The sequence below is a fragment of the Pongo abelii genome, chromosome 9 (genome assembly GCF_028885655.2).
Source record: "Pongo abelii isolate AG06213 chromosome 9, NHGRI_mPonAbe1-v2.0_pri, whole genome shotgun sequence".
NCBI classification, from domain to species: domain Eukaryota; kingdom Metazoa; phylum Chordata; class Mammalia; order Primates; family Hominidae; genus Pongo; species Pongo abelii.
Window position 1 is genome coordinate 66,193,135 of NC_071994.2, and position 121,003 is coordinate 66,314,137.

Here is a 121,003-nt window from a genome sequence, read left to right on the forward strand (position 1 = left end):
CATGGATAATGAAGGTCACGGTTTATGGGCACAAACTATTCTGCTCCAGACACAGCCTCATTGGCATGCAGGCATGAAAACCCAGCAGCCAGCCCCACACACTGATCAGATTTGGAATTTAGTCATAATGTATACCTTCTCTCACTCCCTCCCATTTTCTCCAGACAGTTTTGCATTTAAATGGAGCAAGACGACAATAGAAAGGAGTCAGGGAAAGAGAATTAGCATTTACTAGGCACCTACTGTGCACCAGGGATTTGTTTCATTGAATTACGCAGGCTTTGATTCCATGTAAGATGGGGTCAGCATGTGTGCATTTGCGTGTGTGTATGTGTGTGTACACACGCTGACATATGTGTGACCTAGATGGAAAATGAAGGGAAAGGAAAGAGGTGGACGGTGCTTACAAGATGGAAAGAGGAATAACGGTGGAGGTCCTGGAGCAGCCTTATGAGACAATGAGTTAGGCTGTTTCTCTGATGGCCAGGCAGGGAAGTTCCTGCCTCCAGCAAGGGTATCCAACCTGGACAGGACCCAAGGGTCAGGTCCAACCAGAGTCACAGGGATGCCTGAAATCAAGGCCTGAGATGAAAGAAAGCTGAAGAATTTGAGAGAATGTAAGGTTCCATCAGTCCTGGAAGGTCTTCCAAGGCAGCCAGACCTCAGCTGGACATTTACGTGTCCCTGTTCAGGATCTTGCTGCATCCAGAGCCCAAACTTTGTAATTTTATCCACTTTACATTTATTGATTTGCTTGATTTACTCTGGAACCTCAGTAAAACTCTCCCCTTTCTGGCTCTAGCCCAGTGGTTCTGAGTCACTCAGGTATAAATGGATCACTGGGGAGACTGTTTATAGAGCAGATCCCCAAATCCCACCAGCAGAAAGAGACGGGTTCAGGGGGTTAAGAATGAAGCTTGATGATCTGAACTTTTAACAAGCACCTCAGGTAAACAGAGGACCATGCTTTCAGAAATACTACTTCAGGTCATTTACGGCTGTGTTCGAAGAATAAGAGGATGTGTCCGCCCCTGTGCTAAAAAGGAGAAGATAGAAAAGTGTCCTTAATGGCCAAGTGTGCTGGTGCACCAACAAGTGTGCTAAAGCAACAACATTCTGGGAAGTTCAACAACTATTAGATTGGACAACCTTTTTGGATTCTCCCTTTCCCTGTGCTGAAGTTTTAGAGACACTCTTTGTTGTACCTAAAAATCTCACCATTGCTTCTCTCTTCCTTAGGGTAAAGGGATGTCCAGCTCTAAGGTGTCAGCTATTAACACCTTAGCACAAATTAGACCATACTCAACCAAATCCTTTCCCAAAAAAAGGACACACACAAGAGAAACTAGCTTTTGTGGAATGCTCCTAGAGATGTCCAGCACTGCAGTCAGTACTCCACAGTGAGGAAGACTGAACAAGACTTGGTTGATGCCCACACCAAGCCAGTGCGATGGCATTTTCTGCATTTGGTGGATGAGAAAATGAGGGTCATAGAGATTTAGTAAGTTGCCCAAAGTCACTTAGCAGATAGCAATAGACCCTAGATAGAATTCAAAGTCTCTTGGCCTCTGAAAATCATCCTAGCCTACTAGACCACTAGAGGAAGAAAGGGGACCCTACTGGGAAGGGCAGATCTGGGTGGGCTTCCAATAGAGGGTGGGAGAGGGTGGCCAGAACAGGACATAGGCCTGGAGGTAGAAGATTGTAGGCATAGATGTAGGGGGTCCAAAGACAACTTGTACTTTTGATTTGGTTCTCAAAATAAAGTGTTCATCAGTCTAAATAAGTATTGGCCTTTATCAAGAAAGAAAACATCTCTTTCTCTGGAGGGTTGGCCCTTTGGGCAACAGAGGAAGATCTGGGAGGTAAACAGCTGATCACAACTGGGATTGATGACATGGATTGGGTCAAGGCTTGCTATGCCTGGCCTTCAGGTCTTAGGCATGAAATAAGCCTCATCAGAATGGACAAAGGGTTGCACAGGGACGGAGCAAGACGGATTTAACAAAATCTAGTTGGATCAAAGGAGATGCACAGGTGAACCACTGGATGCTATAGTGATGGAGACTATTGGGAGAATGTAGTAGAAACCAGGGATAGCCACTGGAGCATCAGGAAACAGGACCTGAGCTCTCCTGGGAGCATGCCTCTGACAGCACTATGGCTGCAGGTCATCTCTGCTGGATGTCCTGCCATTTCCATAGCCTCTGCCTAGCTCAAACTGAGTTCACCAACCTGTCTGCAAAACCAGATTCTACTTCTGTCTTCACTAATATTATCAGAAGCACCAACATTCTGGGAGGTTCAACAGCTATTAGACAACCTCTTTGGACTCTCCCTTTCCCTCATATCTGGTTACTTGCCAAATCCTACCAATGGACTCTCCATAACGTTCCCCACCTCTTCACTCTTACTGCCCTGTCTGTACCTAGGCTGGGGCCCAGTGCACATATCTCTCAATCACAGCTTGCCATTCAAAGGCTTCTAGGGCCAGCCTCATCCTACCTCATAAACCAACCTTCCACTACCCCACTGTTCACTCAAATGAGCAACCCATTCAAATGAGCAAAGTGGCCTACTTTAAACCAGTCTGTGTTCCTTTGCTCATGCCATTTCTTCCATCCGGATTTCTATTTTCCCTGTGTATTCGTTCATCACTCCCACCCCATCCATGCATTCAACAGATGTGAATGAGTGCCTGCTATATGCTAGGCACTCCTCTAGGTGCCAGAAACCCAGTGATGGTTAAGACAAAGTCTTTCTGCCCTGGGAACTCACATTCTCCTGGAGAAGATAGAAAATAAAGCGGGGGAAAGGGATAAATAATGGCACAGTGTGTATGTGTGTGTGTTTGTGTCTCTATGTGTGTGTCTGTGTGTGTGTGCATACACGTGTGTGTGCATGAGTGTGTTTTAGGCAGAGTAGAGTGGTCATGAAAGGCTTCTTTGAGGAGGGGTTCAGATCAGAGACATGAACGAAATGAGAACTAGTTATATGAAAATTGGTGTAACAGCTTCAAAGTCCTCTCCTCCAACAGAAGGCAACATAAGCTCTATATAAGCCACCCTAACCCCTGAATTCCAGAACTTACTGCCTACGAAATTCACACATCTCTGAGCATATCCTGCCTTGAGTTGCTTCTTACCTTTTCAAGCCTGACTAGATGATAAGTTCTTTGAGGGTAGTAGTTTGATCTAACTTCATAAAAATCACAGATTACTGGGGCATTGTGGCATGCAACACCCAGTGAAGGTAGCATAAGGGAGAAATCATTTCACTGCGCTTCTGTGAGACTACAAGAAAAAATTTATTCCTTGTGATTTAAGGAAGACTGTTTTGCAGGTGTCATTCATTCCATGTTGGACGTTTTCCTAGCTGGAAGCTAGGAAGGTAACTGAGGTCATTTCTCTGATTTGAATCCACGAGCAGATAAATAAACCCCTCATGACTCAGGCAAAAAAAAAAAAAAAAATGCCACCACAGCTCTAAGATAGAAGAACATCCACTGCCAAACTATCTTGAAATCATTGAGCTGAAGTCACAGAGCAAACACCATTCCGAGGGTGCTTCTGCCCTTAGGAGAAGGAGTCCAGGATAAATCAGCAACATTCTCATGACGAGGAGCAGCTAAGGACTAATGAAAAGGGAACTGAAATACGTGTAGACTTTATTGAATCAAATATTGGTTTCTAAATATTTTTAAAGTATACAGTGTTAATATTTAAAAGTGTGTATTCTTTTATAATACTTTAATGCATTTAGCTGATTTAATAAACACTTATTTTTTGAGAAGGAGCCAACACATATTAACTGTGCACCAGCACCTCCAAGCACAGTGGGGGTGCAGTGGTGACCTAACACCTGTGTTCTTGTCCCCAAGGACCTTACAGTCTGGCAGAGAGGGCAGATGCTAAATAAATTAATGTCAACAATTAGGTGGTTACAAGTGAGCAAAATGCTGCAATGGGAGGCTACTGGAGTGTATGGGGCAGGGCAAGAGGTGGGCAGAGGTCAGAGTAAGTTCCCCAAGGAAGTAATATTACATCTGAGACAAAAGTTGACTAGGGCTAATGTGGTGACTCACATCTGTAATTCCAGCACCTGGGGAGGCTGAGGCAGGAGGATCAAAGAGTTTGAGACCAGCCTGGGCAAGACAGTGAGACTCCATGTCTACAAAAAATTTAAAAACTTAGCTGGGTGTCTTGGCACCTGTGGTCCCAACTACTCAGGAGACTGAGGCAGGAGGATCCCTTGATCCAAGGAGGTCGAGGCTGCAGTGAGCTATGATGGCACCACTGCACTCCAGCCTGGGTGACAGAGAGAGACCCTGTCTCAAAAAAAAAAAAAAAAAAAAAAAAAAAAACAGAAAAAAGAAGAGAAAATAAGAGAAAAAAGTTGACTAGTAGTGAAGGAAGGTAACACAAAAGAATGTTCCAGGCAGAGGAAACTGTGCACACAAGTTCAGTAGTGGAAAGGAGCATGGCACTCGAAACAAGGGCAAGGTCAACAGTGCTGTAGTGAAAGAGGCACAGGATGAGGCTGGGGGCGGTGGAGCAGCAAGAGGCAAAACCAGGCACGTTGTAGGCAAGTCGGCGGTTGTGGCTTACCCCAGGGGCTGTAAAAAGCCATCTCATATTTGAGTCTCGGGGAAGCATACCAGCCTCCATAAAACCAGAATCATATAGATCCCCTCTTTGAGGGAAAAAAAAAATATATATATATATATATATATGTGTGTGTGTGTGTATATATATATATGTGTATGTATACATATGTGTATATATATGTGTATATATATGTATATATATATGAGAAATGAATCACCTTTTAAGAAGCAAATCAGCTTTAATTAAAGAGAAATGGAAGAAAATCACTTGGACCTAAAAGTGCTTTTGTTTATTCAGGCATTACGCTGTAAAATGCTTTTCTTGCCTAATAAGAGAAGCTGGAGGATAAAAATTGTTTACAATCTAGGTAGCTAAAGAATCTATATGCTTGCAAGTCAGACTGAGATAAGGTCTCAGTAAAACTAAACAAGATTATGCTCTTCTTAAGTGACAAATTTCTCAGTTGCCACTTCATAGAAAGAGGTAAGGGCTGTCTTCCTGTCAAATTGCTTTGACAGGCTTGTTTTTTACCCATCTGAAATGTAAACCTTTAGTGTTCTTACACGAACATCAAGAATTGTGAAACATGTTTTAGATAATCACGGGAAGTCATAAAACATAACTGGTGCAGGAGGTTGTAATCGTTGAAAATGTGTAATTATTATTAGTAACCAGATATAACTGAATGTAAAATGGATTAAATTTTTCTTCTTCTTTTCCTTGTCTGAGCCCCATTATTGACTAACAATATAAATCCACAGTTTACAGTTTCAGGCATTTGAAACAGTAGCAATCTTTCCTTGGGAGCTGTTAAAATAAAAATGAGAGCTTTGCTCATACTTCACTCCCTCTGGTTAACCTGCTTGCGGCTGGCCCAGCCACTCCTCCCCAAACTAATCCACTTCACTTTTCACATGCCTTAGCTTGTGCCGTTGCCCCTGCCTGGAATTCCCTTCCAAGTTCCAGCTCCAGAGCCTGGTGTTTCACACCACATGACTAAGAAGACTGCTACTTATTGGCAAGAAACTCATATTGTAAATTCAGGTCTTTGGAGTGACAAGTAAACCTCTTGAAAGCCACAACTCTAAATCCAATTTGCCACCATTTGCTGATTTCATCATTTATGTGGGAAAAATGCCCAAGGGAGGAACATGCAGACTAAAAATGTATAGTCAAATGACATACCCTGTAAATCAAAATGACATTGACTGACCCCTCTTCATAAAGCATGGACTTTTGTGCTGCCCCCAGTGGCTAAGGTGAAATAGTCGGTGAACCGCCCACACCCTCCCTCTCCCACAATCCCACCACCATCAGAGGCACACACTGTGGATGGCCCAGTGGCCCGGGTTACAGAAATATCTGTGGCCAGAGTGAGGCTTCCTGCCTTACCTGGGAACTGAACCTGTTCACCTTGGCCTCAACTAATGCCAAGCCAAATGGCAACAGACGATTTGGGAATGGAATGATCTTGGATATGTCCCGTGGTCAATTTGGTGATATTATTAACACAAAGCCCCAGATCACTTAAGATAATATTAAGATATGTTGGCACCTCTTCAAAGTGTTTCTCTCTGAGAAGTGGAAAGGCAGCAGGACAAATCTCGACTCATCAGAAAGCAGAGGTTAAACAATCCTCTCCGTGCTGCAGCTGACAGAATGAGGTCAAAGGGAGTGAGCTCCAGGTGTCGTCCGAGGATGCAGTCCACTTGGGCATTCTACCCAAAGCTGTACCCACAAACTGCCAATCAAAATGGCACCTTGGAAATCTGGTGTGTTTGATCTGGTTGGACAACCACATCAGGTCATGCAAGCAAAGAACTTCCAAGTTTAATGCTCCACGAGTCCACATGGATCCTATTAGCTCAGAGCTTATCCCACAGAGACATCCCCCTGGACTCCAACAGTTAGATATTGCTGCCTCTGTCATTCCAAACCACCACGGTGCGGGCAGCTGCTCCTCTCAGACTGTCCTAATTAGCAGCATGGTGCTCATTAACAGCTGCTGCGTTTTCAAATGTTCTCCCCAGCATGGAGCCGGGCCTGCAAAGCCTCCCAAAATACATCCTCCTGCTAAAGTGGTGCATGCCATGGCAGCAGATGTTTGCTGATGATGGGCCTGGCAATTTGCTTTTCCAGGATCTAAGATCCTGATTCTTCCCAGAGCCAGTCAGGGTGGGGCAAAGCACCCAGAGGCAACGCCACCATCATACAGAATCAAGGAGCTTAGCTGGGCAACTGGAATGTACTAGGCAAGAAACTAATGTTAGCTATCAACAGGGCTGATATTCAGCTAGTTTGCACCCACACTGACCCAGTAGTTGTCGAAATGGCTGTCCTCCTGGATGGTAAATAGCTGCTCTCTCTAGCCCCTGCCCACCCAACGTCCACCACCACCGCTAATTTCACCATCACTATGGTGGTGTGAGGGCCTCTTTCTTGGGACCCCAGAACCTCTCACAAGCCAGCATCCACTCTGATTGATCGGTGCCATAGACACAAGTCATTACCTTCAATATCATGCCTGGCTATCACCATTATCATTCTCATTGTCATTATTTAGGGACTGATATTCTCACAAACATTTCTACCAGAAACTCCACCCCAGCCCTCCAGGTTCTCCCCTACTTCTCTGATTTCTCCTTATTCTCCACAGCAGGTTTTTATCCTCTGCCCATCTTTTGAATGATTATATTTCCTGAGTCATCTCATCCACAGCCAAGACTTCCCCTGCATTGCTTGGGGATTTGCCAATCCCATTGCTAGGGATTTCTTGGCCTAGCTGGGTTGGAACTATGCTTCCAATGATTCCCTTCACTGCATAGTTTTGTGTTAGCATAGACCACAAGAGGCATTTACAGGAGACTTGAAAGGCAGAAGTGAAGCAGAGACCATTTTCCTTTCACTCTCAGAGAGCCTCTGCAAGGCAGCAGGTGCTGTTGCTGTCTCTCTGTCTGCCCACCTCACCCATGTGAGGCAGTAGCCAGGTGGGCCGCTTCTCCAGCTCCTGCTGGCTTTTGCCCTTCAGCTGGGACAGGAGCACACTAGGCTGTGTGATGGAGGAAACAAGCTCCTCCTGCAATAAAAGCTTAAAGGTGGTGAAAACATCAACACAAGTTCTAGACCAACCTCAAGAGTCCTGGCTCATCCTTGAAGGTCCCCTTTTGACCTGCTTCCCCACATCATATCCATCTTCCTTTCCTGACTGCCTGCTCTGTGGACACAAAAGTACCAGCTGTCAATAAACTGTTGACCCAGTTCCTGCAGTGCATACGTTCAAATCCCTATAATAAATCTCTGCTTATATCTATATCTGTATGTTTATCTATACCTATATCTGTATGTTTATCTATATGTAGACAGATAGATGATAGATTAGATAGACAGATGATAGATTAGAGAGGTGATAGATACTTAGATTAGATGACAGATAGATACAAGATTAGATGGGTAGATAAACGATAGATAGATAGATATTGCCTCATGGTCTGCTTCTCTGATTGAGCTCCGACTGATGCAAACTTCCACCCATTCACTTAAGCCCTAAATCTAGTATCATCTCACTTCCTGTCTCTTCATCACTCTCAACATCTAAGTATCCATCCAACAAGCCATTCAACCTTCCATACCTGTTTTGTTCTCTGGGTGCTTGAATATTTTTACTTTGTTCTGCTTTATGTTGGGATTTGACAATTGAACTATGTTTTCTAAATGGCAACTGGAATATCATGCTAGGAAAAGCAGAAGGGAATCATGAGTGCTTGTAGCTTAAAGGCTCAACAAAGAACGATGAACAACCTCATGCAGGACAGCTGTCCTTTTCATCCCCTCACAACGGTGCAAACGTTAAACAACCAGATGTGAACCTTTGAAAGGGCATGGTCATCAAAGTGTGTCCATGATTGTAGGTGAGAGTTACTCACTATAGAGCATTTGCTATAACCAGTGACAAGCAGTGAACTCACTGGGGGCTTGGCAGTCCCTTAATTATTAACAACAGCTTTTTAAAAATGTGTCTGTATTTATTTATCATAAAGGCGACAGGAGTTGCTAAGAAAATTCATAATGCAAACAGGAGAAATGTTAGCCTACTTAAAAGCAAGGAGCTTAAGTACTGGCCTTTACGTTCACATAATAAATATGCTCATTACACATTTTTTCTACCTCTTTAATAACATCCTGGCAGGAATCTCTAACACATCTTCCCTCTTCCCTTTTAGCATTTTTTCTATGAGTGCTTGCTCATAATGAAGCTACATTTCCTTACCAATGTTTTGTTTTTCCATCCTATCTTTCATCATCCATTAATTCACAAAGCATTTCTTAAGTGCCTGTTGTTTGCCAGGTGCTGGGAATATGACAGCCTATTAGTACAGGATTTGTATTTGTGGAGTGTCCATTCTGATAGTGGAATATCTTCTATCAAGAGGTAATCAAATAAATAACAACTTCATTTACTAATAGGCACCACAAAATACACACACACACACATATTTGGGTAAGGGATAGTGAGTGTGCATGAGTGATCAAAGTAGGCCTCTTGGTGGAGGTGACACCTAAGCAGAGATATGAACAAAAGGAAGAAACCAGCCATGTGATCATATGGCACAAGAGCTTCCCAGGCAGTGGGAATAGCAAGGTTAAAGGCCATCGGCAGGAAGGGTCCTGGGTCCTATCATGCATTTATGCTGATTTAAAAAAAGGTGAGAGGGAGTACTGAACATTTCTTTCAGTTTCTGGAACCCTCCCAGCTCTGTTCTGCCTCAGGGCCTGTGCACATCCTATTCTGTTACCTGCATCACTCTGGCCCCTGGGCTCACCTGAATGACTCATTGTTCAGGTCTCAATTCTAAACATTGCTTTTTCAGAGGAGCAGTCCCTGACTATGCAACCTCAGGTAGGTCCTTCTTGTTATTTTCTCTAACAACACCTGCTTTCACCCTCACAAGGTAGTACTGTTTGCTTGTGTACTTATTCAACACATAGAAAGCACTCAGCATCATTGCTGAAGAGAGAAACAACTGAGTGGATCGTAACAGTCACCCACAGAGCATCCAAACCAGGAAAGTTGAGAAATGGGAAAAGGGGTGGGGTGGAATACAAAAGAAAGAAAGTTATTGAGAAAAATAGTGATTTAAGGAAAAACAAAAAAGGAGGAAGGGAAGACTGCTAAGGGGAGCCAAGCAGAGGGACTGGGCTAGGGAGAAAGTGGCAGAGGACTGGCCAGGCAGGACAGTGGGCAGCTGGGACAGAGAGAGTCTAATACCAAAACAGCAGCTGCACTGCAGGCTCCTGCCAGTGAAGGCTTCAGCACTCAGAGGGACAGAGCCATGCACAGCCCGAGATGCAAGGCCTGGCACATCCACCTGCTCACCTGCTACCTACCAGCCAATCCTCCTCTGCCTGGACACTGTTAACAATGGATGGGTCCCAGCACCAGTTCTGCATCAACTCCACATGCTAGTCTCTTCTTCTGTACTCAGAGCATTCATAGTCCCTTAACAATTCGTCATGAGACAGTGGCCAAGCCATCCACCTTCTGTGCACCCCATGATACATTCCAGTTTGCTGAGATCCTTTTGCAGTGTTGCACACAATAGTACCCAGGGCACCAGATGCGGCTGAAGCCCCATGCACGGGCACAATTGCCACATTTGGAATCATGACAGCATGACCTTCTCAGGGCCTTTGAAATTGGCAAACCCACAGCTGGGAGAAGGCTTGGGATGACAATGAGTTCCGCCTCCTTTGAAAGGACAGGTTACAGCAGATGCTGTTGTATTTTATTGTGTGGCAAATGGATGTGACACGGGAGGAGAGGAAAATAGAACCTGGGAAAGGGCACACGAGTCTTTCTGGGCAGCCCCAATAGATGGGGCCATATATAACGAGATAACACAGGTTCCAATCCCACAGCCAGCTACTGAGGCGTGACTTCCTTCTTAACGGAAAAAGTAGAAATTCTCCTTGAAATGAGAACTACAAGGCAGACATATGTGCCCAAGGAGAGCTTGAGGATTGAATGCCCCCACAGGGCTCTTTGGGGAGCCAGCAGTTTCTACTGAAAATGCCACCGCAGGTGGAGGTGGACTCCTGGTTACCTGCTCAGACTGGATGAGAAACAAACCTGAGCATTCTGTGTGCGCTTTCCATAGGCTGAGGGAGACCACATCTCTGATTGATGTCATTTTGGGCAGCTGTCTCCTTGGAGCTATTATTTCTCCAATTTACTTTTGCCAGAAAAACAACTAAAGAGCTCCAGTACCCCCACTTCCCTGGGACATTTTTTTTTAGAATGTATCCATAAAATTCTATCTTTAAAAAGGAGTTGCTCAGTTTTCAACATGTGGATAATTGATTTGTTACAACTCACAAAAGAGCATTTGTCATTTTGCAACAACCAAGTGCTCCAGAGATAAGCGTGGAAGCACTTGACTTACTGCTGCCATTAAAGTGAAGTGTTCGGCTGATTATTTGGTATTTCAGAATTCCTTATAAATCACCGCCTTATTTTGGTGATTACAATTTTAAGAAGAGATGCTTGATTTAGTGGCAGCAACAGGGAGGAGGAGGGATAGAGAGGGAAGGGCTGGCAGGAGGAGCAGCAAAGGCAAGAAGCTCAATAAACATACAATTGGAAACATCTGTCTGGTATATTGCCCTCTTCTCCATAACTTGCAGCTCAAGTGATATGCCTACACCTAGGAAATTTTCATTACTGGGCCTTTGTCAGAAAAAATATAAAAAGGGGAAGGGGCCCAGGGCTCTTTGCAGTGTGGGATGTGCCACTGCCCTCAAGGTTCTGGTTTCCCGCTAGTTGGGGGTAGAAGAGAGTAGAGCTCCAAAGTGAAATTCATCCTATTGTAACGCATGGGCAAGCCATGAGATCTGGGCCCATGTTCACAGAGAAAACAAGCAAGCAGAGGTCTGGCTCCAGCTCGACACAGCTGGATTCTGAGATGCAACAAAGTGGAAAATGACTTCTTAAGCCCCAGTGAGTCCATCAATCAACTGCATTTATTGACAGCTAAAGGGAGGCAGACCAATGCAGCAGGTGCTTGGAGGGATCCAGGAACGGTTAGACTCAATGTCTGCCCTGGGTAAACTTACAGACTAACAGAGCAGGCCCAAGTGGCATGCAGATTGTCCCCCACAGATTAAAAAGCTATGCAAATTAAGTCCGGGATGTGGTCGTGCATAGGTGGCACTTGGTTCTTCATGTCTCCCCCAGCTGTAAGTTGGTACCTGAAATGTCTGTCTTAGGGAACGAAGACCTCTCCTCCCACAATGAGAGGCCAGGCTTAAATGTCAAATGCCCCACGAGAAGGAATGTGTTGGTAGACCCTGCCTGGTGGAATATGTTCAATGCTGAATTTTTAAAGTTGGAGCATATACAGATGCCTAGGTGGCCAGAATGGCGGGAGAACCCAAAACTAGTCCTATAGGGAATATGTAAAGAAAATAGGACACTCGGCCTAGAGAAAAGAAGGGTCATGAGAGCTCGCATGGACCTGAAAGGCTGTCATGGGAAGAGGGAAACTATTCGTTTTGTAATTGCTCTGGAGAGCAGAGAGAGGACTGCTGGTGGGAAGCTGCAGAGAGGCAAGTTTCAGTTCATTCTACTCTAGCAATGGATGTGGAGGAGTGGCACATGGTGAGTTTCCTGCCATGGGAGGAGTTAAAGGACAGTCTAGGTGGCCATGTTAGGGTCACAAATCAGAGAATCTCTGCATTTGGTTGAATGTAAAACTAGATGCAATTCAAGGTCCGTTGCCACCGTAAGATCATATGACACTGTGACCTAAATTCACACTAAAGTATGAATGGTTGGTAGGTTCTTTCCAGAAATTATGTTGTATTAAAACCAGAGGAGAATTTATTATAAAAATCGATGGATATGCTAACAAAACCATATGTGCCTCTAACAGGAGAAATGGGCTTTGAAATGGATGATGACTGTGGGCGTCCATTTCAGCACTGAGACTCAGAGTGTTTAAAAGGCTTGCCCCAAAACATACAACCATTCATAGAAAGAGGGACATCTAGTTTATGAACCAGGGCTTATTTGACTTCATTACCCATGCTATTTTCCATAATGTTATAAGTAAGGTGGGACTTATAGGTATTCCTAACTTCCAGGATATGAAGTCGTGGGCTAAGGCCACATATGTGGCTTTGAACACACAGTGATACCCAAAGAGAGTAGGGAGGGCTGTATGAAAAGACAGTAGTATAGGCTCCCATGTCCCATGCTCCATATACCCTTCCCATGCCTGGCTGAATGTGTACATACACACACGGCCACACATATATGGCTGCATGTGTGCCTATACAGCCATATACATATACTATTAGCCATCTGATGAAAAGGTCCAGGGTAAAGGTGGGTTTCACTTCAGCAAGGCTGTTGTCTGTTCCCTGACAGTCTCCCAGGGTAGCATTCACTACGTTAGCAAATTCCCTAGTCTAGGGTCTGGCCCTCATCCTCTTAGGCCTAAAAACAAGATTCTGTCAGCTCCCCAGAGGAAGAGGACTCAGGAAGGCGAATTCACCCAAAGCTCACAAGGGATGGGCATCTAAACCAGTTACCAGTGTGTTCATTTGCAGCCAGGGCTCTCAGTGCCAAGACGCCTGAATATGTGAGCCCAAGCAGGTCCCTTCCCCCTGGAGACAGCTTTGTACAAAGCCAGCAGGCAGCAGGCAGCTGGGGAGCATGGAGCCAGCTCAGGGTCACTGGGAAGGACTAGGCTTCTTGGGCCAGGATGGCTTGATACCTCATCCCCCAGAAAGACAGCCTGCCAGAGGAGTAGATGGAGGCCTCACCCTCCACTCTCCCTGCACAAGCCTCCACCTCTGCCCTTGCAGCTCCTTGATAACGGCTCCTGAAGCTGGCCAGCCCTTCTTCTGCCTGACCGTCCTCACCTCTTTCCAGAGGTTGCAGTCTCCATGTCTCACTGCCTCTCTATGGTGGCTCTGCTAAGCTCTACCTGATCCTGTCTGACCTACTTTATGGTTGAACTCTAAGAGAAGATTCCATTTCCCTTACCTCCTGATGGTTGGAGTCCTGGCACCATCACTGCCCCTCCCTACACAAACTTGGAGACACCCCTCACTTGGACGAGCAGGTGGAGGCCCTCAGCAGGCAGAGTCAGCCAGGCTGGGGAAAAGGTGCTTCAGGGGTATCATGGTCTGCTTCCTGGTGCTGCGTATACTGCTGAGTGGGCCCACACTGCAAGATTCCCCCGCCCCCATCCCACCAGAGAGCATCTCAGGAATTTCAGCTCCCATCGTCAGCCTGAAAGTGAGTTCCTTTGCCCCAGACCTGGGAAGGCATATGCGGCTCTGAGGCTCTTTCCGAACCCAGTTCGCAGACCTCTGCATCCACAGCCCCGGAGTTTCCTCTTTCAACCCTGTCCCCATAACTGGCTGTCTTCCCTGCTGTGTATCCCAACTCCCCTCCAAACTTGAGTCCAACCCTGAGCTCCTGCAGCCGCTCCCCACAGAGCCCATTCTACTTCCTGGAGCTCCCCATGGCCTCCTGGTACCCTTTTAGAAGGGAACATTCATTCGGTTAATAACAAAACATTAGTAATAACAAGAGCTTACCATATGCCACCAAGCACCCTGCTGAATGTTTTACATGCATTAGAATCTCATTTAATCCTCCAAACAACCCCAAGAGGTCATCCACATTTCATGGATGAGGAAACCAAGAAGCCAAGAGTAGAATCCCCAGTGTCACACAGCTAATACGTGCCAGGGCCAGAACTAGCACTCAGATCTGCCTGCCTCCAGAGTCCACGATTATAAGTGCTACCCTATCTTGCCACACCTGGGGCAGCACCATCCGGCTAGTGACAGTACCAGGCCTGCCTCACCAGGGAAAGGAGTAGTGAGAGGCCTTATCCCTTCCATCATTTGTTCAGAAGGGCTAGGAAGAAAAACAAAAGTAGTCTAGAGGAAAGGAGTAATGGGGGTTGCTATTTAGATAGGATGATCAGAGTTTCACTCTGCCAACTGCCCCCCAACTTTAATTTGAACTATTACACTCTTCTTAGTTCTATATGTATTGCAAGAGCAGCTTTGATCTTGTTTTAGCCAAGTTGTCACCCCCTAAAGCCTTCCAACATGAAAACTCTGGAGCCATCCTGACTTGATTCTTCCATTGTTATCCTGGGATAGGACCACTTACAGGCAAATCTCTTGGTACCAGTATCTGTCCTCCCTAGAACCAAGTTCTGAGGCCAGGACAGCTTTTGGCAAGCTGTGCCTGTGCCCTGGCTAGTTTGCTTTCTTCCATGGGCCCATAGCTCCCTAGCTCACAAACTTTGGGGCTTTCTGCACCCAAGCTGCCTCTTGCAGAGCCCCCCCATTATGCTTGCAAAAACCTCCTTCCATCCGATGGTTCATTGACATGCATCCAAAAAGAGGACAATTGCAATGAGAGAGAAAACAAAACAAAAACTAGCTACGGTTTTAAGATTTCCTGGCATAATTCAAAGTAAGATTATGCTAAGTATGGGGAAAAAATCTTTTCATCAAAGGAACATCATTAGAATTTTCCACATCATTTAAGCCTCTGTGATGATTTAAACCAGTGGATTTCTTAAAATAATAATAACACTAATAATATGACTACCATTCTAAAAGCACACAAAACATGTTTAAGCAAATGCTTGGGAAGCTGCTCACCATGTCTTTTGATGGGTCTTTTTTCCCTTTCAATACCGTTAGGAACTGACAATCATGATTTTCTGAGTAACTACCATGAAAAGGGAATTAGCCAGAAAACCTTGCCTACAGGACTGTAGCATGCACAGGAGAGAAGTTGAGAGGGGCCACAATTAGACAATTAGGAATGACAAGTCTGTTCAACAAATATATTTTGAGTACCTACTGTATGCCAGGACCTGTGCTGGGCATTTATGATACAAATTTCTAAAAAGAAGAAAAAAAAGACCTGGTCCCTGGCCTCAGACAGCTCCCAGTCCAGTAGGGGTGATAGAATGGTGAGCCAGCCACTGTAGCATGGTAAAAGTTCAGGGTACCTTTCATACACACACAGCCAGCAACTCTAGAGTTCAAACTCCAACTTGTTGGTTCACTTGGGAAAGTCATCGAACTTCTCTGTGCCTCTCTTTCTTCACATAGAAAATGAGGATAGCAGCGGTGAGCTGAAATATGTAAAAGGGCCCAGAAGAGTGCCTGTCGCAAGCTGTATGTACTGGCCATTCTTGTTATTGTGGGCAGGACACCCAGTCTAGATGGGAAGTTAGCCCAGCGGAGAAGGTGGGGAGTGGAGGGAACGGCATGGGCAAAGCAGAGGCGTCAATGGTAGCTTGTATGTGAGTTGCTCTGTCCCTGCGATGATGGAAGATGGAATTTGGAGAGGAGAGTAGTAGTAGATACAGTAGGGAGGTACAAAGGGGTCGCCCCATAGGGAATCTTTGTCATGCTAAGGAGCTCGAGTGTTTTATTCACATGTTGAAAGCTGGTGAAGGATTTTAAAGAGAGAAGCAACAGAATCAGATCTGCAGCCTAGAAGAGAGCTTACCCTGGGGAGAGGCTGGACGTGGTCTGGGGCTCTCGCTGGCAGAGGCAGACACAACCTTCCTCTCAGGAAACCATGAGGATACAAAAGTAGGATGGATCAAAAGAAGGAATCAAAAGGTATTTAGGATTTCCAGTTCAAGATGGTGGATTGAAGACATGTGTTTTTATCTCTGCTCACTCCTGAAACCCCACTAAAGCAACAGTAAATTTTATATATATATATATATATATATATATATAAAATTATATATCCCAAGGACAAAGATTAAAGGTGAAGAGTCAATAGCAATAAACTTTCAGAAACCTAGAAGCAAACCATCACTTGGTGGTTGACAAGCAAGTCCAAAGATTCAACTGGATTCAAGCTGAGTATGGTAAACAAAGCCAACAACCACAGGATCTGCCCCCACAGAAGTCCCAAAGGCCCAATAATGGTCTCAAATGGGAACATGGCTGGAGGTCTATTTATGAGGCAGAGACCCAGCCCCAAGCTGGAGGACCGCCCATCCCCACTGGAGCACCCTCTCTAGCCTCTAGGGCAGTACTGCCCATAGAAATATACTGCAAGCCACATACATAATTCTAAATGTTCTAGTATCCACATTTTTAAAACTAAAAAGAAACAGGTAAAATTAACTTTAATATTATGGTTGAACCCAATATATACAAAATGTCATTTCAACATGTAATCAATATAAGAAATTACTGATGAGATCATTTACATTTTTTCATTTCAAAAAGTATGTATTTTACGATTATAGCACATCTCGAATTTTCATTAAAAATACTTGATCTGTTGTTAGATTTCATAAAATCTACAGTTGAAAAAAGTAGATCCAGATACCCAATTTGTTCCAGAATATGTAAAAGTTTTTCTATACTGAATAGATTATATATTTTGAAAAGTAAATTGATTAAAATTAATTTTTTTTTTGAGACAGAGTCTCACTCTGTCACTCAGGCTAGAGTGCAGTGGCACAATCTCAGTTCACTGCAACCTCCACCTCCCAGGTTCAAGCGATTCTTCTGCCTCACCCTCCCGAGAAGCTGAGACTACAGGTCCCCGCCACCACGCCTGCCTAATTTTTGCATTTTTAGTAGAGATGGGGTTTCACCATTATTGGCCAGAGTGGTCTCGAACTCTTGACCTCGTGATCCACCTGCCTCAGCCTCCCAAAGTGCTGGGATTACAGGCGTGAGCCACCGCGCCTGGTCAAAATTAAAATTTTAAAGTTTAGTTCCTCAGTTGCACTAGCCACATTTCAAGTGCTCAATATCCCCCATGTGGCTAGTGGCTATTGTACCGGATGGCAGCACAGCAAAATTACCCCACACTGAGGCCTAGGAGTGGTGAATCCCAATCATACACACACAGACGAGTATCCCCAAACATGTGAGGAATGCCTCTAGCCTGGAGACAGACGAAACCAGATGGGGAAAAGCAATTTGAGAAAAACAGAGACTATACAGGGAAAAAACATCAAAAAATCTATTGCTATTAACCCTGGGGAAGTATCTAAAGATTTTGAATTCGTTAGATTAGAACAGCATACTATTAAAAAGCAATATTCAGAAGACAACACACAAAAATCACTCTTAGAAAGTAACAGAAACCTGTGAGCAGAAATGAAAGATTCAATACAAAAGCTGGAAGATAAAATTAAATAGATAACCCAGAAAGCACAGCAAAAAGATAAGGAGATGGAAAATGAGGGAGAGAAAAGATTTTAAAAATTAAAAGATCAACTCAGATCAATCCAGTCACTGAAAAATAGGAATTCTAGACGTAGAAAGGATAAAATGGTAGAGAGAGAGACACTAAAAATAAGTTCAAGAAAATATTCTGGAGCTGAAGGACACGGATTTCTAGAGTGAAAAGGCCCATTGAGTACCCAGCACAGTGGATGAAAATTGTCACTCGTATGGTTTGGATGTTTGTTCCCTCCAAATCCTTTGTTGAAATGTGATTCCCAGAGTTGGAGGTAGGGCCTGGTGGGAGATGACTGGATCACAGGGGTGGATCCTTCACAAATGGTTTAGCACACCATCCCCTTGGTGATGAGTTCTCGCTCAGTCCATGTGACATCTGGTTGTTTAAGGGAGACTGGGACCCCGCCTTCTGTCTCTCTCTCTTTCTCTTTTTAATTATTTTTTCTTAGTCTACTGTGTGTTGCTAACCCCTTCTCTCTTTGTTGCTTTCACACTCATCATGTAACATACCTACTCCTACTTCATCTCCACCATGAGTAAAACTCCCCAAGGCCTCACCAGAAGCTAAGCAGATGCCAGTGCCATGCTTCCTGTACAGCCTGTAGAACCATGAGCCAAATAAACCTCTTTCCTTTATAAATTACCCAGTCTCAGGTATTCCTTTATTGTGGCACAAAAACAGACTAATACAGTCAGTCACTCTAAAGCATACATAGAAGGGAAATTTCAGAACCCTGGGGGCAAATAAAATACCCTAGGAGCTCACAAAGAGAGTGGGGGAAAAGATTACAAATAATGGCCCAAGCACTTAAAACCCAGCTAATGAGGCCTCCAGGGGTGCAGATAAACAGCTAGTAGCATAGCTAGGACAAAGGTGTCCTTCAGAAAGATGCCTCTTGGAAGGTAGTAGTGTCACCTTCCTCAACACCTGCCTGGTAGGTTGAGGAAATGGAAGAGTGCAGAGAGCAGAGAGGGATGTTAGCTCACCAAAATGTAAGTCCTTCATCAGACCCGTGGGTATTTATAACCCTTTCACATGAAATACAAAAAATTATCAGGCCCACGATCACACAAGTAGTTGTGCTTTTAGTATTCATTGACTGAGAAAACACAATTCCAAAATACATCCCTGAAGCAACTACCGGTCTTAAGTATTTTCTTGTTCAAAAGAGTATCTATATACATTTGAAATATAAGTGAATACATAATTTCAAAATATACTTGTTTATAGGCAATGCTTGGTGAGTGTACGGATCTATGGAACTCTTTGCAATAAATCCTCATTTCCCAGCTATCAGGGTCCAAGGTCCACCTGTTGGAAAAGACTGATCCAAACTATGGGCATAGGATACTCTGCAATAGCAGAGAAACACTGCTACCCCTCATGAGGTCAAACTATTAATAGATATTACCAAGATCACGGAATGGAAATCTTTCAGGAGGAAGAAGGAGAAAGCCCCAAGATTCTATGGGAAGATCCAGGTCTTTGTCTTCATCTCCTCCTGCATGGAGTTTGCCATCCAACCCTGCAGGCACCGAAGAGTAGCATCTAAGTGTGTGGTATCAGAGCTCTCTCCCCAGTCTCCTAACAATTATCCTTGTCCCTCCACCCCTGACCCACTCCAGTGAGCAATCCAATATGTGCCAGGCTAGGTGCTGCATACTTTAGTATATGCCATCTCTTATTGTTTAATCTTCACAACAACCTCGTGGAGTGGATATTAATATCCTAATTTTAAATATGGAAACTGAGGATCAGAGAAGTAAATTGCTTTGCTCAAGGTCACTTAGCCAATAAATAGTGGAGTTAGGATCCAAATCTACATCCTGTATGGTATAAATTTTCTTTTCACTCTAATACATTGCCTTTTCTCCTTCTGAAATATAGAATTGCTGTTGAGAGATGGGATAGAGGTAGGGGGTGGGTGGTAATCATCCTGTAAGCTGGTTCCAGGCAGAAGGAACTCCTCCTAATGGCATTTCCATAATTAGAATGAATTTTTTCTGATAGTTATAATTTAGGCAATTGCAGTGACATTCAGCTGAAACCTGGGATGCAAGATGTTCATTTCTCTTAAAAGTTCACTTTTAATTGGCCCCAGTTCTTTCCAAGTCTGGAAGAAGTGCAGAATGTATTCTTCTGATGTTTCCCATGTTGAAGTTTATTTGACACAAGCACTCAATCCCTGGAGTTTATCCTGAAGTCTCTGGTAAGAGACAGGGCAGGGAGGACTACATAAGAAAGAAAGAGAAAGGGAGAAAGAAAGAGAGAGAGAGGCCTTGTCAGAAAGGGGGAGTGCTCCTAGAGAGTACATTATTCCCAAAGGGACTCTACAAGTGCAAGCACATTCTATATGCCATACGAAGTAGAAAATGCCTGAAGATAAGACTTTGCTCGCTCATTCTGTACAGATCTCCAGGAACACATGGGCTACAATCACGGTGCTTCACTTAGTCAGTCTGGCCAGTCTTAGCTGGATCTTCCACTTGAATGGAATCCTCAGGAGAAGCTGAACTATGTCTGGTCAAGTGAGAGGACAGTTAAAGCAATACTCTTCTAGAATTCCTGTTTTGTTTGTTTCTTTGTTTGTTTTGTTGTGTGTTTTTTTTTTAATTATACTTTAAGTTCTGGGATACATGTGCAGAACATGCAGGTTTGTTACACAGGTATACATGTGCCATGGTGGATTGCTGCACCCATCAACCTGTCATCTACACTAGGTATTTCTCCTAATGCTATCCCTCTTCTAACCCCTCACCCCCTGACAGGCCCTGGTGTGTGATGTTCCCCTCCCTGTGTCCGTGTGTTTTCACAGTTCAACTCCCACTTATGAGTGAGAACATGCAGTGTTTGGTTTTCTGTTCCTGTGTTAGTTTGCTGAGAATGATGGTTTCCAGCTTCATCCATATTCCTGCAAAGGACATGAACTAATCCTTTTTTATGGTTGCATAGTATTCCATGGTGTATATGTGCCACTTTTTCTTTATCCAGTCTATCTTGATGGGCATTTGGGTTGGTTCCAAGTCTTTGCTACTGTGAATAGTACTGCAATAAACATACTTTTTTTTGGTTTGTTTGTTTGTTTGTTTAAGGCAAGGTCTTTCTCTGTCACCCAGGAGAGAATGCAGTGGCACAACCATGGCTCATTGCAGTCTTGACCCCCCAGGGCTCAAGTGATCCTCCCACCTCATTTTTTTCTTTTTTTCTTTTTCTCTTTTTCTTTTTGTTTTTTGTAGAGATGAGGTCTCCCTATGTTGCCCAAGCTGGTTTCAAATTCCTGGGCTCAGGCAATCCTTCCACCTCAGCCTCCCAAAATGCTGGGATTACAGGTGTGAGCCACCATACCCAGCCAGCCTCTAGAATTCTTAATGCACTTCTGGGCTTTAGGAATAGCCCAAATCCCAAGGAGTCCTGGAATTTGCATTAAATAAAGAGAGAAAAACCAGGGAACCAGAGTAGTGTGGTAGAGAGAACAAAGGGTGAAGTGGAGTTAGAAGATGTAGATTTAAGTTCCATTACTGCTCTGCCACTTGCTAGCTATGTAACCTCCATGAGTCTCCATTTCCTGGGACAAATGATTCAGTTAATAATCCCAAGATTATCATGAGTACTAAATGTGGCATTATATGTAGACTAGATCAAACTACTATTTCTGGTACATAGCAAACTAGGTATTCTGACAAACCCTCCAATCACCCTAAAGTATAGAAATAATTGAGTTAAGAAAAAAGTAAACAATTTTCAGAGGCCAAAAACTAAGTAAAGGTAGAAAGCCTAGAGAGAATGTTGAAATCAACTTTCCTTTGTGGGCATTTGCCAAACCCAGGTGACCATGAGCTTCAGTATTCATGACCTAGCAGTTTATAGGAAACAAAAGACATAGACTATGGCCCATCTAAAGTGGAGAGTCTAATAGGAGAACCACCACCTGTGCATAAAGCTAGGAACTCAAAGTGCTATATTCTCAATGTAAGGCTGAAATTGACAAAACGGCCCACTCTCTCACAAGAGGGAACAGCAAAGAAAGTTGACTACTTCAGAATCTGGCTGCTAGGTGGACAGAACAAAAATGTCTGAGAATTGCAACTACAAACTCAGGCCATAATGGGGATTTGAAGCTCAAATTGATATTACCCAGATTGTCCATAAAACCTCAAGCTTGAAACAGTTCCAGTTTAATAGTGCCCCAGGAGGCTACTGGAAACGAACACAAATTCTTTCTAGAGAAACTCATTTCCAACCCAGGCCTCAAATAATTCCTATATAGTTAAAAAAGATGTGTGTTTATACTCAAAAAAGCGTAACACACAAGGAAACATGATACCATGAGCAAAAGCCAGCAGAAACAGCACCAGCCTCATCATACCCATAAAGACTTCAGATATTAGAATTATCTGACATAAAATATAAAATGTTTGATATGTTTAGGAATAAAAATGAGAAATCAATAGTGAACTATAAACATGACCAAATAGATTTGAAAAAAGAACCAGATACCATCTACAAACAAAAAATGTAATAATTGAAATCAAAAGTCAATGAATGGAGGTAACATTATTAGATATACCTAAAGAGAGAGATTTTGTCAACTCTAAGGCAAATTTTTTAAAATACCCAAAAATGCAACATAGAATTAAAAAAATTTTTTTGAAAATATGAAAGAGAAGTCAAGAGACGTCGAGGCTAAAGCAAGAAGGTCTAACTTACATCTAACCAAAGTTTCAAAAGAAGAAGAAGAGAGAGATGTAGAGGAGAAATATTATTCGAAGAATGAATGGCTGAGATTTTTCTGAGACTAAAAAGACATTAATCTTCAGATTAAGTGAATTCCAGGCAGAATAATTTTTTTAAAAATCCATCCCTAGGCCAGGCGTAGTAGCTCACGCCTGTAATCCCAGCAGTTTGGGAGGCCGAGGCGGGCGCATTACCTGAGGTCGAGAATTGGAGACCACCCAGACCAACATGGAGAAACCCTGCCTCTACTAAATATACAAAATTAGCCGTGCATGGTGCCATATGCCTGTAATCCCAGCTACCCGGGAGGCTGAGGCAGGAGAATCAGTTGAACCTGGGAAGGGGAGCTGAGATCGCGCCATTGTACCCCAGCCAGGGCAACAAGAACAAAACTCTGTCTCAAAAAAAAAAAAAAAAAAATTATCCCTAGACAAGAGCCAGGTGCTGTGGCTCCTGCCTGTAATCTCAGGACTTTGGGAGGCCAAGGCAAATGGATCATTTGAGGTCAGGAATTCGAGACTAGCCTGACCAACATGGTGAAACCCTGTCTCTACTAAAAATGCCAAAAAATTAGCCAGGCATGGTGACATACACCTGTAATTTCAGCTACTCGGGAGGTTAAGGCATAAGAATCGCTTGAATCCAGGAGGCAAAGGTTGCAGTGAGCCAAGACTGTGCCACTGCACTCTAGCCTGGACGACAGAGTGACACTCTGTCAAAAAAATAAATAAATAAAATCCATCCCTAGACATATCACAGTAAATCTGCAAAACAGCAAAGGCAAAGAAAATGTCTTTAAAAGAACCAGGAAAAAAGGACAAATAACAACCTAAAGACAATGGAAGGAAGTCTTCATATGCTGAGAAAAAAATTAATTGTACACCCAGCAAAATTTCACCCATCAAGACTGGGGGTGAAATTTTTAGAGACAGGTGTTATCAGAAGACCCTCAGTATGCCAGCTATCAATTTATTGTCTCTCAGATACAAATTTGTCCTGCTTTGCTCCTGTATACCCCTATACAGGAGCTTTGTGTGACAGTCTAAGTTTGGCCAGGCACAGTGGTTCATGCCTGTAATCTCAGTACTTTGAGAGGTCCAGCTGGGAGGATCACTTGAGGCCAGGTAAAGGTAGAGAGAAGGTCTTTAAATATTTTTTCTTTGCCAGCTGGCATCACATTAAGCTGATATCATGTTATGGTCAATAGAATGTACCGGAGGGATATTGCAGGATATAGGGATTTTCCTTCCTGATTCCAATTCCTGACCTCCCAGAAAGCTCCATGAGTAAGTCCAGCACCAGCCTCCTCCAGTGCCTGGCAATCAGCATCACCCAGCAGACAACAGCTTCCTCCAACTACTCCCTTTGGTGGTTTCATGGTGGAGCACCTCTGGCAATAGCTCCTGATGAATAGCTTTCCCTGGCAACCTAGAGGACATATTTTTAGCAAGTTCTTCCAGTGTAGAACCACAGCAATTTTTCTGCCATTCAGTGAGCCACAGTCATGCTTTTTTCCAACAAGGTCTGGGTCTCAGCCCTGTGGAGCTCATTCCTTGGATGCTCTATCTCAGCTTGTAGGAGTGGTGATTGCTTTCTATAGCTGCTATTCCTCTTAAAGTTCTCTTTACTACTTACTGCCAATCCCTTGTTACTGCATTCCCCCATTATAGTTAATTATTCTTTGTATTAAACTTTCCCCGCACAAATTAATGTGTGATTTCTTTCTCCTGATTGGACCTTGGCTGACATATTCACTAAATAGCATCTTTCATGCAAAGAAAAATGATCATGAATAGATATAGAATGCAAGAAGAAATGATGACTAAAAAGCAATAAATATGTAAATCTAAAAAATACACACTGATTTTCTTTTTAAATTTTTAAATACTTTTTTCACCAACCCAATGTCTTAGGATCATTTTTCTTTTTTATATCTTCTTATGTCTTGGAATATATTCCTATTCCAAGAAATTCCGCCTTTGGTCCTCTCCTTCTAGCGGAGCCAAAATGATGGCATGATAAAGCATAAACTTTGGAGTCAGATAAACCAAGGTATAAATCATAGCTCTGCTACTTGCCAGCTATGTAACTTGAGAGAAATTCCTTAACCTTTCTAAGTCTGTTTCCTAACTCACCCAGTTGCCATGAGACTTAACTGAGATAACTGACATGAAAGTACCTGGAACATGGTAGGTTCTCTATTTCTTTTGAAGAAATCATTTTGAAGAGACACTTTCCCCCAGAGATCTCTGAATTCCTCTTCTAGCCATAAAACTTTCTTTCCTCCAGATGAGCACCATGCTGTTGAAAGGATTCTTCAATGTTCTCTTCCTAATGGGTTTATTTAATTAGCTGATGTCTGCACATAACTCTGAAGAAAAATGCTGATCTAGCTCTCTCCATCAGCTGATTCTCTTCCCTACATAATGGACTTCTAAATTTTTAAATCTGAGCCCTAGGTATCTACTGGCTCTAATGCTGTAAGGAGATCCAGAAGAAACCAACTGTTCTGAGCCAAGGATAAAGTGGCAAGGCAAGTTAATGCTTACACATGCTCTAAGGATATTTGCTGTGCTGTGAGTTTTAAGTCAGCCCATCTTTGCTAGCACTGATTAAGCATTTTGTAATATACAGGGCTGGTGGGTTGGAGAGTTTGGTATCAATACTCTTCTCCAAGCCTACAACATAATCTGGATATGAGCCAACTCTGCTAACCTACCCACCATGTGTTTCAGTCTAGCTAGTTTGAATGAATACAGCTAGATCCTGTATTCAGGATTCACAACCTCAGTTATGCAGCCACTCAAATATTACTTTGTTAGTGACACAAACTGAACAAACTGTTTGCAAAGCCTAGCATGAGGACCTGAATGAGACAAGTGGAAAATTTATCTCTGCCTCCTGGGAGTTCATTCAAGAAAGAGCAAGTAAACTCAAAGTTTCACAATCTTAGAACAGAAGTTGTCAAGTGCCATCTCCTTCCTAACCCAGGACTTTCAGCCCCTGCTTAAACATTTCCAAACATGGAGAGTTCACATTCTCCAGGGAATGGAGAGTAGCTAATATTAGAAAGTTCTTCTGCTCTTGCAGTTGAAAATTTTCTTCCATGCAGAGGATACAACGCCAATCCCCAAAGCAAGCAGAGAGGCCAGTATCTGAACTACAGATGTGTGAGGTAATTGGAGCGTCCCATGACTGGCATTCATAGGAAAATATTCAGTGAATGCTTCATGGCAGAGGCAACCATTATTCACTCGAGTTGGGACCTTCCACTGATGTCTTCTGAATCCAAAATCTCTCCCCAGAGAGGAGGACTTTCTCTTGTAGGGAGATATAGTAAACATACTTTCTTCTATTTCTCCTGCTATGTGTAACTAAAAACCTTGACATTATTTTTTTTAAAAAAAGAAAGAAAAGTCTGTCAGATAGAGAGAAGTAGGCAGATCAGCAGAGACTTTGGAACCAAGGAATTACACGATGATGAGTTCCCTGGGTTTTATTTTTGTTTCACATATCCTAGACATGGAGCTAAAGAAGTGAGCAACCAGAAAATGCCAAGAGGTGCAGACCAAAAAAAAAAAGAAAGCCTCAACAAAAAAGCCTATTATTTCTAGATAAAGGATCAGAAAAGGAACATCCTAGTAACACAGAAAACTTTTAGACAATAACCTCTCCACCCCAACCAAACACCACATGAAACAATCTGTGGCCCCATCCCCACCCATGGCAGCAAATGTTGAGTGGGGAGCCTAGACTTCATTCATGTGAGATTGTTAACAAGGCACCCATATTAGTCAGGGTTCTCCAGAGAAACAGAACCAATAGACTTAAGACATGTAGATATTTTTTGGCTCATACAATTAAGGAGGCTGAGAAGTCACACAATCTGTCATCTGTAAGCTGGGGAACCAGGAAAGCTGGTGGTATGATTCAATCCAACTCCAAAGGCCTGAGAATCAGGAGCTGTGCTGTCCAAGGGCAGGAGAAGATGGATGTCCCAACTCAAGGAGAAAGAGAGAAAATAGTGCTTCCTCTGCCTTTTTGTTCTGTTTAGGCCTTCAATGGACTGGATGATACCTGCTCACATTGGTGAAGGCAGATCTTCTTTGTTCAGTCTACCAATTTAAATACTAATTTTTTCTAGAAATGCCCTTATAGTCACACCCAGAAATGGTGCTTTACCAGCTATCTGGGCATCCCTTAGCCAAGTTGAGTTGACACTAAAATTAATCATTACAGCACCCTAACATCCAGGCATGATGATGTCAAAAGACAAGGAAGGAGCTGGGACTTATGTCCCTGCTGGACAGTAATGAGGCCAACTACCTCTCCCTCCTGCAGTGTCAGTGGAGACCACACTGGGATTCTGGACCTTTGCCCCCACCCAGCAGTAATAAGGCATCTTTCCACTACTCACTGGAGTGGTGTCAGAGGAGGCCTAGTGGAGAATAAAGACTTTCATCATAGCCCAGCAGCAACAAGGTAACCCCATAGGGTGTCAACAGAGGCTAAGTAGGAAACCTATACTTCTACTTCCACCTAGCAGTAATGAGGCAACAGTGCCTTCCCCAGAAGGGATTGAATTTAAACAGAAGATCTGAGTAATATTTAGAGCCTTATAATTTTTTAAAGTCCAAGTTTCTATTGAAAATATCTTGTCATATGAAGAACCAGAAAATCTCAAACTTAATGAAAAAAATACAATCTAAAGATGCCAACCCCAAGATGGAAGAAATGTTAGAATTATCTGACAAAGATCTTAGAGCAGCTGTGAATTTTTTTAGTGCTTTAATGAGAAATTACTAACATGCTTGATGAAAAAATTGGACAGCCCTTAGCAAAGAAATAAAATATTTCAGGAAGGATTTAGAAGTTATAATGAAGAACCAAATGAAAATCTCAGAACTAAAAAATACAATACCTAAAATAAAAATCTCAGTGGATGGGTTCAACAGCAGAACGGACAGAGGGAAGCAATTAGTGAAGTAGAGGACAGAACAACAGAAATTATCCAATCTGAACAATAGAGAGAAAATAGACTGAAAAAAGTATGAACAAACTTTAAGAGCCTGTGAAACTATGACAAAACATCTAACATTCATGTCATTGGAGTCTCAGAAGGAGACTACAAGAGTAGAAGTATGAAAAAGTATTCAAAGAAATAATGAATGGCTGGGCGTGGTGGCTCACGCCTGTAATTCCAGCACTTTGGGAGGCCAAGGCGGGCAGATCACGAGGTCAGGAGATTGAGACCATCCTGGCTAACACGGTGAAACCCTGTCTCTACTAAAAATACAAAAAAAATTAGCCGGGTGTGGTGGCAGGCACCTGTAGTCCCAGCTACATGGGAGGCTGAAGCAGGAGAATGGTATGAATCCAGGAGGCAGAGCTTGCAGTGAGCCAAGATCGCACCACTGCACTCCAGCCTGGGTGAGAGAGCGAGACTCCATCTCAAAAGAAAAAATAAATAAATAATGGCTGAAAACTTCCCAGATTTGGCAAAAGATATAAACTTACAGACTCAAGAAGTTGAGTGAACCCCAAACAGGATAAACCCAAAAAAATTTACAACGAGATATACTATAATTAAAATTCTAAAAACTAAAGACAAAAAATTGTTTGAAAACAACAGGAGAGAAATAACATCTTACATATATGAGAAAAGCAATTTAAACGACAACAGATTTGTCATCCAAAACTATGGAGGATGAAAGAAAGTGGCATAATATTATTTTAAGTGCTGATTTTAGAAAACAATTATCATCCCAGAATTTTTTATATGTTAAAAATATTCTACAGGGATGAAAAGGAAATCAAGACGTTTTCAGGTAGAGGAAAACTAAGAGAGTCTGTCACCAGCAGATCTATCCTCAATAACTAAAGGTTTTTTTTTCTTTTTTATAGAGACTGGGTCTTGCCATGTTGCCTGAGCTCATCTTGAAATCCTGGGCTCAAGTGATCCTCCTGCCTCAGCCTCCCAAAGTACAGGGATTATAGGCCTGAGCCACCATTCCTGGCCAAGAATCTTCCCTAAACAGAGAGAAAATAATAAAAAGAGGAATTCGGGAACAACAGAATGAAAAAAGGGACATGATAAGCAAAAATATAGATAAGTACAATAGAGTATCTTTCTCCTCTTGAGTTTTCTAAAATATGCCTGAGAGTTGAAGTAAATTATAACACTGTCTAATGTGGTTCTAAATATATGTAGATGAAATATTTAAGGCAATTTTATTGTAAATGGGAAGAAGTAAAGAAACATGAAGGGAGGTGAGGTTTCTACACATTACTCAAAGTGATAAATAATGGCACCAGTAGACTGTGAGACTTACGTGTATATGATGTAGTACCTACATTTGGCAACCACCAAAAAACTGACCAAAGAGATATACTAAACAACACTGTAGATATATCAAAATGAAATTCTAAAAAACATTCAAGTAGCCTACAAGAAGGCAGGGAAAGGAAAACAGAAAAATGAAAGATGGCAAAAACAAACAGAAAACAAAAAACCAAATAGTTGACTTAATTCCAACATATCAATAATTACATTAAATGTGAATGCAGTCAAACTACATCAAACAAAAAACACAGATTGTCAGAGTGGATTTAAAAAAATGCATCTCACATATGTTGTCTATAAAAGATTCACTTCAAGTCTAATTATATAGGTGGGGGGCGGGAAATGTATAGAAAAAGATATATGAACATTAAACAAAGGAAAGCAAAAGTGATTATATTAGTATTAGAGCAAAAAGCACAATTATCAGAGACATTATGAATGATAAAAGGATCAACCTACTGAGAAGATGTAGCAATCCTAAGTGGGTACACACCAAAAAACAGAGCAGCAAAGTATGAGAGGGCAAAAGCTAACAACAATGAAAGGAGAGGCCCGGCAGGTGGCTCACGCCTGTAATCTCAGCACTTTGGGAGGCCAAGGCGGGCAGATCACCTGAGGTCAGGAGTTAGAGACCAGCCTGGACAACATGGTGAAACCCCATCTCTACTAATAATGCAAAAATTAGCTGGGCATGGTGGCGAGTGCCTGTAATCCCAGCTACTCCGGAGGCTGAGGCAGGAGAATCACTTGATCCCAGGAGGCAGAGATTGAAGTGAGCCAAGATTGTGCCATTGCATTCCAGCCTGGGTGAAAAGAGTGAAACTCCATCTCAAAAAAAAAAAAAAAAAAAAAAAAAAGATGAAACAGACAAATGCAAGATTACAGTTAGAGATTTCAACACCCCATTCTCAACAAGTTATATGACAAGTAATCAGAAAAAGTGATTAAGAACTTAAGAACACTATTAACCACAGAAATCTAATCAGCATTTACAGAATATTCATCCAACAATAGCCACATACACAGTTTTTTCAAGTGTCCATGGAACATATACCAAGATTGATCTTATCCTTGGCCATAAAATAAACAAACAACTTCTAAAAATTTAAATCATACAGAGTGTGATCTCTGATCACATTGAAATAAAACTTAAAATCATTAACAGAAAGGTAAGAGGAAGACCTCCAATCACTTAGAAAATAAACAATACATTTCTAAATAATCAACAGATCAAAGAGAAAGTCTCAAAAAAATTAAAAATACACTAAAAAAAAAATTAAATAAAAATAAAACTATCAAAATTTGTGGGACACAACTAAACTAGCACCAAGAGAGAAATTTCTATAAGTAAATGCTACCCTAAAGAAGTAGAAAGTTCTCAGATCAATCACCTAAACTCCCATCTCGAAAACCTAGAAAAAGAAAAGCAAAATAAACCCAAAACAAGCAAAAGGAAGAAAATAATAAAGATAAAATCAGAAATCAGTGATATGATATTAAAAGAGTAAAACAATAGATAAAATCAACGCAACAAAGATCTGGTTCTTTGAAAAGATTGTAAAATTCACAAACCTCTAGCAAGGGACAAAGATAATAAAGAAAGAAGACATATATTACCAACATTGGGAATTAAACAGGGGAAATTACCACAGGCCTAGCAGACATCAATGGATGATTAAAAAAAAAAATACAAAGAACTTCACTTGCATAAACTTGAAACATTAGACAAAATGAGTCAATTCCTCGAAAAACACAAATGATCACAATTCACCCAATATAAACAGACTGTTTAAATAAAACTATAACTATTAAAGAAATTTAATTCATAATCTTAAAACTCATGATTGAAAATAATTTTTAAAAAGTCATAATTTTTAAAAATCTTTGGAGCCAGATACTTATATTTAATGAAAAATTAACACCAATTCTACACAAACTCTTCCAGGAAACAGAAGAGGAGGAAATACTTCCTAGTTCATTTTAGAAGCTAATATTACCCTCATACCAAGACCAGACAAAAACAGCACAAAAAAGAAAACTACAGACTACTGTCCCCCATAAATAAAGGCATAAAAAGCCTTTAATGAAATAGTAGCAAATAGAATTCATGGTATTTTTAAAAAGTATACACAATGACCAAGTGTGGTTTATTTCAGGAATGCAAGGTGGGTTCAATATTAAAAATTAATCAGCATAATCCACCAGATTAACAGGTAAAAATAGAAAAAAATCACGACTGTCTCAATCATGCAAAATAGCATGAGACAAAATTATTTGACACCCATTCAAAATTAAAAAAAAAAAAAAAAAGCCCTCTCAGCAGACAGGAATAGGAACAGAAGGGAAACTTTCTCACCTTGATAAAGTATACCTCCAAAAACCCTACAGCTAACATTATACTTAATGGTAGAAAACTAAATGCTTTTCCCTTAAGATCAGGAACAAGGCAAGGATGTCTACTCTCACCATTCTTATCAACATAAAAACATGAAAGGCTGTACTGGAAGTTCTTGCTGGTGCAATAAGGCAAGAAAAGGAAAGAGAAGGGAAGGAAAACCATAAAATTATCCTTATTTGAAGATGACATGATTGTCTATGTTAGAAACCCCAAGGAATCTACAAAATAACCGCTAGAACTAATAAGCATGTTCAGCAAGGTCAGAGGCTACAAGGTGAATAAAAACTCACCATATTTTTATATACTAGTAATGAACACATGGATACAGATACTCAAATATAATACCATTTATAATAACTCACAAATATAAAATATTTATAGATAAATCTAACAAAACAAATGCAGGACTTATAAGCTGAAAACTACTGATGAAAGAAACCAAAGAAGAATTAAATAAATGAAGATATTTCATATTCATGGATTGGAAGACTCAAACAAGTAATCAATTCTCTTCAAATTGATACACAGGCTTAATGCAATTCTTACCAAAATCCCAACAAGATTTTTGTAGATAAAAGCATAATTATTTAAAAATTCACATGGAAAGATAAAAGAAGTAGAATAGCTAAAACAATTTTGAAAAAGAATAATGTGAAATGAATCAGTCTATCAAATTTCAAGATTTATGGCCTTGCTACTGTAATCAGGTATCTGGTATTAGCAGAAGGATAGACACAGTGATCGATGGAAGGAATAGGTAACCCAGAAATAGACCCCACAAAATGCCCAAATGATTTTTGACAAAGGTGGATAAGCAATTCAATGGAAGAAAGATTGCCTTCTCCAAAAATGGTGCTGGAGTAATTGGACATCCAAAGACAAAAAAAAAAAAAAAAAGAACCTTGACTGAAGTCTCATGTGTTACACAAAAATTAACTCAAAGGGGAGGAAGCAAGCAAGTCTGATGTGACTGCTTAGAGCAGCAGATCTCTCATCCTAATCCTTTTCCAGTGCCCACCAGAAGGTCACTACGTCCTTTGTAACATAAGACAATGCACCTCCTGGTTACCTGGCTTTGTCCCAAAAGCCAGATGCAAGGTGAGGCCTTGGTTCCTTGGGTCAGCTTTTGAGGATGTGCAGAGTAGCAGAACACCTCTGGATTATCCATTTCTCTGCTGTCCAACTGAGGCAAGATGCAGAACAAAGCCCCTCCTCCAAGGACTAAATGTTGTGGAGGTGATCTGATCCTACACAGGTATCGTCTAATTCTATTTTTCAATCCCATTAAGTCCTCCAGCACTCCCTTAGTACCAGATTCTCTGAGGCACCTAATATTTTCCCCAGCTGTGCACCCACCTGGCATATTTCATCAAAAGTGAGCCTGATGTGGGTCTCAACCTGGCGGTCAAAGGAGTCCACCATTACAGGTCATGGCTGCTAGAAATTGTTCCCAAGAGAAAGTCTACTGACCTTTGGTGACCTTGGATCCAAGTCAGAACACCCCCAGATTGTTGTGGGCATTTTAGGGTGCTGTAACTTGAGTCGAAGATCAGCAGGCAGCTGTGTGTCCAGGAAGTCCCAGAACCCAGAGAAAGGTGAAAGAACCACAGCTTCCTAACCTGGAGATAAGACTTGGTGCACAGTTTTTCTCTTCAGAAATCTGAGGGCTGCCATAGAGAAAGGGAATTATGTTCTGTATGGCTCCCTGAGTAACAGCTGGGACAGCCTAAAAGAAGACACAGACAATTTTATTTTTCCCTAGAACTTCACAATCATGAAATGGGCTGCCTGGAACAAGAGCAAGATCTGGAAGTCAGTGGAGATGTTACAGCTGATGGCTTTTGGAAGAAATGTTGTGGGGCTGAAATCTTAGAGAATTTATAGACTTTCACAACAGGGGTCAAACTAGAATAGAAAATTATATGGATCCTTACAGCACTAAATCTATGACTCCAAGAGGCCAGACCAGGGATGAGGCCTATTAGGAAGCCAGAATCCATGCTGCAGGTAAAGGCCTTCACCCACTGACCCTAACAAACCTGAGGGTCCAGCCCTAGAGAAATCCTAGAATCAGATCCTTACTTTCCCCAGACCCAGATACCATACTGAGAACTCCTGAAAGGGGAGGAAACCTCATCTGAGGAGAGCCCAGGTTGCTCTGCCGCCAGGGCACAGGCACCTGGGTAGCTCTGAAGTGTCCTGAGTGAAAGGCCTCTATCAATCAGACAGGTGCCATTAGAGCAAAGCCCTCTGGAGCTCCATGCAGCATCTCAACAGACCAGCTAAAACCAGTGGCTACTAAAGCCAGCTCAGGTGACCCAAGCCCAGCCTGAACTACACTGGCCTGAGCAGAGACCACCTTGTACGCACCCTTGCAAGAGACATATGCTGACTTGCTGCCCAGCCTCCTAACCCTGCCATCCAACTGGTCATTGCCTTAAACCAGAAGTTTGCAAACTTTTTCTTTAAAGAGCCTGAAAGTAAGTATTTTGGACTTCGTGGGCCACATAGTCTCTGCTATAACTGCACAAAAGCACAGAGACGTCATGTAAATGAATGTGCATGACTGTGTTCCAACAAAACTTTAGGTACAAAAACAGGGGTGGGCCAGATGGGACCAGCAGGCCATAGTTTGTCAACCCCTGATCCAAACTCATGACCACATTAGCCTGATAGGCTGGATTCTCCTGGACTGAGTTACCTCCATCACAGAGCCCTTCCGCTCTGTTCCTGGCCAATTCTCCCTGCCTCTTTGGGGACTTCTGGCTGATTTGGAGCTGACAAAGGCCAGAGAGCCCACCCCTGGATATCTCCAACCTCCTGATTCCTGCCATGCTACTCCTTGCGTCTTGCTGTATTCTCCAAAACACCCAGTGTCTTGCAGTTGTCCAAAGCTTCCCTCCACTCCTCTACCCATGCTGTTGCCCTGCCTGGACTGCCCTTCCCAACCCTCTTCACCAGCTGCTTCTCCCACCTTTAAGAAGCAGCTCAGCCATCTGACCTTCCAGGAGGCCTTCCTTGTACCACCTTCCCTCACTCTGCATCCCAGGCTGAGCCTAAGGCCCCCCTCTTCTCCATTCTCATAATATTCCCTGCTTTCCCCATTGTTTGAACATTGTCCATTTGTTGGCCTGCCTCTCTAATTAGGTTATGGATTCCTGGAGAACAAGAACAGTGCCTCACTCATCTATGTGTCCCTAGAACCCATCACAGGGCTCAGCACACATTCTCGGAAACAATTCGCCCAGTGGTGAATGTGTATCTCCTCATCTGCTCACATACCACCCTGGATCTTTGTGCGGTCATTTCTCCACATCTGACTTTTGTTTCCATCCCTGCCCCATCTGCATTTCTAATGCTTTCATTTAGCAATCTCCTTAGAGGTCGGAGTCATGTGCATGCTTCTTCCTCCTTCTTCTCTGGACTTCAGGAGAGCTCCATCCCTCTGCCAGCTCAGCTTCCCCACAGAGGTAAGCATTTCTTTAACAGATATAAACCAAAAATGAAATTTAAAGGCCCCCAACCATCTGAATGGGCTTCCTTCTCAGCCAGGGCTCTTAAATTTTAACCTGAAAGGCTGGTTCAGGCCATGAACGAAAGTGGGGGTCTGACATGCCTCATCATGCCTCTCTAGCGCTAACGTCAACACAGACTTTAAGTCTGATAAGAAACATTGTACAACCTATTCTCGCTGAAGCCTGCTAGCTAAAAGCTTCATCTGCATGGTAAAATTTTGGTCTCCACAACCTCTTATCCCAACCCACACATTCCTTTCCATTGATCCCAGGTCTTTAGACAAACTCAACCAATTGTCAACTAGAAAATGATTAAATTTACTTATAGCCTGGAAGCCTCCACTTTGAGTTGTCCCACCCTTCTGGACCAAACCAACGTATTTCTTAAATGTATTTGATTGAAGTCTCATGCCTTCCTAAAATGTATTTAAAGAAAAAAAACAAGCTGCACCCCAACCACCTTGGGCACATGTTCCCAGGATCTCCTGAGGGCTGTGTCACAGGCAATGTGACATATTTGGCCTGGAATAAATCTCTTGAAATATTTCACAGAGTTTGACTCTTTTCACTGACACAGAGATAATGAAGGGCTTGAAGTATTTCATCCCTGGGAATAAATAAGAACTTTTCAAACCTGGGAGCATCATTACCACTAGAAGACACTCTGCTGGCTGCTAATCAAAAGAGCCCATGGATGCCAAGAGGCTGGCAGTGTAAGAAGAAGGAAAACTCAAACCTAGATCCCAGCTACAGAGAGCATAGTATTTGGGTGGGAAGTAGAAATGGTGAATTATAGCCAGGGAGAAAGCTGAAGATCCTGTTTTCTCCAGCCCCTCCTGGCTCTCAACTCTCAAGAAAAACAGCTACACAGTCAGCTCTGGCCAGTCCTTGAGCTTTTCCTGAGCAGGATGGGAAGACGGCTGGGAGTCTCAGCCCCATTAGCAGGTGGGACCCAAGAGAACTCAGGACCACTGTGTTCTCACAGACTCGTTGGCTCCCCTGAGCTCTATCATGTTAATCTAGGTCATATGACTGGGCTTCTGCCTCTGTTTCCTGCCTAGCATGTCAATTATCTGCCAGGACTGGCTGTGCCCTGAGCCTCAGTCTCCAAGGCTGCAGCATGGCTCCTGGCCTAGCTCTTGCCATCATTTTCTCTGGGTTCCAGGATCCGCCTCCTGTGCTCTGCTGTTACCACCCACTTGACACAGATGCAATGCCAACACACAAGAGGGGCTCATTGAAGGGCCATTCTGATCCTCTCCGGGCTCCCTGCTTTCCTGAGATGCCTGCTGCCCCTCCCCATAGGCCCCTGCACCAGATGAGGCCAGCCTGCACCAGGCTCATTTCATTGGGGTACCTGGCAGCCACCACAGGAACTGGTCCAGTAACCCTGCCAAGCTCCAGTCTGATCAGCCCTGGCACCTCTCCTGCCCACAGGCCTGGTCCTGCTGTACCTCCACAGTCCTCCTACCAAGTTATCACTCTAGCTGTGCTAGAGAAGAAGAGGCAGGTAGGATCCTCCTCTTAAAGCATTTTAGGGACTGTAACTGGCCCCTCAGGAAGGAGAGTTAAATCTTTGAGCTCTAAGGCTGTACCCCAGCAGCCCCTCCCACCTAGTTCCAGGGTCTAAGGCTCTCCTGGCCAAGCCAGTGAAGAGGCTTGTCTATCATGGCTCTACCAAGGGCTGAGGGGAGGTAGCAGGTGAGGTCTGCAGGCAGAGATTCCTGAAAGAGCCCAGGAGCACCAGCTGAGATGACCTGGGGGGTCCTCCCTTGGAAAAGGGTTCCGCCAGGGACTGGTTACACAGAGTGAGCTGCATCCACCTCCCCCAGGCTGGAGCAGAGTGGGAAGGTGTTGGAGACCGGAGACTGGGCAGGAAGTTAGCAAGACCCAGGGAGAGCTTGTGTACGAAGCTGCCCTTCCTGCCTCCCGCTGACCCAGCCCCTCCTCTCAGCCCAGGGCAGCTAGGTTAGAAGCGATAATTTCCCAGGAAGGGGAAGGATGAAAGAACACCCAGGAATCCAGTATCACAGCCAGCATGATCTGAGAGAAGGCTGGAGAGCACAGGACAGGGAAGGAGGCATGCTTCTGAGGGGTCAAGGTGGCGTCACCAAGATGCAAATGGCTGCCTCTTACTGAGCAGTTTCCCAGGGCCTGGCACTGGGCTAGGAGGTTTCCAGACCTTACTTCACCCTGACCACAACTCTTCTTGGCAGGCATACCATCCTCATTTTACAGTTGAGGGAAGGGAGGTTCTGAGAGTGACCTCTCTAAGGCAGCACAAAAAGTGATGGGGTCGGAATTCAGCATTGCTCTGCCTGCCTCTGAGAGCAGCAAGACCTGACCTCCCTAGAAAACACGTCCAAGAGGAAAGCAGGGAGTGGAGCCAGCCCCGGGAGGCAGGGCTGGCAGCATGGAGATGAGCAGATGGATCTGAGCAGTGTGTTCCAGGCGGGCCTCCCCACGGAGGCCACTGCCTTGGGTGTGGCATGGGAGGGCAGGAGACAGAGAAACCCCAGGTCCCCGAGATAACTGGGGCAGAGGGACCAGTAGGTGGCCAGCCTCTAAGCAGGGGTATCCCGTGGGCCCTGCCACCCAAAAGCAGCGCCTGAGACCAGCTGTTTGGGATCTCAAGTGTCCAGCTTTGATCTCCATCCTCCTTCTTTCCTCTCCTGTTATCTTTCTCTTCTAGAATGTTCTCCCTCCTCCTGGTGCCCTGAGTTCCTGGAACATAATCCAGACTCTGAATCCTCCTTTTGGCAGCATTTCATCAATTAATCTTTCATCCAAGTTGATCCCCTGAAAAATGACTTCCTCATTATCCATCTTGCAGTTTCCACTTGGCAGCCTGAATGCTAAAGCATCTGTCAAGTTCAGATTCTCTCTGATGCAGTGGGAAGAGCCAGGGCTTTGGGATCAAACAGACCCGAGAAGAGGCCCAGCTCTACCACTTTCCAGCTGTGTGCCCTTGGGTGAGTCACTTGGCTTCTCTGAGCCTCAGTTTCTCCATTTGTAAACAGGTTGAAAGCACACACCTCATGGGGTTATTGAGAAGACCAAATGACACAATTCATCTGAGGTTTTTTGCAAACTGCTATACAGGTTTAAAGCCTGTTTTGATTATTACTGTTTTTCACTGGTTCCCAGGTGGACTGAGCTGATCTCCAGCTTGTAGGCCTCAGAGAGGCAAAGCTAAGGTCACAGGCTTAAGAGGTATCCTCAAATGCTCCTCGTCACCCCACTGGCCAAAGAAGTCACAGCACGCCCTGCAAGGCAAAAGCCCAGATATGACTGAGGCTCAAAGTGAAAGTCAAAATATAGGGGGCTCATCTTAGCTGCAGAAATATGGAAGTATGAAAAAAATGTGAAACCTTGCTCATGATAGAAAAATGAAGATTAAAACTATACCGAGACTTGATTTCTCATCATCCAATCAGCTAAAATCCAAGTTAGACAACAAATTCTATTGGTGAAACTGAGGGGGAGCAGGCATCTTTACATTGCTGATGGGAATGCAAAAGGTTACAGCTCCTATGGAGGAGAATTTGGCAATATCTAGAAAAAGTACATAGCTATTCATCTTTTAAGCTAGAATCCCACATCTAGGAGTCAAAGGAACACTTGTAAAACACAAAAGGAAAAAAAAGTAAAGGAACATTTATTCATCGCAGCAGTATTTATAAAAGCAAAACTGGAAATCGCCCAAACACCCTCATCCAAAGGGGACTGGTTCATTATATGATGGTGGGTCCATGTGAAGGGGCATGAGCCACCTGCGGAAAGCAACAAAGATTTCTAAGTAATACTGTAGAGTGTTTGCTAAAATACCAGGGTAAGTGAGGAAAGCAAGCTGGAATACAGTGTATACAGTATGATTTTACCACTTATCTAAGCAAGAGGGGATATGTATACCTATTTGCCTATAGTTTTCAAAAAAAAACCCACAATGAAAGGAGAGTTGGACTCTTTATGCCCATCTTCAATTCACAGGCCACCCATTGGCTCCATCCAGCCACTACTGTAGCTATAGGTGTACTATAGGTGTGTACACCTGCAGCCTGACACAGCCCCTTCCTTGCCCAAGCTGCACTGTATATATCTCCTGCAGGTTTCTCTGAGATGTCTCAGCCACTGCTGACAACCTCTTTGTCCTATAAGCCACACTCGGAAGTTCAAGGGCGTTAATACCCCCAGGGCAATCCTTGATCAACAGGGAATAAGAACCCACAGGGGCTGAGGATCAATACTCTCACCTTCCTGTCCTGGATAGGAGATCTTCAGGCACATTCTGCATAGTTCCTCAGAAGGTCCTCTGTGGACCTGAGCCCCAGTTGCCCATTGTCATCAGCTCAACAACACCTTCTTAGCTTGGCGTTCCTTCCTTTTGTTTCCCTCTTCCACAGTCTCTCATGACTGTCTTCTGGGGTCACCTTCCCAAATTAATTACCTGCACGCAGCCATTGTCTCAGACTCTGCTTTGTAGAAAAACCCAAACCATGGCAAGGGGTAAACCATTAAAAAAACATTTTTTAATGATTACTGATAGGGGCAGGAGAGACTAAGGTGGAGAAAACAGGAATAGAAATTATATTTTATAAACACAGTTTACATTTTAGACTTGGGTTTTGAAGCATTTAAATATTTTACATAATTATAAAACACAATTACATTTCAAAAGGTAATTCCTAAAATTGAAAGTAAAATGAAACAAACAAATTTAAATGTCTACAATGTTGGAGGCACAATCACACAGAAAAGAACTATTCCAAGTGCCTTTAAAAGGTATTTTAAAAATAAAAAATAATCTTAAACTCTTTTCAGTAGTCACATTGTTAGTGGTAGGGTTGCTATTGCTATTCTGAGATTGTTGCGTGTATAGTTATGAGATAAAACAATAAGCAATTATACTAATGTCATTGAGAGCCTGGATTTTTAACATGAGTAAAAGAAGGTACAGATATAAGGCTGACGATATTTTTAAAAACCTGTAGTTACACATTTGAGTTACAACTATCAATTTTTATAAACCTCAAAGTATATGTTATCTTTAAAAATAAATACATATTTTCCAGTGCCATCTCTTTATAGGGCCAAGAAACAATGATTAAAATGATTAGAAATAGTATTAACAAAAACCCTAGTGCCCAAATCGTAGTTCTTTAAAACCATTTCCCACTTAAAAAAAAAAAAAAAAAACAAAAGCGAGAATTCTTGGAGAAATGGCTCATTCCAGATTACGGCAAGGAATGTACAAGATGAGCCTGGAACATTTTGTCATACCAGAAAGCAAAGAAGCTTCAAAAGACTCTTAGGCTTGGGGCAAAGGGTCAGGAGACCCTTGAATAAATTCTTCATGGTCATCCAGTGATGGAGTGGACAATACGAGCACCAACAGGGATAAGCACCCCCATGGACTGAACCGTATCAAGTGTTTACACTTTCCAAATTGGTAAATAAATAAATAAAAAATCCAGCATTTTTTCCTGCCTTTCCTATGTGACTGTACTTCAGAATAATTAAACAGCTCACAAAGGGAAACTTCTCTCCATAGATGTAATAATTTAATAAACAAAGAAGAAATGGTAGAAGCAGACTATCATCAGTTTGCAATCCAGACAAAATGAATTGACAGATCCAGCCAATGATTTTCAATAGCTGGAGAGGATGTGGAGAAATAGGAACACTTTTACACTGTTGGTGGGACTGTAAACTAGTTCAACCCTTGTGGAAGTCAGTGTGGCGATTCCTCAGGGATCTAGAACTAGAAATTCCATTTGACCCAGCCATCCCATTACTGGGTATATACCCAAAGGACTATAAATCATGCTGCTATAAAGACACATGCACACGTATGTTTATTGCCGCATTATTCACAATAGCAAAGACTTGGAACCAACCCAAATGTCCAACAATGATAGACTGGATTAAGAAAATGTGGCACATATACACCATGGAATACTATGCAGCCATAAAAAATGATGAGTTCACGTCCTTTGTAGGGACATGGATGAAACTGGAAATCATCATTCTCAGTAAACTATCGCAAGAACAAAAAACCAAACACTGCATATTCTCACTCATAGATGGGAATTGAACAATGAGAACACATGGACACAGGAAGGGGAACATCACACTTCGGGGACTGTTGTGGGGTGGGGGGAGGGGGGAGGGATAGCATTGGGAGATATACCTAATGCTAGATGACAAGTTGGTGGGTGCAGCGCACCAGCATGGCACATGTATACATATGTAACTTACCTGCACATTGCGCACATGTACCATAAAACCTAAAGTATAATAATGATAATAATAATAATAATAACAAAAGAAAAAAAAAAAAAAAGTTGTAACATCACAGAGTATGAGGCAATTAGATGTTACGTACTTCTTGATGGTCTAAACTCAAACCTGGATCTGACCAAACTTATGGATCTACCTACCAAGCTAGGGTAAATACAGAAGACAGGGGAAGGTGTTAATAACACCACAGGAAGACAAGCAGCAAAAGTCAGCCTGTAGGAAACTACAAGGCATATGACTCTTTTTCTTCAACAAATAAACTTTAAAGAAAAACTGAAGAGAGACTTGAGAGACATCAAACAATTGTAGCATATGGACCTTATTTGGATCCAGTTAGGCTTGGCATGAATGTCAAAGACAGGACTCGGCTTTGACCATGCTCCACAATGTACAACTGAGGTCAGGACTTTTCTGTGCTGGGAATCAATAGAGGCCTATTGGGGAAACCCTTGGCCAGTATTCATGTTCCCTGGCCCTTCAATCCACTATCCCGTACCCCTCCCACACCCTCCAGCCCTCTCACTGCTCATGGCATCAGCCCTGAACTGGGTGTCCTGCTCCACGGCCTTTATCCCATCTTGTTCTTCACTTCTGCTGTTTACAGGCCTCATTGTTCATTCTCCTGTTTCTGACTTCATCCATCTCTCCAGAAGTGACACTCGACACTACCATCTCACTGAGTCCTGGGCTCCCCCGTCACATCCTCCAATCCAGCTCCTCCCTCCAACCATGCTGCCTCTTTTGCTGCTTTGAGTTAATGACATGCCAGTGGCCCCCCAGTCTCCAAACTCCATAGGTCACTCACTACACAGCTCACTGGGTCCATCAGTGCCACCCGGACAGTCCATAAACTCTTCTGACTGCACCCACTCTCTCTACACTTTCAGGGAGTTGCAGAACATCAGAGTGAGAACTGTCATGCCTCTACTGATGGATATTATTCCTAGGCTCCAAGAAAGCCTCCATCCAAAGAGTCTAACAGATAAAGCCTCCACCGTGCCCATCAGCATGAACTGACTGAGGCCTGGCCCAACAGAAGTCAGGAATGATAGGGACAATGGGCTTCTATTCATACATTTACAGAAGCAGCCAGACATGTTCTAATAATTCCCCTGAGTTATCTTTCACCCCAGGTTAGCTGTCTTGGTGGGGGTTAGGACAGAGATATTGGCCTCTAACCCTTTGCAGAACTTAGGACAGAGGCTTTGGGGATGGGATGGGGACCCCATCTAGTGACACTAAGCTCAGGTAAGTCATCCAGCCCCAGAATGAGAAGTCCATTTTCAGACTTAAATGAGCCTCTTCAGCGCTAACCAAAGAGACAAGCAGCCACTGGTTGAAAATAAACAATTGTGAGGGCTAGATGCCTTGTACTTGTGTGTTCTGTTTCTCATTTTTAAAAAATGAAATGTGACTCAATAATTTATATTAGAAACTATGATAACGCAGGCCAAAAGGAAAGGGAATAAAAAAGTAAGCATTCTTCTAGGAGAAAAACATAAACAAAGCAACATAAAAAGCAAGTTGGCTTTTGAAGCCAGCCATGACTGTGAGGAAGTTTGCCCTTCCTCCTGCCATGACACTCCTTTGGGAAGCTTCTGTCTTCTGGATGGAAAGGGAAAAGGTCTTTGGGTAGCCACTATGGGGAAGGTGTTGTGCTGAGTGTATAATCCCGACAGTGCTGAGCAATAAGCATTTCTGTTTCCATCTCACTGATTAAGTACTGAAGCTTGAGAAGGTCATGTGGCTTGACCATTGTCACCTGGTAAAATGAGAAGGAACCAGCACATGAACCCACATCTGTCTGGCTCCAAATCTCCTGCTTCTTATTTAACTCTTTGCTGCCTCTGGTACAAATCAGAATACCTAATTCTCCCTTCCCACAAGAGCCCTTCACAGTTTCAAAAACAACCACCAGCTCACCTCCTCTTCCCTGCTTCCAGACCAATGTTTTGCAGCCCAAATAGTCCCAGTCCTTCATCAGTCAGCATGACATGGCTTCAAATCTTTGCATCTTTCTTCTCTGAATATGTTCCAATTTGCCCAAATCCCCTTAAACATGTGAGGCCCAGAAGTGGACATGGATTTTCAGATCTGGACTGATGGGCTGACCAAAGCAAAGCCTGCAGGGATTATCTTCCCCTTTGATCTGGAATCGAAGCTGATGGTAGCACAACTTAGGACGGATTCATTAGCTTTGCTGACAGCCACAACACACAGCTGGCTCATAATGAGTGTTCACTCAGCTAAATCTCCCCAGAGCTTTGCACCCTGGCCTCTGCTAAGCCAGCTTTCCTCGTCCTACACTTGAGCAATTTGTTGTTTGGAGCCTCCATTCAGGATTTTCTCATTATTGATTTCAGTTCCACCCAACAAACACCTACTGAGCTAGGAACAAGCGCCGGTTGCTGGGGAGCTGGGAGGCACAGGCACCATTGAGCTCTGCACTGCTATTTTCCATCCCTAGCCCTGCTCAGAGTTCCTCTGGGCTCCCCTGCATCACCCCTCTGATGGCCCGGCACACACTGCACTCTTCTCCCAACAGTTCCTTTTGCCTTCCTCAAGAGCAGAGCCACACCTTGAAAATTGCCAGGTCCCTGGAGTAGTTTTTGAGTGACCAGAGCTGTGCCAAGCAGGGTATTTTTTGTTGGTGAGTGAGCAGCTGCCCAGAACATTTCAGGAGATGATTTACTCCTTCTCTCAGAGCTGCTTATACCACAGCTCTCTGTTCCCATCACAGCCTGCACCTCCCATGAAAACCCTGTCACAATTTGTGATCTGAGAGGAGCCTGTTTGCCTGAAGGAAGAAAAATCCTCTGTTTCTTTCTGCCAGGTTTTCTCACTTGTCCAGGATGTGTCCCCCTGGCCTGGAAATGGGGGTGGAAGTATAGGGGCTATTAGCTGACCCCAGCCTGGACCCTGCCCAGCAGTTTGTCTGCAGTTGGAGGTGCCATGTCCTTGGCCCCTACCCTCTGACAAGCTGAGTTAAGTGCCCGGGCTGAGTTATGAAGCATTCAACCCCATAAGGCTGGGAGACCATAGTATAATTCTGGCCCTTTCCAATTCCTTGACCCAAAGCTTGCATTTTAGCTAAAATGTCTTGCAACTTGGTTTGGTGCAAATGGTGGCTGCATGGTATTGTGACAAGAGCTCTAAGCTGGGAGCCAGAGACCTGGGTCTGGGTTCAAACTCTACCACTCAGCAGCTATGTGACCTGGGTCTGGGCCTCAGTTTCCTCATCTGCCACAAGAGGGCTGGCATATAGACTCTCCAAAGACTCTTAACATTGCAGTATTATCTAGTAGAGTGGGTTGTGAGCATGGCTATGGAGCCAGAGTGCCTGAGTTCACCCCACCTGTGGCATTTACCAGCTGAGTGACCTGAGGCAAGTTACTTAGGTTCTTTAAACCTTACTTCTGTCATCTGTCCATGGGGATAATACTAGTACTTACCTCCTAGGATTCTTATGAGGATTAAAGAAGCACAAAAGTGCTTACAGTGGTGCCAGGCACACAGTAAATGTGCAATAGTTATGGTAGTGTTCTTGTTTTTATCACCAAGTACCAAGATGAGTCTAGCCTTAGCTATCAGGGATGGGGGCTTCCTATAGAAACAGCTGTACTGGCAGCATCGTGTCTTCCTGACAGAGTCTGTGAAGTCAGTTACTACAACAGGAAAACCAGTGACCTCAGAACCAAAGTTCACTTGAAGCCTCCTCCGCCCCAGCCTCAGCCCAGCCCAGCCCTGGACCTAGCCCAGGCCTGAGGCTTCCCAACCAGGCCCAGCCCCAAACTCCCTCCCTCCCAAGCTCAGGCAGACCCCTGGGCCTGAGGGGTGGGTTAGCACACTTGGGCCTCCAAGTCCCAAATCACCAGGCGATTAAACTTGCCTTTTATTGTGGTCCTGAGGATTATAAACAAGCAGGCCTGACATACGGGTCATTCCTGAGACTCCTGCTTCATTGGCTTTAACGGCCCCTTGGCGGTAAAGAATTTCAAAGCTGCTAACACCATAGTATATTAAAGTGGAATAAATTCCTCTGAATGGTCCTCAGGTGAGAACCAGTGCTGAGCAAATACCTCCTGGCTTCCTCTTGTAGGACCCAAGACTGACCCCTGGTGGTCTGTAAGACCTGCTGAAGCCCAGACTTTAACATGGTCATCCTTGAGAACCTTCTGTGTCTGAATCTGGTGTTCTCTCTTTCTCTCTCTCTCTCTCTCTCTCTCATCTATTAGAACTCTCTCTTTCTTTGTTCTATCAAAGAAAAGACAGAAGTCATTTCCTGAGTCCCTTGGGGGTGGGAATGGCATTGGAGGGAAAGCTTCAAAGCCAGTGCTCAAAGTAGAGTGGCAGAATATACCTTCCTGCCCTCACCCTCTGCACAGACATCAGAGTCCCACTTCTGGCACATGGCCAGGCAACCATCACTGGACTCATGCTGCACACCCTGCTTTAAGGCCAGGACCAAAGAGCTTGGTCCCAGGCTGTGTCTACACAACCTATGCCTTCAGGGCCAGTGTCTAGACAACCTGCATCTCAATAATCCAATCTGCATACCATGCTTTTGTAACTCCTGTACGTGAAGTTCTTATCTCTACAATCCAATTTCTGCACATTCTATGTCTCTTTAACATTTGTCTCTACAGTGTATCTGTACACTCCATGTCTGTACAACTCCCCTGTACATAGTCCTGTCCTGGGAAGCACATATCCACACAACACACTCATGCTGTCACATGGGTTTCTGCACACAACATGTCAGGGCAGAGAATGGATGACCAACCAGGAGGAGTTTTGCTTGTGACTCATTTTGAAAAGAACGCCTTCCTCCTCAATTCATACTCCAGGATGGTGACTGCAAAAGCCATCTGGATTGTTCCTCCAGAAATGGCTCATTTATCTCAGGACTTCATAAAGACAAGAAAAAAATTAAATGAGAAGAGCTAAAAAACCTTACTGAGAAATAGCATGAAAAAGAGATTCTCTATTATGTTTTTGAGGTTATCAAATTCACTATATTTTAGTTGTAAAATAAACTTTGAAAAAAACCTATCTCCAGCTATGCTTCTCTTTTAAAGTACTTCACACTGTCCGTTTATACTAATTGAGTTAATTAGCACAATATCAGTGATGTCATCATCACAAGGGTTAAGGTTAAGGTTAAGGTTAGGTAAAGTGAAGATCAAATTTCTGCAGAAAATATAGTTCACAACTTTAAAAAAGATTAAAAAAGACAGTTTTCTCCAAAAAAAATGAAATACTCTTCATTACAATAAATATATTCTAATAAATGTTTCCTATAACAATTCTAGTCTTGAGCTTAAAATTATTGTTTAAAAATTAAACTTTAAAAATGTTTAATATTAAGGGAAGGCTCTTTGTCCATCTTAATAAACAGATTTAGAAACTCAATTTTATGATGACAAGATATAGAATAAGCATAGATTTCACTTAAATTTTAAGGCACAAACTATCTAAATAGTTGCTAAGATTTTAGCCATCCAATCTTGTTTCTCAGTGGAATGCTGCTGGCATTTGGGGTTAAGAATATTCTCACCATGTGTCAGATTGTCCCAGGCACTGCGGGATATTTAGCATTCTTGGTCCTGTCCACTGAGTACCAAAGACACCCCCCAGTCAATGTGACAACCATAACCATTCCCAGACATTTTCAAACACACCCCACGGGGTGGTACTGACCCCAATTAAGAAGTGCTGGTCTCAACAAAACTTAATTGCTTATCCAGGGCTCTACATTCTCAAAGCAGGGGTGGACAGCTCCTTAAAGTTTTCCTCAAGGTTTTTGTTAAAAACCTGTAGGCTTTGGCTTTAACTTTTTTATTGAAATTTTTATTGAGATGATTATAAAGTCACATGCAGTTATAAGAAATAATACAGAGAGAGTCTTTGTACACTATGTCCAGCTTCCCCATGGTAACAAAATGTTTGTTTTGTTTTGCAAGACTATAGTACAATATCACTGATTGACACTGATACAATCCACATACCTTATCCTGATTTCCCATTTTACATGTACTGATTTGTGTGTGTTTGTGGGGTGGGGGGTGTTTCACACATTGTTATCACCTGTGTTACGCTCATGCCTCCACCACACAGTGAAGACATTTCAACACCACCAGGATCCCTCATCTGACCATTCATAATCACACCTATCTTCCTCCTGCGCCAACCGCATTCCCCTAGGTCCTAACCCTGGGCAACCATCAGTCTGTCTCCCAATTCTAAAATGCTCTCATTTCAAGAATGTTATATAAATGAAATCATGCAGTATGCAACCTCTTGGTATTAGCTTTTTCCATGCAGAAAAATTCCCTATAGATTTATCCAAATTGTTGCATATATGAGTACAGGTAGTTTGTTACTTTTACGGTTGAGTAGTATTCCATGATATGTATGTACCACAGATAGTTTAACCATTCAAGTGTTGCAGGACATCTGGACTGATTCCAGCTTTTAGCTATTACAAACAAAGCTGCTATAAATATCTGTGCACTGATTTTTCTGTAAATGTAAGCATTTCTCCAGGAGAAATGCCTGAACCCGTAATTGCTAGGTGGTATGGTAGTTGCATTTTTTTAAAAGAAACTGTTAAACTGTTTTCCAGAGCGGCTGTGCCATTATTTTGATATTATACATTCTGCCCATTTTCTTTTTTTTTTTTTTTTTTCCGAGACGGAGTCTCACTCTGTTGCCCAGGCTGGAGTTCAGGGGCGCGATCTCCGCTCACTGCAAGCTCCGCCCCCCAGGTTCGTGCCATTCTCCTGCCTCAGCCTCCCGAGTAGCTGGGACTACAGGCACCCGCCACCATGCCTGGCTAATTTTTTTGTATTTTTGGTAGAGACGGGGTTTCACCGTGTTAGCCAAGATGGTCTCGATCTACTGACCTTGTGATCTGCCCGCCTCGGCCTCCGAAAGTGCTGGGATTACAGGCGTGAGCCACTGCACTCGGTCCTTTTATGGTTGAGTAGTATTCCATGATATGTATGTACCACAGACAGTTTAACCATTCAACTGTTGCAGGACATCTGGACTGATTCCAGTTTTTAGCTATTACAAATAAAGATGCTATAAATATCTGCACTGGTTTCTCTGTAAATGTAAGTATTTCTCCGGAAGAAATGCCTGAACCTGTAATTGCTAGGTGGTATGGTAGTTGCATTTTTTTAAAAGAAACTGTTAAACTGTTTTCCAGAGTGGTTGTGCCATTATTTTGATATTATACATTCTACCGATTTTCTAATTGGATAGGTTAGCTTTTTTGCTGTTGAGTTTTGAGAGTTCTTTATACACTCTAGATATTAGTCTTTTGTCAAATAGGTGGTTTGCAAATAATTTTTTCCAGTCCGCGGATGTTTTTTCATCCTCTTTACATGAGATTTCACAGAGCAAAAGTTAATAATTTTGATGAGATCTAACTTATCAAATTGTGCTTTTGTCGTCAAGTCTGAGCACTTTTGCCTAGCTCTAGATCCCAAAGATTTTCCTCTTTGTTTTTTCTAAAAGTTTTATAGTTTTATGTTTTATATCTAAATCTGTGATCCATTTTGAGTTAATTTTTGCATAAGACATGAGACTTAGATTGAGTTGGGTATTTTTTTTATTGCCTTTGTGTCCAATTGCTCCAATAGCATTTGTTGGAAAGTCCACTTAAATTTAATTTTAATCTAAGCTAGATTAAAGACATTTGAGGTTTATAATCATTTCCCACACATGCACAGGAGTAAGCAACAGAGTTCATTAACAGTTAACACAAGCATACATATTTATAGCTAGTTACTAACTAGTTAAAGTAGTGGTATTAAACAAAAGTTTCAGAAAAATATCTGCAACATATATCGCAATTGAAGTTCTAATGTCTATAATACACAAGGAAATCTTAAAAAGTGAGGGCCGGTCGGGCGCGGTGGCTCACGCCTGTAATCCCAGTACTTTGGGAAGCCGAGACAGGTGGATTATGAGGTCAGGAGATCGAGACTATCCTGGCTAACACAGTGAAACCCCATCTCTACTAAAAATACAAAAAAATTAGCCGGGCCTGGTGATGGGCGCCTGAGGTCCCAGCTACACGGGAGGCTGAGGCAGGAGAATGGCATGAACCCAAGAGACGGAGCTTGCAGCGAGCCAAGATCGCGCCACTGCTCTCCAACCTGGGAGACAGAGAGTCCGCCTCAAAAAAAAAAAAAAAAAAAAAAAAAAAACTGAGGGCCAAAAACAGAGGCAAAAACACCTGATAGAAAAATGAATAAAGCCAAGTATGGTAGAACATGCATGTAGTCCCAGCTGCTTATGAGGAGTACCTGAGATGGGAGGGATTGCTTGAGCTTAGGAGCTTGAGACCAGCCTGGACAACATAGAGACTCCATCTCTAAAAAAGAAAAAGGAAAAGAAATAAAAAAGAATGAGCAAAAGTCACGAACAAACAATTTACCTAAAAAAGATATAAAATGTCCCTAAACACTTATGAGAAGTTGTTCAACTCATTATAAGAGAAATGCAAATTAAAACTACATTGAAATGACATTTATCACCTATGAATAATGAGCAAAAATTTTAGAACTTGGCAACACTCTATGTTGGCAAGGCTGAGGAGAAACAGACACTCTTACACATTGCTGGTAGGAATGCAAAATGATACAGCCTTATGGAAAGGAATTTGGCAGTATTTAACAACACTATATATGCATTTACCTTTTGTTCCAGAAATCCCACTTCTAGGAATTTACTCTAAAAATAAGCCTGCAAAAATACAAAATTATATATGTACAAGTTTATTCACTGCAGTATTATCTGTCATTGCAAAATATTGGTAATAACCTAAATGGTCATAGACAGATTTATCGAATAAACTAAATTATATCCACACAATGCAGTGCTGTGCAGTGGTAAAAGAGAATGAAGATGAAGCAATATGGAGTGATTTCCAGGACATATTTTGTAAGTGAAGAAGTAAAGTGCAAAAGAGTATACATAATATTCTACCTTTTGTGTAGGAAGAGGAAATAAGAAAATTACATGTATTTGCTTACTTAGTTGTGAAAGGAAATTGAGAAATGATAAGCCAGAAACTAATGAGAATGGTTCCCTACAGGGTAGATGTGCTGGTCTCAAACTCCTGACCTCAGGTGATCCACCCACCTCGGCCTCCAAAACTCGGCTGGGTTTACAGATATAATCAGCCTCCCTGTAGCTGGGACTACAGGCACATCACACCCAGCTAATTTTTGTATTTTTTGTAGAAATGGGATTTGCCACATTGCCTAGGCTGGTCATGTACTCCTAAGCTCAAACAATCTGGCCACCTTGGCCACCCAAAGTGTTGGGATTACAGGCATGAGCCACCGTGCCGGCCCAGGTCTTCTAAACATTGTCTCTTACAATAATTTGAGGGTTTCTTGAAGAAATGGAGGATTGCAAGTTTGAGCCAAGAAGGACCTGGGATATCTTAAAAGTAAAGAAGTGCTTAAAAAGAAAATGAAGAAGCAGCAGCACATCAAAAAACATAGAGGCCAATTTGAGGGGGCTTCTCCTGGCCAAATCTGGGTCAATGTGAACATCAAAATACACAGCAATAATAACGACTTAAAACTCATCGAAGGCCAGGCGCGGTGGTTCACACCTGTAATCCCAGAAATTTGGGAGGCCAAGGCGGGCAGATCACCTGAGGTCAGGAGCTTGAGACCAGCCTGGCCAACATGGTGAAACTCCATCTCTACTAAAAATACAAAAATTAGCCTGGCGTGGTGGTGTGTGCCTGTAATCCCAGCTACTTGGGAGGCTAAGGCAGGAGAATCACTTGAACCTGGGAGGTGGAGGTTGCAGTGAGCCAAGATTGTGCCATTGCACTCCAGCCTGGACAAGAGTGAAACTCCATCTCAAAAACAAACAAACAAAAAAAACTCATTGAATAAAATAAGAATCTATGAGTGTATGCTGATATAATTAAATAAGTGAATAAATAAGTGGGAGATAAGAGAAAGATCTTTCTTTTAGAATTATGCCAACAAATTAATGTAGAAAAAATGATGGAGTTAGATAAATCGCCATTTTGCAATCATCAGAGTTTTTATAGATTCGAGAGTTAAACAAAGTTTATGGGAGGCCCCTGTTTTGGATGAGCCTCCTGCATCAGGACCAAGCAGACCAGACCAAACCAGAATGGAAATTTTGTGCTGAGTGCCATGTCATCAAACTGAACTTTGAAATAGGCAAGTTTTCCAAAAAACAAGAGATTCTAGTCTACCTGAGTCAGCATAAGGAAGTCCCCTCTGTTTTAACCACATAACAAGAGCAACTTTGAAACAACCAATCCACTTTTTATTCTCTGTTTCTGCTTTCTTCAGCCCTTTTCAGCCTATAAAGTCAATCTCTTCTGCTCAGCTCAGTAGAACAGTCATTCTTAATGAGATGTTGCCTGATTCTGGAATGGCAAATGGAAGTCAATTCAATCTTTAAACTAAATTTGTTGTAATTTTTTCTTTTGACACAAGAATTATCAGTGGGTGCTAAAACTAGTGGGTGATGATTCAATAAGGAACAGGATATTTGCCTAGTTTTAAAGTATCTTTCAAAAATTACTTATTAATTACACAGGGGAAAATAATAACTTACAGTGAGGAAACCTGGAGGACACCAATGTAACCAAGGGATCAATGCCACCATCACCCATGAGACAGAGCAACCACGTGTGCCTTCGAATACCATGTTCTGAGAAGGACACAACATACATCTGTGAGTTTCAAGCTCAAATGCAAGATCTGAATCTCATCATAAGGAAATGTTAGACAAACCCAAACTGAGGGACAATTTACAAAATTACTGACCTGTACTATTCAAAAATGTCAAGGTCAAAAGCTGAGGAAATGTTCCAAATTAAAGCAGACTGAAGAGATATGAGAACTAAATGCAATGCAGGATCAAATCTTGGACCGGGGGAAAAAATTGCTATAAAGGCAATTGGCAAAATTTGTATTTGGGCTGAAGATTAGATGACAGCATTTTGTCAGTGTTAAATTTCCCAATTTTCATCATTGTACCATGGTTATATAACAAAATGCCCTGTTCTAATAAAAAACACACTGATATATTTGGAGGTAAAGGAATATAATGCCTACTTGCTCTCAAATGGTTCAGGAAAAAAACATTAATACTTAGAACAAATGATAATGCAAATAGGCCAAAATGATAACTTGGTGAATCTGAGGGAAGGGTATATGGGAGTTCTTTGTACTATTGCAATTTTCTGTACATGTAAAATTATATCAAAATTAAAATTTACCCCCCAAAATCTTTTTCCACCAGTAAAATTTTTTCTTAAGTGAAATTCCACCTGGAAGCCCAATGTGTCCAACAAATAAACTTGGAGTCATTTGATTGAAATGGGGATGGTAGCTCCAGAGGTCTGCCCACAGATTCCCCTCCCACTGTCCACAGCTACATCTGAAGGGCAAGTCCATAGCAACTTAGCTGTTCACAACCAGTCCCTCTCCATCAGAGCACTGGATGTGCCTAGGGTGGCATCTCTGTCCTCGCCCCTATTCAGAGCCTTTTCCCTGATCACCTCTGCCCTCCACTTTCCTCTGAGTCACGCTTACTGTGCTAATCAGGCCTCTTCCTAATATTTATGCAAATATGTTGATTGCAGAGAATTCTCACACTGTCTGCTATTGCCTAGGGTCCATGACACTCAGAAATGTTCTTCCCCAATCACACAGGGCTTCCCAGTTGCTAGTCCTATTTCTGCTTCAGGCTGCAGCTGCCCACACCTGTAGTACAGATGGGCTTCAGAAGAAGGAGCTCTTCTTGAAGAAATCAATGCACTATGCTGATCCCTGCTATCTCCTCTTGGCCCTGTAAAATACCTCTGGCAGCTGCAGTGGAACTCTTTGGCATTAAGCAAGGAAAAGATACCGTATTTGTTCCTACTGCAACAAACTACCATTATTATGGTGACTTAAAACAACACATATTTATTCTCTCACAGTTCTGGTAGTACATAGCCCAAAATCAATCTCACTGGACTAAAGTTGGGGTGTTGACAGTGCTAATTCCTTCCAGAGGCTTTGAAAGGAGAATCTGTTTGTTTCTTTCAGCTGCTGGTGCCTGTCTGTCTTCCTTGGCTTGTGGCCTCCTCCTCCATCTTCAAAGTTTATCACTTCAGTCTCTGCTTCCACCATCACATCACCTTCTCCTCTTCTGTGGAATCTCCCTCTGCCTCTCTCCTGTCAGGACACTCATGATTACCTTTAGGGTCCACTCAAAGAACCCAGAATAATCTCCCCATTGCAAGCTGCTTAATCACATCTGCAAAATACCCTTTGCCATATTATAAAGTAACATTCACAGGTTCTGGGGATTCAGAAGTAGATATTTTTAGGGGCTGCTATTCAGCCTACCACAGAGACCTAAACTGATTGCCGCCCAACAGTTTTTCCCTGTTACTCTAATTCCCCAGCCTTTATGATGATTTGCTGTCTTTCATTTAGTTATTCCCCCAGGTGCACTGAGTTGAGTTCAAAGTAGCTCGTTTGTAACGTACGCTGCCTTTGTTTTGCTGCTCTGCCCTATTGTGCCCCCTGCCGGCAGGTGACACTACAGAGCTTGTATCCGCACAGCCCTCACCTCATACAAGCCCGTTGTCAAATGAATTGATGGATAGCCCTAGCCCTGGATGGAATCCCCTGAAAGCAACAGAAAGGGGGTTGAGCAAGAAGATCCTCCACTGTTTTCCAAGCCTCTGGCTGGGGCAGATTGAGGTCTCCCTGGGAGATCTCATCAGCAACAACCACACTCATAAATCAAAAAGGAACTGAGCCACAGTGCTCCTGGAGAATGAAAGGGAAAAAAGAACATTGGTTCATGTTTGGGCTGATTCTAAACTATATGGGAATGAAAGCTTTGGGGGTGATGAATTTCCCTTTAATGCTGTCACATCTGTAGTCCTAGAGGTTTAACCTCTGATTTTTGGCTGTAAAACCAACATTATTTCTGCAAAGTTGACACCAGATGCTGCCAGAGAGATATAGCTAAAGTGATAAAAATCTATTTAACAGATTTAGTGAAGCAAATACAAACTAATTAACAATTTTAGAATTCGGATTAAACACTAATTCTTTTAAACCATAAAAACTGAGATGAACAAAAGGAAAAAAAATCTTCTCCCTCTAAAAAACTCAAAGGAGCCATCTGTTTGTCATTGAGAAAATGGCCCAATTGATAAATTTTGAACAAATTCCTACTTTTTTTCTGGATTTGAATGCATTGTGGACAGCCAGCCCAGAAAGAAGGCACATTACTTCCTGGCTAATGTGTCAATCTGGGCTTCCCTGAAGCTTCAGAAAACAAGCTATTTGTGTACTGACTCAGAAATAAGGACGCAAAGACTAAAATGATATCTTTATGAATCATGCTTGAGGCATATGTTTTTGACCATTAGTAAGAAACAATGGCCTGAGGTTCTTTCTAGCTTCCTCATGCAGTAGCCATTGGTGAGATACAAGTTCTTCATTAGCATCTCTCAACAAGGGCTGAGGAGCCTCTCTGCTGCCATTCTGAGACTTCCCAAATTAGGCCAAGTCTGAACCATGAAATTGTGGAAACCGGACTTGCTGACCTCCCGTCTCCCCACCTGGATGTTCTCAGCCTCAATATGCAGTTTAATTCTAGAACGCAGGCTATAGAATTAATCCCATCCTAATCAGGGTCGGGCGATGAGGAGAAATTCTGTTTACTCTGGTCGCAAATTCAGTTGATTTGACATCAAATCTGTCTGATTGTTGGACCCCTTCTGAGTGGCCCCTGGGAAAAACTCAGATCTATTGTGAGCTACTTGAGGATGGAGATCTTTGCATCCCTTGTGCCTAACCCAGAGGCCTGCATATATAAATGCTCAATTAATAATAATAAATTACCACTTATTGAGTGCCAGTTATGTGCCAGACACTGTGCTATCCCATTTGGTCTTCTCAATAACACTATGAAATAGATGTTATTATGATCCCTGTTTATGGATAAGAAAACTACATCTTAGATTAAGTAATTTGTCTAAGTTCATACAGCTCCTATGTGGCAAGATTAAGTTAAAACTCAGGCCTGTCTAATTCCAGAACTGATCTATAACCACTACACATATTCTGCCATATGCATGTACACAATAAATCATTCATTCACATTTCACCGTATTCTAAAAAAATGTTTGTGATTACTTTACAGAAATACAGCTAGTAGAACTCAATTGGGAGTATTGAGTTTCAGGAAAAATAAGAGTGGAAAGTCAAATTGTTAAGTGCATCGTCAGTCCAAATGAGGTCGGTGGCAGCACTTGGGGAACAATCTGAGGTACTCCTTGAGGTTTGGTCCTCGGACTCTTGAAGCAGGCAAGGCTGTGGACAACTGGTTCCAGGATGCAAGAGAAACTCCCATCAAGCTATGATGACCACAGAAAAGTTGGCCAAAGACCATGGAGGGTGAGCTGCAAGTGGACCAAGCCTGTCAATAGGACTTTGGGAACAGATCCCGTGGATCTGGTACTATGCTGCCTCATTTTCTCCCAAGTGGGTCAGTGTTTGGAGTCTAGAAACAACATGTTTTAACAACTCAAAATTCTTCATTGGGTTGGGGCATTATCAAAGCCAGTTACAGCCCATATCCTTTTTATCTGCCCATCCTGTAAAAGGCAACCAAGCTCATGGATTCCTTGTAGTTGTCTGGACATTTCCTTGGTCAGTGTTCCTTCTTTACTCCAAAAGATCCTTTACAACTAGACACATAGGCCATTCTCTTGGGACCTCCTAATGGCTATTATCTAAAATTCTCCTGATGATACAGATACACACTTCAAATATTAGAATAGCATAAACATTTTTCAGACTAGAGTTTCCAGTCTGTACTTCTGGACAATGAGTGGCCAGATTAGACCCCTAATTCCTAAGCCTACCACTGGGCAGGATGGCAAGTGGTCACTGTCAGAGAGGCATGGCAGCATCATACCAGATACAGAATAATAGTTGAAGAGCAGGACGCGACTGAGCAATTAAGTTGCCTCAGTTTGCCAGTAAATCTGAGAACAGACCAACTTTGATGAGATATAGATTACAGCAGGTAGAAACTGATTTTGTCACCCTCTGGCAGTTTAAGCCCCTGATCTTTCCCTCAATTCCTGCCCCATATCAGGGAGCTAGTCATGCCATTGGGCTTTTCATGCCAATATTTCTCAAACTAGCACCTCTGGACATTTTCTCTGAGTTCATGAGATTCTGATAGTGTTTTTTTAATTTGTTTTCATATTGATGAAAATATAAAAATAATCAATATTCATATCTTGTGGGTCAACTGAATAACCAACTCAAACCACAGAATTTCTATGTCCACATGTAGATTTGTGTTTATGAGAGCATAAGGGTCAAATAGAACTGCTTTAATTCTCTCAGACTAGCGAAAAATGAGTGTGATGGACTTCAACACAAACAATGTGATCATTGACAAGTGAAGAGCAAATGACCTCACAGCATCCTGTAGAAACAAAGGTGTCATGATATTTAGGATAGAGGAAGATGGCAGACACACTGAGTCATCACGTGGCATGCAGCACATTCAGCAGAGTCGTGGCCAACTCACACAAACCTGTGCCATAGCCCCAGGACCATATCCACATGGCAAGAAATGATTTTGTTTTAGCAAACCAATATCATTGATCCTATTAAAGATTAATCTTAATTCTATTGATTTTGTGGATTTGTTTGTATTTTATAAATTCATAAAAGCTTGTCTAAGCTTTTATGTTAAATGTTAATGTTTACACAGTATTGCTTATACTTAAATTTATACATGTGTTATGTTTTTAGGATTATACTTAGTTTAGCATCTGTGTATATTTAAAATAATTATGATAATAAAATTATTTGTCAGCATTGTTTTCTCCTAAAAAGAGACTATGCATCATTCAAGCTGGAAGCACTATTTATTATTCTCTGAATATTACATCATCAATTTCTCTAATACGGTGGCACTTGCCCCCATTGGTCAATGGGTGTGTCTAATGTATTCTAATGGTTAGACTAACTTCTTCTTTACTTTGTTTGGCCTCCTTGTTCAAAATCCACGCTCCTGAAGAATGCTGAAATGATCAGTAGTGTTAAACAGGAGTAGAACATAAAGTCCTAGAAGGTTCTCAGGCAAGTCCTCAAGGGCTAGCATTTTGTCAGAAGGGAAAAGCAGAAACCCAGCATCAGATCTAGGTAAGACTTAGTTGTACCCAGGCAGCAGGACAGTCCAATGCTCATCCCTGGGGTATCTTGATCTCCTCCCACCATAACCATTAAAAACAGGCCTGGAGGACCAAGCCTGCAGCTGAAAATCCACCGGCCCCAGGTGTGAAGTGGCAAAGGCTGAGAGGCAGGACCCAGACTGGTGAATTCACAGATCAGTTGCTGGCCACAGAGAAAACAAATTATTTTAGATATAATTAAGTGTAGACAATAAAACACCAAGGCCATCTCAATAAAACATCACATTACTTCTGACTTGAGCTATACAAAAGAAGAGAAGGAAGATCCCATTAGAAGAAATTGTTGACATATTAGAGCTTTGCCCTTAAGCCCCATCCATGGCCCTTTAAATGTGGCCTGGCTGCATGTGGACAGCGCTGGGATCTGAGAAGGGAATGCCACCTGGGACAGAGTGACAGTCAAGGTCAGTAATGCTCGCTCTGGGCCACTGCCTAGAACAGTTCCTGCCTGTCCTGAAGTAAATACCCACAAAATCCAAGAGAGCTATATGAACGAAGGAGGTAGACAAGCTTTTACATGCAGACACACTTGATTTATATCAAATACATACACATACTTTTTAATCCCACAAAGAAATATGCTTTCTACCATTTTTCTTGAAACATACAACCCCTTTTGGGCTATCTTTCATGTGTTTTCATTGTTACTGAAGACATGGATACACACAAATACTTTTATATCATAAGGGAAACAATAGTGCAAGCGTGCTGCAAAGGATAAGGGACACACAGTTTAAAGTCAAGAGATGGTGTGCTGAACTCAACAGCACTTGCTCTGAAAATCGCAGGCCCTGCCCAGGCCTGCTGAAGCCACTGTATATGCCTTGCTAAGGCAAACATCAGTTGTGCTCAGCATTAATTCCAGGTGACTACAAAGGGAGCAGAGGCTGAAATGATGTTCAAAGGCCATTCATCCTTCAGATTTGGGCCAACCATTCTCCAGTGTAACCAGTTTGCTGCTGGGCATCTTTTTCTGTAATACATTTATTAATTAACAACCTATATCAGATAATAGAAGTAGATTCCTAACGCAGAATACCATTACATGTCTGGGTACACATAATGATGCCATTCCCACATCTTGGCCAACAGCCCACACTAACATGGCCCTGCTGATGTGGGTATAACACGTCCTATTAAATGAAAAACCTAACATAATGGCAGCTATTAATACCTTCTAATATTAATAGGCAGCATTAATCTTATGTAATAGAATCTGTCCACTTACCAAGTACTTCGTTTCACAGATCTTCCCAATTTCTTTAAGTGTCCTCCCACCACCCTGATCACTATCTGCTGGACACTCTCTGATTTGTCATAACTACCAAGGTGGGGGCTGGAGGGGCCACCAATGCACTAACAGCACACAAAAAGTAACCTCAATTGGGACTCTGAAGCTCTCTTATTCTCTCAGCTACATCCACCCCAAGAGGAGAATGAACACAGGAGACATCCTCTTTAGTATAATACACTCTTGCTATCCCTCAGATCTTAGCTTTGGTGTCACTTCCATTAGGAAGACTTATCTGCCTGTCTCCTCTACCTCAGTAACAACAACAACAACTGGATTAAGTGTGCTCCAACAAGGTTCCCCAGGACTGTTGGTTTTTCCGTATTTGCCATCACCTCCTGAGGTCTTCTTGTTAGCAGGGGGCATCTCTCCAACCAAAGCATAGAAAGCATTCAATAAATATTGAGTAAGTGGACAAATGACTGAATAGATTTTTAGATGGATTAATGCATAGGTAGATGGGAGGATGGGTGGATGGGTGGGTGGCTGGGTGGATGGATGGATGGATAGATGGGTGGGTGGGTGGATGGATGGATAGATGGGTGGGTGGATGGATGGATGGATGGATGGATGGATGGATGGATGGATGGATGGATGGATGGATGGATGGATGAATGTTCTTTGCCTTTGTTAGAGGTTCTAAGGAAAGGAGCGTTCTCTGGTATGATGGTTTAAGGGTGATCTTGCCACAAGATGGCGCTCATAATTTTCTTAATTTATAGGTTTTATAGAAAATTTTCATGTCAAATTTTAAATTGTCTTAGAATCATTATATATGTTTCACAGCTAATGTAACTTATTTACTATACTGTCCATGTTTCATTTTCCAACACATTTCACTCAATAACCAACATGTTCTTTCTTCCTGGAACATCAAAACGACCCTGCAGCATTTTGCTGTGATGTTGGGTGGGTTGCTTTGGGGCTCTGTGCAGAGTGCAGAGAACGACGTTAGTCCCTCGACAGTGCAGGGAATCAAGGCATTGTTCTTCTACCGCACCATCTCCAACAACAGAGTCAGCAGAAAAGTGAAACCTCGACTTGAAATATCTATTAACCTTTGAAAACATGAATCTTGCCTTGACAAAATAATAATGTCTTACATTTACACAGTGTTTTATGCCACACAAAGCAATTTTGCATCACCAAAAAACAGTTTTTGAGTACTTGAGAACATGCCAGTCACTTTGGATTTATTAACTACATTTAACCTTCATGCCAACCCAATGAATTATGTCTTAATATCTCCCATCTTACAGATAATAAAATGAAGGTTCAGAGAGGGGATGTGACTCACCAGAATTACCTACGTGGTAAGTGGCAGAGGTATAGTTTGGACTCAAGTTTTATTTTTAACTCTACATTAATTTGCTTCCCATTATTTGCTGTGACATAAGCTATTTCAGTGTTAAGGAGACCGTGTTAGACAATAAGGAGGAAAGGAAACTTCCACGTATAACTTCCTGTGATTATGTGCATATATTTATGTGCACATGCATACACACACACACACACACACATAAACTCACCAGCTCTATAAAGGGAGTTATAATTACCATTTTCAAGTAACCACAACATGCTAGGCACAATGCCAAAAGGTTCTTTCACACATCATTTCATTTTATCCCTACCTACTTCTGTGAGAAAGAACATTATCCCCATTTTACAGATGTGAAAATTGTAGCGCAGAGAGATTAAACGGCTTATGTTATGTCACAGAGGAGCTAAGCACCAGGGCTGAAATTTAAGTTCAACTCCACCTGACTTCAAAGCTTCAGTCCTTCCTGTGGCACAAGATGTTGCCAGAGGCCACCTGAGTACGGGTAAGGGGTAACTTGGGAATTCTGGGAAGGATTCCTGGAGCTGCCTCTCTACTCTTTCTGCTCTTATCAAACTGCCTATAATCACCAAACCTTCCTCTGAGCCCTCACATGTTCTGTTCCTCTGCTGGAAATGCCCTTCCCTACAGAGTCTGCCTGGAAAGCGCCTGCCATGTTTGAGCCCCAGCTCAAGTACCACTTCTCCTATGGTGCCTCCTCTGATAGCCCATCACCAAATGTACACACACATCCTCACACCACATCCATCGTCCTTCCTCTAAATCTCACCTTCTTCCCCTACACACACAAATACACTCATCTTGTCAGTCTTTATAGAATCCTAAATATCCCACTGCATGGTGTCAACCGTGAATGGCCTGAGATTTTTATCTATCTGTAAGCTAATAAGTTGACCTGCCGCAGATTCACAGATGCTGGCAGAAGATGAAGGTGACGTCTTCACTCTATATCTCTGGCACCTTTAACGATGGCCTGCTCATAGAAGGAGCTCTGTCCATGATTGCTGAGTAACTGAGAGAGTAAGTTCAAGGCAAGTCCAAATGGTTGATGATACATAGCTACGGATAGACAGGCTGTTGGCAGATCTGTGTGGAGTGAAGGAAAGAGCTGTGAAAAGAAAGGCATGAGCAGTGGCAGCAGGTGGAGTCTGGGAGGATGCAGCTTCCCCTCCATGGACTAGCTAGAAAGGCTATGTCTATTTGTAAGTATTTAAGTCTCAAGCTGGAAAATTCGAGAATTAAGCCTAGCACAGTGGCACACGCCTGTAATGCTAATTACTTGGGAAACTGAGGCAGAAGGATCCCTTGAGCCCAGGAGCTTGAGACAAGGCTAGGCAACATAGTAAGACAGATGAAAGAAAAGAAAAAGAAAAAGAAAGAAGGAAGGGGAAGGGAGAAGGGGGAAGGGGGAAGGGGAAAGGGGAAGTGAAAGGAAAGGAAAAGGAAAGAAAAGAAAATTCAGGAATCAGTCTCTCTCTGGCCCTTGCTCTCTCTCTCTCTCTCTCTCGCTCTCTCTCTCTCGCTCTCTCTCGCCCAGACTGCAGTGCTGTGGTGCTATCATGGTGCGCTGGCGCCTCAAACTCCTGGGCTCAAGCAGTCCTTCCATCTCAGCCTCCCAAGTAGCTGAGACTACAAGTGTGTGCCACGACACCTGGCTAGTTTTTATATTATTTGTAGAGACCATTTCCCTATGTTGCCCAGGCTGGTCTCAAACTCCAGGTTTCAAGCAATCCTCCCACCTTGGCCTCCCAAAGCACTGGGATTACAGTTATCAGCCACTGTACCTGCCTCTCTTTTTTCTTTTATTTTATTAACAAACACTTACACATGGCACTTAACTTTGTGCCAAGCACTGGCTCGAAGAACTTTACATATATTAACATATTTGTTACATCTATGTTCATCTTCACAGCCTCTGTGACTGCTGCAGGGAATTCAATTGAATGTGGCAAGAACGACACCCCCTGACTTCAGGGTGAACACCTCGACTAGTCTGAGGCAGGCTGCAGAAAGTCCACATGGAGAGAGAAGGCTGTCTCTTGTTCCAGCCCCCAGTTGCTAGAGTGTTCCCAGGCCTGGCCCAGACTGAGAGGAAGGCTGCAAGATGACCTCAGCCCCCATTAAAACCAAGAGAGAGCCTACCTGAACCATCTACTCCTAGGTTTGAGAGAAAAGTAACTGTTTTGAAGCCACTGCTCTGGTGTGACTTGCTATGCTGCACTAGATGACTGACACAGGCTTGGGTTCCCTTTGAGATGAGTGCTGTTCTTAGCCCCAGAATTGAAGTCCCTAACCACTACACTAAGGTGCCTCTAGTTAAGCCCATAAAATGAAACCAACTAGATAATCCCATCACACACCAGATCTCCAAGTTGCAACCGCCTCTACTAATGATTCCTGCGTGTTTCAAAAATGTCTGCTAATCCTTAGTTGTTTTGGTCATTCTGCTTGGCTCCAGTTAACAGTAACTCTAGGGTTGCAGCACTTTCAGCTCTTCCAAAGTGTGCACACAAACAAGCTTAAGTGAAGCCTAGAAAGACCTCTAATGCCCACAGCAAAACAAAAATGAAAACAGACGAGGGCCCACTCTTCAGCTGTATACCTTGACCGTGGTAAGAAGTCTAAAAAACAAAAATGCTGTTGGTTAATACGGAGTACAGCTATACCACAGAACTTTATTTAAAACACATTTTGGGCCAGGCACTGTGGCTCACACCTGTAATCCCAGCACTTTGGGAGGCCGAGGTGGGTGGATCACTTGAGGTCAGGAGTTCAATACCAGCCTGGCCAACATGGTGAAACCCTGTCTCCACTCAAAATACAAAAATTAGTCCTGTATGGTGGTGCACACCTGTAGTCCCAGCTACTCGGGAGGCTGAGGCATGAGAATGGCTTGAACCTGGGAGGCGGAGGTTGCAGTGAGCCGACATCGCGCCACTGCACGCCAGCCTGGGCGATAGAGCGAGACTCAATCTCAAAAAAATAAAATTAAAATTAAAACAAAAAATAAAACACACTTTGGGGGAAAAGAAGTATACCTGACAAGAAGATTCTCTAGATCAGGTGTGAGCAAACTATGGCCTATAGGCCAAATCCAACTGGCCACTTGGAATTGTAAATAAAGCCTTATTAGAACACAGCCATATCCATTCACTTATATGTTGCCAGTGGCAGCAGCAGAGTTGAGTCATTGTGAGAGGCTGTATAGCCCACAAAGCCAAAAGGATTTATTCTTTACAGAAAAAAACTTTGTCAAATCCTGCTTTAGGTAAGAGACATTTTGCTTCCTTTTAATGTTTTAAATGTCTTTCAAATCATCCATCCCTTTCCCTCATTCTTGTTTTTAAATGTTTAATTATGAGATATTTCAAACATACAGACAATACGACTAAATAGTAAATAACTTGCTTATGTACCCATCACTGACATTAAACAGATGTTAACATTTGCCATATTTGTTTCCGCTCATCTTTAAAAAAAATAAAAAATATACAGCGAAAGTATCCCTATCTCTTTTTCTTCCCTGCTTCTCCACAGGTTGTCATTTCTTGAAGTTGGAGTGTTTCCTTCCTATTCACGTTTTTGCACATCACTACAAACCTATACAATTTGCTACAGGCTTGTACCATTTTTCCATAAATACTATCATATCACATGTGTCTTTTGGCCACATTTTTCCACTCAGTATTATATTTTTGAGATGTATAGTTATTGACACATGTATATCTAGTTCATTCACTTTCATTGCACATGGCATTCCATTTTATGAATAAACCACAGCTTACATTAACAGTTATGTAACAACATGATGAGAGACAATTAATTCGGTTGTTTCCACTTTTCTCTGTTACCCACAGTGCTATGTTCAACATCTTTGTATACATCTCCTTGTGCACAAATATATGAGTTTCTCTAGGGTATGTTCCTTTGAGGAATAGCTGGTCAACAGGTGGGAATATGATAAATTATCTTCCATTCAGCCTTCCAGAGTCCACTTTCCACTCATTCCCATCCTGCTCTGGGCCCCCAGAGCTGAATAGTGTGGACTAACCAGCCAGCTCCCTTGCCTTCTGTCCCTTTGTGTTGAGCCAATGCAGAAGACCAATGGGAAGTTGGAAGGTGGAGGAAAATGCAATCAGCGTACTTATTTCCCCAGTTGCCTCCCCATGGGAAAGGCGCAGGCTGGAGAGGCCCCTCTACTGAGGGTCACAGCCCTCTCTGTCTCTAGGTTCCAGTAACTGCTCCGGCAGCTTTGCCCTTCAGGCCTAAGGGTGGTCAGGTCCCACTGACACTAATTCCTGGGTACTGCCCCATCCCTTGTGCTTTTCCTGTACCTTGTCCATATCTTTCTAAATAGTCCTATTATTAAACTGCCCTCAAATTATCAAATTTGAGGGTGCCAACTGTTTCTGCCAGAGCCCTAGCTGACACGACGTGCATCCTCAACTTTATAGTCTTTGTAAGCTGCTCCCCAAAAGACCTGTATCAACCTGTACCCCCACACATTTGAGTATGAGTTCCTATTTCTTCACATTTTCTCCAAAACTTGGTGTGATCTGATTTATAACTTTTTCCAATGAGGCTGAGCAGGAGCATCTTTTAATGTATTTATTGGTCATTTGTAAATTGTCTGCTCATATTGTTTGCCTGATTTTCAGGCTTTTTCTTTTTCTGGATAGTGTAAATGAGTCCTTTAGGTATACTGAACACTCATTCTTGTTTGACTGGAAAGAAATCTCCTAATCTGGGTCTGGTCATTTCCCTTGATTTATGGTGGTGGCTTTCAGTTTGAAGGTAGTCAACATTGTCAATCCTTTGCTGATTTTGCTTTTTATAACTTAGAGTCTTTCCTAACATATTGCCATAAACATAATCTCTTATACTTTCTTCCAAAAGTTGCATAGTTTTGCTTTTCATCTTTAGCCTATCTGGAGTATATTTTATTGCAGGTATTAGGTGAAAGGTAGGAATATAATTTTATTTTTTCCATACAGATAGCCATTAGATGATTGATTAGCCTTCCCTATCTTCACTAATTCATAAGGCCCCTTTGCCATATTTTAAGACTCCATATATACACGGGGTTGCTTCCGGGCTCTGTTATTTTGTTCCATTCGTCTACTTGTCTATCCCAGTCCCAGTCACACTGCCTTTATGAAAAGTCTGGAGGTATCCTACCACCTTCCCCCAAATCTGCTTCTTCTTCAAAATTATCTTAAGTGTACTTTCTCATGTGCATTTTAGGTTGTAGATGTGTGGTGTTATTTCTGAGGTCTATGTTCTGCTCCATCATCTCAATCCCAAAACTCCTCAAACTTACAGGCAACTTCAGCAAAGTCTCAGGATACAAAATCAATATGCAAAATCACAAGCATCCCTTTACACCAACATTAGGCAAGCAGAGAGCCAAATCATGAATGAACTCCCATTTACAATCTCTACAAAGAGAATAAAATACCTAGGAATACAGCTCTAGCATGCCACTATTATGGTTTTGCACAGATTCATCTAAGCCACATAGGCAAAGTGTGACCACAGTTTGACCTAAATCTTTGCAGAGTACCCTGCCATCTTCCCAAGAACATACATAGCATGGCAGACAAATACTCCCTATTTTGCAAAAGGTTGTCATGAGTCAGTTTCTTATCTGCCTGCCTCATTCTGGAGAAGCATGAGCTTTCAACCTTAATCATCCCCCACCCTGCTACACTACAGCCACACGTTATAAAACTGCTTATCTATAGTCTAGAATTGGTTCCCCCATAACAGAGCAACCTACTGCTCATATCATCTGTCATCTGGACCCTTTCATTTTGGTGTCATCCTGGGGACAAGGTACATAGGGAGCTGACACCATACTGATCATGCTTTTGCTATCTATGTAAGTAGTAAACTGTAGGTTTGTTTTGTCTTTATCAACCAAATCTATGGCTGGGTGATAAACCCTCGTAACTACTGCAGTAGTCAATGATGCCTGGAAGCTGCTTGACTCATTGGAATGATGTTGCTAATAGTCTTCTTCATGATTTTTAAAGTTAAAATCTCATTTTCCTTCTAATATATATTTGAGACTTAGCTCTTGTTTTTCTAATTAAATCTTATTAGAGGTGCATCTACCTGATTAGCTTTTTCAAAGAACCAGCTTTAGTTTTATAGATATTCTCTGTTTGTTTGTTTATAATATATTTTCAGGTCTTTATTATGTTCTTTTTTTTAGATTTATTTAGTTCTTTTTCAAATTTCTTGCAGTGGACACTTAACTCATTACTTTTCAATCTGCCTCTCTCTAATATTTGGTAATTTTTTTTTATTATTATACTTTAAGTTTTAGGTTACATGTGCACAATGTGCAGGTTAGTTACATATGTATACATGTGCCATGCTGGTGTGCTGCACCCATTAACTTGCCATTTAGCATTAGGTATATCTCCTAATGCTATCCCTCCCCCCTCCCCCCACCCCACAACAGTCCCCAGAGTGTGATGTTCCCCTTCCTGTGTCCATGTGTTCTCATTGTTCAATTCCCACCTATGAGTGAGAACATGCGGTGTTTGGTTTTTTGTCCTTGTGATAGTTTACTGAGAATGATGAGTTCCAATTTCATCCATGTCCATACAAAGGACATGAACTCATCATTTTTTGTGGCTGCATAGTATTCCATGGTGTATATGTGCCACATTTTCTTAATCCAGTCTATCATTGTTGGACATTTGGATTTGTTCCAAGTCTTTGCTATTGTGAATAATGCCGCAATAAACATACGTGTGCATGTGTCTTTATAGCAGCATGATTTATAGTCCTTTGGGTATATACCCAGTAATGGGATGGCTGGGTCAAATGGTATTTCTAGTTCTAGATCCCTGAGGAATAGCCACACTGACTTCCACAAAGGTAGAACTAGTTTACAGTCCCACCAACAGTGTAAAAGTGTTCCTATTTCACCACAACCTCTCCAGCACCTGTTGTTTCCTGACTTTTTAATGATTGCCATTCTAACTGGTGTGAGATGGTATCTCATTGTGGTTTTGATTTGCATTTCTCTGATGGCCAGTGATGATGAGCATTTTTTCATGGGTCTTTTGGCTGCATAAATGTCTTCTTTTGAAAAGTGTCTGTTCGTATCCTTTGCCCACTTTTTGATGGGGTTGTTTGATTTTTTCTTGTAAATTTGTTGGAGTTCATTGTAGATTCTGGATATTAGCCCTTTGTCAGATGAGTAGGTTGCCAAAATTTTCTCCCATTTTGTAGGTTGCCTGTTCACTCTGATGGTAGTTTCTTTTGCTGTGCAGAAGCTCTTTAGTTTAATTAGATCCCATTTGTCTATTTTGGCTTTTGTTGCCATTGCTTTTGGTGTTTTAGACATGAAGTCCTTGTCCATGCCTATGTCCTGAATGGTAATGCCTAGGTTTTCTTCTAGGGTTTTTATGGTTTTAGATCTAACGTTTAAGTCTTTAATCCATCTTGAATTAATTTTTGTATAAGGTGTAAGGAAGGGATCCAGTTTCAGCTTTCTACATATGGCTAGCCAGTTTTCCCAGCACCATTTATTAAATAGGGAATCCTTTCCCCACTGCTTGTTTTTCTCAGGTTTGGCAAAGATCAGATAGTTGTAGATATGCAGTGTTATTTCTGAGGGCTCTGTTCTGTTCCATTGATCTATATCTCTGTTTTGGTACCAGTACCATGCTGTTTTGGTTACTGTAGCCTTGTAGTATAGTTTGAAGTCAGGTAGTGTGATGCTTCCAGTTTTGTTCTTTCGGCTTAGGATTGACTTGGCGATGCAGGCTCTTTTTTGATTCCATATGAACTTTAAGGTAGTTTTTTCCAATTCTGTGAAGAAAGTCATTGGTAGCTTGATGGGGATGGCATTGAATCTATAAATTACCTTGGGCAGTATGGCCATTTTCACAATATTGATTCTTCCTACCCATGAGCATGAAATGTTCTTCCATTTGTTTGTATCCTCTTTTATTTCCTTGAGCAGTGGTTTGCAGTTCTCCTTGAAGAGGTCCTTCACCTCTCTTGTAAGTTGGATTCCTAAGTATTTTATTCCCTTTGAAGCAATTGTGAATGGGAGTTCGCTCATGATTTGGCTCTCTGTTTGTCTGTTATTGATGTATAAGAATGCTTGTGATTTTTGTACATTGATTTTGTATCCTGAGACTTTGCTGAAGTTACTTATCAGCTTAAGGAGATTTTGGGCTGAGACAATAGGGTTTTCTAGATATACAATCATGTCATCTGCAAACAGGGACAATTTGACTTCCTCTTTTCCTAATTGAATACCCTTGATCTCCTTCTCCTGCCTAATTGCCCTGGCCAGAACTTCCACACTATATTGAATAGGAGTGGTGAGAGAGGGCATCCCTGTCTTGTGCCAGTTTTCAAAGGGAATGCTTCCAGTTTTTGCCCATTCAGTATGATATTGGCTGTGGGTTTGTCATAGATAGCTCTTATTATTTTGAGATACGTCCCATCAATACCTAATTTATTGAGAGTTTTTAGCATGAAGGGTTGTTGAATTTTGTCAAAGGCTTTTCTGCATCTATTGAGATAATCATGTGGTTTTTGTCTTTGGTTCTGTTTATATGCTGGATTACATTTATTGATTTGCGTATATTGAACCAGCCTTGCATCCCAGGGATGAAGCCCACTTGATCATAGTGGATAAGCTTTTTGATGTGCTGCTGGATTCTGTTTGCCAGTATTTTATTGAGGATTTTTGCATCAATGTTCATCAAGAATATTGGTCTAAAATTTTCTTTTTTGGTTGTGTCTCTGCCCAGCTTTGGTATCAGGATGATGCTGGCCTCATAAAATGAGTTAGGGAGGATTCCCTCTTTTTCTATTGATTGGAATAGTTTCAGAAGGAATGGTATCAGTTCCTCCTTGTACCTCTGGTAGAATTCGGCTGTGAATCCATCTGGTCCTGGACTCTTTTTGGTTGGTAAGCTATTGATTATTGCCACAATTTCAGAGCCTGTTATTGGTCTATTCAGAGATTCAGCTTCTTCCTGGTTTAGTCTTGGGAGAGTGTATGTGTCCAGGAATTTATCCATTTCTTCTAGATCTTCTCGTTTATTTGCGTAGAGGTGTTTGTAGTATTCTCTGATGGTAGTTTGTATTTCTGTGGGATCGGTGGTGATATCCCCTTTATCATTTTTTATTGCATCTATTTGATTCTTCTCTCTTTTTTTCTTTATTAGTCTTGCTAGCGGTCTATCAATTTTGTTGATCCTTTCAAAAAACCAGCTCCTGGATTCATTAATTTTTTGAAGGGTTTTTTGGGTCTCTATTTCCTTCAGTTCTGCTCTGATTTTAGTTATTTCTTGCCTTCTGCTAGCTTTTGAATGTGTTTGCTCTTGCTTTTCTAGTTCTTTTAATTGTGATGTTAGGGTGTCAATTTTGGATCTTTCCTGCTTTCTCTTGTGGGCGTTTAGTGCTATAAATTTCCCTCTACACACTGCTTGAATGTGTCCCAGAGATTCTGGTACGTTGTGTCTTTGTTCTCATTGGTTTCAAAGAACATCTTTATTTCTGCCTTCATTTTGTTATGTACCCAGTAGTCATTCAGGAGCAGGTTGTTGAGTTTCCATGTAGTTGAGGGGTTTTGAGTGAGTTTCTTAATCCTGAGTTCTAGTTTGATTGCACTGTGGTCTGAGAGACAGTTTGTTATAATTTCTGTTCTTTTACATTTGCTGAGGAGAGCTTTTCTTCCAAGTATGTGGTCAATTTTGGAATAGGTGTGGTGTGGTGCTGAAAAAAATGTATATTCTGTTGATTTGGGGTGGAGAGTTCTGTAGATGTCTATTAGGTCCGCTTGGTGCAGAGCTTTGTTCAATTCCTGGGTATCCTTGTTAACTTTCTGTCTCGTTGATCTCTCTAATGTTGACAGTGGGGTGTTAAAGTCTCCCATTATTATTGTGTGGAAGTCTAAGTCTCTTTGTAGGTCACTCAGGACTTGCTTTATGAATCTGGGTGCTCCTGTATTGGGTGCATATATATTTAGGATAGTTAGCTCTTCTTGTTGAATTGATCCCTTTACCATTATGTAATGGCTTTCTTTGTCTCTTTTGATCTTTGTTGGTTTAAAGTCTGTTTTATCAGAGACTAGGATTGCAACCCCTGCCTTTTTTTGTTTTCCATTTGCTTGGTAGATCTTCCTCCATCCTTTTATTTTGAGCCTATGTGTGTCTCTGCACGTGAGATGGGTTTCCTGAATACAGCACACTGGCGGGTCTTGACTCTTCATCCAATTTGCCAGTCTGTGTCTTTTAATTGGAGCATTTAGTCCATTTACATTTAAAGTTAATATTGTTATGTGTGAATTTGATCCTGTCATTATGATGTTAGCTGGTTATTTTGCTCATTAGTTGATGCAGTTTCTTCCTAGTCTCGATGGTCTTTACATTTTGGCATGATTTTGCAGCGGCTGGTACCGGTTGTGCCTTTCCATGTTTAGTGCTTCCTTCAGGAGCTCTTTTAGGGCAGGCCTGGTGGTGACAAAATCTCTCAGCATTTGCTTGTCTGTAAAGGATTTTATTTCTCCTTCACTTACGAAGCTTAGTTTGGCTGGATATATAATTCTGGGTTGAAAATTCTTTTCTTTAAGAATGTTGAATATTGGCCCCCACTCTCTTCTGGCTTGTAGAGTTTCTGCCGAGAGATCCGCTGTTAGTCTGATGGGCTTCCCTTTCTGGGTAACCCGACCTTTCTCTCTGGCTGCCCTTAACATTTTTTCCTTCATTTCAACTTTGGTGAATCTGACAATTATGTGTCTTGGAGTTGCTCTTCTCGAGGAGTATCTTTGTGGTGTTCTCTGTATTTCCTGAATCTGAATGTTGGCCTGCCTTGCTAGATTGGGGAAGTTCTCCTGGATAATATCCTTCAGAGTGTTTTCCAACTTGGTTCCATTCTCCCCGTTACTCTCAGGTACACCAATCAGACGTAGATTTGGTCTTTTCACATAGTCCCACATTTCTTGGAGGCTTTGCTCGTTTCTTTTTATTCTTTTTTCTCTAAACTTCCCTTCTCTCTTCATTTCATTCATTTCATCTTCCATCACTGATACCCTTTCTTCCAGTTGGTCGCATCAGCTCCTGAGGCTTCTGCATTCTTCACGTAGTTCTCGAGCCTTGGCTTTCAGCTCCATCAGCTCCTTTAAGCACTTATCTGTATTGGTTATTCTAGTTATACATTCGTCTAAAGTTTTTTCAACGTTTTCAACTTCTTTGCCTTTGGTTTGAATTTCCTCCTGTAGCTCGGAGTAGTTTGATCGTCTGAAGCCTTCTTCTCTCAGCTCGTCAAAGTCATTCTCCATCCAGCTTTGTTCCATTGCTGGTGAGGAACTGCGTTCCTTTGGAGGAGGAGAGGCACTCTGCTTTTTAGAGTTTTCAGTTTTTCTGCTCATTTTTTCCCCATCTTTGTGGTTTTATCTACTTTTGGTCTTTGATGATGGTGTTGTACAGATGGGTTTTTGGTGTGGATGTCCTTTCTGTTTGTTAGTTTTCCTTCTAACAGAGAGGACCCTCAGCTGAAGGTCTGTTGGAGTTTGCTAGAGGTCCACTCCAGACCCTGTTTGCCTGGGTATCAGCAGCGGTGTCTGCAGAACCACGGATTTTTGTGACCTGCGAATGCTGCTGTCTGATCGTTCCTCTGGAAGTTTTATCTCAGAGGAGCACCCGGCCATGTGAGGTGTCAGTCTGCCCCTACTGGGGGGTGCCTCCCAGTTAGGCTGCTCGGGGGTCAGGGGTCAGGGACCCACTTGAGGAGGCAGTCTGCCCATTCTCAGATCTCCAGCTGCGTGCTGGGAGAACCACTGCTCTCCTCAAAGCTGTCAGACAGGGACATTTAAGTCTGCAGAGGTTATTGCTGCCTTTTTGTTTGTCTGTGCCCTGCCCCCAGAGGTGGAGCCTACAGAGGCAGGCAGGCCTCTTTGAGCTGTGTTGGGCTCCACCCAGTTCGAGGTTCCCGGCTGCTTCGTTTACCTAAGCAAGCCTGGGCAATGGCGGGTGCCCCTCCCCCAGCCTCCCTGTCGCCTTGCAGTTTGATCTCAGACTGCTGTGCTAGCAATCAGCAAGACTCCGTGGGCGTAGGACCCTCCAAGCCAGGTGCGGGATATAATCTCTTGGTGCTACTGTTTCCTAAGCCCGTCGGAAAAGCACAGTATTCGGGTGGGAGTGACCCGATTTTCCAGGTGCCATCTGTCACCCCTTTCCTTGACCAGGAAAGGGAACTCCCTGACCCCTTGCACTTCCCGAGTGAGGCAATGCCTCGCTCTGCTTCGGCTGGTGCACAGTGCGCTGCCCCCACTGTCCTGCGCCCACTGTCTGGCACTCCCCAGTGAGGTGAACCGGGTACCTCAGATGGAAATGCAGAAATCACCCGTCTTCTGCGTCACTCACACTGGGAGCTGTAGACCGGAGCTTTTCCTATTCGGCCATCTTGGCTCCTCCCCATATTTGGTAAATTTTAAGGGTATACGTTTCTAAGTACGTTTCACTTGCATTTCACATGTCTAGTGAGTTGTAGAGTTTTGTTTTCTTGTTTATTTCATTTTGTTTTGGTCATTCAGTTCTAAAAACTTTTCTCATCTCAATAATTATTTTTTCTTTGAGTCATAAATTATTTGGAATTTTTAAAGTTTACAAATGCATGGAGGATTGGCTGGTTATCTTTTCATTAATGATGCCTAACTTTATTAAATTGGAGACAGACAATATAGCTGTTTGATAATGAGTCTTCACTTTGTGGCTTAGTGTGTGGTCAAATTTTAGAACTGTTCCAGGTATTCTTGAAAAGAATCTGTATTCTTAAATGATTATGTTTAAAGCTCTGTATATTTCCATTGAATTAAGCTCATTAATTTTTTTCTTCAAATCTCCTATATCCATATTAAGTTTTGCCTGTTTGGTCTACTAATACTAAGAAAAATGTTAGCCTCCCATTATGATTACAGGCTTGTCAATTCTGTCTTATGATTCTACCAGTGTTGCTCTGTGTATTTTAAGGCTGCATAAAAATTCATAATTATTTTAGCTTCCTGCTTTATTGTTTTATCATTATTTAATGACCCTCTTTTTACTTAACAAAAATAAAACCTGTATTATCTTACTAACATATCTATACTAGTTTTCTTATGATTGGTATTTTCATTTATATATTTTCTTTTTTTAATTTTCCATTTATATTTTTTATTTTCTTTATTTTCATCATTCTCAGTTCCTATGTTTTTGAAATAACTCCCCTAAACAGCATTTTGTTTTGTAGCCAGTTTGAGAGCTTCTGGGTTTTTTGTTTGTTTGTTTGTTTGTTTGTTTGTTTTTGAGATAAAGTCTCACTCTGTCGCCCAGGCTGGAGTGCAGTGGCACAGCCTCTGCTCACCGCAACCTCCGCTTCCCAGGTTCAAGCAATTCTCCCTGCCTCAGCCTCCTGAGTAGCTGGGATTACAGGTGTGCACCACCACGCCTGGCTAATTTTTGTATTTTGAGTAGAGACAGGGTTTCACCATGTTGGCCAGGCTGGTCTCAAACTCCTGACATCAGGTGATCCACCCGCCTTGGCCTCTCAAAGTGCTGGAATTACAGGCATGAGCCACCGCGCCCGACCAAGAGCTTCTGTTTTTTAAGTGGTGAGTTTGTTTCATTTGTAATTATTTCATTATTGATATATTTGTATTTGTTTCTACCTTCTTATTTTATGCCTTCTACTTACTCTAGTTTTTCTTTTTGTTTTCTTTTTTCCTGCCTGCCATTGGATTGAGTTTTATTTATTCCCTCTCTTTCTACCCTCTGTTGATTTGTAAGGCCTACCATCTATCAGTTCTTATAGTGGTTACTCTTAATTTTTGAACATGCATACTTATTTTAACAATATCTAAGTTTTATATATATATTGTTTTACTGCTCTTACTAATAACAATATATTTTAACTTTACATTTGCTTATTATTTATGTTATCACTGTCCAGTATTATTTGTATACCATAGGAATTGTTTGTTATTTTTCTTATTTTATACAGTAAGGAGGGATGTATCCTTTGTATATACCCAAAACTGTAATGATTTATTTGCTCATTGTCATTTTTCTACATCCCATTTCTTTGTTTTAGGTTTGTTTTCATTTTTTTTTCTGAAATGTGCTCTTGACTAGTTCTTTCAGGAAGGGTCAGTTAGTGGTAATTTATACAGTCCTCATCTAAAAACGCTTTTACTTAACCTTCACTCTTGAGTGATAATGGAACAGAATTCTCAGTTGACAGTTATTTTCCCTCAGCTCTTGAAAATAGTCTTTCATTGTCTTCTAGAATCTATTGTTGCAGTTAAGAAGACTGTCATCAATCTAGTGTCCTTTTATTAGCAATTTGTCTTTTTTCTCTCTTTGCTATTATGATTTTCTTTTTGTTCTCAGAGCTCTGCAGCCCCTCTAATATAAGGCTTTTTTGCAGTAAGTCTCAGGATTCATGGCATTTCTGAATCTGCAGTTCCTTGCCTTTTGTCAGTTCTGGAAGAGTATCAGCTAATATCTCTTTAACTCTTTAAATAGTGTCTCTACCCCATTCTCTGTATTCTGTGCATTTGGAATTTGGAACTTCATACACACAAACATGCACTCACACAGACAGGAATGTTTATATGAAATTCTTATGTTTACTCTCTGGTATACGCACACACACACACACACACACATATACACACATATTTTTCCATACTTTTTTCTCTCTGTCCTGCTTTTTGGGAATTTCCTCAGATCTTGCTTCCATTTCACTAATTTGGTCTTCAACTGTATTTGCTGTTTAACAAATCCCATGACTTTTTAAATTTCCAATGATTATAGTTTTATCTAAAAATTATATTTGTTGGCTGGGCGAAGTGGCTCACGCCAATAATCCCAGCACTTTGGGAGGCCGAGGTGGGTGGATCACAAGGTCAAGAGATGGAGACCATCCTGGCTAACGTGGTGAAACCTCGTCTCTGCTAAAATTAGCTGGGTGTGGTGGTGCGTGTCTGTAGTACCAGCTGCTCAGGAGGCTGAAGCAGGAGAATCACTTGAACCCAGGAGGCGGAGGTTGCAGTGAGCTGAGATCACTGCATTGCATGCCAGATTTACTAATAGAATCGAGTCCTAGCTATTCCTGCAACACTACTCTATGCTCTATTCTACTAGATTTGCTAATAGACTCCATCTCAGAAACAAAACAAAAAAATATATATTTGTTATTTTAAATTTGCTCATTCTTTTATCTTGATAATGTTAAAAATCCTTCTTATTATATATTCTTTTTCATATTGATTTTTGGTGTCTTAAACTCTTAGATATGTAATTATCCCTTTTATTACATCTTCTGACTTTTATTCTGGATGGATCATTTCTTCATTTATTTTGTAATTTTTATGGTGACATAACATATTGTTTCATGCCAGGGTCTCAATTCTAACAGTCTGCCTTAAGCAAGGTCAAGACTGTCCTCTCATCCTACTGTGGATGTTATAACCAAAATTAGCAAGACCAGTAACACACACACACACACACACACACACACACACACCACAGCTACAACCTCAGCTCTGTATTTACTGCTTTTGTTTTCAGTTCCTTCTTCACTTTGGGCCTCTAGGTGATCTCCTTTTTCTTGAAAACTCAGCTATTCATTCTGAGTGGTTATTATAATACCTTACCCAGCATTTCTAGGTGTTTTTATGTGGAAAGTTTTATGCATTCCTAATCTGCCATCTTGCTGGAACCAGAGGTCAAACTGAACTTACTGGCATGTTGCATGTAATATTTTTTAACTATTGTGAAGTAAAAATTGGGTCATTAATGAGCAGATAACTGGTGGGGATACATCAGTGTATAAGTCATGAAATTACACGTGTGAACTTCAGCATGGTTTCACAGAAATACCTTAGCCCTTCAAGATCCATAGACATTGCTTTGAATTTTAGCTCTGCAAAATGTAATACCTATGTGATCTTAGGTAACTTAGGATCTCTAAAACTCAATATTTTCACCTGCAAAATAGAAATGTTCATGTTTCACGGTCACTAGTGATGCCAAACCTAAAAACATGTATTAAGATCTATTTGGAATAAAAATATTTTAAAATTGTATGACACACTTGCATGCCTTCTTCCAAAGAATAAAAATTACTTTACCTTGTCTTAGACACTCGGAGTCATTGCTTCCAGCCTGAGGGACCACGCTGAGAAGGGAAGAGAGGAACATGTGTCAGGACCAGTGTGGTCTGTTGGTCTTTTCCCCATACACAGGATGCCACCAATACAAAAGGGCTAGATGACAAGTGACTCGAGTCTGCTGTGCTACATGCCAGGGCAGCCTCACAGTTAGCATCTGCTCTCAAGATGCTCATACTTAGAAAAAAGTCAACCATGGAAATATAAGAACAAGTACAAAGAAGGTTCCGCCAAGGTCTTTCTATACATCCTCTCAAGAATTTTCACAACAGCCCTGAGAAAATTATATTATGCCCATTTTACATATTAGGAAACTGAGTTTCACTAAAGATTATATGATCACAATAATTGAGGAAGCCAAAAATGAGACCTTCTTAACCACTCTACCACCCCTCCTCTGTCAGCCAATTAGGGTCTCCCTCCTCTGCACTCGCAGAACGCTTTGTGCTTGCCCGATATAGCACTTACCACACTGAATTCAGTTTTTGGTTCAGAGTCTATCCCCGCCCTTAAAGCTTCTTGAGGACACTAATTGTCTTGTATGCATCTTTGAACCCCAAGCCTCTGGACAAGGTGACTCTAACAAAGACTGGCTAAATGAAACTCAGACCTCCTATCTCCAAATCCAGTATTCTTTCCTCTGTCCCACACTATTTCCTGGTCGTTATCACAGAAAGCACCAGAGCCTACCTGGAATAGCCCCCTGCCTATTTGCATCTGAATCCATGACTCTCTCCCAAGGTCAGGAAATAGACAAGGCTTTTTCCCTGGGTTAGCAGGAACTAAAGCCAGATCCATTGCTGTGTCCCTCTCCAGGCTGGGCACAGAGTCTGGCATGGGGCTGGGTACCTCTTAGGAAATCAGAAAGCCTGGGTGATTGAAATTGATTAGCCTTTTGATTTGAGGAGCCTCAGATACAGAACAGTGCTGACTCAGGGAATCACAGCTCCCGCAATGACTCATACATCAGGACCTCTTTAATGGGAAATTATGGAAATGTGCTGCCTGGAGCTGTCTTAATTAAGAAAGACCTGATCTTGATTGCAGCATCTGAGTGAACTCCCCTCCCCTCTCCTTTCCTCCTTGACACCAAGAAGCGGAATCTGGCTGCCTTTGACAAGACTTTCCTTCTCCCAGTCACGCTGCTGACAGGCTGTGGTTGGTGACACAACTAGTTGGGGGTGGCAGCCCTTCAGCCAGCATGAGGCTCCCTAATGGACAACATCAATCAGTGAGTAGCAGAGATCCCGGAGCTGCTGTCCTGTCCCAGGTCTCAGGAAAGGCTGGGGCTAAGTCTGGGAACAGGCAAAACGTAATCAGGTTGGATGTTTTTCCGGCACCCATTCTCCCCACCTCCGTCCCAAAGCTAGTTTATCCTGGAGACTATATTCCAACTAGAAAATAAAGATAGACCCCCTTTACCACCTACCACCTCTGAGCTCCAGCCCCCAACCTAAGGGCAAGCTGGGTCTGAGCCCTCAAGGGAAGGAAGGGTACAGCCACTCTCTCTCCATGCTCATGGACATCCTATTAACCCATTAATGCCAGAGGTTGCAATTTTTTTGAAGTACAGACATGTGTGAAAAATCAGACCTTGGCAATGACCTTGAGCAGTAGGATATAAATAACTCCCAGATGCTTAGCATTCCAATAATGGAACACTAGACATAAATGGGTTTAATATACTCAGGGTCCAAAAAGATGACTGGGCTCAAGGAAGGTTTGGCTTCTCAAGCCAACATTCTAAACCCCAGCCCAGAGCCAGATACAACCTGACAATTTCCTGTCAGCCCAGATTCCCTCAGTCAGTCCATCCCTGGATTCCCCATCACCATATTCTATCCACGTGCCACAGCCTCATTCAGCAAACATTTGCTCATGTGTGTGAGGTCCTGACACTCTGTGGCTCCATGTCCTTCTCCCCTCCCTCTCCAAACACACACACACACACACACACTTATAATTTTGAAGTTGAGTATTTATTGAACTGATAAAAGAGTTTTCAAAGAAGTTTTATCACCATGTGTGACTCATCTTTTAGTTGGTGGCTTTAGGTTTCTCTTGTCCCCAGCTTCTCAAGAGAGTAATTAATAAAGCACAAACAAACATTTAAATCATTTGGGAACTCACTATTTAAATGCTCTAAGAGTGAGCTTCATGTAATGATACAGCCATTTCTTAAATCATCTGTGGGCAAAATCTCCTTAAACAGGAAGACCCTGGGACAGAAGTCCCACTTGAATGAATAGGGCTGTTAAACCTCACCTGACAGGACAAGATGGGGGATAGTGTGTATCTACTCTCCATATATCAGCTGCCCTAACTTGTTCACAAGGGCTATTAGAAACCTTAATCCTAGAAAACACCCCTTTTACCTGAGGCTTGGCTCTGCTTCTCCTACCTAACCCTTTCTAGTGGCTTCGTGTTACCCAGATGAATAATTATCAGAGTGTGGTTCCCAAACCAGCAGCATTAGCATCACTGGGAACATAAAAGAAATGCAAAATCTCATGCCTCACCCAAGACCTACAAACCAGAAACCCTAAGGGTATGGAGGACCGGCAATCTGTGTTTTAAGCAGCCTTCCGGGAGACTCTAATGAGAAAAGCTTGAGAAACACTGCCCTACATAGAGATGCAGCCTTCGCAAGACCTGCAAGGCCCTCCACAAAGACCCTGCTAGCCCACCAGAGCCCTTGTGTAAATTACAAACAGAGTCTTCTCTGGGAGGATGTGACCACAAGTACACATTTGTCACACAGAGCCAGAGCTGTATTTTAGCCCCACTCGCCTCCTTGGCTGGGCACCCTCATAAAGTAAACAGCCCACATGGTGGGACATAGCAGCCCTGCCCCTAGGAACAGACTCTCTGACCCAAGGCTTCATCAGTGGCCTCCTCATCCCCTATGTTCCGGCCACTCCAGACATTTTGCAATTCCCTGCACATATCATGGTACTTCCCGCCTCTTGCATGCCTTTGCCCAAGCTAGTCTCTCTACCTAGAATTCTCTCTCCCTTCCCCATGTTTCTACCTAGAAAACTCCTGCAAGCTTTAAGACTCAGTTTGGTTGTCTCCTCTTCCAAGAAATAATTGCTGACTGCAGGAGAGTCTTATTCCACTCCTCTCAGCTCCCTTACTGCGCTGTGTTCGTCTCTCACATTGCCCTTACCCTGCTGCATTTTAATTGTTTGTTTCCTTGTCTCTGTCCTCCTCAAGGGCATGATCTGTGTCTGATTCACCTTTTATCACAATATCAGCACAGTGCCTGGCATATTCATACCGTGACAAAATCTACTGAATGTCAGTTCTGTACCAGGCTCTCTGTACCAGAGATACAGTGAAGATCACACCAGACAGATTGACCTCATGGAGGTAATTCACAGTTAAGGGAATGGTGGAAAGGGAAGGAAGGAAGGAAGAAGCAAGACCTTTGCAGAAGTGGTGGGACATAATTGCTTTTCTGGTGATTTGGAATGATTTAGAAGCTGCCTCAAAAACATGATAACTTCCTCCAGCTCTGGGAGGATGAATTCATTTTCTGTAAGGCCGTCTCCAGATACAGTCACAAAGCCAAAAAAGTCAAGACCAGTCCAAAGCAGAAAAAAAATTCTCTAATCAGGAGGCCTGTCCTCCTATGGAGCCTGGCTCAGTACCAGCAACTGAAGGGCCACCTTGCCATCCAGTGCCTTCCCGTAGGGGCTACCACCAGGATAGTGAACAGGGACAAGACCAGATTTGAAGTCTTGATGCCTCACCTCCTGCAAATAAGGCTCAAATCGCTTTGTCAAGACTCAAATCATGTTGGCATGACCCTCCTAAATTGGCAGCTAATCTAATAATGAGGCTTGAATTGCAACTTTCTGTTCACTGCAGTAATGTAATAATGGGGGTTCTAGTTGAAGCCATTTGGCTTCTGAACTAATTTCTACATCCAGTGAGCAATGGCAATTAATAAAATAGGCATTCAGTTTCTACACAGGAAAGATGACTTTTCTCAAAAATAAAAGAGCAGGTTTGGAGGTGAGAGGAAAAGTGATAGGGAAGAGACTGTTGCAATCACCCAGAAGAGAGATGATGAAGCCTGCACGAGGGGAGAGGCAGTGGATACAGAGGTCATTCTAGAAGGACGTAGATGTTTAGGATATAGAACTGGATGTAGGAGAAAGAGAACAAGAGGAAGCAGGAGGGAGGTGAAGGGGTCTGGTCTGGATGCTGAAGGTGCTGCAGGAATAGCTAGGACAGATTTGCTAATAGAATCGATTTTTGAGCACACTCCCCAGCCTAAGCCCAGGTTTACATGCTTAGGTTACACACAGACAGAGGCCTCCTCACCCATAGAATCACATACAAACACAGAGAAGGCATAAAATTGCTCATACAAACTCATCACAGGACAAATGGGGACTCATTGACAGATGTGCATAAACATATTCACTCACTTAAAACCAGAGTTTTGAAATAATTATTCAGAAAATGAACACAAAAATAGTTTAGTGTCAATTATAAGCATACTTTATTTTATTGGGCTTTGCTTTCATGTACTTGGCATATATTGTGTTTTTACAAATCAAAGGTCTGTGGCAAGTCTATTGGTGCCATTTCTCCAACAGCATGTGTTCACTTCATGTCTCTGTGCCACATTTGGGTAATTCTTGTAATATTTCAAATATTTTCATTATGATTATGTCTGTTATGATGATCTGTGATCAGTGATCTTTGATGTTTTTGTAATTGTTTGGGGACACTATGAACCATGCCCATATGAGATGATGAATTTAATTGGTAAATGTCATGTGGGTTCTGACTCCTCCACTAACCAATTGTTTTCTTGTCTCTCTCCCTCTCCTTGGTCCTTCCTATTCCCTAAAACACAACAATATTGATATCAGGCCAATTAGTATCCTACAATGGACTCTATGTGTTCAAATGAAAAGAAGAGTTGCATATCTCTCACTTTAAATCAAAAGCTAGAAATGATTAAGCTTAGTGAGGAAGGCATGTTGAAATCTGATATAGGCTGAAAGCTGGGCCTCTTCTGTCAAACAAGTAGCCAAGTTGTAAATACAAAGGATATATTGTTAAAGGAAATTGAAAGCACTACTCCAGTAAACACACAAATGATGAGAAAGCCTTATTGCTGATATAGAAAAGTTTGAGTGGTCTGGATAGAAAATCAAACTAGCCACAACATACCCTTAAGCCAAGGCCAAATCCAGAGCAAAGCCCTAACTCTCTTCAATTCTATGAAGGCTGAGAGAAGTGAGGAAGCTACAGAAAAAAAGTTTGAAGCTAGCAGAGCTAGCTTCACATGGCTCTTGAGGTTTAAGGAAAGAGGCCATCTCCATAACATGAAAGTACAAAGTGAAGCGGCAAGTGCTGATGGCGAAGGTGAAGCAAGTTATCCAGAAGATCTAGCTAAACAACAGATTTTCAGTGTAGATGCAACAGATGGGAAAAGGTGCCATCTAGGACTTTCATGGCTACAGACAGTCAATGCCCGGCTTCAAAGCTTCAAAGCACAGGCCAACTCTCTTATTAGGGACTAATGCAGCTGTTAACTTTAAGTTGAAGCCAAAGCTCATTTACCATTCTGAAAATCGTAGTGCCCTTAGGAATTATGCTAAATCCTCATAGATGTAAAAAGTAGAACTCTGTTTATTAGAGGCTGGGAAGAACAGGGAGGAAGGGAGGATATAGAGAGAGGTTGGTTAATGGATATGAAATTACAGCTAGATAGGAGGAGTTCTAGTGTCTATAGCACTGTAGCATAAATATGGTTAACAATAATTTAGCGTATATGTTCAAAAGCTAGAAGAGAGGATTTTGAACAACACAAAGAAATGATAAATGTTTGAGATGGTCGATATGCTAATTACCCTGATTTGGTCATTACACATTGTATGCATGTATCAAAATATCACTCTGTATCCTGTAAATATGTACAAGTATCATGTGTCAATAAAAAAAAGAAAAAAGAAACCATTGATGAAAAAAAATTATGCTGAATCTACTCTGCCTGTGCTCTATAAATGGAAAAACAGAGCCTGATGACAGCACATCTATTTATGGCATGATTTACTGAATATTTTAAGCCCACTGTTGAGACCTACAACACAGAAGAAAAGATTCCTTTGAAAATATTCCTGCTCATTGACAATACAACTGACTACCCAAGAGCTCTGAGGGAGACGTACAAAAAGAAAAAGATGAACGTTATTTTCATGCCTGCTAGCACATTCATTCTGCAGCCCATGGATCAAGGAGTTTTTTTTTTGTTTTTTTTTTTTTTTTGAGATGGAGTTTTGCTCTTCTTGCCCAGGCTGGAGTGCAATGGCGTGATTTCGGCTCACTGCAACCTCCACGTCTGCCACCATGCCCAGCTAATTTTTTTGTATTTTTAGTAGAGATGGGGTTTCACCACATTGGCCAGGCTGATCTCAAACTCCTGATCTCAGGTGATTCACCTGCCTCAGGCTCCCAAAGTGCTGGGATTACAGGCGTGAGCCACTGCACCCAGCCTCAAGGAGTAATTTTGACTTTCAAGTCTTATAATTTAAGAAACACATTTCATAAGGCTATAGCTGCCATACATAGTGATTTCTCTCATGGAGCTGGGCAAAGTCAATGGAAAACCTTCTGGAAAGGATTCACCATTCTAGATGCCATTAAGAACATTTATGATTCATGGGAGGAAGGCAAAATATCAACATTACTAAGAGTTTGGAAGGAGCTGATTCCAACCTTCAGGGATGACTCTGTGGCATTCAAGACTTCAGTGGAGGAAGGAACCACGCAGGAGTAGAAAGAGCAAAAGAACTAGAATTGGAAGTGGAGCCTGTAGATGTGACCAAATTGCTGCAATCTCATAATAAAACTTGAATGGATAACTAGTTGCTCCCTGTGGATGAGCAAAGAAAGAGGTCTTTTGAGATGGAAGTTACTCCTGGTGAACATTGTTGAAATGACAAAAAGAGATTTAGAATATTACATAAGCTTAGTTGATAAAGCAGCAACAGGGTTTGGGAGAATTGACTCCAATTTTGAAAGAAGTTCTACTGTGGGTAAAATGCTATCAAACAGCATCACATGCTACAGAGAAATCTTTCAGTGTTGTTTTAGTTCAAGAAATTGCCACAGTTACCCCAGCTTTCAGCAACCACCACCCTGATTAGTCAACAGACATCAGCATCAAGTCAAGACACCTCCACCATCAGCAAAAAGACAGAAACTAACTGGGAGGCTCAGGTGACAGCATGTTTTGGCAAAAAAGTTTTTCATTTGTTTGTATTTTGGGGGAGGTTTTTTGTAGTTTTTTGGGGGGAAGAGGTGTTTTTGTTGTTGTTGTTTGACACAGCCTTTCTCTGTCACCCATGCTGGAGTGCAGTGGCATGATCATGACTCACTACAGCCTGGAATTCCTGGGCTCAAGGAATCCTCCTGCCTCAGCCTCCTGAGTAACTGGAACTACAGGCATATACCACCATACCTGGCTAAAAAGGTATTTTTAAATTAAGGTACGTACACTGCTTTTTAGACCTAATGCTGTTGCATACTTAATAGACTACAGTATAGTGTAAACATAATTTTTATATGCACTAGGAAACCAAAAAAAATTGTGTGACTCATTTTATCAAAATATCCACTTTATTGCAGTGGTCTGGAACTGAACCTGCAATAGCTCTGGAGTGTGCCAGTGTCTGGATTTTTTATTCATAAATAATGAATTGTTTTATTAAAATGTTCTATGATTATAAACCCTCTCCATCTATAAAACATCTTGTATTTGCATGGCACAGTTTACTTTTCAAAGAAAATTCATAAATGTTATCCCCTTAAAACCTCCAAATGCATTTTGTGCTGTGTACTATTAGCACTCAGAACGATGCCAGCTCTTTTTAGCTCTTCTAGTGTCACCAGGAGCTGGAAACCAAAAGACTACATTTTCCCAGATCCCTCTGCCAGCAGGGTTCTGATTTTTATTCCACCAGTAAGAAGCATTCTCATGAGATTTGGAAGGTGGAAGAGGAACAAGCCATTATTAGTATTCAGACATTGGAGGGCAGAAGATTTTACAAGTGGTTTCCATAGGTCCTCCTAGGAATCACCCACATCAGTACTTCAGGCAGCTGAAATCATTGGTGGAGAGTTTTTTAAGCAACTTTTTGATTTTCTGAGGCCATCAGCAGTTTTTCCTGATCTTCAGTCTTCCAGCTCTTTCAAATATGTTCTAAACATCAAGTTTTCTGTATCAATTTCTTCCTGCATGTAACGCCTTAAGCAGTTTTCCTGACTGATACAAATGTATACATTACACACAGGTAAACATTAGTAATTATTTTTCCACTATCAGGTTAAACAGCATCTTCACAAACAATAAACTAACAGTACCATTTTACTTTTCTATAGGCTATCAGATTTGGATATTTGCTTATGCTATCTGTATTAATTTGCTAGGAGTGCTGTAACAAAGTACCGTAAACTGAATGGTGTAAACAACAGAAATGTGTTATCTCAGTTCTGGGGGCTGGAAGTCCCAGATCACAGTGTTGTCAGGGCTGGTTGAGGGCTGTGAGGGGAAATCTGTTCCAGACCTCTCTCCTAGCTTCTGGTGGTTTGCTGACAATTTTTGGTATTCCTTGGATCCTGCCACATCATCCAATCTCTGCTTTCATATTCTATGATGCGTGTGTGTGTCTGTGTGTGTGTATCTGTGTCTGTGTTCAAATTTCCCCTTTTTTATAAGAATACCAGACATATTGGATTAGGGTGCACCTTAATAATCTTTTTATAACTTGATTGCTTCTGTAAAGACCCTATTTCTGAATGAAGTCACATTCTGAGGTACTGAGAGGTAGAACGCAACATATTTTGGGGGAAAATGATACAACCCACAACACTATTCAATTCCAGGTGGAAACTCCCAGCAGCAAAGATGTATAGCTTAGGAATTTAGGGAAGATGTAGGCTAGAGATACAGAATTGGGAGTATTAGCAAAAAGTGGCATTGAAGTCACTGGGAAATTCAATCAGAGAGAATAAATAGAAGAGAAGAGGTCTGTAAGCAGAATCTGGAGAATACTGACATGTAAGTGAGGGGTAGGTAAATGCGAGGCTGAAAAAGAGGGAGAAGAAAGGCAAAGACAAGGAAGTATCCCAGAGCCAAGGGAGGGGCAAGGTGAGGCATGAGGAGAGAGAAGTAGAAGATGGGGCAGGTTGGACTCTGGGCGGCACAGAGCTTCAGACAAGTGCTGTTCCTAGAAACTAGCAATTGAGACTCCACGTGCTAGGCAGCTCAACCCTGTGCACTGGGCAGCTCAACCCCATGCACTGGGCAGCTCAACCCCATGTACTGGGAAGCTCTACCCCGTGCACCGGACAGCTCTACCTCATGCACTGGGAGGCTCTACCCTATGCACCGGCCAGCTCTACCCCATGCACTGGGCAGCTCTACCCCACATACTGGGAAGCTCTACCCCATGCACTGGGCAGCTCAATCCCATGCACTGGGAAACTCTACCCCAAGCACTGGGAAGCTCTACTCCATGCACCGGGAAGCTCTACCGCATGCACTGGGCAGCTCAATCCCATGCACTGGGAAACTGTACCCCAAGCACTGGGAAGCTCTACTCCATGCACCGGGAAGCTCTACCCCATGCACCGGGCAGCTCTACCCCATGCACTGGGCAGCTCAATCCCATGTACTGGGCAGCAGCTCGACTCCCACTGGTACTGCTGCCACCAGGCCATCTACTCATGGCACTGTCTTCCTGACCCCTCACTCCCAGGTCCCACTAGCCCTCTTCAGTGGGCCCTGCTAGAGTGAGAGAGGCAGCAGTTTCCTCATTGAAGTCATCAGGAATCTTTCAGAAGTGTTTAGAAGTGACAAAACTTAAACTCAAAAGACCTTTAACAAAAAATGAGAATATATTGCTAGAGTGGCTCAGAGAACTGAAGGGGACGATGAAGAAGCAGAGTAGCTTCAGGAACCCTGGGACAGGCTGGTTCCCAGGAAGCAACCCCGCAGATGAACATTCCTGTGGAGGACGTTAGCTCATTAAGGAGAGCCTGTGGAAAGGAAGGAAGCAGGGTTAGGGGAAGGGAGGACTTGAGGTGTGAAACTGCATCACTCAGCAGAGGCCCCACCTACCCCAGGGGAGTTCTGAAGCTGGGGTGATGGTGCCAAGTTTTCATCTCCCCATGTTGGTCGGCTGCCCTGAGTTGAGGCAGGGATGCCAAGTCTGTATACCCCACACCATAAAGGAGGGTATGACCTTAGACAAGGCAGCTTTCCTCAGCTGTGTTACCATAGGAGACGGGCAGCTCAGGGCTTCCTGCCAGCAGCTCCCAGCAGCTTGAAGTAAATAGCCCTTCATCCCGCTACAGACTGGAAGTTTCTGTCCTCCACCACCCCACCCCAAGTCATATGTTGAAGCCCTAACCCCCACCGTGACTCGATTTGGAGATGGGTTCTGTGAAGTAGTAAAGATTAAATAAAGTCATGAGATTGGCACCCTAACCCAAGAAAGCTCGTGCCCTTATATGGGGCAGAAAAGACATCAGAGCCCTCTGTCTCCACCATGTGAGCACACAGAGAGAAGGCAGTGGTCTGCAAGCCAGGAAGAGAGCCCTCACCAGAAATCAACCATGCTGGCACCCAGATCTTAGGCTTTCCAGTCTCCAGAATTGTGAGAAAATACATTTCTGTTGTTTAAGCCACCAGTCTATGATATTTTGTTATTACGGCAGCCCTAGCTGACTCATACAATTTCAAAGGACAGTGTCTGCAGTATACTCCAGGGGCCAGTACAGGAGCTGAACCAGGGACACAGTTACTCAGGACTGACTCTCTCTCTCTCTCTCTCTCTCTCTCTCACTCCACCTCTGCTCTTTTCCCTAAATTGTAAGAGACAACATGACCATCTACAGCCCCTCCCCTGAAGCCATGATCCAAGCAAGAGGAGCACTCTCCCTCAGGCTTTAATCTGAAAGATCCCAGGAAGGACTCTAATTTGCCCAGTTTATACCATGTGCACCCTCCTGGGCCAAGCCTGAGGTCAGTAGCATGGGCCACTATGATTGACTTTGCCTTTGATCAAATAGGCTAGATTTGCTATCAACAGGCAAAGGAGCAAGGGGGAGATGCTGAGCAGAAACAGGAAATAGATATGACACCCGTTATTTTACCAATCATTTGCTCAGTCAAATGTCAGTAACTTGGCCGGGAGCAGTGGCTCCCACCTCTAATTCCAGCACTTTGGGAGGCCAAGGTGGGCAGATCGCTTGAGCCCAGGAGTTCAAGACCAGCCTGGGCAACATAGTGAAACCCAGTCTCTATAAAAAAAAAAAAAAAATACAAAAATTAGCTGGGCCTGGTGGTGTGTACCTCTAGCCCCCAGCTACTTGGGAAGCTGAGGTGGGAGGAGCCCTTGAACCTGGGAGTTTGAGTCTACAGTGAGCCATGATCACACCACTGCACTCCAGCCTAGGTAAAAGAGTAAGAACCTATCTCAAAAAAAAAAAAATTAGTAGCTCACCAACCATGTGACATCAAGCAAATCAGCACCTCTTTGAGCTTTCTCCTCCTCTGTCAAGTGGTGATGACCATGGTCGTAGTGAGAATAAATGAGATAATGCATATAATAAGCCTGCCTGGCACAGGGTTGGCACATAGTAAATGTCCAATAGAAGATAACATCTATTACTTTTATTATCTGAATACTGCTATAAGAAAATATAATTTTACATCTCAAACTTCTGAGCCAATTTTCAAAGCATGGATGATAAGAAAAATCCAATTATATTTGTCTGAGGTCCAAAAACTCATAAAGTTACCTGGAATATACATTTTTCAAATAAGGAAACTGAAGCCCAGAGAAGTTAATAACTATCCCAAGATCCGAAAAAAAGAGATAGGGCTGGAATCAACAACCCTGAACTCTAATAGCATCCCCAGATACCCCCAAACCAGCTGCCATTCCACCCTGCCATTGTCTCCACGGGGACCCGCAACCAGACTCCAACCCATCCTAGCCCAGAGATGCAGCCTCATCTTTTTGTTCCCAGACACCCAAGCTATATGATCAAGCCCAGGGCTGCTCAGTAAGCATTGCTGTGATGGAATTGAAACCCTATAGGATATCTAGAAAGCAAGTGCGGTATCTGGAAGTAATAAACTTCTGACTGCTTGTTCATTTGGAACCGAGTGGGGGTAGTACAGATTCTTCTCATCTCTCTTCCTTAAGAATCAATAAAAAAGTAGTGATGCATTTAGCAGAGATTAAATAAATGAAATAGCCTTTTATGGGACTGATACTTTGGTTACATTCCTAAAAGTCACTTGGGGTTAATTTGATATATCATTTGGTAATTGAAGTACAGATTTCAAAAACTGAGTCTTTGTGTCCTGAGAAGAAAAAGAAGTGTTTGGCCAGGGGATGTGGGAGCAACAAGTAGAAAGTAGCATTTTTAGTTGAGCGTTGAAGGATGACTAAGTAGGGTTGGGCATTCCAGGCAGGAAAAAACAGTGTGAGCAAAGATACAGAAGTAAGAAATGGGGAATGTATTTGGGACTGGCAGGATCAGATGGGAGTTCAGAGGTGTTTTGGTGAGCATCGGAGGCTGGCCTGGAGTCAGGGTGAGGCTGGCTGCAACAACCCCTGCACTTACCCTGGGCTAAGCAGAGGCGTGAAGTTGCATAGGAGGGTGTGCAGAAAAAGGCATTCAGACTTCAAAGCAATAGAATTTGGGAACAAATTTGTCTTTTCTGATCCTAACTTAGGAGTGCGGTAGGAAGACAGACCTGAGTTCAAATCCCACTTCTGCCATTTCTGTGATATGAGGTTTTATGCAAGTGGTTCACCCCTGGTGAACAACTATTTTTTCAGGTGCTAGAGACAATAATAATGCTCCCCTTAGAGTATGTAAACCCAATGCCTGTAGGTGCCAGGAAAATAAGGTAAATAACATTGCCTGGCTATAATATAACAAGTACTAGAGACTGCATTCAATTCTAATCCTAAAAGTAGTCAGACTCAAACATTTAAAAATATTGGGCAGACAAAACGAAATGCACTTGGGCAGCACATAGCCAGCACGTAAATTGTTGATTATCTCATAAGGTTGTTGCAGGAATTAAGTGAGATAATGAATATAAAGTGCTTTGCACAGTAGAGGAGCCAGACAAAAAGAGTTCATATACTATGATTCATTTATATGAAGTTCAAGAACAGGCAAACTAGTCTATGGGGAGAGAAATGAGAAAAGTGTTTACCTGGGAGGAGGAAGGGAGGTTGGCAGTGACGGGGTGTACAGGAACCTTATGGGGTATTGCAAATGTCCTATGTCTGGCTCTAGTTTTGGTTACATGTTTTTAAACATACATAAAAATTCATTGAGATATACACTTAAGTTTTGTGAGCTTTATTGCAACAAGTTACACTTCAATCAAAAGGGAAATTTTAAAACAAGTCCTTCACAGAGTAATAAGAGCTTAATGAATGGTTGTTGTAGTTATTATTATCATTACTACTTTTACTACTACTTTCATTATTATTAAGCCACAAAGTCAGTAAAGCAACAAACGAGCAACAAGTAATCATCAAAGACCTGCTAGATGCTGGGTGCTGAGTGTTTATGTCACATTACATTTCCCAAAAATGACTATATATAGATACTTAGCCCTCCATATCCACAGGTTCCACATATCTTTTCTTTTCATTATTTCCTAAACAATATGGAATAACAACTATTTCTATAACATTTATATTATATTAGGTATTACAGGTAATCAGAGATTATTTAAAGTACATGGGAGGATGTGTGTGTTATATGGAAAGTCTACAAATTCTACATCATTTTATATCAGGGACTTGAGCATCTTTGGATTTTGGTGTCTAAGGAAGGAACCAATTCCCCATGGATACCAAGGAATGAGGCTGTGTGTGTGTGTGTGTGTGTGTGTGTGTGTGTGTGTGTGTGCACACGCTATGACATGTTTCATTTCCCCCACCAAGAGATGGAGTCTATGTTCCCTCCCGTTTGATCTGGGCTGGGCTTGTGAGTATTCTCACCAATAGAGTGTGGCAGATGTGATGCTATGTGACTTCTGAGACAGGTCATGAAAAGCATATGAATTCTATCTGGCTGTCTCTTGAAACACATGCCTTGGGTGCCCTTCTTCCCATGCTGCAGAAATTACATGGAGAGGCTACATAAAGATGCCTGAGAAGCCCTGGCTATTCTAGCGCTTAGCTGTTCAAGGCTTTTTAGCCTGGGAACTGGATACATGGGTCAAGAAGCCTTTTCAGTGGTCCTAGACACCATCTGACTGCAGCTTCATGAGAGACCCTGAGCCAGAACCACTCAGCCAAGCTGCTCCTGTATTCCTGACCCATAGAAATCATGGGAGATAATAAATGATTATTATTGCTTTAAGCCAGTAAGTTTTGAGGTGATTTGTTAGCAGCAACAGATAACTGATATAGATATTGGTACCCAGAAGGAAGGTGATGCTGCAACAACAAAAACTAAAAATGGAGCAGTGTCTTTGAGGGCAGAAGTTAGAAGGACTTTGAAGAGACAATGGCATCTGATGGCTTCAGTGAGGTGGGTTGGAGCCGTAATCTTGAAAGACACAATCTCAAATGCCATAATTCTGAACATTAAAATCCTGAAAGATTAAAGTCCCAAAAATATAATTCCAGAAAAAATAATTTTAAAAATTATTTAAAAGACTTTCATTTACATTTTAAGAGGGGTTTTATTTGGGAAACATGTTTAAAAATGACAGAACACTTCATAGGCCACTTTATATGATAAAATAGGCAAAAATAACCTACATATTTTTGTAAGCATAAGTGCTCATGTATTCTAGGGACAGTCACAGGGGTATAGCAGTTATGAGCAGATTAACCATATTCATAAAGAATTAGGTCAAAAAGTGAAATGTACAAACACCTGTCACTATAGTTGGTAGTTGTGTGCACCCAGCTTTATAACTGCAGTCATCTGAAATACTGTGATGGACAACTTACATCTTTTGATGAGATCCTTCAAAAACCATTATGGGTCACCACTGCATATGCAGTTGCCCAAAGAGCCAAGATTTCAAGAGATTTTATTTTTAACAATGCAGATGTACAAAAAGGACATATCATTTATTGAGGAATTTTCCATGTTTTTACATTGAGAATCAGGGCAGCCAGCTGTGTTAGTCTCCGACTGAGGCCAAAAGCCTCAGGACCTGGGTAAAACCTGGTGTTAAGTCCTGGAGTTCAAAGGCTGGTGAGCCTGGAGTTCTGATGTCCAAGGCAGCAGAAGTAAAACCTCTCCCAGCTCTCAGAGAGAGACAAATTCACCTTCTGCATTTGTTCTTTCTGGGCCCCCAGATGATTAAATGGTGCTCACCAATATTGAGGGCAGATCTTCCCCACCTAGTCCACCCAGACTCACACACTAATCTCCTCTGGAAACACCATCACAGACACACCCAAAATAATGCTTCACCAAGTTTGTAGGTATTCCTTATTCCAGTCAAGATGATGCCTCAAATTAAGTCTACAACTCCACCCCTTGCCAACTTGGCACCTGCACATACCTCCTTTTATCTCCTTAAATAAAGACAATAACAAGGTAATAGTTCCACCTAACATGATGCAACTATCCTGTGTACAACCAAAAACACAGTAATTCCTCCCCCAGCATTTGGCTTTCAGGATTTCAACATTCTAGATTTTAATCTTTCAGGATTGTGATTTATAGGATTTTAGACTTTGGAGATTTTGATCTTTATGGATTTTGATCTTTTAGTATTTCAACATTCAGATATACAGCACTTGGAATTGTGTCTTTTGGGATTACAGCCAGCACTGCAAGAAGGCTATCCATGAGTGCTTAATGGAAAGTAAGAAAGGTGATATTAGAAAATAGAGGAAAGGGAATCTTTATAATATGGTCTATCAGTCTGCTTGAACTGCCATAACAAAATACCATCAACTGGGTGGCTTAAACAACAAAATTTATTTTTCACAGATCTGGAGGCTGGGAAGTCCAAGATCAAGGTTCTGGCTGATTTGATTCCTTGTGAGGGCTCTCTTCCTGGCTTGCAGATGGCTGTCTTACTGTTTTGTCTTCACCTGGAAGACCAAGAGCTCAGATGTCTCTTTCTCTTTTTTTTTTTTTTTCCTTTGAGACAGGGTCTTGCTCTGTTGCCCAGGCTGGAGTGTGGTGGCACAATCTTGTCCCACTGCAACCTCCACCTCCCAAGCTCAAGTGATTCTCCCACCTCAGCTCCCGAGTAGCTGGGACCACAGGCACACACCACCACACTCAGCTAATTTTTTGTATTTGTAGAGACAGGGTTTTACCATGTTGCCCAAGCTGGTCTTGAACTCCTGAGCTCAAGTGACCTGCCTGCCTCAGCCCCCTAAAGTGCTGGGATTACAGGTGTGAGCCATGGCACCCAGCCCTCTTCCTCTTCTTTAAGGGCCCTGGCCTGATGGAATTAGTGCCCCACCCTTAGTGACCTCGTTTAACCTTTATCACCTCCTCACTGACTCTGTCTCCAAATACAGTCACATTAGGGGTTAGGCCTTCACCACATGAATATGTGAGAGGACATAAACATTCAGTCCATAGTATACAGTGAGGGAAAACTCAGCAATACTATCTTCTACAGTAAAATGGAAAGTAGAAAATGTACCTAATGAATTGGATGATCTAGCAAAGAAGATTTCCAGGCAGAGTGTTGAAGGTGCCACCTGGCTTCTGGTTGCTTATAATAAAATGTGAAAAGTGAGAAGATGTGTTAAAGAAAGAACCATTGAATATAAAGGGGCCAGGACTTGCTGAGTTTAAAAATAAAAATGTCTTATTGCTAAATTCTCCAGATAGGAAATGATACTGAAATTTTAAAATGTCCTCCAGGCAAAGATCAAATTCAGTGTCCTGGCAGGAAAAATGATCTAAAGATGAAACTAACAGAGTGAATGCAAAGCCCTTTGTTAAGACCTCAGAAATATGTAAGGTGGTGCTTCAAAGAGGGGAAAAAAGAGGTCCCTCACCCATAAACAATAGGGCTTCTGGTAGTCTTAATTGTGGTATCCCATAGCAGCCTTACAGGAAACTCAAGATGCAAAGTAGCCTATCACATTGATACTTGTGGTTGTGACTTTTAACTAAGGGAGTGAATGCCAACAGGATTTATAGAGTCTTATTCATAGATTATAAGGTTATTACATTGTGTGAAACATTGTCTGCATGGATTAAAAGGGACAGTGACCGTATACAATGAAAATGGGTCTTTGCAGGAGGTGGAGGTTGCAGTGAGCCGAGATCGCACCATTACACTCCAGCCTGGACAACAAGAGCAAAACTCCATCTCAAAAAAAAAAAAAAGAAAGAAAGAAAAGAAAATAGGTCTTTGGACCTTTAAACCACTATAAGAAAGCAGGCTGAGAAAACTACTTAGCTGCAAACACTGGCTGTTTTTTATGGAAAAGAGAAGATGACTCAGCTTCTGCCTCTGAGCCCAGAGATTGGAGCCAAGAGCCATAGAGAACCATTCTCAGGCAGTAGGACTGAGTTCTAACCAAGAAACTGCCCATATTCTCAGCAGAATTTCAGAATTGCTGAGGCCCCCTGTGTACCTCCCATTTTCCTTTCTTCTTCCTTTTTACAGGATGATCTATAATGCTTATCCTATGCCTGCCCTACCATTGTATATTAGGTAGAGGAAAGATAATATATTTCTTTTTTCATGGGTCTATAGATCAAGAGGAACTGTGCAGGAGGTACTATATTTGAGAAATTTACCCAAGGAGCCTCATTTGAACCTGGACCCAGTTAGATGACAAGACCTGGGAATTCAAACTGATACTATAATATGATGAGACTTTTGTGGGCCTTGGGAAGGGACAAGTGTATGTTCAATGGGAAAGCTATGAATCATCAAGAGTCAGAGGTAGACAGAAGTAGCCAGCCTCCTATGATCCCTGCCTCCTGGTATCCTTGCCCTCACGTAATCCCCTCCCACACTGAATCACAGCTAGCCCTGAGTGACCAATACGATACAGAAGAAATGAGACTGGGTCATAAAAGGCCTTGCAGCTTCTGCCTTGGACCCTCAGACCTCTTGCTCCAAAGGAAGCCAGCTGCCATGATGTGAAACATCCATGGTACCCTATGGAGAGTAACTGAGGCCCCCTCCAATAGCCAGCACTAACTCACCTGCCAGTGAGTGATCCACCTTGAGAGTAGATCCTCCTCTCTCAGCCCCAGTCAAGCCTTCAGATGACTGCAGCCCTGGCTGACACTGGAGGCAAGCTCATGAGAGACCCTGAGCCAGAACCACCCAGCCATGCTGCTCCAGAATTTCTGTCCCAAACAAACTATGAGAAGGAAAAAATAATTATTGTTATTTAAAGCCATTAAGTTTTGGGGTGATTTGTTACACAGCAGTAGATAACTAAAACAACTCTATAGAACATGCAAAGAACTTGCAATAGAGTGAAAAGGAAATGTATAGACACTGGAGCACACACAGTTTAGGGTAGCATGAGATTCACTTGGCCAGCTTGTTAAAGGATAATTTCTCTCTCTTGCTGGGGTGTTGGCAGAAATGAGGAGCCTGGGGGTGGTGAGATTTTGGGAGACAGTTTCAAGAGGTAAGTTGGCACCTTAGAGAGAAGGTTCTCCTTTCAGCATTAAATTCTATCAGGTCCTGGCTTTGTTGTTGCAAAAGAGATCTTTCCATTTACAGAGCTTTTTTGCATTAGCTCTATTACTGTGGGACAGAGGCAGGTCAGGGATTATCTTGCCTATAAAACAAGGGATAAAACTGAGGGTCCCACTGGGTAATTGGGTTGCCTGAGCCCTGGGCACTTTCTGCTTCCGTAACAGCCCTCAGCAGCACAGAGATGCCTTTGACTGCCAAAAGAATCAGAATTCAAAATGCCAAGGCTGGCCGGGCATGGTGGCTCATGCCTGTAATCCCAGCACTTTGGGAGGCTGAGGCAGGCGGATCATGAAGTCAGGAGTTCGAGACCAGCCTGGCTAACATGGTAAAACCCCGTCTCTACTAAAGATACAAAAAAAAAAAAAAATTAGCTGGGCATGGTGGCACGTGCCTGTAATCCCAGCTACTCAAGAGGCTGAGGCAGGAGAATTGCTTGAACCCGGGAGGCGGTGGTTGCAGTGAGCCAAGATCACGCCACTGCATTCCAGCCTAGGTGACAGGGCAAGACTCCATCTCAAAAAAAAAAAAAAAAAAAGCCAAGCCAAGGCTGGGCCATAAACACACATTAAGAAACAACAGGGAGGGAAAATGCAGGCCAATTGCTCTGAGACCCTCAATAAGTAATAACAGACTTTGGCTGCCTTAAAATAATCTTTCATACCTATTAAAATCTGTCCCTCAGGGTGCTAAAGCTGAACTAATATCACAGCCAAGATTATGCACCTCTCTTTGCCGTGTGACCTCAGGCCTTTCTGGGTCCTGAGCCTGATCAATATTATGTGGGGTTAGACTGTCTGGTCTCTAAGGCTTCATGTGGTTCTGACATCATAGGATTCATAAGGAATTTGTGGGCCCTTCAACATGGAAGTTGGGATAATAATACCAGGCAGTTTCCATCTTGAGTCTCCATTCTACAAGATCAATGCCAAACAGGAAATTGCAGGCAGTAATTTATTCTGAATTCTCTCACCATATACGTTGCTACATGGACTCTAATAAAACATTAAACAGACAAAGAAGTTTTCTGCCAGCTTCCCCAGCCCTCTGACATATGCTCCTTTTCCTGCCAGCGCCCCCTGGAGAGAGGACCTCCCGGGGACTACAGCTGTGATCCAGAAAAACTGCAGAGAGCCAGGCAGGAGGTCGGTTGCAAAAATAACCAAGCCCATAAAATAAAAGGACATAAGAATAAAACATTATATAAAAAATAAAATGATCAAGCTAGATCAATATCAGAGGACCCTCTGATCAATACCCACCTTTGGTCTGTATGTCTAAAGGAGGAGAGACACAAATTGGAGTGTCTGCCTGCCCAGCCCTGCCCAATTGACTTTGCCCTACTGTATTAGTCTGGGTTCTCCAGAGAAGCAGTACCAATAGAGTAGGTAGATAGATACAGATATATAGATAAATAATAAAGAGATTTACTATCAGGAATTAGCTCACACAAGTGTGGAGGCTGGGAGGTCCAAGATCTGTAGCCAGCAAGATAAAGACCTAGAAGAGCCAATGGTGTAGTTCCAGTCTGAGTGCAAAGGCCTGAGAACTAGAAGAGCCAATGGTATAAATCCGTCTGAGTCCAAGTCCAAAGGCAGAAGACTGATGTCCCAGCTCAAAGACAGTCAGAGAGAGAGAAAGAATTCTTTCTTACTCAGCCTTTTGTCCTCTTTAGGCCTTCAATGGATTGCATGAGGCTCACCCACACTGGGGAGGGCAATCTGCTTTACTCAATCTTCCAAATCAAATGTTAACCTCATCCAGAAACATCTCACAGACACACCCAGAAATAATGTTTAACCAAATATCTGAGCACCATGTGGCCCAGTCAAGTTGACTCATAATATCAGCCATCCCATCCACTCAGGCCCTGGAGGAATAGGAATTTGCCAGAATCACACCCTGGCAAAACAGTAAGATGAAGTGAGGTCTGGAAACTGACCACTGTCGATTCTGGTGCTTGGCCTATTGGGCTTGGCTCTGGGAGCCCAAGTGAGAACTGAGCTGACATTGTGTTTTATAGTAGCCGTCGTCATTTCATATGAGACAATATCATACCTTCAATCTTTCTCCATTACATCAATCTGTGCAGTAGCACATAGGATTAGAAATAGCTAGAAACACACGAACGAAAACTCCATTAACTTGAAGACTAAATTTTGATCCCCTAAAGCAGGAATGCCTGAGAGTTTGGGGAGAGTGAAGTGTTCACTCTGAACAAGGAAATGACCAGCGTGGGGCTGTACAGGTTGTGGGCCAACATGGGGAGCAGAAATGATTCAGCAGAATATGCAGAATCAGGACAAAGCAGATGGCAGGGAACTGAATGGTGATTAAGTTGCTTCTGTCTTGAGGTCAGTGCTACCCCAGGAAGGCAGGGTTGGCAGTCAGCACACTGCCCATTCTGAAATGGTGCCTCATATTGTTTATGGCTGATGTTAAATACAATTACAACTAGGTTAACTGTTGAGTAAGTGAAATATGATAAGCTTACTTCTTTGCTAATCTTTTTGGTGTATATACAAATTCTTGAATAAAAGGTGACTTTTGATACTTAAGTAAGACTAACTAATTGCAAGGGCATAGTCAGTGTGTACAGTGGCCACCATGATACACAGCAGGTACAAACTCAGGGAGCAGGCCCCCTTTTCCTCCTGCCCCAAGATGAAAGAGAGAGAACCTCTTTTTGCTAATGTGTGGGAGCCTCTCTTTACACTTTAAACTCCCTTATCACTTGGTGAGAGGCAGACCCAAGACAAGGTCTCCCACGTCTTGACTCCTAGTCCATCGCTCTCCCTGCTTGGCTGTGAAGAAGCAAAACTCAGAGCCTGGGCTCAGAAACAAACACCAACTTGCTATCAGGTAAAAGTGGGACATCAAATACCAGCAGCCCCATCTCCTGTCTTGGCTTACATTTCTCTTAATTCATCCTACTCTGAAGCATCTCACACACATGCATGCATACACACACACAAACCTCCCACTGCTGGACATCAGCACCCAGTGTGGATGTGATGGAGTGAAGACAGGAGAACAGAGCTACTTGATTGGCCCAGGTACCAGAAAACTCAGAGGCAGAAGCTGCAGGGGTATGAAGCCTGTGCCTTGGACTGGTTGCAGGATGGTGGAGTAGACACTTCACTCTCTTTCAGTGATGCAGGCTACTCACCCCTACACCAGCTCCCCGCCGGCCCACAGTGGCTGTTTTAGCCCATAACTAGCCTTTCTTATCATGAACTTGCTCCCTTTCTGAACTCAGTATCTGCCACCCACGCCCCTCCCCTGCAATTCTCCAACCCTGGAGACTTCGCCTGTGCAAGGACTCACTGGCATCACAGCCTCACCTCTCCCCTGTGAACCATGACTTAGCTCATCCTGAAGACCACAGGGCACCTAGTACCCCTTTCCCGCTCCATCCCTGAAGATACCAACCCAACCAAATCCCAGCCTCTTGGCCAGTGGCTGTGTATGCCCAGATGCCCCGGGCAAGGCAAAGACAGACAACAGGACACTCCCTCTGTTCCAATGAGCCAGGTGATTTCAGTGTATTTCCTGGGTGTAAGGATCAGGACATGCAGAGGGCTTTGGGAACAGCAAACAGGGTCAGGTCTAGTCTGGATCATCAGGAAGAGCATCCCAGAGGCAGTAATAATAAAGCTGAGACCTGAAGACCAAGAGGAATGGGAGGACAGTGAAGAGAAGAAGGGGGAACAGGAGAAAGGGAACCAGCAGTTTACTGGGCTGGTAGGCAGGTAAAGAGGGAATGAGGAGGCCTAGGTACAGCTGTGAGGGGCATACAGCAGACACAGATGAAGCTATCTCTGCCCTCTGTCAAATTATAGCATGAACAAAGAACACTGGTTGCAGTTCAAAGACATGGTATCCAGGCCCAGCTCTGGCACTCCTTGAGCAAGTCACACCCCCAATCTGAATCTTGGTCTCCCAACTGCCTGTTGTCACCCACACTGTAACAGAAGGTGTGCCATTACTGCTAATTGACATCTATCTCTCTCCATCACTTGGAAACCCATTTCAGCCCCAATTGTTCTCTGTGCCTCTAAAAAATAAAATAAAAAAATTTTTTAAATCACTAGGCTCCTAAATGAACAATAACTATCGTGGCATTACAAGGCCAACCAGGCCCCTTACCCTAGCCCATTATCTCTCTCCTCTTTTCAACTTAGGGAAAACAAAAGAATCAGTTCAACAAAGTCATTTATTCTCCACTTTACAGGCTGCAGAGCAAATGGTTTTCAAGGTTTTGTAACAGACAGTGCGGGTGACAACAGGAGTTGGGAGACAGATTTAGAGTGGGGGTGATAACCTACCTGTTGTCACCCACACTGTCATCCCAACTGTGAAGAAGCACATTGGAATGTTTGACCTCTGAAGACTGATCCTGCCTCATTAATTCATTCAGCCAACATTTATCAAGAACCTTTTACGTCCCAGCCCTTTTCCAAAAGGTGGGAATCTATCAGTGAACAAAACAGACAACAACTCTTACCCTAACAGAGCTTCCATTCTAGAGGAGGGGAGACACGCAATAAAAATAATAAATATGTAATAAATAAACAAATAACTTAATTTTTTCTGAAAGGTCTAGGTGCTATAGAAAAAAGAAAAAAGTAGAACAGGGATTAGGTTGCATTTTAAGAAGGGTGATTAGGGCAGGCTACATTAAGGAGGTTTGTTTGAGTGGTGAAGACTTGAAAGAGGTGAGATTTCAAGCCATCAAATTCTCTGGGAAAAGGAAAATGAGGGCAAAGGAAATACAGCAAAGCCTCAGGGCAGAGGATCCCCACCATGTTAGAAAAACAGCAAGGAAGTCAGGTGTCTAGCAGGGTGTGAAAGGGAATAATGACAGGAAATGAGGCCAGAGGGATGAAGGGGGATGGCTGCACTGATTGCAAAAGGCCCAGTACGCTATTTAAACTTGCTCCACTGCCCCCAGGCTCCCAGCCACTGGCAACCTCTTTGACTTAGTTGGGCTTCTGGAAGAAACTTCAGGGAAGTGACACCAGCCCAACTTCTTCCTGTAGTTGGGGGCTATAGTGCTGTCTCAGGAATGGCTACCATGTGTCTTGGCATTGAACTTGGCAGCCTAGACACAGGCTTGCAGTGTGGTCCTCACAAAGGCCACACACCCAGGGATCTCCTGCCCCACCCCATCCCTCTGCAGTAGCAGTCCCCAACCTTTTTGGCACCAGGGACTGTTTTCGTGGAAGACAATTTTTCCACAGATGGGAGGTGGGTGGGGGATGGTTTGGGGATGAAACTATTCTACCTCAGATCATCAGGCATTAGATTCTTATAAGGAGCACGCAACCTAGATCCCTCGCATGCGCAGTTCACAGCAGGTTTGTGCTCCTGAGAATCTCATGCCACAGCTGATCTAACAAGAGGCAGAGCTCAGGTGGTAATGCTCCCTCACCCGCTGCTCACCTCCTGCTGTGCAGCCAGTTCCTAACAGGCCACCACTGACTCTTACTAGTCCGCAGCCAGGGATTGGGGACCCCTTCTCTACAAGGCTCACTCTCCCCTTGTGCTCAGCCTTTCTCCTCATTGCTGGGCACAAAGGAGTCAGGAAGGAAGGCCCTGGGTTCCAGGTTGTAGAGGATTCTTTTTCTAGCCGATGCCATTACTGCTAACTGCTAACAGAGGTTTATCTCTCTCCATCACTTAGAAATCCATTTCAGCACCAATTGCTCTTTCTGCCTCTGAAAAGTAGAAAAAAAAAAAAAACAACAACAAAAATCATTAGACTCCTAACTAAACAATAATTATCTTGGCATTGCAAGGCCAGCCAGGCCCCTTACCCCAGCCCATTACCACTCTCCTCTCTTCAACTTAGGGAAAAAAAATATGAATCAGTGCAACAAAGTCATTTATTCTCCACTTCATAGTCTGCACAGCAAATAGTTTGTCAACATCTTTTAAAAACCACTTTCCTCCCTCACATTGTGCTCAGGAAGCTGCTTTGTCTTTCCCTTAGCTATTGATTTTTGCATCTTGTTAGGGTTGTTCTGTGCTCCTAAGGAATTAATAACAAATTAGCCAAAGTCCATGGGCTGCAGCTCAGCTTGCTGGGCTTACCTGGACAGCCAGCCTGGGCGATGCTTCCCTTCTACTTCATTCCTGGAGGATGAGAATATCCCCAAGGATGGAGACTTGGCATTCTTGGTCTTAATCTGTATTGCCAAGGAGAAGTGGAACTGCCCTGGGCTTGATCTTGGAGTCCTGAGGATTGAGTGTAAACCTTTGGGGAGAATGGGGGAAGCCACAGGGAATAGTTCAAAGGATGTGGTTTTGGAGACAGACTTCAGTTTGAATCCAAACCTAACTACTTGCTGACTTTGTGGCTTTGGGCAAGTGCCCTAGTGTTTGGGACTATGGGGGCCCCAAGGGTGTCACAGCTGTGAACACCAGGCTTCAAGTCATGCTGGGTCTCAGCAATAGGATGGGGCTGAGAAGGGGTAATGGAGGAAGCTGAGAAAGTGCAGGTCTGGAGTCGGGCCTGTAGTCTGCCTGGAGAACAGATTCTTGAATGGGAAAATCCAGAATCCAGATCTCAGTGTCCAGATGGGGTCACTGAATATTCAGGTTCAGTCCAGGCTGGCATCAGTGTCCAAATTCCACATGGGCCCTTGGGTTCAAGAAGGACGCTAACTGGGACGCTGTACCGTATGTGAAACAAGAAACAAAGCACGGTGTTCAGGAGCATGAACCAGGAAACAGACTCCCTGGCTCCAAATCCTTACTTTGCCACTTATTAGCTGGCAAAGTGTTTAACCTTTTGTGACTCAATTTCCTCATCGGTAAAATGAGGTGAGTCATTGTACCCACGATACTCAAGGATTTATTGTTAAAATTAATGAGTTAATATATGTAAAGGGCTTAGAAAAGTGGCAGCTAGGATGTGCTACACAGGGAGAGCTTTTAAAAATCAAATTAAAGCAAGTTCTCCTATTACAGAATTATTATTATTATTATTATTTTAGATATGAGGGTCTCATTGTGTTGCCCAGGCTGGAGTCGCTCAAATGATCCTCCCACTTCAGCCTCCTGAGTAGCTGGGATGACAGGCACACGCCACTATGCCCACCTCCTTTCACAGAAAACTTAATTGCCTTTTCCTTTCCTATTCACTCGTATGAGTAAAAATCATATATGGCTTTACAAACCCAGGCATCACCTTTAATGCTGCTGTCTCTGCACCCCACCAATCCAATCAACCACCCAGTCTTCCTGCCCCTTCCGCCACTGCCCAGCCACTGCCCAGCTGTGCCTCCGTTGCGCCTCTCCTGGACGAGGCTTCGGCTCACCTCGTAACTGCCCTCTGGTCTCCCTAGCTCTAGACTCACCTTATCTAATCCACTCATCACACTTCCAGCAAAGCAGTCGTTATAAATCACAATCTGATCACATTGTCCATTTTAAGCCATTCCATTGCGCTTCTCCTATTGTCTACATGAGTCATTAAAACTCCTTGGCACACAAGGCCCTACAGGGTCCCCTACACATTCCTGCGGCTTTACTTACTATCTCCTGCCCCCCCACTCTTGACACTCCAGGAATACTAACTTTCCTGTTGTCACCCGTACCACACACACAGGTGCACACACACACAGACCACCCCTTCACACACACACATAGGCCACGCTTCATTTGTTCATTTGCCTAAAATATCCTCCCAGCTTCTCCCATCTCCCTCCACCCACCCCTCATCTCAACACTATTACTACCCCCATGCATTGCTTGCCAGCTCCTGGACCCAGCTAGCACCTAAGACCCAGGTGTCACTTCTTCCTGGAATCCTTCCCTGAAGCCACCCGTTGGATTAGACATTTATGTCCATTAGGATAATCTTAGATAACAAGTTCCTAAATTTCAGTGGTTTGACGCAATAGAGGTTTGTCATTCCAGGATAGTCTAAAGTAGGCATCCCTGGTTGGCAAGCAGCTTTCTCTCATGCGGAAATTAGAGATGCATCTTTTGCCTCCATAACCCCTAGGGTCTCAGGGTCGTCTACATCCAGCTGATGAAAGGGGTAAGAGGGACTGGAAGAGGCACACCTACTTCTTAAGATCTCTGGCCAGACTGGTAACCTCACTCCCACCCACATCCCATTGGTGGGAATGAGTCACAAGGTCATGCCTGGCTGCAAGGAGGGCTGGGAAGTGTAGTCCAGGAGCCTTCCAGCTCCACCCTGTTGACAGGGGAGCATGCCATCTGGTGGGCTGTTGGTTCTTGCAGCCACAGGGCCTCTTCTTGTCTCTATGTCCACCTCAGAGTTTTCACAATGTGGGGCTATAATCTGTTTTCATGCCCATCTCTCCCACCAGATTGTGAGCTCCTTGAGGGCAAAGGCCTCACGCTTTTCATCTCTGTACCCAGTGTCTGGCACTGGTGCTTGGGACTGTTGGATGAATGGATGACCTGAGTAAGAACCAGCTCAGCACCTGGGTGGGTCTGATCCTGAAGGCAGACAGTCCTCCCTGCAAGCAACTGAGCCAGTCTGGGGAAAGCAGGGACACCAGGACAGGTCATGAAGGCTGATCTACCCAGAAAAACGCAGAAGACCAGAAGAATGATTTGGCTCCTGTGAGAGGTTTGCATCTCCATCTCCATGGGATTCCCAGGCCAAGAAGGGCTCAAACCCTGAGAGCTCTGAAACACATATTCTTCACAGCTAACACTTACATGTAAGCCCATGCCATGTGTCAAGCACTATCCACCAATCCTCACAATAACCCCATTTTGCAGATGAGGAAATCGAGACTTGGAAAGGTTAAATGAACATGATACTGCCTCTATCCAAGGGCTTTTTTTCTTCTCCGGAGCCCCAACAAGCCCTAGGACAAGGACGGCTTCAGCCTATCTTCTAGAATTTCTGTCAATGAGGATTAAGTTTTGGAGGACAGCAGATGTTTGACTTCCTGGAGGACAAAGCAGAAAAGCAGACACTTTGAACTTTCTTACCCCTGTTTGAACATCAGTGCTCAGGTAACAGGCCAGTGGCTGGAGAACAAGCTTCCGAGATTACTCTTCACTGTGAATTCTCAGCATTTTCCAAGCAAAGAAAAGCTGGACCTTCCACTGATGTTTACATCTGACAACCTCTTTTGGTCAAATTAAAAAACAGTAGAGGCTGAAGCCAAATAACAAACTAAGGCCAGCTCATCTCAACATGACACTCATGCAGAATTAACAGTGATAATGTTACGACAGAAGCCTGATCCTCTCTCTGCATTCAACGTTAGGGCCGAATACCCAGAAGCCAGTGGTGCAGAAACACAGCTTCATTCAGCCACGCTTCACATCCCCTATGCCAGCATTTCCATAATCTTAACCGGATAACAACCACAGCCCCTCCTGGGAAATCACGGCCTCTGAAATGTTTCCACACTGATGACAAGAGAAACAGCTGTAATTTGTCGTTATAGAAATATCCAATTATCAGGCCACTGAGTGATGTCTGCAGCCTCCTATCCTCACTGCCATCAGTCTGGGCTCCGAGCTACACACCTGTTAGGGCCAGGGCCTGGCAGATGACACCCACAGAAGAGCCTGGCTTTCCTCTTCCATCACCTCCTGGAGAATCCAGCAGCCCCTGTCTCTGGCAGAAGTGCCTCCAAGGTCTCCTCCTGATACTAACTTTTAATGCAGGAAGAGCAGATTATGCGTGACTCAGCTCCTGGCTGAACCACACCCTCTTACAGGGCCATTCTCTATACCATGGCAGAAGCTGCTTTTTCTCCTCTGTTTTTCTGCAACAGGATAGAGCGGTCTGTGATAAGTTTAAGTGATCAGACTGTGAAATCAGGCAGTCCTGGGTTCAATTCATGTTCCCAGGACATCCCTGCTACATGACCTGTGAGGTACGCTTGTTACAGAATCCTCCCTTGGTGGAATACACTAGGAAAAAAGCAAATAGAAGAAAAACAACTACATCTAGGCTACTCTGGGTACACTGCCTGTGGGTTAGCCCTGCTCTACAAGGAACAGAAAAAAAAAAAGAGAGAGGGAAGGAAGGAAGGAAGAAAGGGAGGAAGGGAAGACAGAGGGGGGAAAGAAAGAAAAGAAAAGAGAGAGAGAAAGGGAAAAGAGAATAGGAAAAAAGAAAAGAAAGACAACTAAATCTGGTGCAATAGTAATAGCCAACACTTATAGGCACTTCATGCTATGTACGTATTAACTCATTTTATCCTCACAACAACCCTGCAAAGTGGATACGATTATATTTATTTTACAGATGAGGAAACTAAGACGAGGAAATATTAAGGAACTGAACCCACGACACCTGGTTGTGACAGATATGGGATTTATACAGGCACTCTGGTTCAAGGGTTGTCCTAGTAACATGTTACGGTCCTTTCAACAAGTATTATTGTTGTCTATGCACCAGGCATTGTATTAAGTTCATTCTACACCTTACCTCATTTAATCCTGATAATACATTATCTCCAGTGTACAAATAAATAAACTGAGGCACAGAAAGTTTAAGTAACCTGCCCAAGTTCTCAGAGCTACTAAGTCACAGGCAGGACTCAGATCCAGGTGTTCTGGCACAGTCTGCATACTGAGCCACTGTCTGTATATACTATGCTATAGTTCCTTGACTACTTTATATGCACTCTTGCATTTAATTAATCTTCCCAACAACCCCTGAGAAAGGTACTATTATTACCTCCATTTTCTCAACTGGGAAACTGAGAATTATAGAATCTAAATAAATTACAGTCAGTAATCAAGGACCCAGGATTCAAATACAGGCATTATCTGGAACTCCCTATTTAAAACCCCTATGCTATAGCAACTTCCTATCCCAATCCAATGCCTGCTTATTCACAGAACAAATGAATTTGAATTTAATTGAACTGAAACATGAATGGTCTTCTCAGGACCTGGTTCAGATACCACTTCCTCCTAGATGGCCTCTCTTAATCTGTTGACAGAAATCATCTCTTTTTCCTCTGTTTAATCTCTGAGCTGGCCTTGGTACCCAAAATGGATCTTGATCACTTCCATAGACAGTCCTACTGCAATTGGGTAAAACTCCCTGTGCCAAGTTGTTGAAGGTGCTATGGCCTGCCCCAGACCTCACTGTGATGACACTAGAGAGCAGGTAGTGGTGGGAAGAGGGAAAGCAGTCACAGGAGAGCAAGAGCTAGCTACCCAGGGTCAGAGACCTCATAAGAAACAAGAACAACAAGGACAGGGAACATAGGGGAGAGACCACAACAACAAAATTTAGAGAAATGGTAAGCAACTGATTAAATGGTCACTGACTTAGTAGAGCTGAAGAAGCTCAATCTTAACCTGACAGTGGAGAAAGCTGAGAATTAACACAATATAATAGGCATGGAGATGAGTGGCACTGATGCCTCTGGATCTGAGGATGGAGAAGGTAAAACAAGTTAGATTGATTAAGAATTATTTAAGAAGCAATTAGAGCTTCTTTCCCTGTCTCTATGCCCCCAGGTGACTACCCTGCCCCATTCTCAAGAATACAGGAGGTTTATTCTCTGTAGAGCACAAAATAAAGTGTGTCTGGACTGAAGAACAACAGAACCAGTTGAAGGCCAAGATACCACATTAAATTAAGTGAACATACACATATGAAGTGTTGAGACTCCCATCTTGCTACCTGCACTGGGCTCCTAGAACATCAGCAACCAGGCCTTTGCCTTCCAGGCAGCAGAGTGGTAGGGTCTATAAAAGGCATCTGGCCGGTTCAAGAGAAAAGATTTTTTGAAAATTGACATTGGGGTTTTCCCTAGCAAATGGCATAGCTGGATAACCCTACAGAAAATTTTTCGGTGTATAAACATCCTCTACAGATTTTTAGTCCCCAGCTCCTAAGCATGAGTAGATATCTAAGAATTACCAAGCAGCTTAGGAAAGTCTCCAGCATGAAGGACAGAAACCAAAAGAAATGGGACAGGGGGTGGGAGTGGGGAGGAAACAGGCCATACAAGAAGGAAAACATTAAAAAATAACTTTAGCCGGGCACAGTGGCTCACGCCTGTAATCCCAGCACTTTGGGAGGCCCAGACGGGCGGATCACGAGGTCCGAGACCATCCTGGCTAACACAGTGAAACCCTGTCTCTACTAAAAATACAAAAAAATAGCCGGGCATGGTGGCAGGTGCCTGTAGTCTCAGCTACTCGGGGGGCTGAGGCAGGAGAATGGTGTGAACACAGAAGGCAGAGCTTGCAGTGAGCTGAGATTGTGCCACTGCACTCCAGTCTGGGTGACAGAGCTAGACTCTGTCTCAAAAAAATAATAAATAAATAACTTTAATATGCTCACAGAACTAAAAGAATATATTATATCTATGAAACAAGAATAGGATTCTATAAAAGGGGAGTGGGACATTCAAAGAACAAGGAGGAGCTCCAGGAAATTAAAAATACAAGAGTGAAAATGAGAAACTCAACAGAAAGACTGAAGAGCTAAGGAAACTACCCAGACTGATGGAAAAGGAAGAATATAAGGTAAGATAATTAAAGAGCCAATTCAGTAGCTCCAATATCTCCATAATAGGAATTCCAGAAACAGAAGACCCTCTAACACCAATTAAAGACTTCCCAGATGTATAGGCAATGAGTTTCCAGACTGAAAGGGAGTGCCGTGCAAAATAATTAAAAATACCCAAACCAAAGCACATCAGTGTGAACTTTCAAAACACAAAGAGCCTACACATTTCCAGAGGAAAAAAAATAGGTCATATGTAACAAATATGTAGTCTAAAAATCTTAGCCAAACTATCAACTAAGAGTGAAAGTCCAAACATAAATTTTCAGATAGGCAAGGTCTCAAACAATGTATCTCCCACTTCCCCTTTCTAAAGAAGCTACTGAGGATGTGCTCCACCCAAACTCGAGGTTAAACCAAAAAAGAGGAAGAATAGAATACAAGAAATAAGAGTACCACAGGGGAGAGAGGCAAAGGGAATCCCTAAATTGATGATGAAAGGATGTCTCAGGATAATAGCTTCGTACCAACTAGGGAAACCAATCAGCAGTTCAGAAGGCTATGGAAAAAACTACTTTAAAAAGATGAATTGAAAGGATATCTGATGTGAATGAAAGGAAATTTAGACAATCTTTGGAGAGTTTGGGGCCAAATTGATGATAAGTACATGAAATAGCCAACATACACATGAACAAAAGGCGATTAATTCCAGAGAAACCAAAAAGTTATTTACTATAATGGCTCAGACCTGAATAGCATACATGGCCATAATATTTTAAACATTGAATATTGATCTAACCAAAACTATAATTATGTTGAGAGGATGGGAAAATGGGAAGGGTGCACGTGTTTGGTGGGATAAGAGGAAAAAGACAGAGCTAAATCCTCAATTTCCATAGTGAGAGGTCAATACATGATGCCTGAAACAAAGGAAAAATCAGGAAGCATCAATACAGATACATTGTTGAAGGTAAGGTGGTAAGGATCAAAATATAACTAGAAAAGGTGAAAGTGGTTGCTTCTGTGGAAGGGGAAATAGGTGAGGTGGCTGGGGGCTGTTTTTGTATTAAGTAAATCTGGTAGGACTGATTGAGTCTTTAAACTATGTGCATGTATAATTCTGACAAAAAATTTAAACTTTTTTTTTTACTTTTATTTTAGGTTCTGAGGTACATATGCAGGTTTGTTATACAACTTCATGTCATCGTGGTTTGTTGCACAGATTATTTCATCACCCAGTTACTAAGCCTAGTACCCAATAGATGCCTATTTTTCTGATCCTCTTCCTCCTCCCTGCCTCTACCCTCAAGTATACCCAGGTGTCCGTTGTTCCCTTCCATCTGTCCGTGAGTTCTCATCATTTAGCTCCCACTTGTAAGTGAGAACATGTGGTATTTGGTTTTCTGTGTTAGTTTGCTAAGGAAAATGGCCTCCAGTTCCATCCATGTTCTTGCAAAAGACATGATCTTGTTCTTTTTTATGGCCACATAGTGTTCCATGGTGTATATGTACCACATTTTCTTTATCCAATCTGTCGTTGATGGTCATTTAGGTTGATTCCATGTCTTTGCTATTGGGAACAGTGCTGCAATGAACATATGAACGTATGTGTCTTTGTGGTAGAATGATTTATGTTCCTTTGGGTATATACCCTATAATGCAATTGCTGGATCAAATAGTAGTTCTGTTTTTTAGCTCTTTGAGGAACTGCGATGCTGGTTTTTACAATGGTTGAACTAACTTATACACCCACAAGCAGTGTATAAATATTCCCTTTTCTCTGCAACCTCATCAGCATCTGTTATTTTTTGACTTTTTAATAATAGCCATTCTAACTGGTGTGAGATGGTATCTCATTATAATTTTTATTTGCATTTCTCTAATTATCAGTGATATTTAGCTTTTTTTCATATGCTTGTTGGCCACATGTGTACCTTCTTTTGAAAAGTGTCTGTTCATGTCCTTTGCCCACATTTTAATGAGGTGGTTTGTTGTTTTCTCATAAATTTGTTTAAGTTCCTTATAGATGCTGGATATTAGGCCTTTGCCAGAGGCATAGGTTGCAAATATTTTCTCCCATTCTGTAGGTTGTCTATTTACTCTTTTGATAGTTTATTTTGCCATGAAGAAGCTCTTAAGTTTACTTAGATCCCAGTTTTGACGTTTTGCTTTTGTTAAGATTGCTTTTGGAGTCTTCGTCATGAAATCTTTGCCCATTCCTATGTCCAGAATGGTGTTGCCTAGGTTGTCTTCCAGGATTTTTATAGTTTGGGGCTTTACATTTAAGTATTTAATCCATCCAGGATTTTTATAGTTTGGGGCTTTACATTTAAGTGTTTAATCCATCTTGAGTTGATTTTTGTATATAGTGTAAGAAAAGGGTCCAGTTTCAACCTTCTGCATATGGCTAGCCAGTTATCCCAGCACCAGTTACTGAATAGGGAGTCCTTTCCCCAGTACCTGTTTCTGTCACCTTTATTGAAGATCAGAAGATCGTAGGTGTGCAGCCTTATTTCTGGGCTCTGTAATCTGTTCCATTGGTCTATGTGTCTGTTTTTGTACCAGCACCATGTTGTTTTGATTACTATAGCCCTGTAGTATAGTTTCAAGTTGGATAATGTAATGCCTCCAGCTTTGTTGTTTGGTTGGTTGATTGGTTTTTGGTTTTGGCTTAGGATTGCCTTGGCTATTTGGGCTCACTTTTTGTTCCATATGAATTTTAAAATATCTTTTTCTAGTTCTGTGAAGAATGTCATTGGTGGTTTGATAGGAATAGCATTAAATGTGTAAATTGCTTTGGGCAGTATGTCCATTTTAATGATATTGGTTCTTCCTATCCATGAACATAGAAAGCTTTTCCATTTGTTTATGTCACCTCTGATTTCTTTGAGCAGTGTTTTGTAATTCTCCCTGTAGAGATCTTTCACCTCCCCAGTTAGCTGTATTCTTAGGTAAAAAATTTAAACTTTAAAAAGAAGTTTTCTCCTCATTAACATAGTGGTGAGGAAGAAGAAAGAAGAAATGAAGAACAAAGAAGAAAGGAAGAAGAAAGAAGGAAGAAGAAGAAGGAAGGAAGGAAGGAAGGAGGGAAGGAGGGAGGGAAGGAGGAAAGGAAAAGAGAAGGAAGAGGAGAAGGAGGATGAGGAGGAGGAAAATAATTTTCTCTGGCTTTTGAATGTAAACTGAAGAGAACAGGATGGTGTTCTCTGACAGAACCCAGACCTTTCATGCTTTGACATAAGGATTATGGCAATGAAATAAATACCCATAATCATACTGTTGTACCTTTGTACCACCTTAGAGTTTATTCATTTATTCAACAAATATTGATCAACAGCCCACTACATGAAGGCAATTTCATACCTATTATCTCTAGCCATGTGGCTTTTAGAAATTAGAGACAGGTAATGTGGGTCAGTGGCTCCTTCTTTTGTCAAGTTTACACAGTGGCCACTGACTCCCCTGGGAGAAGAGGGTAGGTTCTGGTTCTGTGATGCCTGAGGGTAGAAGAAACAGAGGCAGGTCTTCCCCTCTGGGCTGCAGTGGATGTTCCTGTACTATGTCTAAAATCAGACATCTCACAACCCAAGGAGAAGTTTCCTTCTAGACTAATTCTCTCCCACAAGATAAACCCCTACTTCCCCTACTAATGGGGTACATGAGAGAATGGAGAAATGAGAAAAAATATGTCTACTCTCCCTCTTGTGGAATATTTGTGGCCTAGAGAAGTATGTAGTTTAAATTCTACCCACTCACCACTCAGTGTGTGAGGAAGAATCCACATAGCACACAGAGTCTAACATATGGAGTGTGCTCTTCCTAAGAATGTCCTGCTTGCTATAAGTCACCAGAAGTTTGGGGGAGCTATCCTGTCTCCTCTGCAAGGAGTCTGCATCACCCTTCTACTTAGGAAGCAATTCTGACTTCCTTGGTAATGTTGTCTTCCATGTGAGAGACTTCTGAGCTATATTCCAAGGGAACAACTGAGATTGCCCTAGGATCAAGGTACATGATGTTAAGGCCGATGACATCCATCTACTCAATGGGGTCAGTTATTCTACCATGAAAAGGAGAGGGAAGGAAGGAAGAGAGGAAAACAGCCAGGGCCAAAGTGGACACCATTAGGAGCTGTCTCTCAAGGTCTATTTAATATCACACTTGGCTATCAATCTCTTCACTATAGACTCACTGAATCACAGCCAAGACAGAGGGGGACTAGTCAGTACTAAGGTTGTTTGTCGCACTTCCCTGTCATAAAAGCTACATTTCAGACCCAAAAGATAAGCTAATATTCTGCTTCAATATCAATAGTAAAAAGCAAATAACTTTGGGCATGAGAACCAAGAAATAACAAGGGAGCTTTAATGCTTCCAGAGAGAAGCAAATATTTGCACTTATTAATATCCTGAAACCCATGTTGCCATGAATAGTTCCTTCCCCTTTTATCCCATGCCTTTTGTCTAACACAGTGATATATTGCCACCCTTTCAAAATCTTGACACAGATGACATTGAAGCAAATTATGTACCTCGGCCAGATTTCTCAGTTGAAATGGAGATAGCTGATGTGTACATTTTTCCGTCTAATTAACATTCCACAGTTTGAATAGCTGTTATCATGCCCTGGGTCCCATATGAATGGATGAATAGATAAAAAGATCCATAAACAGCTTGGCTTGCACAGAATGAGATTTTTCTCCAGACAAAGAGAAAACGGAATGAATCATTGTTATCTGGATGGTGGCAGTCATCAGAGACTCGTGCAAGCACATGCTCCCCTGTGTTCAGAACACAAATGTGTTGCCTAGCACCAGCAGCCATCTCAAGAGGACTTTTGTCCACTCCACATCTCTGCATTTAGCCATATAATTTTTTCCACCCAGGTCTTTGTTTATGCTGTGTGATGATTTCAAAAATATGTCCCATATTTTTATACGCCTCCACTCGAGAGGTGCAGATTAATTCTTCTCCCCTTGTACTTAGTGATTCACTCTTAACAAATAGAATATGGCAAAAGAGATGGTGTGTAACTTCAGACTCTAGGTCAAAAAATGCATTGTGTTCTCACGCTTTCTCTCTCTCTCTCTCAATCTCTCAATTTCTCTCTCCAATCAGTCACTCTGGGTAAAATCAGTTGCCATTTCATGAAGCCATGCATACAGTCCTATAGAGAGGAACTGAGGCATCCTGGCTGCCAATAGCCATGGGAGTGAGCCATTTTGAAAGTAGATCCTTCAGCTCCAGTCAAGCTTTCAGATGAGACCATGGCCAACATCATGACTGCAACCTCATGAGAGACCTTGAGCCAGAACCACCCAGCTAAGCTGCTCCTGCATTCCTGATTCTCAGAAACTGTGTGATATAATAAATGTCTGTTGTTTTAAGCAGCTAAATTTTGGGGTGATCTACTGTGCAGCAATAGGTAACTAATACACACTCTGACTTCTTTTGACTCTGATCACTGTATTTATGGAAATAATTTATTTTTTCTCCCAGGTAGTCAAAGGCCAAGATGAACACCGCCTCCACGGCAAGGCTCCAGAGACACTGAAAAGTGAGTGTGAGGGTCTCAGGAGGCTGGTAAGGCCTTCAACAAGCTTGCCAACCCTGGCCAGGGCATGCAGTGTGAAAAGTCCTTTGGTGCTTTTAAAGCAAGCTAGACATGGAAACCTCCATAAGTGGAATAACTACAAATTAGCAGGGTGGTTAAAGGTCTCTGTTTTAAAACTAGACAGAAATGAGTTTGATTCCAGAAATCACTGTTGATTATCTGATTAACAGTGGACAAGTTAAATAATGAATCCTTCAGTTCTTCCTCTGTAAAATGGTAGATAATACTACCTACCTTAATAGGATTACATTAAATCTAAATGAGATTTTAAAATGTAAATCTAAATCTAATCTTACACTAAATCTAAATTAAATCTTGGTACAGGGCCTGACGCTTTACTCAATAAATGTTGCTGTTAATAGGGGTAGACAGGTTGCAATCACAATTTGAGAATCCCTTCCTAGCCCTGTGTAGTTCCTTCATTCCATCTCATTGTAAATTCTGGTGAGTCCTCATACTGGCAAGGCATGGCCTCCTGTGGCACGTGTGGGGGTATTTTTCCTTCTATTGTGCCCGTTCTCTGGTTTCTGTCAGCTCTGGTCCTGCCTCCTGGCTCCTGCCCTCATCCCAGCCCACTCATAGGCTCTGATCATGCTCTTCCCTTGCTGGCATCTACCTACATTCACCCTTGATCTCGCCCTGGCTGGCCCCATCTGCTCTGTGGGAGCTGAAGAGGAGCCCACCACCCTACCATGACATGTTCCTATGCATCTTCAAAAGGTTTCCTATCTGTTTTTGACTTTGGAAGAAAAGAGAACCTAGTCACCTCCTTTCATGCAGAGAACTGCCTATTCTGGGGAAAACCAGCTGAGGTAATTCATACACCCTGCTTAATTACTTCACAACCAGACTCCCAGCTAAGTTACCCTAGCAACACCTAGCAACTGGCCACTGTCACCAGCTGCTTCTGTAAGAGAGTTCCTCTAACTGTTTTATAAACAGTTTTTATTTGGTGGCTTTGATGCAGAAAAGAGTAAGTTAAATAGGACTCTGAACAATATGTAACTGGTTTCATGCCATCCTTCTGCTTGGCTTTGCCTCCGTTTTCCTGTGTAGGCCTAGTGGCATTTCTCCAGGACTGGGGCAGTAATGGGTACTGTTTCAGAGCACATCTTTGTAGGCAGATAGACAATCTAGCTGTGTGACACTGAGAATATTATTTAACCTTGACATGCCTCAGTTTCTTTATCTATAAAATGGGGGTGATAATATCCCCTTTACAGGGTTGGCATGAGGAAGAATTAATATATTGCACGGTGCCTGGCACAAAGGCCATATTCTGTGGTGGCTGCTAGAATTATGAATGATCTAAAAACAGAAAACAACAGCCATCTTTCCAAATGACACTACAGCAGAGCCAGCCAGAGCGGTCATTCACGTGATTGTGAAATGTGGAGAGTCTGCCTCTGGGATTATACAAATTACACCCCTCACCCTCCTTCCTGGTGCCCTGAGCTGCCCCCACTCTTGTGTTCTATTCCCATTCTCACTACAATGTAAGAAGCTCCATAAGGACAAGAATTTTTGTCTATTTTCTTCACTACTGTACCCCAACACCTAGAACAGAGCTTGACACATAACAGGTGTTCAATAAGCATTTGTTGGATGAACGGCTGTTTGCAGCATATTGTCTTATGCATAAGGTTCCCTTGGGAATTTCAAGTGCTGGGATATGGGAATCCCTGGATCCCTAGCCTTATGCATCTACTAACACAGCACCCAGCTGCCATGTTGTGTCTTTGCTAAAGCCAAGACTAACCAAAACCCCAAATGTAATATCTCAGACCATCCTATGTGGCCATTTCATTGACAATTTATGATTACAAGGCGTAAACTAAAATGAAATCTAAATCCTCAAGACCTGGTGTGAACTAGAAGGCAGAAGTGGAAGGAGGCATTCTCAGGACTGCCATTCTCAGTTTGTTTCTCTCTCAGACCTGGTAAATCTGTCCTAACCAGGAAGTCTAACAGGAGAGGGAGAAGAAATGTCCAAACCAAGAGGAGAGAATTTGTTTGAGGGGTGAAGAGGATGCAATTTCACATCAGGGGTGTGAAATCTAGGGCCAGAAGCAGAGCCTGCCAGCACCTGGAGTCAAGAAACCACAATTTTAAGGAAGGCTAGAGAATCAAAGTTGTATGTTTAGAGCAAACAGGGAAGAAAGCCAGACAACAATGCAGATAACAATGTATTCATTGCCAAGGTGATCTGGAAAGTGTGAGGCTACCTCCTACATGTTACAAAGCCCAGGCTCTGCCTCCCAAACCTAGGCCTTCTGTTATAAATCAGAAGAGTTCTATGAATGTAGAGGGAGCTAATGCCCACACCAGGGCCAACCTCTTGTGATATAGCTCACGACCTTCCAAACTTTCACTGTGGAAGCAGAGTCGAAAGGACCCCAGGGTGCTACATTAATCCCTAGGGCCATCAGTGTCTCTGTAACACCTGAGGCTGACCTCCCCAACTTGTGCTAAGAATCACTACATAGCGGGAGAGCTTGCTCTGTTGTTCCCAGTGCCTGCTTCCCTCGAATGTGGTCTGGAAACCAGTCTCTCCCTGCTGAGGCAAAATGAAGACCCAGCCACTAGAGTTATAGCAGAGGTGGATGAGGCTGAGCCGAGTATGAAAGGCTCAGCAGCTAATAGTATCCTGGCTTTTCAGGCCCATCCTAATTTATGAAATTGTGGAACTGAGATTCAGAAGGAGATATGACTTCCATATCACACATCAAATCCATGGGCAAGCTGGGACTGGAACCCAGGACCCTTCACTCTTGGTCCTAGGCTTTCTTTCTACTGCTTCTGGACCCCACCCCCACTAATTGTTTGGACCAGCACCAAACAATGAACCCTTTGCTCTGAGTAACCAGGAATGTATTTGATACCCTTATCCTCTCATCTCCAGTCCCCCCAGGGAAACTAGTACAGTGGGTAAATCTTGAGATTAAACGTCCAAAGGGCAGATCTAGTACCCAGCACCATCACTCACTACCTGTATGATATAGGTAACTCACTTAACCTCTCTGACCTGTAGTAGGGATACCTGTAAAGTAGGAACAACACTAATGGCCATACCTCATGAAATTGCTTGAAGGACTCGATAGAAAATGTGTGAAAACACTCTGTATACTCAAAAGTGATATACATGCAATTGTTATTTTCTTCCCCATGGTTTTCTGTATTTTCCAAATGTTCTACTATATTGATTTCAAAAGAGAGAAAGAACAAATTACACTTAATTTTTCAAAAGGAAAAACATTTAAGGAAACAGTCCTTTTACCTATCAAATTGGCAGAGCTTTTATTTCTTACTCTGACATTAAAGAGCGCAGTGAGATGAGCATTCTCATGCACAGCTAGTGGCAGGAAAAATTGGAACTAACTTTCTGGAAAATTACTTGGCAACAGGCATCAAGTTATTTTTAAATGTTTATGCTTCCAGTAATTCTCAGAAGTATGTAAAGAAAATTGTTATTGATGCAGTTCAACATAATTAATAAGGCACTTATGGAAGAATTTTTTCTTAAATATACCTAAAAACTAGAAGCAACATAAATGTCCCCAAGTGAGAAATTGAATAACTTATAGCACATCTTACAATGAAATATCATAAAACCTCTAAAAGTTAACTGTTCAAAGAATATTTAATGGAGTAAATATTCATAATATAATGTAATAGAATATAAAACAGTATTTTTTAAAATATAGAGAAATGCACATAGAAAGAAAAATTCATAAAAACATTAAATTAATAGTGTTGCCTTTGGATGATGAGATTATGGGGTTTTCTCTCTTCTTTATAATTTTTTTGCATTTTAAAATTAATAACAATGAGCTTGTGTTCTTTTACAACCTGAATATGCTATTAAAAATAACTAGGTAAATACTTCAAGGTGTATGACTTTTGCATTCCATTTTGTTGCCTATAGTAGCATTATTTTTTCTTTATTGAAGTATAATTGACAGATAAAATTGGATATATTAATGATATACAACCTGATGTTTTGATTTACGTATACATTATGAAATGATTACCACAATCAAGCTAATTAACATAGTCATCACCTCACATAGTTATCGTTTTGTATGTGTGGTAAGAACATTTAAGATCTATTCACTTAGCAATTTCTGAGTATACAATATATCATTAACTATAGACACCATGCCATCTAATAGATTTCCAGAACCTATTCACCCTGTATAACTAAGACTCTGTGGCCAGGCGCAGTGGCTCACACCTGTAATCCCAGCACTTTGGGAGGCCGAGGTGGGCAGATCACGAGGTCAAGAGATCGAGACCATCCTGGCCAACATGGTGAAACCCCACCTCTACTAAAAATATAAAAATTAGCCGGGCATGGTGGCAGCAGACTCGCTTGAACCCGGGAGGCAGAGGTTGCAGTGAGCCGAGATAGCACCACTACACTCCAGCCTGGCAACAGAGCGAGACTCTGTCTCAAAAAAAAAAAAAAAAAAAAAAAAAGACCTTGTAACTTTTGGCCAATTTGTCCCCATTCCCTCACCACTCCCCACCCCCATTCCCTGGCAACCACCATTCTACTCTGCTTTTACAAGTTCAACTTTTTCAGATTCCACACATAAGTGAGATCATGTAGTATTTGTCTTTCTGTGCCTGGCTTATTTCCCTTAACATTATGTTCTCCAGATTCATCCATGTTGTTGCAAATGAAAGAATTTCCTTCTTTTTTAAGGCTGAATAATATTCCATTGTGTGTGTGCATGTGTGTTTGTGTGTGTATACAGTCATGCACTGCATAATGACATTTCAGTCAATGATGGACTGCATGTATTATGCTGGTGTCATAAGATTATAATGAAGCTGAAAAATCCCTATTGTCTTGTTACACTGTAGCCCTCATAATGGTGTAGTGCAGTGCATTACTCATTACTCACATGTTTGTGGTGATGCTATAAAGAAACCTACTACGGCTAGTGGTATAAAAGCATAGCACATACAATTATGTACAGTAATACTTGATAATGACAATAAACAACTATATTACTGGTTTATGTATTTACTATACTATTCTTTTTTTTTTTTTTTGAGATGGAGTTTCGCTTCTGCCACCCAGGCTAGAGTGCAATGGTGCCATCTCCGCTCACTGCAACCTCCACCTCCTGGGTTCAAGCGATTCTCCAGCCTCAGCCTCCTGAGTAGCTGGGATTACAGGCGTGCCACCACCACACCCGGCTAACTTTTGTATTTTTATTAGAGACAGAGTTTCACCATGTTGGCCAGGCAGCTCTGGAACTCCTGACCTCAGGTGATCCTCCCGTCTCGGCCTCCCAAAGTTCTGGGATTATAGCCATGAGCCACCGCGCCGGGCCTATACTATACTTCTTAACATTATTTTAGAGTGTACTCCTTCTACTTATTAAAAGAAAAAAAAGTTAACTTCAAAACAGCCTCAGGCAAGTTTTTCAGGAGGTGTTCCAGAAGAAGGTGTTATCACAGAAGATGACACTTCTATGTGTGTTATTGTCACTAAAGACTCTCCAGTGAGAGAAGATGTGAAGTTGGAAGACAGTAATATTGATGACCCTGACCCTGTGCAGGCTAATGTGTGTGTTTATGTCTTCATTTTTAACAAAAACTTTAAAAGTAAAAAGAGAAAATAAAAAATTTAGAAATAGAAAAAAAGCTTATAGAAGAAAATAAAGAAAATATTTTCATACAGCTGTACAATGTGTTTGTGGTTTAAGCTAAGTTTTACAAGAGGCAATAAGTTTAAAAATATTGAAAAGTATATAAAGTTAAAACATTACAATAAGCTAAGGTTAACTTATTATTGAGGAAAGAAAAAGTCTTTTTATAAATTTGGTGTAGGCCAAGTGTCCAGTGTTTATAAAGTCTACAGTAGTGTACGGAAATGTTCTAGGCCCTCACATTCACTCACCACTCACTCACAAACTCTCCCAGAGCAACTTTCAGTCCTGCAAGCTCAGTTATGGTAACTGCCCTATAAAGGTATACCATTTTCATCTTTTATACCATATTTTTATTGTACTTTTTCTATGTTTAGATACACAAATATGTACCATTGTGTTACAATTGTCTGCAGTATCCAGTATAGTCACATGCTACAGGTTTGTAGCCTAGAAGCAATAGGCTATACGGTATAGCCTGGATGTGTAGCTAGCTATACCTTCTAGGTTTATGTAAATATACTCTGTGATGTCCACACAAGAAGATCACCTAAAAACACATTTCCCAGAATATGTCTCCATCATTAAGTGACACATGACTGTATAACATTTTCTTTATTTATTCATCTGTTGATGGACACTTAGTTTGATTCTGTATTTTGGCTATTGTGAATAATCCTGCAATGAATATGGGAATGTGGCTATCCCTTTTACATACTGACTTCATTTCCTTTGGATACATATCCAGAAGTGAGATTGCTGGATCATATGATAGTTGTGTTTATAATTTTTTTGGGGAAACTCCATACTGTTTTCATAATGGCTTTACCAATTTACGTTCCCACCAACAGTGTACAAAAGTTCCCTTTTCTCGGCTGGGTGTGGTGGCTCACACCTGTAATCCCAGCACTTTGGGAGGCCGAGGTGGGTGGACTGTCTGAGGTCAGGAGTTCAAGACCAGTCTGGCCAACATGGTGAAAACTTGTCTCTACTAAAAATACAAAAAAAATAGCCAGGCGTAGTGGTGTGCACCTGTAATCCCAGCTACTCAGGAGGCTGAGGCAGGGGAATTGCTTGAACAAGGGAGGTGGAGGTTGCAGTGAGCCGAGATTGTGCCACTGCACTACGGCCTGGGCAACAAAGCAAGACACCATCTCAAAAAAAAAAAAAAATTTCCCTTTCCTCCATGTTCCCACCAACACTTGTTATCTTTTGTCTTTTTAGTTTTAGGCTTCTAACAGGCGCAAGGTGATAATCTCATTGTGATTTTACGTATCTCTAATGATTAGTGATGCTGAGTATTTTGTTATGTTGGCCATTTGCATGTCTTCTTTTAATAAATGTCTATTCAGTTCCTTTGCATATTTTTCTACTGCATGATTGCCCTGGCCAGAACTTCCAACGCTATGTTGAATAAGAGTGGTGAGAGAGAGCATCCTTGTCTTGTGCCGGTTTTCAAAGGGAATGCTTCCAGTTTTTGCCCATTCAGTATGATATTGGCTGTGGGTTTGTCATAAATAGCTCTTATTATTTTGAGATACATTCCATCAATACCTAGTTTTTTGAGGGTTTTTAGCATGAAGGGCTGTTGAATTTTGCTGAAGTCCTTTTCTGCGTCTATTGAGATAATCATGTGGTTTTTGTCATTGGTTCTGTTTCTATGATGGATTACGTTGATTGATTTGCATATTTTGAACCAGCCTTGCATCCCAGGGATGAAGCCAACTTGATCATGGTGGATAAGCTTTTTGATGTGCTGCTGGATTCAGTTTGGCAGTATTTTATTGAGGATTTTCTCATTGATGTTCATCAGGGATATTGGTCTAAAATTATCTTTTTTTGTTGTGTCTCTGCCAGGCTTTGGTATCAGGACAATGCTGGCCTCATAAAATGAGTAAGGGAGGATTCCCTCTTTTTCTATTGATTGGAATACTTTCAGAAGGAATGGTACCAGCTCCTCTTTGTACCTCTGGTAGAATTCAGCTGTGAATCCATCTGGTCCTGGATTTTTTTGGTTGATAGCCTATTATTACCTCAATTTCAGAGCCTGTTATTGGTCTATTCAGAGATTCAACTTCTTCCTGGTTTAGTCTTGGGAGGGTGTATGTGTCCAGGAATTTATCCATTTCTTCTAGATTTTCTAGTTTATTTGCATACAGATATTTACAGTATTCTCTGATGGTAGTTTGTATTTCTGTGGGATCAGTGGTATATCCCCTTTATCATTTTTTAC

General features: G+C 42.4%; 2 long non-coding RNA genes across 2 annotated transcripts; both read right to left on the minus strand.

Annotated features, from left to right (window-relative positions):
- Positions 1-49,431: 49,431 nt before the first annotated feature.
- On the minus strand, positions 49,432-104,671 carry LOC134759414 (uncharacterized). The gene is made up of 3 exons (XR_010135482.1): positions 104,545-104,671; positions 76,248-76,294; positions 49,432-49,547 (listed from the first exon to the last, which is right to left on the minus strand). It is a non-coding gene; the product is annotated as an uncharacterized LOC134759414 (long non-coding RNA).
- On the minus strand, positions 89,687-96,765 carry LOC134759413 (uncharacterized). The gene is made up of 3 exons (XR_010135481.1): positions 96,468-96,765; positions 94,512-94,672; positions 89,687-92,419 (listed from the first exon to the last, which is right to left on the minus strand). It is a non-coding gene; the product is annotated as an uncharacterized LOC134759413 (long non-coding RNA).
- Positions 104,672-121,003: the final 16,332 nt, after the last annotated feature.